General features: G+C 35.4%; 17 protein-coding genes and 1 long non-coding RNA gene across 24 annotated transcripts in view; 10 read left to right on the top strand and 8 right to left on the bottom strand.

Annotated features, from left to right (window-relative positions):
• LOC113753561 overlaps positions 1–3,893 on the top strand; it is a 4,159-nt gene extending 266 nt beyond the window's left edge. Inside the window, exons 1-6 of the mRNA XM_027297746.1 lie at positions 1–536; positions 1,110–1,321; positions 2,086–2,380; positions 2,467–2,552; positions 2,648–2,739; positions 2,982–3,893. The exon at positions 1–536 is cut by the window's left edge and continues 266 nt beyond it. Coding sequence (XP_027153547.1) covers positions 231–536; positions 1,110–1,321; positions 2,086–2,380; positions 2,467–2,552; positions 2,648–2,739; positions 2,982–3,214 — 1,224 coding nt within the window. The 5' untranslated portion in view covers positions 1–230 and the 3' untranslated portion in view covers positions 3,215–3,893. The remainder of the gene's footprint in view (positions 537–1,109; positions 1,322–2,085; positions 2,381–2,466; positions 2,553–2,647; positions 2,740–2,981) is intronic.
• A 25,876-nt stretch (positions 3,894–29,769) lies between these two features.
• LOC113754443 lies at positions 29,770–32,941 on the bottom strand. Its single transcript, XM_027298853.1, has 4 exons — positions 32,613–32,941; positions 31,427–31,503; positions 30,159–30,281; positions 29,770–30,054 (listed from the first exon to the last, which is right to left on the bottom strand). The coding sequence occupies exons 1-4, from the start codon at positions 32,851–32,853 to the stop codon at positions 29,989–29,991; spliced, it is 507 nt and encodes a 168-aa protein (XP_027154654.1). The 5' UTR covers positions 32,854–32,941; the 3' UTR covers positions 29,770–29,988.
• A 126-nt stretch (positions 32,942–33,067) lies between these two features.
• On the top strand, positions 33,068–43,156 carry LOC113753609 (pentatricopeptide repeat-containing protein At1g77360, mitochondrial). Of its 4 annotated transcripts, XM_027297804.1 has the most exons (9): positions 33,068–33,411; positions 34,584–34,690; positions 35,503–36,642; positions 36,746–36,829; positions 37,253–37,345; positions 38,531–38,751; positions 41,007–42,622; positions 42,872–42,925; positions 43,002–43,156. In XM_027297804.1, the coding sequence occupies exon 7, from the start codon at positions 41,049–41,051 to the stop codon at positions 42,486–42,488; it is 1,440 nt and encodes a 479-aa protein (XP_027153605.1). In that variant the 5' UTR covers positions 33,068–33,411; positions 34,584–34,690; positions 35,503–36,642; positions 36,746–36,829; positions 37,253–37,345; positions 38,531–38,751; positions 41,007–41,048; the 3' UTR covers positions 42,489–42,622; positions 42,872–42,925; positions 43,002–43,156. The 4 variants fall into 4 exon arrangements, with proteins under 4 accessions (XP_027153605.1, XP_027153607.1, XP_027153604.1 ...); XM_027297806.1 differs by lacking the exon at positions 37,253–37,345 and having other exon boundaries at positions 36,766–36,797; XM_027297803.1 differs by lacking the exon at positions 37,253–37,345 and having other exon boundaries at positions 36,746–36,797.
• Positions 43,157–46,737: 3,581 nt separating this feature from the next.
• Positions 46,738–49,879, top strand: LOC113753841. The gene is made up of 3 exons (XM_027298104.1): positions 46,738–47,159; positions 47,267–47,472; positions 49,373–49,879. Exons 1-3 carry the CDS (start codon positions 47,067–47,069, stop codon positions 49,659–49,661), a joined length of 588 nt encoding a protein of 195 aa, XP_027153905.1. The 5' UTR covers positions 46,738–47,066; the 3' UTR covers positions 49,662–49,879.
• Positions 49,880–50,926: 1,047 nt separating this feature from the next.
• On the bottom strand, positions 50,927–51,560 carry LOC113752920 (non-specific lipid-transfer protein 2-like). The gene has a single exon (XM_027296973.1). It carries the CDS (start codon positions 51,472–51,474, stop codon positions 51,202–51,204), a length of 273 nt encoding a protein of 90 aa, XP_027152774.1. The 5' UTR covers positions 51,475–51,560; the 3' UTR covers positions 50,927–51,201.
• Positions 51,561–56,884: 5,324 nt separating this feature from the next.
• Positions 56,885–58,795, top strand: LOC113752572 (reticulon-like protein B9). The gene is made up of 5 exons (XM_027296681.1): positions 56,885–56,984; positions 57,744–57,924; positions 58,046–58,175; positions 58,295–58,364; positions 58,479–58,795. The coding sequence occupies exons 1-5, from the start codon at positions 56,885–56,887 to the stop codon at positions 58,646–58,648; spliced, it is 651 nt and encodes a 216-aa protein (XP_027152482.1). The 3' UTR covers positions 58,649–58,795.
• A 2,563-nt stretch (positions 58,796–61,358) lies between these two features.
• Positions 61,359–62,450, top strand: LOC113754327. The gene is made up of 2 exons (XR_003465169.1): positions 61,359–61,949; positions 62,042–62,450. It is a non-coding gene; the product is annotated as an uncharacterized LOC113754327 (long non-coding RNA).
• On the bottom strand, positions 62,297–67,247 carry LOC113754326. Its single transcript, XM_027298708.1, has 11 exons — positions 66,971–67,247; positions 66,777–66,861; positions 66,236–66,305; positions 66,078–66,138; positions 65,945–65,998; positions 65,000–65,156; positions 64,675–64,765; positions 64,276–64,385; positions 63,594–63,700; positions 62,797–62,907; positions 62,297–62,705 (listed from the first exon to the last, which is right to left on the bottom strand). The coding sequence occupies exons 1-11, from the start codon at positions 67,157–67,159 to the stop codon at positions 62,589–62,591; spliced, it is 1,152 nt and encodes a 383-aa protein (XP_027154509.1). The 5' UTR covers positions 67,160–67,247; the 3' UTR covers positions 62,297–62,588.
• A 1,169-nt stretch (positions 67,248–68,416) lies between these two features.
• On the bottom strand, positions 68,417–70,819 carry LOC113752571. The gene is made up of 9 exons (XM_027296680.1): positions 70,676–70,819; positions 70,321–70,591; positions 70,146–70,230; positions 69,930–70,054; positions 69,759–69,837; positions 69,527–69,656; positions 69,367–69,425; positions 68,925–69,045; positions 68,417–68,788 (listed from the first exon to the last, which is right to left on the bottom strand). Exons 1-9 carry the CDS (start codon positions 70,817–70,819, stop codon positions 68,417–68,419), a joined length of 1,386 nt encoding a protein of 461 aa, XP_027152481.1.
• Positions 70,820–71,163: 344 nt separating this feature from the next.
• Positions 71,164–72,002, bottom strand: LOC113752570. The gene is made up of 2 exons (XM_027296679.1): positions 71,668–72,002; positions 71,164–71,593 (listed from the first exon to the last, which is right to left on the bottom strand). The coding sequence occupies exons 1-2, from the start codon at positions 72,000–72,002 to the stop codon at positions 71,164–71,166; spliced, it is 765 nt and encodes a 254-aa protein (XP_027152480.1).
• Positions 72,003–78,683: 6,681 nt separating this feature from the next.
• LOC113754132 (receptor protein kinase-like protein ZAR1) lies at positions 78,684–81,429 on the top strand. Of its 2 annotated transcripts, XM_027298482.1 has the most exons (3): positions 78,684–78,933; positions 79,074–80,462; positions 80,576–81,429. In XM_027298482.1, the coding sequence occupies exons 2-3, from the start codon at positions 79,085–79,087 to the stop codon at positions 81,244–81,246; spliced, it is 2,049 nt and encodes a 682-aa protein (XP_027154283.1). In that variant the 5' UTR covers positions 78,684–78,933; positions 79,074–79,084; the 3' UTR covers positions 81,247–81,429. The 2 variants fall into 2 exon arrangements, with proteins under 2 accessions (XP_027154283.1, XP_027154282.1); XM_027298481.1 differs by having other exon boundaries at positions 78,684–80,462.
• Positions 81,430–85,178: 3,749 nt separating this feature from the next.
• On the bottom strand, positions 85,179–86,577 carry LOC113751249 (auxin-responsive protein IAA32-like). The gene is made up of 4 exons (XM_027295186.1): positions 86,427–86,577; positions 85,767–86,003; positions 85,579–85,687; positions 85,179–85,406 (listed from the first exon to the last, which is right to left on the bottom strand). The coding sequence occupies exons 1-4, from the start codon at positions 86,575–86,577 to the stop codon at positions 85,316–85,318; spliced, it is 588 nt and encodes a 195-aa protein (XP_027150987.1). The 3' UTR covers positions 85,179–85,315.
• A 2,319-nt stretch (positions 86,578–88,896) lies between these two features.
• Positions 88,897–90,921, top strand: LOC113751095 (E3 ubiquitin-protein ligase MBR1-like). Its single transcript, XM_027294958.1, has 5 exons — positions 88,897–89,416; positions 89,511–89,663; positions 89,755–89,829; positions 89,933–90,088; positions 90,604–90,921. Exons 1-5 carry the CDS (start codon positions 88,946–88,948, stop codon positions 90,736–90,738), a joined length of 990 nt encoding a protein of 329 aa, XP_027150759.1. The 5' UTR covers positions 88,897–88,945; the 3' UTR covers positions 90,739–90,921.
• Positions 90,011–95,019, bottom strand: LOC113751094. 3 transcript variants are annotated; one of them, XR_003464766.1, is made up of 10 exons: positions 94,677–95,019; positions 94,475–94,552; positions 93,029–93,706; positions 92,792–92,894; positions 92,462–92,562; positions 92,197–92,371; positions 91,938–92,108; positions 91,758–91,858; positions 91,491–91,660; positions 90,011–90,066 (listed from the first exon to the last, which is right to left on the bottom strand). XR_003464766.1 is itself a non-coding variant. In XM_027294957.1 (9 exons), exons 1-9 carry the CDS (start codon positions 94,995–94,997, stop codon positions 91,607–91,609), a joined length of 1,782 nt encoding a protein of 593 aa, XP_027150758.1. In that variant the 5' UTR covers positions 94,998–95,019; the 3' UTR covers positions 91,067–91,606. The 3 variants fall into 3 exon arrangements, 1 of the variants encoding a protein (XP_027150758.1); XR_003464765.1 differs by lacking the exon at positions 90,011–90,066 and adding an exon at positions 91,067–91,379; XM_027294957.1 differs by lacking the exon at positions 90,011–90,066 and having other exon boundaries at positions 91,067–91,660.
• Positions 95,020–96,987: 1,968 nt separating this feature from the next.
• Positions 96,988–103,220, top strand: LOC113751077 (elongator complex protein 2). The gene is made up of 10 exons (XM_027294939.1): positions 96,988–97,259; positions 97,347–97,434; positions 97,610–97,695; positions 98,759–98,912; positions 99,324–99,484; positions 99,575–100,228; positions 100,706–101,027; positions 101,347–101,564; positions 102,368–102,545; positions 102,633–103,220. Exons 1-10 carry the CDS (start codon positions 97,107–97,109, stop codon positions 103,121–103,123), a joined length of 2,505 nt encoding a protein of 834 aa, XP_027150740.1. The 5' UTR covers positions 96,988–97,106; the 3' UTR covers positions 103,124–103,220.
• A 5,366-nt stretch (positions 103,221–108,586) lies between these two features.
• On the bottom strand, positions 108,587–111,396 carry LOC113754291. Its single transcript, XM_027298670.1, has 2 exons — positions 109,993–111,396; positions 108,587–109,766 (listed from the first exon to the last, which is right to left on the bottom strand). The coding sequence occupies exons 1-2, from the start codon at positions 111,363–111,365 to the stop codon at positions 108,917–108,919; spliced, it is 2,223 nt and encodes a 740-aa protein (XP_027154471.1). The 5' UTR covers positions 111,366–111,396; the 3' UTR covers positions 108,587–108,916.
• Positions 111,397–128,312: 16,916 nt separating this feature from the next.
• On the top strand, positions 128,313–133,065 carry LOC113754501 (lipid phosphate phosphatase 2-like). The gene is made up of 9 exons (XM_027298947.1): positions 128,313–128,610; positions 128,708–128,793; positions 129,812–130,036; positions 130,542–130,629; positions 130,805–130,914; positions 131,277–131,367; positions 131,467–131,655; positions 131,774–131,833; positions 132,511–133,065. Exons 2-9 carry the CDS (start codon positions 128,743–128,745, stop codon positions 132,708–132,710), a joined length of 1,014 nt encoding a protein of 337 aa, XP_027154748.1. The 5' UTR covers positions 128,313–128,610; positions 128,708–128,742; the 3' UTR covers positions 132,711–133,065.
• Positions 133,066–134,043: 978 nt separating this feature from the next.
• LOC113753432 (lipid phosphate phosphatase 2-like) overlaps positions 134,044–138,502 on the top strand; it is a 6,043-nt gene continuing 1,584 nt past the window's right edge. Inside the window, exons 1-7 of the mRNA XM_027297578.1 lie at positions 134,044–134,237; positions 135,245–135,466; positions 135,602–135,689; positions 135,798–135,907; positions 135,983–136,076; positions 137,464–137,652; positions 137,748–137,807. Of these exons, the coding sequence (XP_027153379.1) occupies positions 135,251–135,466; positions 135,602–135,689; positions 135,798–135,907; positions 135,983–136,076; positions 137,464–137,652; positions 137,748–137,807 (757 nt within the window). The 5' untranslated portion in view covers positions 134,044–134,237; positions 135,245–135,250. The remainder of the gene's footprint in view (positions 134,238–135,244; positions 135,467–135,601; positions 135,690–135,797; positions 135,908–135,982; positions 136,077–137,463; positions 137,653–137,747; positions 137,808–138,502) is intronic.

Raw genomic sequence — 138,502 nt, 5'->3', positions numbered from 1 at the left:
GTTTTATTCATTCGACCTCCAAAATCGTTCCTAAAGTTATCAATTTCTGGCCTTTCTTGGATTTATTTCCTTAAATTTGATATTTTGATAGATAAAGCCTGAAGTGTTATCATCTAGAGATAATCATAGTTTTTCCGAGGTAGATTAAGGTGTAAAGATACTGATAGGGTTTAAAGGAGGGGGTGAAGCGCGAAATTTTAGTTTTTTGTTAGGGTTTTGTATTGTAAAGGATGTTGGGGGCTGGATTGCAATTTAATAGGAGTAGACATGGAGAAGATCGGTTTTATAGTGCGGCGAGGGCTCACCGGAGTCGGAATCAGAGTCAGAATCAAGATAATTTGAGGAGAGCTCAGAGTGATGTTACGGTTAGCCATTCTCCACAGTTGCCGGAGGCTGAGAGTCCCGCCGGAGCTACCGGAGAGGAGAAATCAGTAGCCGCGGAGTTGTCCAAAAAGGTGGCATTGAGGCCTTCGTGTAATTTGGAACGGTTTTTGCTGTCCATCACTCCTTCTGTTGCCGCTCAGTATCTCTCTAAGGTTTTGCATCTTCATAATTCCAAGTTAATTTAAGGCTATTTGACTAACAGTCTATTTGGATTCTTGAGTGTCGTTTTAACTATTGTGTGCTATAATTTCTGATTGTTTTTTGGTTTTCCAGGAATGGTATTAGTTAAATCAATGAGTCGATGGTTTAGATGGGTTTATACTTTATTATATTTGATTTCTAATTGAATGGCTTTTAATTGGCCAAAATTAAGAACATATATGGTTTTGTGTTTGAAATAAAGATTTATGATTTCAAATTAGATGTTTGAGTTGAAATAGAAGTATACCAAAGTGCATTTATAAATACCTAATACTTTACCAGTCAAACCGAAAACTTGTAGCCATCATTTTTCATGGATAGTAAAATAAGCTTACATTTCCAATTACCTGTCAATTCTTCCAATTTTTTTAAAATATAATATAATATATTTTTTGCGTCATTATTGTTCAAATGGATTCTTATTTGATGTTTATGTGTATTGTTGAACTCTTGTATCTAGCCTGATTCTGGTCATGGTGTTCTACCTCGTTATGGGTTTTTAATTGGAGTTGTGGTAATTGCAGACGACAATGAGGGGATGGAGGACGTGTGACGTGGAGTTCCAGCCTTACTTTGTGCTTGGTGATTTATGGGACTCTTTCAGGGAATGGAGTGCATATGGTGCTGGAGTACCGTTGATATTAAATGACAGTGATGGTGTGGTGCAGTACTATGTTCCCTATCTATCTGGCATTCAATTATATGGCGACTCGTCTAGATCTTTGGCCAAATCAAGGTATTTAACCCAAAGACAAAAGATTGCTTTAGTTATGAGTAATTTCTGTTCATTCGACAGTTGTGATGTGGAAACTTTTTTCTGATTGATTTTGATTGTCGGTTCTAAGCCAGTCTTGGGATTGATAGAGAAACAAGCTGAAAAATGGTTTATGACGGAGTTATTGCATGATAATTCATTTCTACAGTGTGTCAAGGAGCTTTATTTTGGGGACTGGACGTATGTACATTAATATATTTTATCTGATAATTGAGCTTCAGCTTAACGCTTTTGTTTTGAGACAATGGCAGTCCATGTTGCTTTGTCTTGCTCTATGTATACCTGCAGGGCTGGCCTCTTGCATCTCAGATAAACCTCACTTCTCTCTCTTTTGTGCCTCAAGATATTGTTGACCTCTAGGATGTTAAGTGACATAATGCTTTTGATAGTATAACTATAGTTGCTATAAGAATGACTTTTAAATTTGGCACAAGTCTGGCTAGTTCAGATTTTTGAAGGTTAGACCTTCTCTTATGATCCATGGATTGGTTTCTTTTGATTTAATGCGGAGTACAATTACAAATTGTGTTATTTAGAATGTCATAGTTTACTAAGAAGTAAGCATATGCTCCTCTGCCCTTTTGAATTCACTACAAAATAAAACCAATATAATTGGGATATGATGATTATTGAAGGATTATCTTTCTGTATTCTTTTGACTCTGTGTCTTTTTCTTGCTAATGTAACAGTTTTTAATGCCCATCTGTTGTTTGCTTGTGCAATAGGCAACTTGGTGAAGACAGTGATGGTGACTATTTTAGGGATTCATGTAGTGATGGAAGTAGTGACTATGAACATGAGAGTGGTTGCATTAATTATTCAAAGCAGCAAAGGAACTACAGTGGCCAGGCAATCAATGGCCCTCCTAGAATTGATCAGTTGTCTTTGAGAGACAATCAACTGTCCTTTCAAGAAGGCTTTTCCAGTGATGAAAGTGAGTCTGGGAGTTCTCAAGGATCCTTGTTGTTTGAGTATTTTGAGCGTGACCAGCCGTATGGTCGGGAGCCTTTAGCAGACAAGGTCTGTCTTCTCCTTCCCTAAAAAAGTGGCTTATTTGATGGTATATTGGCTCCTCTTATTTGGGTCCATGTTTTATGATGATGTAGATATCACAGCTTGCTCTTCGCTTCCCTGAATTGAAGACGTTAAGAAGCTGTGATCTACTCTCTTCTAGTTGGATTTCTGTGGCCTGGTATGGTTGTGGTAGTTTTGTGTTCTGTTCTTGGCACATCAACTTGTGGAGTGATGCATGAAGTTCTGACTTGTAAAGTTTGCATACTGTTTTAGGTATCCAATATACAGGATACCCATGGGGCCAACTCTTCGAGATTTGGATGCTTGCTTTCTGACATTCCATTCTCTTCATACATCTATGACAGGTAGCTGAACTTTTATAGTTTTGCTTTGTTATCTGTACATGTGAAAATTTGAAACTTAAATTTTGACTAGTTGTGCTTGAATATTAGTATACAATCCATGGGATGGACCATAGAATATTGTACGTGTTTTAAGTGACACTATTTTTGGACTATAGTCAACCAAGAAGCTAAACTGTCTCTGATTTTTGTTGTGTTGTTTTTTTTAGTTTATGACCTTTAGATCTCCTGTGGACTCCCTGCAGGGTTTCAAAGTGTGCCTGCTCCAACCCTTGCGTATCCTGGCGAAATGGACGGCGTTCCCAAGATTTCGTTGCCTGTTTTTGGTCTTGCTCACTACAAGTTTAAAGCATCATTATGGATCCGCAATGGGGGATCTGAACGCCAATTGTTGAACAACCTCCTACAGGATGCCGAAAATTGGGTGTCAATGCGTCAAGTCAATCATCCTGATTTCCTTTTCTTCCACCGGAGGTGAAATCAAGAGATTGCTACCCTTTGGTTTTAAATTTTACATTCCAAAGGGGAAAATGGAATTCAGCTTCGGCTTATTTTTAGGCCAATTATGAATTTCTTGGAATAAAGTTACAAGGTTTTCTCCAGCTTCTTACTGTAGTATTTACAAGTATTAAAAAGGAGAAAAAGACGAGAAAAAGGAGGAAAAAAAGGGAAAAACAGAGAGAAGAATATGAAATTTAGAGTAGATGAAATAGAATTAAAAAAAAAGAAAAAGAAAAAGAAAAGGATAGATCAAGAACACTACATAATGGTTGGTTGAGATGTAGAATAAAACTGAGACATTAAAGTAAGTGGGAGGAGGCGATGAAAAGAAGTTAGCAAAGTTGTAGTCAGGAAGAGAGCTGAAGTGGGACTGCAAGCTGGCTGGCCTGGTCAGATGCATGAGCAAATTTTGTCGTCCCTTTTGGTTTTCATCTTAAGGGTTTTGAAAGTGCAGACTCCTCCATTCTCCTGGGTAGATGATATATGATGTTAACGCTTTTTATCCTTTCAGGGGATTTTGATAGTTAAGTGTAATGATCTTATAGTTTAGCTACCCCATCCTGTGTACATGAATATCTTGCTTCACTGTACTGTTTAAGTAGTAGATTAATGAATTTATGTTTAGATATCCCGTTATTTAGTCTTTTTTAGATTTACACATGGTTTGGAAATTTGGTTTTGCATTTACCATATTACTGGCTGTTTGTTGCTTGATAAATATGAAGCCTAAACTGTCACTTACTTTTGCTCTTATTGGAGATGTGATCTGGCTGAATGCCATACTTTTAGATGTTCAACTCTTGCTTGTTGATTGACGGTTGCTTTGGCTGCGATAAAAACCACTTGGTGTCCCAATCCCCTCGGATGTATTGGAGGGACGTTCTGTGTATGTCTACCTGTTTTATATGGTAGTCGTCCTTAAAAGTGCAGTTGAAGTCTTGATAATTTGTTGAAGAAGAGTTTTAGTTGTATAAGGGCGATATAATTTTATTAACATCAATGCCTGGCAATGGCTGCTAGATGAAAGAGTCATTTACTAATTGAGGAACCTGGCGGAAAAAATTGTGCAAGAAGAGCTCGTCTGGCAGGAATATCGTTAACTCTGGGCAAATGTCAGAGGGCGTAGCGTGATACATTTGAGGTCTACATTGTGGGGGGTGTTTCGTTGGCGCTTCCTCGCATCCTTTCTTATGTTTTTATCAGATTTTTCTGATAGCTGACATGCTTAAGATTAGCTTGTGACTTAAAAATAATGGTTCTGCTGTTGAAGCTGAAGTGCAAATGCGTTCTATTCAATGGCCGTGTCCGCCACTTGATAGAAGACGGAGCTATTGTTTTGGTTTTGTGTTCTTTGGCCCGAGGAGCTGGCTGTTTAGCGATGCAGCTCCCAATTAAGACTCAAAGAGTGAATCATACTTGGAAGGTTGCTTGACCGTAGGTGCTGAAATAATCATTTGGTTAGGCATGGGTTTGGAAGCTAAAACTTTTGGACTTCCAAGAGTTCACATAAATGAATTTTCACCTGGCCTCCCTTAAGATTGTGTAAAATTACACCTGATCTTCCTTCTGTAGCTAGAATTGTGATGCAAGTACTTACGTTCACATGGAGGAAATTACTCATATTACCCTAAGGTATTTGGCTGAATAGAAAACTCAATATCTCAGCACGATTCGAAAAAATTAGAGCACAATTAAGTATTAATAACTGATTAACGGAAAATAACTGTTGCGAAAATTTCCTGTAATGATGAACAGTTACTTGTAATTATGACATTAAGGCCAATTGATATATCAAATAGGCATTTATTTTGTGATCGATAAAACTTGATTAGATGATTAGAAACAGTCTGTGACACAATGTGAGAAAGAATGACCTTGGTAAAGAAAAACGAAAAGGCCAAAGAAGGTTGTTCATTGAGGAAATTTTCTTAAAAGCTCTTAAATCTGTATATTCTGTAAAGTAATAAATTCATGGGAAGTAAAGGAGAAAAAAAGGCATTATGGTAAAGTCGTAAATCATTTAAGGTCATTATGTACATTAACATTAATTTTAACTGTTCATTAGTTGAGTATGAAGAACTTAAATTGAATTAAACTTTTATATTCGTGTTGGTATTTTTACGCACTAATGTAGAGAATTATGACATGAATTGTTGTAGCTTTTCATTACGGTGACGTATTATATGTCGAATATATAGTGATTATGGTTTCCCATACAAATTTGATGATTATTTGGAAGGATAATACCAAAAGGTTTATAAATTTACAGTTACTTCAGAAAAGACCATTTGGGATGAATATTATATATATATATATATATATTATTGGTGGAGAAACCGCTCATATTCCTCTGGGAGCTTCATCAAGAAACAGATATCATCAAACATTAGCATTGTTCGTCTTTAATCATTTGTAAGACAACAAATCACGATGCATGTCTGTTTTACATCACCAAAATGACTTCATTGAGAATTATGGCGTTGCACACTGTTTTAAAAGTACCCTTTTGTTTGGATTGTAATTTTTAATTAAAATTTTTTTACGTATTTTGTAAACATATTCTCAATTATTTTTTATCTCATGTATATCAAATCATTACACAGCAATTTAAACAGGTTCTAAGTTTTTGAAATTTAATCTCAACATATATAACCATTTTTATTGGTAAGCAAAACTGTCATTTTTTTATAAAGGTAAATTTACATTCTGTTTTTCATATTTTAAGCAAGCACTTAAGTAACAAATTGCTCATCGCTAGAGTAGCCGAATAAGCCTTGGCTAATATTATGAATACCAGTAGATTTGTCCTATTTGGTTGATTACTCAAAACCCTCTCAACCAAATTCTTACCCCCTTAGTTGAGCCCTTTTTATTAGAGTATGCTAATTTTACGTTTCTTTTTATTCTACAAACCCTAATTTTAAGCTAGTTAATAAAAATTCATGCCAAACTAAAAATCCCTAACTTTCCAGGAGTAAGGTTAGCAAGACGAGTCACGAGGCAGATGAAAGTTGGCTTCATTTCCCACTTCTAAACCTTTTGCGGTTTCACAACAATGTGAATTTAGTATGTACCGAAAGGCAAAAGAACAACAACTAAAAATGTCTATCATCCCCAGTGCTGTAGTAGTTCAGAAGGAGGTGCAGAAGAATTTGTAGTTAAAATTCAGGATAATTTCAAAAACCTCCCTTGAGGTTTTTAATAATTTCACCTAATTCCCTTAAAATTTTAAAAATTACACATACCTCCCTTTAGGGTATCATTTTAGGAACAAAAAATATTTACGGATAAACTTAGTCTTTAAGAGGCTTACATTTCAAACTACAACAAAATCTATAGTATCCAAGAAAATAGTTTTTAGTTGATTTAATTTAAATAATATGTAGGTTGCTGTTTAATATATGTTCCTTCATATTTTATATGTTGAACGAGAGGATTTGCACAGAGCTAGGTATATAGAGCAAGAATTGTGTGTTTGAATAAGTACGAGATTATAAACTTTTTTAGTGGTCAAAATTTTGAATGAGTAACCCAAAATGCTCTCATGAAATTGTCAAGTTCATTTTACTTTCCCATAAAATTTTAAAATTTTTTTGGAACATATAGAATATCATAAACCCACTTTCAATCTTTATCTCTATTATTCTAAACCATCCACATTCCAACATCTTAAATTAGTATCACTATTTCCATTATCATCATCACCATCAGTTCCTAAATTCTAAAACCTCAACCTAGCAAAAAGAAAAAAAATTGGCACTATTAAATTCAAAAAAAATTTCACCAACTGCATTAATATAACACCCTATCCCTCAAATGTTAGAGTAACAACACTAACTCCATCTTTCTTAAACTTTCAACATGCATCTTCTTTTATTCAATTTTAGATCCTTCGAGTAAAACTAAAATTAATTTGTAATATGTTTAAAATTATGTTTATGACATAATTGGTTGTTCTATGAGTAAACCTTGTTTTTGTTTCCATTTCACGTCTAATTGTGTGAATGAATTCATATGCACAAGATCAGAAGCAAATTATTTAATTTCATGAAAAATATTGATATGCTAAGATTATTATGATCATTTTAGAAGATTAAGGGAGGTAAGTGTAATATTAAAAACTTTAAGGGTACTAGATGAGCCCTTTTTTAACAACACAAATACAAAATTGCTATTTAGAATCCCTTTCACAAATACAAAATTGTTAGTTTAGCGTATTTGAGCCCTTTATTTTACTATAATTTTTTTTTTTTTTGTAAATAGGAGGTTCAATCCTTACCACCCATCCAATCCTCCCTCTAGTTAAGCCTTTTGCATTAGAGTCTGACAATTTTATGTATCTTTTTATTCTCCAAACCCTAATTTTAAACTAGTTAAAAGAAATTCATGCCAAACTAAAAATCCCTAACTTACCAGAAGTAATGTAAGCAAGATGAGGTAGAATGAACGTTGGCTTTATTCCCCAATTCTGAATCTTCTTGGATTTTAGAACAATGCAAACTTCAGCATGTGCCAAAAGACAAACAACAACAAATGAAAATGTCCATTGTCACCAGGGTAGTGGCAGTGGTTCGGAAAAAGGTGCAAAAGAATAATCTGTAGCAGCGTGAGTAATAAGGAGCAGGTAAAAGCTATTTTCATCCGCCATTTCCCCCACTTTAGCTTCGTTGGTTCCACAACAAGATGACTTGGCGCATGTACCCAAGGGAGAACCACAAGAAAATAAAACACACCATCCCCACGGTGGCAACGGTTCGGAGGAGGAAGCTGAAGGGGGATTTTTTGTAAAAATGACAAATGTCTTCTTAGGGGATGGGGTTTGATAGGCTGACCTTTGGCCCCCGGAGACACAGCACGAGAGGTGAACGATGATGGCGGCGGGAGATAGAAATCGGGAGTGTATACACTATTGTGGTTAGACATATCACATATATGCAAAATTTAGATTTCAAATTCAAATTTAGATTATGTGTCATGCATTTAATAATGATAAGAGTGTATACACTATCAGTGTATAAAAGATTAATCCAAAACTTTTACATAGAAAGCCATATTAAATAAAGTTTACTGAGAAAAGTGTGTTATACTAAAGAAAATATGTAAAAGCATACAACTAATTAAGGCCTAATTCACAGCATTTATCCTCCACCCTGATCAATAATTTGAATAGAAAGTGATGTTTGTATAGTTTGTCGTTTAATTGTACACTTCAACTATAACTACCATGGGCATTAAATATATTTCTCTCCATAGCATTATTTAGATTTCTATTTTTTACCCTTGATTAGTATATGCATTCTCAAAAACTAAAAGATGCTTTTCAAATTGTGTCATGTCTAATTATAAAGGAAGAAATTAGATACCATGATGCATTCTTTTCTTACACATCACATCCAACTTACAAAACGAAGTTAATTTGGCTCATCTCACTCATATCTTCATATATTCATCATCAAAATTATGTAATCTCGTTGTGAACAATCACAAATTTATTCATTATCAAAGATGTAATTGCTATTACTGTCTTTGTTTCATGTTTTTGTTTTCTATAATTTATACTTTAATTTTAAAGCCATTAAACATTTTTTTGTGGTAAATTTTCACCCTAATCTAGGATGCTCGTCTGAGTTTTACATGAGTGCTGCAATTGTTTCATAAAAGTTATCTTTGTTATATTATCAAGATTTATGTATGCTTTTTTATGTTGGTAGATTTTGGTTTGTTGAATACATTAGATTTGCCCTTAGTTTTATTTATTCTCCTCTGATGGGAAAGTTTTATTAACAATTTTTAACAAACAATAAATCCTGAAGTCTTTTAGCTAATGAACAAACAGTTATAAATTAAAAAACAAAAGAAAAATCTTGAAATGACAAAACACTTAAAAGTGGTTTTTGTTATTGATATACATGTCATGATGTCAAGAGTAGCTTAACATAAATAAGTTTTCATTCAACATACCTGTTGATGGGCCTAAAAAAAATAAATCTTGAAATTTTACGAATTTTTAGAGACTATTCTCTAAATTAGCTTATCATCTCATATATACCTATCTTGGAATATTTATCGTAAAGAAACATCTCATATATATATAAGGCCTGTATAAGGTAGGAATGATCATATTAAGACCAGAAATTGTCAAAATAACCAAAAAGGAAAAAAGGATGCATGAAACGCACATGTATATGCTCCTTAGTCAGTCTGCTTATTGCAAACACAGGAGATGTTAATCAGATATTATTGAGGAGACAATGTACTTTCTATGTCAAGAGATGTAACAGAACTTTCACTTTCTTAAAGTGGTTGTCATATGGGAATAGACTACTATCATCTAGATGAATTTTAGGTCAATAACTTTCATTGGTCAAGGGAGAAACAAATAGATTTCTTACAGAGGAATCGAAGTAATTAATCTTTGGCTGTCTGCTTTAGGATTTAAACCTAGTTGTGATAATACAATTGCTTTCTCGACTCTTTCAAACTCTGCAAAAAAATTGGCACCATACAAAAGTTAAACTTTTAGAGCTTGCACTTTGACAATATTACCTCAACCTTAGACTTTGGCTCTATAATGAAAGGATATGCATGATTAAGTTCCCATTGTATTCTAAATCAGAAAAAAGATTGAGAAACAGCAACCCAAAAATTGTTAGAGATAAAACATCACTAAACATGCTCTTATTTAAGGCTGAAAATCAAGTATTACATTGGGGTCATAAGGTATAGCTAAAAAAGTTTTTGAATCTATCATTGAAACGATAGCCATCCCATTAAGAGACATCTTAACACCACTAGTTTCAACATATAATATGGTCAAGTATCCCTACAAATTCAATTGCACATAACTAAACCTATAAGTACCTTACTAAAATTATTCGAAATATTTACGTAATTAACATTGAGGAACAACCAAATCCTTTCGCCAGCGGCTGCCCTTCCAGTTCAAAATTTTAACAATTCCTGTGACAAGGAAACAATTGCAACCTCCAACTATGAGACAGCAGCAACCTTAACAATACCATAAGACCAATGTTTATGATTTGATTTATGTTCCATGCTTCCTTCTCTATCTCCTCGTCGTCATCATCATCGTCATCAAACTCTAAAATTTTAGAGTAAGTCAAATGCACAATTATTGCCGAACTCCAAAAACTTAGGATCAAAATTTCCATTATGAACAAAATTGCATAAGTGAAGATATAATCACTAAATATATGCACATATGAGTTATTTATAAATTGCGGGTCTAAGTGCATTTATAAGAGACAAAAAAGGATGAGAGAAATACTGGTTTGTCTTTTTTCTTTGGCATAACCTCTGCGAGTCTCTTGGAGGAAATTTAGAGTGGAAAACCAAGGATTGACGGAAGAAGGTGAAGCATAACCTCTGTGAGTCTCTTGGAGGAAATTTAGAGTGAAAGTGAAGCCAAGCAGCTGAGATAGATGAGGAGTTAATAACTATAGTAATTGGTGATAGGATAACTTAAAAGGAGGAATTGGTGATAAGATAGGACTTTTCCTTTGGAATAACCGTATACTGCGGAATTGGTGATATGATAGGACTTTAGGTGAAGGGAAAATAGGTGACAGGTATATTAGGAATCACAAAAAAGGGAAGAAACACGATTATATTATATAGTAATAGATTTTGATGCATGAATGCATTATCAAATTTTGTATTATTAAAAATGAAGGTATAAAACGATATAAGGTATGAATATAGAATGAAAGTGTCTAAAATAATGTTTCAAATTTAAATATTGGGCAGATATTCAAGTAATATAAAAAAGTTTGTCCTTTACTTCTATATAAAGTTGCTTTTGGTTTATATTTTTGGTTAATAACTTGTAAAACTTGGCCAAATAATTGTATTTTATCAAAAAACAAATGTTTATTCTTGAATGACTTTTTTGGAGATGTACTTGCGTGTATTCATCATCTCTGTACTCAAGCAAAAATATTCACAATGTTCCACCAATCTAGTTATATTAGTAGCTCATTCCAACTAAGCTACTATTTTGCCACGTTCCTAATTAATCATCGTAACTCCATCTAAAAACGTCCATAACTCTATCTAAAAAAACACATTTAATTCTTGTCAGTTTTGTCCTCATCTCTCTCATGTTTACAATCTAGTTCTTTACTAAAATAAAATCGCTAGTACTTCTTGTTAGTCTTGTCATCATTTGTATCAGCATCTACTCGTCATCTCCATCACTCCAAAACCAGCTCTGAAAATGACTGCGAATGGTATGACAAGAGCTGCTGGTACCTCATATGCCACCCTGGTAAGCCTTCCTTCAAGGGGATGCCCAAACCAAATCCTAAACAATAAGAATGCACCCACATAAAGAAACGAGAATCCTTAATACCCTAAAATTTGTAGGGTGCTCAATAAAATATTGGATGGCCGAAACAATCAAAGCCACCCAATAAAAACAAGCCTCTACACCAGGATAGTCCCTCCACAGCATGAGACACTGTTAAAAGTTCAAGATAAAAATAAATTCAAAATTCAAAATACAAATTAAATACAAGTCGTTAGAGATGCAACTCATGAATTAGTATACAAGTCATTACAAATGCAACTCATGAAGCAAGACATCTTAAAAATCACAAAAATCTAATATGGTGCAAAAAAAAATTCTAATATGGTGCAAGAAAAGGTGATCAAAGAAGAAGACATTGAATCTCACTTTTACTCGAACACTTTGCTCACTTAAAAGTTGCTAAGAGCACATGAATTAGAAGTTAATATACACAAGAATTCGATAATCAGAGAGACAATCTTGACAAGCATATTAACTACAAGATGCTAGCATACTAACTAATGGCGGTAATTTGGAGGACCTTTTATTTACTATAACTATCATAAACCCTCTATCACAAGCCCAACTTTCTTGACCAACAATTAGATGAAACCGTAAACTTTTGAAAAATATAAAAGCGAATATCATTAAGGCAATATTGAAAAAATGTTGGATCATCATAACCAAAATTCCGTTAGTGATGCTTTCTTTCAAAAGTCTTGCTATCATATTGAAAAGGATACCTCAACTAGCAATTGAAAACAAAAAAAAATGAAAACAGGAATAAAAGATTACATTCAACCAAAACAAAGGTCGTGAAATTAATTACTTTGGTTCTTATATCCAATTTGATAAGCATGTAAAAGTTACCCGATTTTGGTTTTTTTGAAGAGAACAAACAATCATTGGTTTTCAGTGATCCAATTATGAGAAAGAAGGGAACAAGTGCAACTGAACAGGTCATAGAACTCAATCACATAGAAGACTAGGCAGACCAAAACAAGAAATCAAAGACATGCTAAATTTTTACCTTGAACGAAAGAAACAGTGGGATAATTTGAGTAAGAGGAAACAACTTTGAGGGGATAGGTGGATCATTGTTGGATTCATGAATGATATTGTAACCAACGAGGAGAAGTAATAGACTAGAAAGTAGTTTCAAGGAATTTAAAGAGTTTATTAACAAGAACGACTTGATTGATTTAGGATATGAGGATGTCCCTTGGACTTGGTGTGGTAATACTGAGAGTGGAGTAGTTAAAGAAAAGGTTAATGAAACTTTGCCTCCCTGAAAGTGGGGGTAATGGCACTTTGCCCCCTTCAATCAAAAGAATAGACACTTTACCCAACTGATAGGTAGTCAAAGATGCTTTCCGTTGATCCCATTAGATGAAATTTCGTAAAAAGACCGAGTCATCCTTAGAAATTACATATTCTAACAAAAATACCCTTTTGGAGCCAAAATAATGGGCAATATTCCTATTCTGACCTTGGTAGGAAGGAAAATTGGCATGTGAAATTCATATGGGACCTAAAAAAAAATAAGAAAAGAAATAGTTCAGAATTATGTAATCTTCTCTAAACCACACCAAATCTCCTCTCAAAAACCAAAATCAAATTCCAAATGCAATCCTGTCATTTTGTTGGTCAATCTAAAAAACATAAGCAATAGCAACGCAAGGTTTAGAAGAAAGAAGATTCTGTGGGTTTGGCTCCATCATTTGGGGTAAGATTAAGGTTTTATCAAAGTGGCTAATAATCAGTAAAATATCTAAAGGTGTACAAATAGGGTTTAGGATGCATGCATAAATCGTTCATTTGTCATGAAAAAGGACATGTTAGTATAAATATTATGCTTTGTAGTGTTCAAATATGTGTGAAAAGCTTTTTTTTTTGTTTGGTTGTATATAAAGATTTCGAAATACTAGGGAAAAGAAAAAGCAACTAGAAAGCTTACCCTTGTGAAATTTTTGATGTGGCTTGCAAGTTCGTTCCTTGAGTTCCATACATGTGGTCCGAGTAAGTTATCTGTTTACTTTGACAAAGTGGTCCCTTTCATGTTATTGACTTATTTAAAGTCCATTACTTTTGTACTTGACTGATTTTTTTTTTGTTAATACTCATAATGACTACCAGTGACTACATAGGGGGTCTGTTGATTGTATTAACGAAGTTGATGCAGACTATACATTAATGTCAGAAATTAGGGATGTTCTGAAAAGCTTTAAGCTTCCTATTAACGTGCAGCTATATTATAAACTCCCAAATGACACACTTAGGCTCATTGATAGTGATGACATAATGCTTGAAATGTTTGGTATGTATAGGGATTAGTCTCGAATTGTTATATTTGTTGGCGATATAGCCATGTCTCCTTTTAATCCTGGTATGTGGCTAGATGCTAATGATGAACCTGATGGCAGTGATTGTGGTAATGTTGAAGTACATAATATTGAAATTTCAAATCCAGAAATTGATAACCTTCAAAATGATGATGTTGATGATGGCCATTTTAGTAGTGACTCTGATAGCACATATATTGTTGTGAGTGAAAAATCTACTGATTATGGCTCTGACCTCGAGTATTTCTTAGATGGTGATACTTTTAGTGATGGATGTGGAAATGCATGTAAGGAGAAATATTATGTTAATTTTTCTACTATTAATTTAGGAGAGTATGCTGCATATGTTGAGTTGATTAGTGATGAGTATACGAGTTGTATGGCTGCTACAAAAGAAAAAAAAAAGTTTTAGAAGATGAGTATATTGGTGATAATAAAGTTTTAGAAGCTCCGACAAATTCTTCTAATAAGGAAGAAGAAATTTAGTTTCCTAAATTTAATGAAATGAAAGAAATGAAAAATCCTGACATTTTTGTTGAATGTATGTTTCCCTCAGTTGCTGTCTATAGAAAAGCTACAAGGATGTACTCTATCTTGAAAGGATTTGAGCTTAACTTTACAAGAAATGATCCTGATAGAGTTACAGCTATATGTGCTAGAGAGTGTAGACGGAAAATATATGCTAGCTACTTCAGAGGCGAAAAATATTTTCAGATAAAGTTTATTAAGGGTACTCCACACACGTGCCCATTGTCATATAAAAACAAAGCCGCTAATGCTAGATGGCTGTCCGAAATTTTTGTTAATGAAATTGCTAATGATTCTAATTGAAAAATTGAGTTATTTAAGAAAACAATTAAGAGGAAGTTTGGGGTCTATATGTCCACTACATAAGCTCGTTGAGATAAGAAAAAGGCACTTGAAAAATTCAGGGAGAATACAAAGATCAATATTTGAGAATTAGAGACTATTGTGCCACTATCTTGCATACAAATTCTGGATCTGTTGCATTTGTTAGCGCTGAGAGATTGGTCTTGAGAAGAAATCCTATAATTAAGAGGATGTTCGTGATGTATAGTGCTCAAAGATATGGGTTTATTGAGGGATACAGACCTGTAATTGGCCTTGATGTATGTCACTTAAAGGAAAAATTTGGGGGCCACTTGATGTATGCTAGTGGGAGGGATGACAATAATCAGATATATCTACTACCTATTCCATGCATGGAATCTGAATGCAAAGATTGTTGGTCGTGGTTCTTAGACATTCTTGTATGCCATATTGGGACTCCAGCAGAGAACAGTTGGATATTTATTTTAGACAAGCAGAAGATATAACATCAAACTAATTATGTTATCTAAAAAAATTAACATAGTATGTTATATCCATTTATTTTGTGCTTTTGTCAAGGGACTTGTTGAAACTTTTGAAACCATGTTCCTAGGTGTTGAACATAGATTTTGTGTGCGACACCTATATACAAATTTCAAATTAAGATTCAACGACAAAGCACTTAGGGATGTGTTATGTAGTACAACAAGAGCATACTTAACTTATGAATGGAAGAGTAAAATGAGACAGTTACAATTGATGAATAATGAAGCACGTTAGTGGCTAAGTGCAAATCCTGCTGAGTTGTGGGCAAGATCATTATTCAGTCCTAGGTCCAAGTGTGATCTTCTTAGTAACAATATCAATGAGTGCTTAAATCAGTACATATCAAGTGCAAGAGAAGAGCCCATCCTAACCATGTTCGAGAATATTAGAAGATTGGTGATGTTCAAATTCCAAGAAAAAAGAGAATGGATAGCAAAGGTTAAGGGCAACATATGCCCAAGGATACATGATAAAATAGAGGTCATAAAGTCCAAAATAGTTGACTTTGAAGCACATCCAGTTGATGAAGAAATATGGGAAATTACTCTTTTCAATAGCAAGTGGATTGTAAATCTTAATTATCAAACATACATGTATGCATGTGCAAGGAGTGGGACTTAATAAGTATACCATGTGTTCATGCATGCACTGCATTGGTTTCTGGAGGCAAAGAAGCAGCTGACTATGTGCACCCATATTATAGTATATATAATTACAAAAAAACATATAGTTATGTGATTATGCCAGTTCCAAATTAGAAGGATTGGGTGGACTCATAATCTGATCCAACAAGGCCCCCACAACTAAGAAGAAGATCAGGAAGACCTAAGAAGGTAAGAAGGAGATGATCAGATAAAGAGGGGAGTATTAATGCTACAAGATTGACAAGAACTATTGCAGATGAATGAAGTGGCACCACTATTGCACGGGTAAAAAGAAAAGGGACTATGCACCATTGTAGTAATTGTGGAAAAGCAGGACACACCATAAAGACATGCCCATATCCAAAAAGATCTAATGGACGACAAACATTTGAGAGTAAATCACAATTAAGTTTCAATACTCTTTACATTTGAGATTGTGCAATATTATTACTATCATTAATTTGAATTTTTCCTATTATAAGGTGATAGGGAAGTCGAGTCATTAATTAATAGTTGTGCAAGCTCTGCAACTTTAAACCAAAATAGTTCAACTACTGTAGCACAGTCGAGAGGGCAACGAAGAGGTACAAGCATAAGGGGTAATAGAGGTGGAGGTAGAACTATAAGGAGTTCTAGTAGGGTTAGAAGAGGTAGGAATGCAGGGAAAAATTCAACAACTTATTCTGAAGTTGGAAGAGTTAGGGGCATAAGTAGTATTAGAACAATAATTCCAAAGGAAATTATAGGAAGATGTAGACAATCTGATGCTTATGAAAGAGATAAACAATCAGCCCATGATAGAGAAAGTAGGGGTGGCATGGGAGCAACAGTGAATTATGGGCCATTAAGTGGAATTGAAAACTGGAACGGTATAGGTCTATCAACAGGAAAATCCTTTATACCTATTGATCAGGTATTTAATCTCCATAATTCACTTTAATTTTGTAGTTGTATTATGATCTTTTAGAGTTTACTTAGCAAATTTGCATTTTCAGATTATGGAAGCAGTATATATAAGTCGACCACATATTCAACCTACTTATCATGTAAGTGTAACAATTTTTCTATTTTAGTTTTGTTTTTCCTACAAAATTAATTAACTTCAGATTATCTTTGTGATTGGTAGTGGACCACTGACTCTTAAAGTAGAAGTGTTGTGTGTGAAAATAATGGTGCATCTACCACCACTTGTCTCGATATATAGGTTTTTTATATTTTTATTTCTGTAGCAATGATAGATTTTATTTGTTTTGTTCAACAACATGTTCATACCCTAACACTTTCATGATTATTTCTATCATATAGACACAAAAGACAAGGTTTGGTCCAATAATATTCTCTTCTCAATCTTCTGCTACTGGCTTTCATGTGCATCAAACAAAGGGAATCTATCAGTTGGAGATGCTAACTTTTTTCAGTTGAAGAATAACAAACCATTTTGTGAATCTCAATGGTGATACACAAATTACTGGCGAAACAATTTTTGCTTTATGTTTGGTAGACTCGATTAGTAGTATAGTAATGGTATTTTTGTGATTTAGACTTGACAAACTTTTATGTGGGGATTTAATGTCATGCTTTGATATTTTTTGTTGGTTGGCAAGGCCTATAATATTTTTAGCATAACTCTGCCAAGGAAGAGGTGATAATACTTTGTCAGAATCGATTGCTTTCTTTTGGGAAGAACTTTTTGGTTTAATAGAATGTCACCGCAACTATTCTGCTTCTTTCATTTACTTGTGAAAAGTTCATGATAAATAGTGTTAATCCTTGCTGAAGAATGTCTCTATTCCTTAATAAACAGTGTCGCCCAGATTTGTAGAACTTTTGTAGTACCAAGTTTTATTAATACATTATTGTTTTTAACAAAAAAATGCACAATCTGTAAACATACAATAATTTGAAATAACAACACAAATACGCATCGATGTAAATAGCATGACTATGGTTGGGGAATTGTCTGCTTTCAACAAGATGTAAATCCACTAGCTCCTTCCATAAGAAAGTGCCATATTGAATTGTGGAAACAATGGAGTTAAGAATTGCCATAGTAAACTGTTGTCAAAACTGAAATCTTGGTGTACTTTTTGCTTTCTAGATGCTATAAACCATAGCTACCAGAACCATTCTCTTAAACTGTTGATAACTAGGGTTCAAAACTTAAGGAAATGCAACATAAAGGTCAGAGGTTCAAAACTTTCTCTAGTTTTGTCATGGCATTAGAATTTACTGTCATATTCGACACACAAAAGAGTAAATGGAAATGCAAGGTAGCTCTTTTATTATGGAATGGATCATTGGAATTTCAGGAACAAGATAAGCCCTCAGATATAGATATGGACCTAATGAGTGATAATGTATATAAGAAGCCCAGTATTTTGGTTTATGGCTAAAACTCTAGATGGATAGTGATACGTAAAGCAAATAAACCATACACTTTTACTCCATTCAGTCAGAGGCCCATAGATTTTTCCCCCCAAAAAGAAGAACCTAGGCCTTACATGTTATCAAAGGAAAAGAAGAATGGAGATGGCTTGAGTGTCAACTAGAAATGTTATAGTCATCAGACTCATGTTCTTGGATCTTGAAAACATTTATAATTGTTATTAGCTTATATTTTATCAGCAAGTTTAGGGTAATGCAATCCAAAAATCCAAAGGCCAAAATTCTCACCATTACTACCTTCTTTGTTTTGCTCAATATCTATATTTTCTAGTGCCACCAAATCTTATAAGAAAAATCACTTACAATCAACTATTTGTAAGCCAAATTAACTTATGTCCAATATTTATACGCATCAGATACAAAAACAACAATAACCAAACATGAGGTAGTTGTAATAGCATGACTATACTTCCTTTGAATTAGATACCAAACTAAAAATCAAGTTACAGAAACAACAACAAGGAGTAGGAGGATTTTCTACAAAAATGACAAATGTTTTCTTGGGAGATGGGGTTTGATTGACCAACCTTTGGCCCCCCCGGAGACATAGCACGAGAGGAGGCGGACAATGATGGTCGCTGGAGATAGGAATGGAGAGGTTGGAAGAATACAACGGTTAAAGGCGGGTGCAGAGAAAGGCCGGTGATGGGACGAGTGAATTAGTCAAAACCATCATGAAAACTCAAAAATGGAGGGACAGATAAAAAGAATTGTGTATATAAAATTAGGATTAAACCCTAATTGTGATGTTTTGATTTTTATGTTTTCCTTTTTCTTTTTTATTTTCCCTTTATTTATATTTATTTATTTATTTTAGTAACGTGACTGTGTTATTGTTATGGTTATTTGTGCACTAGCTGACTAGTAAAAAGATGCGATGATCACTAAATCCTCCAAAAATCTTTTATATCGGCCAAAAGAAATTTTACAAACTAGTGTCATGCTCAATCTCGAACTCATTGTTGCTACTAAGATCGCGACACGTGTCAAGAGAAGAAAGAGAAAAATGTAACTAAAATCGAAGATTTAATTGGAGTAGGCCGTGATGTGGACCCTCCTTATCCAATATACATGAGGTTTGAATTGCTATAAGCGCAGGTGAAATTGAATGCAAGTATGCCATCAAAAAGATGGCAAACGTGAGAAACGTTGCAGTATTGTTCAGGGTAATGAGGAACTGTGACATGGACAACGTCATTTTCCTACGGATGTATTTTGCACTTCGTATGGGCAGTCAAAGATTCATCGAGGAGTTCGACCAACTCTTTAGAACAATCGAGGGCCTAAAGGAGACCATGATGAAGTCCAAAGAGGATGCGAAGGATCCCAGTTCGGTGGGAAAAAATTGAGACTGGTGCTAACACGTGGAATGTGCATTCGATGGAAGAAGTGGATCCTACATGTATAACATACGATAGGACCGTAGTATACGGTGTAGATGTAAAATATTTGTACGTAAATAGGGATTCAATGCAACAATATCACGTGTACCCAATGCGCACTGTTGGAATAAAAAACTCAATTTATTTCATCCTGAAATATAATGTGCACAAATTTGAAATCCGCATGCTTACAATTAATCCAGGCATGTGACAATGAATTATATGCTAATTCAAGATTCATAGTGGACGGTCAAACTCTTCTTACTTGCTTTATGCTGATTTGTAGGCTTTTCTGTACCCTTCTTCCTCTGTTCCTTTGGCCTATCAGGTTATTTTTTCACCAATGGTGAGTTCAAATACTGTATTTTGCTATCCAACCAGAACTGCTTCGAAGGAATATGACCAATTGTGAAGTTGTAGGCCCTTAAATATGCTTTTCTATGGTAACAAGTATCAACAAATTGCTCAAATTCTAACTTTCTGCTTTGAATGCAAGCAACGGCATGCACGCATGGAATCCCACTAAGTTGAAAATGACCACAGGTACATGTCTTTATATCCAAATTGACAACATTAGTCTTTCAATGGCCATCAACTTCCAAATTCTCATTTCCTCCATAAATCGCGACATAGTTTCTTGCTTTTATCTTCAGTTACTCTAATTTCTCGTGAATGTTTGGACATAAAGTGCTACTATATTTCAGTATACCTTCTCGTTTGGTTACCAACTTTTGCATTAATTTCCTCCGAATCAACTCCAACATTGTTATTATTGGCTCGCCTCTAACCTTTAGAATGTAATTATTTCATGACTCACTCATGTTGTTAACGCACGTATCACTCCTTCAAGCAGTACTAAAGTGGGTTCTGAACCAAAACTTTGGAGGCAACCGTTTGAACCATCTCGCAACTGTTAGCTTGTCACCTTCCTTTGGATCAACCCTTTCAAGATTTGCTAGGCCAACTTCATACTTCGGCATGTTTGCTGTTGTAGTACCTTTTCATAACATGTCTCTAAGGTCTTGATTCTTGAATCTTTGTTTGAAGTTTTTGAACATGTGTTTCAGGTAGAATCTGTGCTCTGATTTAAGGAACAACTCCTCAATTGCATGGACAAAACCTTTTTGCCTACCCAAAATGAAAGTGTAAGCCACTCCTTTATTTTCTCTTCCAAATTGGGTGATTAATTTCCTCAAACATTAGTTCCATCTGTCATAGTTCTCTAGCTCAACAACAGCAAAGAAAATAGGAAACATGTTTTCATTAATATCCCTATCCAGAACTGTAAGCAGCTGATCTCCAAAAGAATTCTTTAGGAAACAACCACTTAGTCATAAGATAGGTCTGCAGCCTTCTAAGAAACCATTCTTCAAAGCACATAATCCATAATATATCATTTGAAATGTAACTCTTTCCTTAACACTTCGCCTATGAATCTGCACTAAAATATGAGTATCAAGATTGGACTTTTTTATAATGGATGCATAATACCAAAACCTATGGTATTGATCCATGTCATTTTTTCTAAGTGCCTCTAATGCTTTTTGCTTCTGGCAGCTTTCTTCCCACTAATATCTAACATAAACAATTCTTATTTCATTCACTATGCCAAAAATACTACAACTATGATCACTCCCCCACCTTAGCCTGAAATTTTTTACTTAGATATGTTGAAGTGACATGTCTATTATTGTAATCCCTATCACAATAGTGCTCTCCCTTAAGACTTTTGATCATAAAAGTTTTTATTCTCTTGATGCTGCTTGCATGAATTCTCCAATTGCATCTCTTTATATATTTAGCTGTGATTTGAGAGCCTTCATTTCTAATGTATTTGTGCTCATATCCCTTCCCAATTTTTCACTCCACTAAAGCCTTCTTAAATTTAGAAAAGCTAGTAAATTTTTGTCCAACCTTTAGTTCAAAGTACTCTTTTCTAAACTCTTATTTTGCATTGAAGTAACTATAGGTAGGGATGCTTTCATCATCAAATCCTATCCCTTTGTTAAACAGGTTTTCATCATTAACTACTGGCTCACTCTAGTCCTCTTCCTGCTCATTGACATAGTAACTATCATCCATACCTAGGGTTGGTTGACTCCTCTTTTTATGGTTCTAGTTCTTTGCTTGTTTCTCAATTTTGATTGCTGATGTTGTTGTTGATGCTTTGAATCAGCTTGTTTTCTAGATTGGGCCTGCTGATTTTCTTTTGTTGATCTATACCAGCTTGTTTTTTAGTTTTGGCTTGCATATTTTTTTGTTGCTACTCTAAACCAACTCCAATAGAATTTACAGATCCTAGATTTATAGATGTCTATATTAATTATTGACCATTTAAACTTGCAAATATGTCATTATCCTCAGACCCTTCTATTCATTCTCTTAGTCAGTCAGGAAAATCTTAATAGTCTGGTATGACATCATCTTTTTCTCCACCTTCATCAGCTATTTTTTCTCCCTTCAAATTAATTATTTCTTCTGTTGGATCTATCCTAAATGTTGTTTCTTTTGCTGAATTTCTTTCGGGAGACTGCTAGACCTCTATAGTTGTATCAACTTTCTCCTTCTTTTTAAATAATTGTCTGACTGACTTCTTTGCAATAAATTTTACTCTGACACTCAACTTTTTTATCATTTGTTGTCTTCTTCCTCTTGGACTTATTAGCTGACTCATTTATTTTTTCTCTATGTGGTCCCATAAAAATTGAATCTGACTCCATTTGTGATGACCTTTCATCACAGATACCCTTTTCTCTATAGTTAATGTGTGAAAAATCATTATTATCCTTATTCCTAATAACTGTAGGGTCAATGTTATCACTGTCTTTCTTTGATGTCGATGAACCAATTTCAACATACCAATTGTCATAATATGGAAGTGCAAGTAAACCATCACCAGCCATTCTCTTGTACAGTAATTTTTCATTCGGAGACACAATTTCAGTAGGTTCAGGCCTTTTCTCAGCATATATGTGTATTTCTGAAAACCCTCTTAATATGTTATCAATAACTCGATGTTGGTATCATCCTTAATACTAACAACACTAATATCAAGGTCATGAAAGGGGATATAGTACCAGAAATTTATATTGCTTGCCCTGCACTCAATTGTATTATGCATCTTTTAAAACTCAAATGGAGATAATTCATCAGGGTCCCATCCACAAAATACCCTCACATGTTCGCCAGTGTATCTAATTCTTGATTTTCATTTGAAATGTCCACCATAATGCATGTGTATATTTATGGTCTTAAACAGATTATCTCCCATTCTTATACACCTAAACCAAAGTAATAGAGATAAATTTACTAATTTCATTTTCAGATGTATCGAGAAGGACAAGCAATATTTCATACATTTTCAGTTTCAAAAAGCATAGTCAACATTAACACACTTATCTAGAAGGCTATAAACATAATCAATACTAATATGGATTACAATAGTCTCTATTACTCCAAAAAGACCCATTTTTTCTACTTTTTGCATACTTAGCAATTTTTTATAAATTTTTTTGATAAAAATTGTTGACAATATTCTAACTAAGGATGCGCTTAATAAAATTGAAATCTAAAAGTTGAAGTTTGAAATCTGAAATTTGAAATTTGAATCCATTAAATTGTTGAATTGTTAAGTATTAAATCTAATACATTTGAGTGTATATTACATCAGTGATAAGTGAATAGTTTATCACTTAATTTTGAGAACAAGTTTTGCCTAGAAAATAAAGTGTCCCTTAATTAATTCAGATGTTCAATTTTTTATTATCAAACGCTTTAAATATATTGAGATCTGAATCCATTATTTTTAAGTGGTGAATTAGATTATCAAACAGGGTCTAAGTCAAAACTGCCATTTTTTTTTACCAAGTTTCAAAATATCCCTAGCAATATACTACAAAAACGCCTGCCATCGAACCAATCAACACAAGTAAATTTAGGGTTCAAATATGAGATTACCTCGTTAATTGCTATGCTTAATGCTTCGTAACCCTTGATCGATCTGCACAGAAATGCCTTCTTCATCTGCGAGCTACACATAAAAATCCTATATTTATCGGTGCCGTGAAAAATGATAGCGATTGTGGTGGGTCTTGGCTATTGGTTTAGGGTTTCATCCACTTTCTCTCTCTACACCTGAAGTACCGCTTAAGATCTGCTAATTGCATCTGTGCCTTTTGAGATATTATAAATGAGGGTATTTTTGATATTTTATATTGTTATCGACTTTTCAACCAGATAGCAGGTAAAATTCAAAGAAATCCAAAGCACAGGAGGGGTTAAGTAGGTGTTTTTAAATAATGAGGGGGTTTCGTGTCCATTTCTCTAATTACAGGGGGGTTTACTGTATTTTACCCTAAGTTTTAAGCAACCACTAAAGCGTACTTTTATTGTCATATGTCAGGTGTGCCCTCTCACCTTGGCATTACCATCATATTGCTTCTATTGTAACACAAAGGGCATAAAGGTCAAGTGGTTTTAAATAAGAAGTCCGCTGTACCTGTTGAATGAAAGAGTTGCCTGCCTGATTTTCTTATTCCTCGCTGCGCTTTTCTCCTCTTCATCATACTACTGACTATTCCATCCTATGCTTTGTGGTTTACTTGCATGCTTTCCATTTTGCCTCTTCTTTCCCGTTTCATTATTTTCGTTTCTTTCATCCTGACTCAAGACAATTTCTATTCTCTTAGTTTCCTATTTTTTGCCTCTTCATACATTCATTTAACTTTTATGCCTTCTGGATTTGTCATTTTATCTGTGTAATTTAGGCTGTTGTACGTTGCCTTCGTAGTTCTTTGTTGCATTGTATCATTGCAGGTCTCTTCATTATTTTCTTCTACCCTTTTGTCCCCAGCACCATACTACCCAAAGCCCTGCCTCCGCAATCGACAGTCGACAATCAACAATCGGCATCTACTTCACGCATTTTTTTTGGATTTACTTTAAAGGTTTTACGGGTCTATTTGGTTTTGAAATCTGTTTTGGATATCTACAAGGGTTGTTTTCTTTTTCCCCTTTGTTTCATCTATTCTACATCTGCAAAATTGATGATTATTCGTGATTATTTTTGTGGAAAGTGATTCTAATTTCCGTTTCATGGCATTTCTTTATAAACTCATGCTTCTGTAGCACTTCTTGTTTCTGGTGCTTGATTTTGTTTCTACAGGATATTGGACCTTGCAAATAGTTTTTTCGAAGGTATTTCTTTTGCATTACTAAACGTTTTTACCTTTTTCTTCTTCGGTTAAAATTAGGAGTCAGATGTTCATTGTATTTATCTTATGTCGGTAATTTATTTTGTTTTGAAATTTTGAAACTTTTTTTAAATTTTTAGTCTCTGAGATTCCAATTTTGGCTGCCTTGTTCTATTTTCTCTATTAGTTAACATTAATGCTTTGATATGCTGTCCATTTTTTTTTGATAATATCAGTGCTTTGAAATCATTTTGGTTTTTCTAAATATTTCTTGCTAGATATTTATTTTTTTATTTTTAATTTCTCCTAGACTTTCTGGGCTCTCATTTATTTGTTATACACACAAACAATACATATATAAGTATTCATGAATTCTGTATCCTTTCATGGAGTGGTTTGATTTTGCTTATTGCTTGTAATTTTATATTACGAAAATAAAAGATAAAAAGTTTTTTTGTTTATTAAAATTTTATAACAATTTCTTCTATATAAAAAGTGATTTTTCAAAATTGCACACAAATTTAGCGTACCCTTATCACTAGTAGTATTAAATGGTATTAGCACTAATGTATACATGATTGAACTCGAATGCTCATATTGATTAGACTATATAGTAACACAGTAAAAAATAATTTTTTTTAATTGGATCAAATACCAAAATATAACTCTTCATTGTCTATTTTAAAAGTAGGATAACAAACATTCTTCAAATAAAAAGTATTGCATGTATTTTCATGGATAAAATATAATACAAGGTGACATGCTTGAATTTACTAATGAAAGAATAGTTTTCTTTCAAGTAACATAAGAGACATATTACGGTTATCACTTCTGACTAGGGCTGTAAACGAGTCGAGCCGAGTCGAATCGAATTTTGGTTTAATCGAACCGAGTCTTGACTTAGTTTTATTGAACTCGAATTCGAGCTCGAACTCGACGAACTGACAATTTAAAACTCGAGTTCGAGCTCGAAAAAATAAAAAATAATTATTTTATTTTTTTAAAAATAAATAAAATAATATTTTTTTGTTAATAAATAATAAAATATTAAGGATATATATATAATTTTACTATTAAAATAAAATATATATATATATTCGAGCTCGCGAGCTAACGAGCTTAATATTTTGAGTGCGAGTTCGAGCTCGAGTTGGACTCAAGCCAGCTCGAGTTCGACTCACGACTCGGATCGTTTGCAGTCCTACTCCTGACCTTGAACTTTTCTTAGGCAGAAAGAGATAAAAATTTCTGATCAAGTGACAAAACCATCTCCATTTTACTAGAAAATGACATCACAAGAATAGTAAAACTAAATAATCGTTAATCAACTAATATGGGAAAAATAAAAATAAAAGTTCTAATTTAAATCGATACATAACATAGGTCCAAAATTTTGAAAAAAAATGCAGTTTCTGTCCATAATACTCAGCATGTATGCTAAACTAATCATTAATGCTTTGACCAAAATAAATTTGCCTACATATTGCCAACTAATATAATCACAACTAACTTTCACCCATAACTACCCACAAACATTTTATAAACTACCAAATTCATTGGAAAAAAACTTTTAAAATATCAAAGTTCATTTTTTTTGGTTTATTAAAATTTTGCCAATTTCTCTATATAAAAAATAAAATTTCCAAATTGCACACAAATTCAGTGTGCTCTTTATCACTAGTAGTACTAGTGGTCTTCATACTAATGTGTACATGCTTAAACTCAAAACACTTATATTGATTAGACTATATAATGACACAATTAAAAATAGTTTTTAATATGGGCAAATACAAAGATATAACTCCTCATTGTCTTTTCTGAGCCACTCCTTAATCACCTCTTTCTCTTGTGGCTAAATAATCCTCCCAGCAATATTCACTTCAATTTATTGGATACATTTTGCAGCCAACCCCTCCAGCCTTGAGTTTCTTAATTCTTAGTCCGGTGGGGAGGCCGTCTTCTTCGAAGATGATGATGGTGGAAGTTTCTCCCTACACAACCTTACCTCTCCATTCATAACCCTTTTGTCATGTGATACATGTCTCTTTTTTGTTTTTGAAGGACGTGATATATGTCTTCAGATACCTCTTTATTGAGTTACTTGTAAATTTAATCTTTCTTCAATTTAATTTTTGCCAATTTATGATTTCTTTGTGCTTACTTTTGCCGACCACTTCAACCTTGTCAGCAGCTATAATGGTGTACGAATTAAACGGAAAATGTGTTGAATACTTAAGTCAAATGTATCAGTCTAATAAGTAATACTACCGTGGTAGAAAGCACCATACCATATCGAAAACGCTTTGTTTATTTTGAACATTTAACACCTTAATTTTTGAATTTTGAACACGTACACTTTAGACTTTCAAATTTGTCCAATTTGAATTTAATCATTCATACTTTACAATCTAAGTATTCGAGTATTACATGTAAATCTGTCATATTGCACTCCACCAAAATAATAATAATAATAATTATAATCTATCAAATTGCGCTAGAAAAGGGTGATTTTACCAGTTGCACCCAACTCTTCGTTATTGTAGACTTTGCTTAGGCCATGCGTGTCCCACGCTATTCGATGACTTCTTCTTTGGGCCGAGTGACTTGCGAAAGCAAGGTGGGCTGGGCTGGGCTAGGGTTGTTCGGCAGGGTCCCCTTGGCGTGTCCTCAGTCTTTGGACTTCTGGAGGGGAAAAGTTTATAAAAGGTGTGGAACGATGAAACAGAAAGTCGCTAGACCCGATTCAGTGCTTCTCTCTTAGGGTTTTTTCCCTTCCCGTCCTCCCCTCTTGGCTCTTGCGGCTGCTAGTTTCTTCAGGCTAACTTTCTCTTCTAGTGAGGGGAAAAAAAAAGAAGGAAGAAAAAGGAGCGGCTCATTAAACTTGGTGTAAATTCGTTATTTTTTAGCCTTTTTTTTACCTGAACTTATGGTACAGAGGGTGATATTGGAGCTCAGTAACAAACGGGTAAGGTGGAAACGGAGCTAGATCTGCAGGAAATTGTGGGCATCGCCTGGCTTGGAAAGGAACCTTTTTATCTTTCTTTGTTTATATCTTTTGCTTTTGCGTTGGTTTTTTATGGTTTTTTTTTTTTTAAATTTTCGATCTTAAATTTTTTAATCTTGAAGATTGGATGGAGAGAATCCTTACCGAGGCCAGGCATGCCCATGGTTTCATGTGGTTCCTCCATTTCTTTTCCTTGTCCTTGACTGGATCTGACCTGTTCAGCTGAGGTCAGGGACTTTCTCTCTTTTTTTTTTGTTCTCCATTTGTTCTATTTTTGAGCTAAGGGTTTCAGAGGCTTTGGACTAAGATCCTTTCCAATTCCGGGCATGCCAATAATATCATGTTGGTCCCTCCCTTTCCTTTTCCTTGCCTAGCTATGGTTCTTTGTTCGTTGACTATCTTGCATGGGGAGGTAAATGTTTCAGGCCTGTATCTTATTACAAATTTCCATGCAATGGTGTCGAAAATTTTCCAAATCCAGCTCTTTCTAGCTCGAGCATTTGTATTATGATGAAGTTCCTAGTTTGTACTATTTCTATGAAATGCTGTTCTAACTTGTCAATTTGTTGTCGAGAGTTTGCAAGTCAAAATCATTTGACAGGGCCCTGGCGTTCACCGGTTACAACTCGACAAGGATCAGAGATATGGCATAAGGTGCTTTACCTTGGAGCGACTTGATTATGTCTTCCAGATTTAGGCCATTGAGATGCTATAGGATCAGTAGATTTGTTTGCCAGATTAATAATCAATTTTAGCGTTGCTGGTGTAATAATTTTGCGGTAAAGAAAATTGAAAAATGTTAATTGTGTTGTCTTTTTCACTGGCTTAATATATACGAGCGTGGAAAGCTATATATCGAACTTGGAGTTCCCCAGCTGAGGTTCCTACATTTTCTTGCTGTGATTTTGACTCATTTTTCATGTACTTAAACCTGATAATCATCACAATTTTGGATGCGTAATTTGATGGTTGCACTCTCAATGCGACATGAGGCAACTATGCTGATTACCTCAGCCAGCATTTTGTTGTAAAAAGGGGCTTGAATTGCCTATTGCCTCCTAAGAGATGCTTGCTTTGCATAAGAAGTCTCCAATTTCTACATTTCACCGTAATGACCACTGCATATAACAGTGATAAACCATCCTTCAATAGTTTCTGCTTTCTTTTTTGACATGTACGAAAACAAATGTCCCAGTCTCGACTTCATAGTGCCATCAACCATGACCAGTAAGTACGAGTCAAACAAGGTGATTTCACTGTTGTAAGCAGCATTAACCTAATTAATTACAGCTGAAAAACTGTTCGTTGAGATGAAGATTTACCTTCTTCCCAGCAGAAGACGCAGCAAAAAGAAATAAATAAAAGCATGCCGGACCTCAAAATACATTAATATTAGAAGGTCAGAAATTCTTAATCAAGAGATGAAAATCAAAGTGCAGAGACCACAATGTAAGATCACTGCACAGAGCCTCTTATGTGCAACAACCGACTCAAGAAATGACACCACTAAATAGAAAGTGATGCACAACCTACTTTTCATGTAATGGGTACGAGTACATATGCCCTCTCAAATGTGTGGATATGTTTCCCTTTCCACCACCGCCTCAACTTGGTAAATGAATTTTTTTGATGCCCTGTCATATCGTGCGAGGTGGTACACAAATTAATCACAAGATCTCTTGAAAATGGTTGATATGGAAGATCTTTGCTCGGATTAAAGTTACCACGAACCGTAATCTAAAGTTTGCCCATGGACCACAATTTAAAGCAAACTTTGTTTGTAGGAAGCGAAAAGCATCTTCCTATCAAATATCATGCAAAATGATAGATATGCGTTCAAAACTCCACTGTCCTGCATAACATCCGTCACTGAAGAAAGTTGGTATGGATAATAGATGAAGAAGTAGATGATGAATCTAGTATTCAGTACCACAAAGGGCAACATCTTGAAAGACCTAATCGACTAGGGATAAAGAAGAGCTGTCACTCTGATACGTCTTTTTCCGGATAAACGACAAAGACGAAACTGGTTGGTAAGCTTCCCCTCTTCTTTTTCCTTACCCTTTCTTATTCTTCAGGTGCTTAACATAAGCACAATTGACCAATACATAGGTCACAATTCCCTGCAAGCCAAAAAAGACCAGACAAAATCACTGTTAAAAAAGGTTAATCATTATTAAATATGAAAGCCTGCTAATCACAATAATTAAAATAAAAATATACATACCGCCATTGTTGGAATATAGTGGAGTATATAAGTAAGCTTCACTATTCCTACAGTGACAAATGGAAGGGGCAGCCCCATTTGCAAATAGAACCAAACTGCTAAAAGTATGAAACAAGTCGTAACCTGAAATCCAAAGAGATGATATAAGTGATATACAAAGGTCCAAGCCCAACATGTCTTACCCATAACCCTACCTTCCATAATGAAGACCAAATATACAATCCGATTCCCAAAAGGCCTTAGGAATCTAAGGTCATAGTAGGTAGGTGTACGCAAGCTAGGGAGGGCAGAGAGGGCAGGAGCCCCCCAAAACTTTTTAAAAGCCAGTTTTAAGTATATCTATTTATAATAACTTAACAAAATTTCACTCATTTTGTCCCTATAGATAGATGTTAGTATCAATTAATTAACCACTACCTTTAACACTCGTCTTTATAACTTTACTAAAGTTATACCAACCTCTTGCTCTATTGACTAAGGTATTACATCAGTAACAAGACAAACTACCATTGTTTTAGAGAGCTTTGTTTCTATGACCTCCAAAATCCATTACTCCGAGGCATGTCTTATTATTATTTTTTTAGAGATTTTTTTATTATGTTTTCAATCTTTAGGTATTAATGACTTAAACAATTATTTCTATAAATTTTTAACAAAATTTCACTAATCTTGTCCCTCTAAATGTGATTTATCAATTGATTAATCATCTTCTTTGACATTCCTCTTTAAATCGTTCCTAAGGCATACCAGCCTCTTGCCCTACTAAGGTAAATACATCAATAAAAGAAAAAATCAAATAGTCATTGTATAAACACAATCTGAAATATTATTGTACCGGACTTTTGTTTCTATGATCTCCCAAATCCTTTACTCCGAGGCAAGTTTTACTATTATTTTTTAGAAATATTTTATTATATTTTCAATCTTCAAGTATTAATTTCTTAAACAACTATTCCTTTTTTGTAAGAATTTTTTTCTTATTCTAATTCATTATTTTTCTTACCATCTAAATTTGAAGGGATTTATATTTGTGAACTTTTACTATATTTTCTTATTTCAACACCGAATCAAACTTTTTTTTTACTCGAATTCTAAAATAATTTTTGCAAAAAAGCAAAATTGCTTGTAATTTTTTACAACTTTGTCTCATGTTATTAAAGCATTAGAATGCTAGTTAGAGTACTTTAATTTTGACAGCATAGAAAATAAATTACATAACCATAAAAAGGCCATAAAAATACAAATGAGAATAAAGGCAAGATACTTACCATGTGTGTTACAAAATCCTCCAATTTTGGCAATACAAATTCGTAAATCTTAGTTGTCCGATCCAGCTCGGTTTCACCTTCAAAAGGGTGACATGTACATAAACCGTATTTAAAAAAAAATATGATTGTTATTATTAATATCGATACTATATACTATTTACCAGTCTACATCTCCAGAAGGGTTCCAATCATAATATGACATGCGTCATTTTTTTAAAGGATTTTGAATTATTTTATTCTTTAATTAATTCAATTAATGTTATCTATCGGTTATTAGTTTGTTTGGTTCAAATGTTTATCCCTATATTCCAGGGAGAAAAATATTTTGTTAAGCTAACTTATCAATTTAATGAAAAAAAAACTTATCAATAAATTTTCCTAGATAAAAATGTTTTTATCCTCAGGTGCAAATGACAAATGGCATATGTTGTCATTTGAAAAATGTTTTTCTATATAAGATATTCTAAATTTAAACAAATAACATAATAAACTTGTAAACATCAATGCATAGTCTTATAAATGTAAACGTGATAAATTTTTTTTCCTCAACCCTTTTATATAAATAAGGAGTTGTACTAATTATCTTATTATAAAGTGATTAAACAAGGACATCATGCTTTTAAATTATACAAAAACAATCAGTTTCACTATTGCAAATATATTTTGTATATCTTATTTTTTCATGAAAATTAATTTCTTTTCAAAGTGATTGCTTCCAATTCTACAAAAATAACATTAATATTTACATATCTATATCTACACTATATACTATTCACCTATTCAAAGCTTATAGAAGCTTTCCTTGCTAGTTTTATAGAGTTCACAATTATTTTTAATTTCTTCTAAAATTTAGTCCATACCATGTAATTTATCTTTTCAAATCACGAAGAATTCTACAAAATCCACTATAGTTTCTATTGTCTACCACATTCATTACCACTTTAAAATTTAAAAAACAAATAAAACGCTATCAAATTCTTTTTCTACATATTACCACACTACAAAGAGTTGTACAAAATACAAAAATTAAATTGCAAATTGCTAAATACTTTATTCCAAAATTATTATTATTTTTTTGTTTTGCTCAAAAAATTTTGAATTATTTTAACTATTTGTAATTCCCTAGCACAGGATATAATGCTAGTTATTATGTTGAAGCAGTTTACACCAGCAAATTTAGACGTACCAGACGGTGAGGAGTTCCCTGAGTCACAAGGTGGACAAGAGCTTCCTGAATTGGGGATAGTTAGAGCACTACGACCACGAATGACATACAGAGAACGGCGGGAGGTGGATTTAATCCAAGTACGAGGCATCGGCAGGGTGGTGGATTTAATCCAAGTACGGTAATTGGATGCCTTCCTCCTCAAAGCAAGAGGAGGAGGAGATGGAGCAACAGGAAGATATTGAAGCTGCAGACCCTGCATGGGGAGGGTTGAACCACTCGAACGGAAGAAGTGACAGACGGATGGGATTAGACGCAATGGCTTCTGCGTGAAGGACTGTTGAGAAATATATAGACCCTAGAGCATGGTGTCGCAGATTTTCAACACATACAGAATAAGAGCCGAAGAGCTCTTTAACTCTGAAGTACTTTTTGGTTTTCGTCGGCCCTCGTGAGTTGCTCGTGATTTTTAAAGGCCATCAGATTTAAGGAGTTGGACACGTGTTTCTTTCTTTCTTCTCCCCACTCTCCATTTCTTCCTCCTTTTTCCTTTGTTTCCTTTCAACTCTAAACCGCAGCCGCAGCTAGGCAGAATTCCAACAAAAAATTCTCTCATATCCCTCCACGCCGCAACTCCAGCCCACTTATACCCTCTCCTCTAAAAAGAAGTTGTCAATCCCCTCTTCTCTCCTTCTCCGATCAACTGCAAAGCTAAAGTTTCCTTGATTCTCGCTTAAATTTTAGAAATTTTTTGGGCAATTCTTCTCCATTTCCCACAAAAAGAAAAACATGATTTCAAACAGATATCCATGGCCATGATGTAAGCATTTCCATCTCTCTTTCTCTTTTCCCTCTCATTATTATCATTAATGGCTCATTCCTGCTCTGAAGTATCTATGTTTTATTTGCTTAGATTAATGCGTTTAATCGCTATTGGTGCCCTAATTTGAAACTACTCTTGGGTTAGACATAAATCTGGGAATTTGTAAGATACTTAAATATGTTTCGTTGCTTAAGTTGCAACTGAAGTGGAGTAAGTGTTAAATATCTTAGATTTCACGGGGAGCATCTGGATTTTGCTCTTGCGTTGGGAAATTACTAGCTGGGATACTGATGTGAGGAATCTGTTTCTGCATGAATTGTTATGTCAGAGTGAGTTATATGGTCTACATAGTTTTCAGCTTATGGTTTTAGTTGCTTATTTCTTGTTGCATGCGAATGTTTTGCTCTGGTATTTTATGTGTTTGTTGGGGTTTGTGTAAGTTTGATTCATTGAGTTACTTGGAGGTTGTGGAATGTCTTGGTGCAAGTGTGACAGCGCAGCTTAGTTTTACTCCTAATTCTTTTAAGTTCCTTTTGAGGTGTAAATAATTAAGTTTTGTGACTAGACACAGGCTGACTTAAAGGTTGCAGATTTTCATGGTTTAGGTAACAATCAGTTTATGCCTTTTGGTGGAAAGCAAAAGCTTCGTCATTTTTATTTCTATAAGAGATGAATGATGCCAGGATTGTGAAATTTGTTGATATCGTCTTTCGGTTCTCCATGAAGTTTATTAGTCTCCCCATGATGGACTACGAAATGACTAAAATGCTGAATTATAGAATGAAAACCGGAAGTGATGAATATCTTGGTAAAGGTAGCTAGAAATTCAGACTCGGTATCAGTGTCCCTAGCATCCCCAGCATCTACATTGATATCTTGATTAAGGATACTAAGTGATTTTAGGATGATTCTCATACTCCTTGCAATGTTGTTAAAGGATGTAGCTTTGCTAATAACTGATAACGTATCTCAGGTTTTGCAGTAATTAACATTTGCCAGAGAGTGCTGTTGTTTAAATTTGCAAATTTGATCAGTCAAGATAGTATTGTTGTGTGATAGAGTCTCAATTTTGTTTTGAGTTTTATTTAGGTTATTGTTTATAGTGTGTGTTCTTTATTGTAACCTAACCCTGCTGGCATACCTATCCCTGCATTTGCCAATTTACCTAGGTTTGGCATCATGGGCTTGGTGACAAACTATTTGGGGATGGGACCTAAGGCAAGCACAAAACGATGAAGTCAGCTGTTGCAGTTTCAACAAACAATTCCTGGAAGTGGTAAAGATATCACTCACTCTTTTGTTTTGTGGGTTAAAAGCTCTACACTCTATTGCTTTCTTTTGTAGTGTAGGGGTGCATCAACGCTTGTATGTTTTAGTTGCTATTTTCCTTGGGGGAACTTGGAGATTTCTTTAATGTCTTGAGAAAATGGAGGTTTACTGCTGATGTTTGATTAGACAAGGAATAGGGAGGTGAAATTTTAACTTACCTTGATACTGGTTTTAGGTCTTACTATGTTACAGTCTGTGGTTCTTATTTTTGTTTTTTTGTTTTTATGTGAGGTTACTCATGGTCTCTACATTACAAAACGGTGTGATATTTCAAATCAAATAAGCTGGTGCTATGTTGTGTGAATTGTTTATGAATGTGAACAATTGATGATTATATGTGGAAATGAGGAACTTTCTGCAGTGGAATTTGGTGGGACATTTGCATGATCTGGGTAGGCAACGGATTGAGGAGTATCCATATCAGCTTTTTACATTTTATCTTGTTGCAGAATACTTAATGATGAGATTCTTCTGATTATTATCACTCCAATTGAGTTAGGCGGTAGTACAAGCATGGTTGTATTATCAGGTTTCTTTGTGAATGGTTAGTCAATGGTGCCAATATGAGATGTCGTTAGAGAAGAAGAAGCAAGATGTTAGTTACCTTTCAATTTTATTCATCTCTTCAAATCAACTAAAGTTGAATTAACGTGGACTTTGTGAGTAGTATTATGAATCACATCAATTGATATCTCACAGGCTAACAAATAGTTGCTACTTTCTTTGTATGACTGACCCACTCGCTGTCTCTCTCATTAGGTGTTAGATCCTGTGGATAAATTCTCAGAGAATGAAGCATCTGGTGTAAACGGAGTTTGAATGTCGATGCTTAGAAATTCTCTGTTATAATCCTCTTGCTTGTTTTTAAGGTGACCTGTACTGATTCATGAGATCAATTGCATGTTGTGTCATGCACCATACTTAAATATGCTTCTGTCAATACTCTCAGCGCTCAGCAGTGGCAATTGATAATTGATGTAGTTGGTGTGTATAGAACAGAATAGGTTACTTAAAAAAATCTATTAGATTTACAATTTATAGCACTGTATGGCTTTGTACAAACACATGCATGTGGTTTCAGCTGCTAGAGTTGATTGTTCTGAGGGCATCCCTATATTGTACAATATTTTTGATCAAGATCTTTTTCACACGTTTTCTTTCCATTAGGTGGTAAATTACTAGCCCTGATGTTAGGTGAAGGTGATTTTCCTTTTTCCTCCCTTAAGGACACAGCATGCTCCAAGTCTTATAGGTTATTAGTATTTTTTGTTATCCTAGATGAATGAAATGTAAGGATAGTATTCTATAAGCAAGGCAGGCTAAAACTTGCTTACTATAATGGCAAATGTAAGTGTACAGCAATCATTTTTGACAACTGCACCTCTTGCATTCTTTTGTTCGTTTATTTTTTTTTCTATAAATGAAATGGAATCTAATCATGGGATGTTTGAGAAATCAATGAAATCATCTTAATGTTAACAAGCAGCAACATATTTTCCATTTTATCCTTGGAAGTTGACTTTAAAAGTAACAAATAGCATTTGTACCTGGAACATTTCGTTTTTTGTTGTTAGTTCACATGTCAATTTACAGAGACCTGTATCAGTTTAGCAAATATCCAAAGCATCATTGTGTTCCTAATGGATATAATCAAATGTACTCATTGCAATACATTAGACTAAAGTTTTACAAATTTGGCAAATGACGGGGAAAGAAAGAGGGGTAGCTGCCATTATTTAACTACTTTTCTAGATGTACAGATATGTGTTTCATACTGCTTTGTTTTTCTTTTTTCTTTTTGTTAGGTGTACATTGGATAGATTGAAGATTACATCTGCAAGTTGGCAAAGAGAGGAACAACAACATCTCAGAATGGTGTACTATTTTGTGTGACTTGAGGTATGGCATAGTGTAAAATTGTCACTTGTTGGAAAAACAAAACCAACATCATCTTCATTGTTGCATTTCTATTCTTATTGTTAAAACTTTTATAATAACATAGGGATTTTTTTGAGCCGGCAGAACTTGCACATGAGATTCTTCTGCACCATCAAGTAAGCAAGAAGCTCTCTCCCAATTGGAAATAGTATGCCTTCTCATCCCCTCTCCCCTCCCCCCTCCGGGTCCTCCGTCTTTTTTTTTGGCAAGCTGTTTCAAGATCAAATTAGGCTTGTTTTAGTTGAGTAGTTTGTTTGATGATTGTACATTCTTTTGAGTTGTGTCTTTGTTTTGTGCTGAGGTGCCAGTTTACGGTCTAGGACTTACTTCTAATTGTCTCAAGTGTTGAAAATTTTTCATGATTCTCTAAATATCTTTCTGTTATTTGGTGGAGAAAATGTGACATAGGTTGTCAGTTTTTAAGTAGGTTTTTTTTACAACCTTAGCACATTATGAGGCCATAGTGTTCCCTGTCACTGTTTGGTAGGCTATATTTATATATTTGTCAAAAAAAGATAATTTAATCTGTTTAAATTCCCTCATTAGCCTTTTTGATGTACATTTTATGGAGGTTTTCTCATTTTCTGTTCTGGACTCATGAAGATTGGCCACCATAGGCAATCATTTGGAAATACTTGATGATGATCTCTTGCTCTCGTGTCAAGTAAAGATTTTTGGATATTTTATACTTCTACTCATTCTGGACATATAAACATTGAGATCTCAAGACAACACTTAATTAGACTAATAAGTTGCAGTGATTCAATTGTTTTTCTAATGTCCTGATTTTTGGTTTGTCTGGTGATTCTTCTCCTGAATCTTCTTATGTCATTTCTGTTATTTGTTTAGCTGCAGGATGCTCCTTTGAGTAAAGACTCGTGTGACGAGTTTCATGTTGATGCCTGTGGTGCTCAGTTACAATTCTTGATAAATTGTTATTTTTCCTTTTCTTTGTTTTTATCTATTTCACTGATTAATTTGTGATTGACAAGCTAGCCTTGCTTTGCAGTTTCTGCTGAATTATACAACTGCCCCTAAAATTCTTCTTTTTTACTCAGTAAAAAGTTCTTGTCTTTTTTCCTTCTTTTATGATTTGTTTTTCTTCTTGCCAAGGATTCCTTTTTTTTTTTTTGCCTTTTACAAATGGTTTTTCTCTCGTCTCGTGTGGTGGTTCTTTTGGGGTGTTTTCCTGCCTGCATTGGTTAAGTTGTTTTCCAGTTTTGAATTTCTTTTGGCTTTTCTCTTGTGCCTCAAGTGGTTGAGTTGTTTTTCCAGTTTTGAAGTTCTTATCTTGTGCTTTGGGCTATTTGATGGGATTTTCTAATATCAGCACCATAGCTCTTCAGGAGCAATCTTAATCTGTTTCCATCATGAGTAATAATTTTTCCTGTCTCAGTATACAATTGATGAAGCCTCGTTGAATGAGGCTTCCTATCCTTCAAGGGACTCATGAGCAGCATATTTGTTTCATCTCTCATTAGAAGTGTATTTTTAGGAGTTGAATGCCCTATACTTGATCTCCTCCTCTTTCCACCATTGTCAAGCTTGAGATAAACACCGTTATCATGAATCCCATGGCTAAAATTTTTTAACTACCTGAACACCCCGAATCACCCTTAACTCACCTAATGAACTCCTTTTTCATACACCTTCAGTCTACTGTCTTCCATGGCCCTTAATCCATGCGTATTTTTAAACATGCAGTCCTGAAACTTAGTGGCAAAAGCTTTATTTCTTAGTGACATAGGTCATGTTTTCTTTTTTTCTTATAGGACATTTCAGCTACTGTTTTTGATTCAATTGAATCCCAGGATGACATGACAATTAAATTATATCATGGCATTTGCAGTTGGGAAATAAACATCAAGGATAAATGTTTTCAAGAAGGGTGACGTTCATATTTGTATTAACAATCTGATTCATGAGAATTAGATGCTTGTCTTGCGAAACAAATGGAAATTTGAGCTATGCCTCTATGCCTTTCTACGCTTCACAGTCAAATATTTTGATGACATGGACGCTCTCTTTGACTATGCTACCAAGCACTAAACTGGTTGCTTATGCCTCAAGGTAATAGCTTTGACTTGGAATGTGCATTCCTTGGTTGCTATACTGATAATCACTCATGTTTATGCCTTTTTTTAATATTTGTAGACTGCATTCACGAGCAGGCCAGCTTGTCTAGACTTGATGAGAAGACACTATACTAACAAACTAGCCTAACAAATAGTCTAATTCCAAATTCTAAACCCAAGCAATTCCATCATCATAGTCATAAATTTGCTTCCCAAAACATGCATTCAATTCTAAAGATTTGTTCCATCCTTTAGAAATATTCTTACCATATGGTTTTATGGAATGGTCAAACTCACAATCAGCTGTTCCTATGTTTGCATAATCTTCAACATAGAATGCCATGGTTTGATTTCATATAAGTGGCTCAACTCCTGCTACATGAGTTTTAGGCATGGATGGGTTTAATCAAGTTTAAGAAGCGGAAGGCATCATTATGACTATAGACATCTTCAAGAAATTCATTTTGCCAAAAATCAAAATTCTATTACAATTAATCACACCCTAATTTCAAACCCAATACTCACACCTTCTCAAAACAAAATAATCTAGCCTACCATCAAATCTCCGAACATATTAATATTTTAAATACAAAGAAGAAACTCTATTTCCATAACGAAACCATAACCAACAATTGTCAAGTATAAAAAGAAATATAAATGTACTTATTAACATCTTAAAAAGTTTTTTGAATGGATGATAGACAAATAAATAAATTTACCAATTTCAATCCCTCTTCCTCTTCTGGCCAATGATTGTATTATTTATTTTATTATTATTTTGTGCCTCGTCATCTCCTTTTAATTTGACCATGAAATCGGATTTTATTTCAACGATCAAATCTAGTCCCTCAATTAAACTTGTAATTTGGCAATTCCAAAGAGAAGAAAGGAGAAATAAGAATATATAGTCGAGTTTGAGGGATTACTTGTGGTGTGATTGGCTTAGTTATAGGCAATGGTTGGTGGTAATTTGAGAGCGAGTTATAGGAGAAAAAGGTTGATGGATGAGAATGGAGTGACAGTAAATAAAAGAGAATCGTCATTAGCTGCAACTTGTAAACAGGATAGGCCAAAAAGTCATGTTTCTTTTTCTTTTTTTAATCTCATTTCATTATACTGTGAATTATTTATTAAGTAAAGGTCATTATAGCCATTTTATTGTGACGAGGAAGGTCAATGTAATTTATAAAACTTGAAGGGAGCCGAGATGTTTGTGAAATTATCCTTTACAAAAATGACAAAAATAGAATTTGAATAAAGGTTTACAATATGTATTAATGTCTGATGATCAATTATTAACACACTTAAAACACACCTAACTTAATACACAATCAAAATTAATGTAACCCTGCATTGGTATCTGTTGGCCAAACCCAAAAAGTTTATATTGTTGGGAAGATTAGTCCAAAACAAAGGCGAGTAAAAAAGAAAAATGAAAGAAAGAAAAGTGCAAAAGGCTGATAACGCCATCCGGTATTAGGCCTTGTTTGTTACAGACTTGAATCTTTGCTGAGAGTATCATTTCTTCCACAAAATTGACTCGAAAAAAGGAGTGCAATTCGCACAAAAAAAAAAGAGCGTAATTCTTGTTACGCAAACGTTGTACTTTCGAGTTTGTTACTTAACTAAGGCTCTCCTAGGTTGGTGACCCCGGCACCTTGCAAGAAAAGGTTATGTCAATATGAATTGTTTTATGCTTAAGAATTGCTTTCATTTTAAAAACGGTATTCAATGTTTTGTTTTCAATTGATTGAAGCACAATATCAAATTACAGGAATATGATATCCAGTTCTGTGTTTATGTGAGTTGCGATACCTGTATCTTTGTAAACAGGTAGAAGCCTAGTGAAAAAGAACTGCCCAAAGTCAGTTATGCACCACTCATTCGATGAAATGCTTAACTCATACTGGGTATTCGTTGTTGTTCAAAGTTTCCATTTTGATTATTTTGTCCAGCAAACTAGCTGTTCTTGGGATGTACCAGTCGTTAACCATTTCTCAAAGCTTTTTCTTTTGTTTTTTATCAAAATTTTTCAATTTTTTTGTGTCCTTAAGACTCAACTTGATTGGAATGAGGACACCTTCCGCTGGGTCAAGCATAGAATGTTTAATGGCCTGAAATTGCACAGACCCACTTAAGTAGACAGAAAAAGGATTGTAAATGTTAATAAAGAAAAAGAAAATAAAGCAATGGCTGCATATGAGCATAAGCTGTGTGACTAACTGATGTTTTTGTTTTTTTATCTTTCAGTCAGATAGGCGTTTTGGAACCCTTAAGTTGCTCTGGTGGAATATGAGGCTAAGGCAATTTCTTGGTAAATTATGTCTCCGAAGAGTGATTTTGTGTAGAATGTACAGTTCAAGAGAATCCTTGCAGGATAGTTCAGATATGGTAAAAAGGGTATGTAAGATTATGATGTCTTGCCCGAAACTTGGGCTTGATACTGAGCTTGACCAGAATGGGATAAGGGTTTCCCCTGAAATTGCTGAGGAAGTACTCAAGAGATTTGAAAATGCTGGAGTGCTGGCTTACCGTTTCTTTGACTGGGCAGGCAAGCAGCGTAATTATGAGCATAGTGTTAAAGCATACCACACCATGATTGAGGCTTTAGCTAAGATAAGGCAGTATCAGTTGATGTGGGATCTTGTGAATGCAATGAGAAGTAAGAAAATGCTTAATATTGAGACATTTTGTATCATTATGAGGAAGTATGCTAGGGCAAAGAAGGTGGAGGAGGCGGTGTACACCTTTAATATGATGAAAAAATATGATGTGCCTCCAAATCTAGCAGCATTCAATGGCTTATTGAGCGCTTTATGCAAATCAAAAAATGTGAGAAAGGCTCAGGAAATTTTTGATAACATGAAAGGTCAATTTGTTCCTGACTCAAAGACTTATAGCATATTGCTTGAGGGATGGGGAAGAGCTCCCAATCTGCCCAAGGCAAGGGAAATTTACAGAGAAATGGTGGAGGCAGGCTGTGATCCTGACATTGTGACTTATGGGATTATGGTTGATATCCTGTGCAAAGCAGGTAGGGTTGATGAAGCGGTTGAAATAGTTAAGGAGATGGAATTCAGTGGTTGTAGGCCAACATCATTTATATACAGTGTTTTGGTTCATACATATGGTATAGACAATCGGATTGAAGATGCTGTAGATACCTTCCTTGAAATGGAAAGTAGTGGAGTGGAGGCTGATGTAGCTGTCTATAACGCCTTAATTAGTGCTTTCTGCAAAGTTGACAAGTTTCAGAATGCTTACAGGGTTTTGGATGAGATGGAGGGCAAAAAGGTGACTCCCAATTCAAGAACTTGCAACATCATCTTAAACAGTTTGATTGGCTGTGGGGAGACTGATGAAACTCTTAAAGTTTTTCGTCGGATGATTAAAATTTGTGAGCCAGATGCAGACACTTATACAGTGATGATAAAGATGTTCTGCGATAGGGATGAGCTTGAGAGGGCTTTCAAGGTATGGAAGTACATGAAAAAGAAAAGGTTCGTTCCTAGCCTGCATACCATATCAGCCCTTATCAATGGATTATGTGACAAGGCGGATGCCTCTAGGGCTTGTGTCTTAATGGAAGAGATGATAGAGAATGGAATTCGTCCAGGAAGAGTGACTTTTGGCAAGTTAAGAAATCTGCTTCTGAAGGAAGGGAGAGAAGATGTACTTGAATTTCTTCAGGAAAAAATGAACCTTTTGGTTAAGGAGCCTTTATGTGATTGAGAATCAGGAGTTCTGTGGGACAGTTAATTAAGATGAAGAATCAAGAACCCAGATTCATGCAGTTTGAAAATTTACAATGCCGAGCGTTGGAAAAGACACCTGTTACCTGTTTAAGCAAGTGCTGCATTTAACCGGTAATCTATTATTTTCCAGGATTCTTATAATTTGAATCTCTCACTGATCATTGAACTGTCTTGTTTCATTGTCGTGACCCTCTTTCAACCTCACCTGTCTAAATCCAACAAATGATTTTTTTTTTTTGCCTTAAAGCAAGTATTTTGAGCATTTGTTAATGTGATTGCAACACATGATCTGCCATCCATTCTCCTTTTGTTGAGTATTATATCTAACAAACTTTTCTTGCCATTTCATCTTATCTGTAGCTATGGCTATGAGACTAGTTAAGAGTTGGTCTGGCAGGTTTCTGGTAGGAAAAGGTATCTTTTTTATGCTGTACTTATTATATTGCGGATTCAGGAATATTTAGGTATTCTGAAGTTTACATTTTTCCAGGTTCTTGCCTTCCAAATGTTCCAGAAGTTGCAATTTAGGCATTTGCCGGAAACTGTAGTTCGCACCACGGTTTGGACCGAAATTTGAGTTCCATGAAGCAAATACTGTAAGATACTTGTATAAAAACAGTTTTGAGAGCCGCTTTTAGCACTGCATATGGAATGCATTGGTTGGCAAAAAAATGAATACGTAGACAACCATGCAGACTTTAAACTACAAAATAGGGATTAAAACTTCTTGATTTAGATATCATTTTGGAAAATGAAATACCTAGTGGTATTTTCTGATTCCTATTAATAAATGAAAATTTTATAATTTAGGTAACTTAAATTATATTTTGGGAAAACAAGGAAGAAAAGTTTGAAAATTGAGTCAAGTACTCGAACTAGGTCATTGTTTTGTCGAATTTTGATGATTTTGATTGATTTTTTACCAAATTAATTTTGTACTATTAACCAACTCGAAAAGAAAGTCGTTTTACATTCGATTAGGAGGGTCTCATCCAAGTTTAACAACACTGATGCAATCACCAAACAGCTAAGTACGGCCCAAGGTTTTACAAATGGACCGAACTGATTCACAAATGCAATTCACAAACAAACTAAAGCAATCATTGAACAACTAAATGGGGCGAAAGATTTCCGAACAACTAACAGTTAAGGGCAAAAACAGAAATCAACACATTACCAAAGCATCAAAAGGTGTGCAAAGTGCTTAGAACATACACCTTAATGATCTCCAAATCACAGAAATAGCCGAATAGGTAGACGAATGATGGGCCTTGGTGTTGAAGCCACAACGACTCTTATAGTAGTATATGTAGGAAATGAAACAATTTACAACATTGATTTTAAAAACAATAACATTTTTTAAAAATAGTTAAAAATAACATTTTTGGTGTTTTAAAGATAAGGCTAATATTTGAAATGTTGCTGTTTGTTGAAATATGCAAACAATAAACACACATGTGGATTATTCTTTCCGACATTAACAGTGTATACACTGTCAGCGTTGGATGAATGATAATTATGTAAATTTTAAATTTTAAATTCAATTTTTGTACATGTGTCATGGATCTAACGGTGATAGTATATAAGATTTATTCATACATATATATATATATATATATTATTTTTGCGTAATTCTTCAAACAAAATAAGAGACACACAAAACCTAGACGTTGCTAAACGGCCCTTTAGAAATTGATTTTTTTTTATATCTATGTACAAGGGTTTGTTTGTGATTTTTGTACCAATTTTATTGAAAAACTAAAGAAGTAGATTTTCCAACTTCTGATTAATTTTATTTTGAAAAAGAAAAGCATGTTAATAATGTTTTTTTTGTTATGTATAACAATTATACATAGATGTAGTTACAAACCTATTAACACTTTGCATCATTTTTGTGCTCATTCTAAGATAAGAGTAAATTCCTTTTTGAAAAAAAAAACTCAAGAATATAAGTATGTTCCATTCGTGGGAACCAGGAAGCTTCTTGACGTCTATTCATTTCATGAAGACACAAAGAAAAAAGAAAGGAAAGCAAGAAGCATATAAAACTTAAACTAGATTTACCTTTTTTATTTCCTTTACCCCTTTTTGGTATTAAACCAACTCCTTTGTCTCTTTCATAATATTTTTAATTACTTCTGTTAACTCCTTTTTTATTATACTTATATTATTGTAAATCATAATAATAATTTCCTTTTGTTGGTTGGAAAACCATTTCAATATGTAATCGACTTTTCTATTAGATAAAGGGAGAATTGAACGTCTAGAGGGACCAACAAGTCCCTCCCTATTATAGTAGTGGTAGAATAAAAAGTGGACTAAGATCAAAGTCCAATGTATTTCAAGTTTCCTTGACTTTGCTATCTTTAGGCATGAGCAAGTCAAGGAGAATCCAAGCACAAAATAATTTGTGCCACACAAAGCAAATCAAACTACAATCTATTCGCCACTAATTACATTCCCATCTGCCTTCCTGGGCACCATCTCCCTCCCATTGGCTTTTCAATGGCGAATAATTCAGCATTTGCCATTGTTGCCATCATCCTCCTCCTCTCCTTCAATGCCAATGCCTCAGACGATCAAGAACCCGATGAAGGAGGGCGCAGAAAGACCATATTTGAATCAATCCGTGATTTCTTTTTCCCAACAATAGAGATTACAATAGCCAATGATGGTGACAAGACGGTGTATTACATGTGCAAGTTGTCAAAAAACGATACGGGTTTGCATGAACTGAGGAAAGGAGAAAGATTCATATACAATTTCACACAAATCGCTTTCCCAATGAGATGGTGTTATTTGTACATCAATGACAGAGTGAATGGATTCTTTTGGTCGTATAACGTTAGATTGAGATGTACCAAATGTTTTTGGAGCATCACAGATTATCCCAACTTGTACAGAAGCGATCGGACCAGATGGGAGCGTCAGAGTTTGTTTATGCCGGCCGACTTCAACATCTCTAACTATCATATAAATCACACTTGAGGCATCCAAAGGCTTTGGCATGGGAGGAGTACTTCGGAGAGAAGAAGGGCATGATGCATTAGAAAACTTGATCAATCATCAAGGATCTGATCTATTAGTGCTTAGATGGTGAAATGTGCTTTCATCAAATTTCAGTTTTCAAATATGATTTGGTATGTGAAAATAACATGTATGAACTTCTTGTTAATTGACTCTGTGAAGGTAGAAATACATCTACAGGCTATGGCTAGTTAAATACTTAGCATGATCCCTTTGCATTTCATGGTTCATTTGCATGATTAGTTCTAATTTGCCATGCATATTGTTTTACCTTTTATTTCTCGTCCTTACTTTTCAATTTTTTTTTTGTACTTTGAGCTAGGGATGATGCTTTTGAGTTCCTTTCCTTCAAAAGCAGCCAATGATGTTTATTTACACGGGGTGAATCCCCGGATAAAAAAGCATTACAGATTGAAAAGTCCGTTTACATAAAATAAGAGTGTGGTGCTGTTGCAGGAATGCAGAAGATTAGGAAATTAGTGGCTTAGCCAACAATGATATGAAAAACAATAGGAAAACAAACAAATTGTGTGTTGTCATCTTAATTAATATGTTCTCCAAGAAGAAGTTCATTACGAGAGAGCAAAGATACCCATATCCCTGAGATTTACAATAGTATTGAAAGATATCCTCCACGAACAGATCAAGGCTTCAAGGTTAAACTGGCTCCCTTCAATCGTCTAAACTAAGTAGCTATTTAGCAAATTTTTCTTTCTAATTTTAAATCGAACCTCGAATACATCTTTTACTGTACATAATTGTGTGCATCAATAGCAACATCGAAAATACTTGGACTAAACAAGGGAAGAAAACAAGGGAACAACTGGGCAGTCGCATGCTAGCACGGGTACCGCGGTAGCCAAACTAAACACAATAAATGTTAATGCCATAGGTGGCTCTCAGAAACTAAATTCAATCAAAGTCATTAAACTCAAAGAATCAGTACTGCTGCAGCTGTCGTCGTCTTCGAGTACAGATCAACCATGTCATGTTCCAATCATGCATTGCCAAAACATTTCCATATACATTCACCTTCCACTTAAACAAAGTACACTTTACTCAATACTGCCAGAAACCAGCAAAACCTCACCCAAAAAAAAAAAAAAAGAAAAACAACTGGACCCCATGAGTTCCCCTCACCGACACCTTTCCTCTCTCCTAAATTCCTGATAAATTATCGTCATCAAGCCTTATTATTTCAGTTTCCTCAAGCCAGCAGGCTGCACTGGTTATTTTTTCCACGAATCCATCCAAAAAGCAAACCATATACTATAACGCCCACCCACCGAGCCGAAACAAGGGAAAAAAAAGGCATCCCACCTAAAAAGAAAAGTTTCCGTATTCCAAAACGCAAAACCTGTAGCCCCACAAACAATTCCCTTCACCCCAAAAAAAAAAAGAAGTTTGTGCAATTATACATACATTACACTTCTAAAGAAAGCAAAAAAAGAAAAGAAGTTCCAGTTATTGAGGACTGTGCGTTGCTTCTTGTTCGTGAGAAATTAGTAGGAGATAACAGCTGAAAAAAATGGGAGTTTCCATCCCCATTTTGGTAATTATAACATCTCTTCACCTCATAGCCTTCGTTCTCGCTATCGGAGCTGAACGGCGTCGAAGCACGGTAACCCCTTTACCCCATTTCCAAAAATAGCATCTGGGTTCTCTTTGTTTTATGGAAACTCAGTTAAAGTTCTAATTTTTTTTTCCTGGCTTTTAATGGTCGATAAGGCTAATGTTATGCCGGATAAGTACGATGAAACGACCTACTGCGTGTACGGTACGGATGCTTCGACCGTCTACGGGTTATCGGCGTTTGGGTTGCTGTTAATTAGTCAAACGGTGCTTAACGGCGTTACTAAGTGCTTGTGTTTTGGGAAAGGGATGATGGGTGGACGGTCTACTACTTGTGCTGTTTTCTTCTTCATCTTTTCTTGGTAATGATCCCTGGTTTATTTTTTTTTCCAATTTACTATCATGTCCTTGTCTTCTGCTTTGGATTTACTACGTTTGCCACTGGGAGAGTGGAGCATTGTTGATTCCAGCGAGTCTATGAGTTGGAGTTGGGCCCCACCTCCCTGTTGGCTGGTGATAGTTGGTTGGTAGAATAATTCTCAACACTAACTATTCCAGTAATGATCTGCACAGCTGCATGTGAAATATTTTTACTTGCAATAATTGGAGTTTGGCTGTTGGTTTTTTAAATTCTTAATCAGGCAGGATGGGCTAGGAGATAATTTGTCATTGTGGTGGGGTCAAATTCTCTGTTGGGATAAACTTGTGACATCATTTAGCATTTAGGTTCTGTTTCTAGCGGATAATTGTATGCAGTTTTGCTTAGAGCATTTTGTATGTGATGTTTTGAATATGTGTACAATACCTATATGGTAGAATTCATGCATCAACTGGCATAGAAATTGCAAATCTTCTGGTAGGGTATGTATTGTTTTCTCATTCCACAATCGGCCATAAGATTATTTTGAGCAAAGGTTTCATCAAATCAACATGCCCTTACTTGGAACTGAAGAAGTTTGGGAACTGTCCTGTTATGCGTTCCATGTCATGACATGTTTTTCATTGCTACAGAAAATTAATGGTTCCATCTATTCAAATTTTGCACATGTCACGTATGGTTTGAAATGCATGTGGAATTTCAGCCGTTCCTTGTGATGGTTTGGTTTGATAATCAGGCTTTGTATGACATGCATTCCCGTAGGTGGTTGTAATTTTGCCCATCTGCTCCTTTCTTCTGTCAATGAGGGTGGTAGTTCGAGAACAGGGTTTCATCCATTCTTATACTTTCTAGTAGATAAATTTTGTGAATTTGGATGAAGCTGGATGTCTTTCAACGAAATTTGATCAGCATTGTTTGCTTCCTGATTCTTGCTCCCGTTGAAATCCCAACGTGTGTACCTTTCTTGGTTTAGTTTGAGATAAGATATCTGTAATAGGTAACCAAGTAATGTGGATAAAATTACGGGGCAAAAATAGTTAATGCATATTCAGAAGTTAGATCAGAGTGAGAAGATAAAATTCTAGAGATTCTTGTTGAGCTATTTCACTTTTTCCTGGTTTCTATGCATGTCCAAAAGTTTAAAGGTGGAATCTGAACCCTGTTTTCACATTTTGTGAAGATATTTTTTGGCGTTTCTTATCTGTCACCTATTTCCTAGAAATAAAAATTCTTATGACATTTATGATCTCAATTCTCTTGAAGTATACTTTGGATGGTTCCGCTGAACTTGTATAAACTAATTCCCTAAGGTTGCTTCATAATTTGACTGGTCAGATCCAGAAATTTCATGCTTTGATTAAGCATGATATATTGCTTCCTTTGTTATGCCATTCCCCTAGTTGTCTCTTGTTCTTTGGTTCTTCTTTTCCTTTGTTCTGGAGGGTAGAGATTCTTGTTTCTCCCCTTCTTCGTCATGTTTTTTGTGTTTTTGGATTCAATAAAGTTTCATTCAGTCAATAATTTCTGCAGGCCCGGCTAAGCCTTTTTTTTTTTTTTGGCACACCTGCAAAACAGAATTTGATCTTTGAAGCTCTTAATTTTGTTCAAAATGGAGCTGGCGAGAGCAGTTGCTGTTCTTTTCCATTGCCTTAGTGTTCTTTCTTTGCAGCTGCTTGGTTATCGTGTGATATTGCTGATTGAAATAACATGATTTTTCAAACTCTTGTTTCATTCAGTTCTTTCTTTCTTTCTCCTTATTATTTCATGAGGGCACCTCATAGTGACTACTACATTCTTCACTCCATAAATTCTTTGGATTAGCTAAGCGTGTCAACGTGTTTTATTGTTTTTCTTGCCCGTTAATAACTGAAAGAAATGGGCAGGGTAAGCTTTTTGGGAGCCGAAGCATGCTTACTGGCTGGCTCAGCTAGGAATGCTTACCATACTAAATACCGAGGCATATTTGGTGGTAATGACTTGTCCTGTGCTACCCTTCGCAAAGGTGTTTTTGCTGCTGGGGCTGCATTGACCTTGCTATCCATGATAGGCTCCATTTTCTACTACTGGTCTCACGCCAAGGCAGATACAGGTGGATGGGAAAAGCAAAACAGTGAAGGACTTGGAATGACAACATCCCATTATATGGAGAATCAACAGGAATTGAAGGTCTAATCATGGCTTGGTTGTAGTGCTTATGTATCAATAGTTTCTGGGGTATGTTTTTGATGAAAATTAGAAGGTCTGGAAAGGCCCTAAATGAGCTATGTATCTATAGTAAGTATCTATCTATAGGAAAAGGTTTGCACTTCAGAGGTTTTTCCTTTGTTTGATGTTAGTAGATAAAATGACTTCTTGTCAGCTGAACCTTACTCTGACATTGTCCTTAGAAATCAATTGCAGAATCATTTAAGAAAGCTCCGAGCAAAACACTAAAAATGGTTTTCTATTTTGAGCAAGAAAGAACACACCTACAACAATCCCAAAAATTAAATGACCATTTTGAGCAAGAAAGAAAGACACACCTACAAACCATCTCGAAAATTAGATGGCTCTTTATTGAAAATGATAATTGGTGTGGAGTGGCTTAGACCCGATCCATTTAACCTACGTAAACAAGAATGAGCTTTATTTAATTCGATGATGAAATTAAACTTTGTAAAATTTTTAGTCTTAATAAGGTTGACTTGGTATAATATTATGGAGCTCTGTATTAAAAATGATAATTGGTGTGGAGTGGTTTAGACTCGATCCACTTGACCTACGTAAACAAGAATGAGCTTTATTTAATTCGATGATGAAATTAAACTTTGTAAAATTTTTAGTCTTAATAAGGTTGACTTGGTATAATATTATGGAGAGATGTTAATTGCATTCTCTTATTTGTCAACGGCACTTCTCTTGACCTTTTTGACCATGTGAGTTAGTCAAATTCCCATTTTGCGTTGAATTTACAACTACCCCTTTTCAATGAAATTGTAACCCAAATGAAGAGTAAGAGCATTTTTTATCATTTTGCACGAGTAAAAAAAAGTTATAAGAAGTGATGTTAACAAATAATTAAGGGATCATTATTAAAATTTTCCTTATATTATGAATGTAATTTGATTTGTTATTGTTACTTAAAGCATTTTATATGCAGACTATTACGTACCAAATGGTATAACATGATTTTAAACTAGAAATTTGGGCGACTTTATATTTTTTTGTGAGTCGAGATGACAGTACAAGTTTATAATGCTCACTCAAATTTACATCGCATGCAACTTTTGTTGCAAAATTTTTAATCTGTCAATTATGGTTGACCATGTACCATCATGAAATCAGTATGTTTATATATGTTGATCATGTATCTCAATGTAATCTATAGACGCCTCTATCCTTCAATTACCACTTCACTAATAAAAAAAAAAAGAGCGTAAACAAAATAGTAGATAGAGTTAGCGTTAATTATTCAATCTTCATTACAATAAGCAAAGTAAAACATAGTCCAATGCAAGCACAACATGGTTGTACTGCGACAGCGCCCATTCCCATAATAACTATGACACCAAAGACTGATCACTCGCCACACAAGTTCCACAGTGATACAGAGATGATAGAACATAGGCTAGGTGGAATAGATAATGCAAAACATGACCATAATAGACTCAATATATATATATATATATATAACTAAGACCAGATGCTAAAAACAGAAATAATCAATGGACTCTTAGCATTGAGGAAATGGAGTGCCACAAGTGTTGGCCACCTTCCTGGCATTAGGAGAGCTGATGAACTTCTTGAGATTAGGGTTCCTCATGTAGCTGCATAAGCATGGCCTCTGTTCTTTTATCTTGGAACAGCAGATTGCAGTAGGTGAAGATGAAGATGTTATAGCGTTTGCACATGGGCTCAGCTGCAAAGGGTTGCAAGTCACTGCTTTTGCTTTCTCAATCCCTCCAAGAACCAAGAGAAGAACTGCAACGAATGCTAGGTACTTCATGATGTTTTTGATGATGAAGAATTGCTGGTTTGGGAGAGGGATTGGGAGATGGAGAGAGATGGATGAAGTGGGATTTGGCTGTTGCCTCAATTTATAGAGGAAGGAGATGGCTGAAAAGAGGTGGTGATATTGATAAAGTTTTCACCCCATACCTATGCTAAAACTTTAGGCTTAAACATTTCATGCTTTTAAAAAAGTTCATCACTGATTCACCATGCAACAATCATTAGTCATCCTTAAAATGAGAAAATTCTAATAGCAAGTAAGCACTTATTCTTTGATTCGTTTACGAGTTTTTTTTTTTTTAAGCGTTCATCATGTTATGTGTTTTCATAGATATCAATTTTTTTAAAAAAAAAAGGACATAAAATTATCTGTTTCTCAATTAATTATTCAGAATATGTCCAAGACTACTTTTTTTTATTATTAATTTATTTATTTTTGGGTTTGGACTTTTGAGGGGAAGGGGTTTCGGGCTGCAGTATGAAGATTATTATACCTAGCACTGCAAACAAATCGAGCAGATCGCGTAAAATTACAAATATATCCTTAATTTTAATTATTTATTAAGAAAAATATATTATTTTATTTATTTTTTTAAAAATAAAATAATTATTTTTTATTTTTTCGAGCTCGAAGTCAACTCGAATTTGAGTCGAACACGAGCTCGAGCTTTAGATTGACAGCTCGTCGAGTTCTAACTCGAGTTCGAGTTTGATAAAACTAATTCAAGACTCGATTCGATTAGATCAATATTCGACTCGATTTAGCTCGTTTGTAGCCCTAGTTATACCTCATAACTCATTTCTACTGATAAAATAAAAAAGCTAAAGCATTAACAGAGGAATTTGAATTTTAATTCCTTGACCCGCAAAAGAAATATAGAAGGAGCTCCTAGTTTTTTGTTTTTCGTTATTTTAAATACCAAAAAGTGACCCTAGTTAAATGTTACTTTTTGACTTGTCCTTGGGCTTTCTTGCTTGAAAATGGATACAAAATATGTTTTCTTGTCTCATGAGCAGTCAATTTTCCCTTTTGCACGCTCATTTTAGAATTAGGGGTGGGCGCGGGTCAGGTACCCGCCCCATTCACCATTTGGCTGACTCGACCCGCACCTTGCGGGTTAGCCATTTTCTGACCCTTACTCGCCCCGCATCTCAGCGGGTACCCGCTGAGATAGGGTCGGGTCAGCGGGTACCCGTTCCGTCCAATTTATCATTTAATTTTTTTAAAAAAAATGATTTATACCAATTTAATTTTATATTTTACACATTCATCTAAGATTTAATAACCTTTTTTTCTAAAAAAAGGTTTTCCACCAAGAAACAAGCATGTAAAGAGAATATAAGATAAAGGAAAAAAATTAAAAGAATTCAAAATCAATAAAAGTTTGAAATAAGTAGCACAATTTTTAATATATATGTTCCGCATTAATTAAACTTTTTTCTATAAAGATCATGACCTCTACAAATGAATCTTGTAAATAAACTATAGTATCTCATATTTGTAATGCAATTTGTTCAATAAAATTACTTATTTAGTTCTAATTTATTATTTTATAGTATGTGTATAAAAATAAAAATAAAAATAAAAAATATATATGTGGGGTGGATCGGGTACCCGCAGGTTTTTAATTATGTGATCCTAATCCACTCCGCATCTTAGCGGGTACCCGACTCTCTTTTGATCCGATCAAATAATAAAAATCGGATATCCTAATTTTCGGATCGGATCGGATCGGATCGGATATGACGGGTTTTCGGGTTAGTGGATAATTTTGCCCACCCCTATTTAGAATCTAGTTAACTTTGAGAGGGGAAAATAAGGAAAAAAAAAAGTAATACTAGATTGCACAATAAACATCTAATTTGGCAAACATGAAATTTGATTTTACCACAATGTTTCCCGGTAGATTATTTTGATTGGCTTCATAATGTCGTTTTACTTTTGTTTCCGACTACTTTATCATGTTTGATAAATTAATGTAGAAACTGACTTTCTAAAGTATTACGATTAACTTGAAACACAAATCATGTTGTACCAAAAAAGAAACCCTCATGCTATGAATAAATGAGAAAAGGATAGAGATATTCTTACTTGTTTCAACGTAATTAGACATTCACAGAGTATGATTAATTTGAAGAAAACTAGCCCTTTCTAAAGAAAAGAAAAAAAAAGAATATATATATAGCATTGAGAATTACATCCATTGATCCAAGCAAAAAAAAAAAAAAATCTATTACTTGTTCAAGCCAAAGTTTAAATCCAGTCCAGTTATAGGTAAATCAATTGCAACTTTTTTAAGTGCTGTCAATGATTGCTTCTTATTGGTAATCTTTCTAAGCATGCAGGCTAGCATATTTTCTCCACATTATTCTCTTCCAGGTACTCAGCCTCAACTCAACAGGTAATCATATTCTCAACCATTATTATTTTCCCCCACTACAGCTATACCCACAAGATGGAAATTAGTTTACCAACATATTTTCACAACTTTGTATTTTATTCAGAAACGAAAAGCTTTATAAACAAAAAGAAAGGGTCGATGTGAAATCGGTATAGGAAAAGTAAAAGTCTAATGCACTTAATTTGTCCTTTTAACTATTTGGCTCCCTCTTTTTTCCCCATCCTCCTCATTTATCTTTCTTTGTACAGCAAAATAAAGTGGTACTTAAAAGACAGTAAAATCATCGAAAATCAAAAGATTATCTGCTTTTCTCTTTAAGGCTTTAGGATAAAGAATTCACAAAGTCAAAAAGGGTGACTCTTTAAAGTGTCCTGCATTTTCACATTGTCCTTCATGAGATCATGATATTACCCCTCTATTATCCTGCATGATGGAGCTACATGACTAGTTCTTTGTCCAAGACTCCAAGCTCCAAATGGGGTCTCCCGACTTCAACTATACTGTCAAATTTGACACTGTAAACAATTGGAAATGCGATGCACTTTTAATTAGGCAAACCCTGTTCGTGAACAGAAATCATCATTAGAGATTGTACTACCACGAACAGGAATTAGCAGAAAAAAGACAGAATATAGGCAAAAGAAAAAAAAATGCAGTAGCATTCTATGTCCATAATAGTATTTATTTTGACCACAGGGCCCAAAATTATGGCCTGCAAATGAATGAAATGATGGCCTTCCAACCCTGAACTGAAGTTGTTTTGCCCTTTTCGGTGATGTGATGCAAGGGAGGCATGCTCGCTCCGCCATTTCAGATCACATGTGTAGTCTTTGCCTTGTCCAGTTGCCCTTTAAACTCCTGGTTCATGAAAAATTTATTACAATTATAATAGGACCTTCAATTTCTTGAACGTGAAGTCTTGAACATGATTGAAGTATTGCAAATGATGGGCTACAAAAACCACTTCTGTTACAGGAGTAGTTCCTTTAGCAGTACTTTAAGGTTGTGATAAATGGGATCTAGAGGAGTTGAACAAAGAACTGAAGCTTAGTGCAAAATTTACTTGCAACATCAGTCAATCCTGTGATGTTTTCGTCTTCTATCCCTAATGCAAGGTTCGAAACATTAGCATTATTTGTAATTCAACCAGTAGGAGGCAGGCACAATCAATGTATACGTTCATATTAGTGGATGGTGCAGTAGTGAATTTTCTGTGTAAATTTATCAAATCCTATTCATGAAAAAAAAAATTTTGAGTTTGCAATTATAATATACATATTAACCTTTCAAATCTTGGAGAAGTTAACCTCTCAATCTCTCAGTTTCCTGCAATGCCTGTGGCACTTTTTCTTCTTCATTTCTTATTAATTTTCTTTTTTGATCTACCGACACAGCTTAGGTCAAGGTACTTGCATGCCCACTTCTATTGCTTGAGCTCTTTCAGCGTATACATTTGTGCAATACAGGAGTTGTCAGAAGATTGGAGCATAAATATGAAAAGGTACCTCGGATATGAGGCTCTTTTGCTGTGGAATTCTCCTGCCAACATTGATAGATTCGCCTTGGCAAATGATGAAGAGGGCTGTTTTGTTCTAATCCCTGTGGTCCTTGCTCAAGTCCTTTTCTAAATCAGTTCTATCATGTCATTAAGATCATGATGCATGCTTTTATTGGTTTTGGCAATGATAAGGCTAGGGAGGAGGCTGTTTATAGGCTATAATGATTTCCAGCATCTATCAACAATGCAAAAGTGATGTATCAATGATTGTTTAGTAATATAATCACAATGAAATGGATTTTGTGATTAATTAGTATGCTAATCGCAAGCAATATAACTCTAATTGCTCCTATTCTGGTCAAAGATTTCCTCCTTGTGAAAAAGCCACCCCAAATCCCACTCCGGCTCTGCTGTGCCTAAAGGTGCACAAGCTCAATCTGCGATTATTTGAACGGAAGAATTTGCGTGCCCTTAAAATCATGAGTGCTACAATGGTGATGGTGTGAGTCATGACTAGCGCAATCATGATAGCTGCTCATGCCTATCGCTCTCTCTGCAAAATGGTCAAAATTTTCTTTATTTTTGATGCATCATCCCATTTGCCTTTTCATTTTCTTTAACCCTTTTTTTTGGTGACTAAAAATTTGTAAAATGATACATATCAGAAAAAAAAAGGAAAAACCAAAAAGGGACTAATTCCTCAAAATATTGCCAAAAAAATTTGAAAAAAATCCGACAAATGTGACTCTAACAAAGTTAACGTCCACAGCACGGCAGGCAGCCCGGTTCAATGATACTTCAATTGGTCTAGTTGAAATCCGGTGGAAGGGTGTCCGCAGTTTAGGTTAAGCTCAGAAGGATATTTTATGTTTAGATCTCAATCTTTACTTTTAATCATTGGATCAGACAATGCTGAAATGAGTTACTTAGTCATTAATTTGTTGTTCCCATAACTCTGGATTTTTTGTTTGTGTACCGTGGTCACTTGTTAGTATGGATCCGGTACTCAATTATGGTGACAAAATAAGATTAATTTCTGCTAGGTATGAAATAGTCAAGAAGTTCCCTAAGTGCATAGAGCTTAACAAATATCTTAAGTATCAAATTTGCAGTGTACAAGAGATTTTAACTCCCGCATATTTCCTTTGAGAATCCATAATATTTTCTGTTCATGTGATCATTGCCAACTACCAAATGAAACACAGAGAATCCATGACCGGTTTCTTTACTTGGATGTTTAAATGAGTCAAGAAAGTTCTCAGCTATTAAAAGAAGACTAAAAATGGATTGAAGATGAGCTATCAATTTAATAAGTTCTGAGCCCCTGCAGTGGAGGCTATCTTCTCAGGCATGCCAAAGCCATACCTTTCTTACTTGCCAAATGTGTCTTGGTGGCTAAGATTAGAATCATACTGCAGCATATATATGACAATGCTGTATAAGGTCTAAAGTATATGAATAGCTAGCACTGTTCTTGACATACTTTGTTTGAAGATCGATTAGCCATGTCGAGCTCATCCTCAGATTCAGATGAACAGCCGCTATCTCCAATAAGATTGTTTGGTCGTCAAAGATCCTTGCATCAGATCCTTGGAGGGGGAAAAGGTGATTCTCAACTTTTTATCTTGTTCTTCTTTACCATTTTAACTTTTGATGCCATGTATTCTTTTATTTCGAAACCGAACGAATTTTTGTATTGCTTTTCCAAAATAGTTTTCTTTCTCTATAAGATTATTTCTCAAATGTCAGACAACCTAACCTAAGAGTGTTTTTTTTTTCATATAATATCCTGCGTATAATTCCCATGGATATTATGGTAATCTTGTCTGGTTTGCTTCATAAGTTTTAATATCTCCTCCATCTTGCCTTATTACAAAGAAATTCAAGAATTCTGTATTGTCATTGTAAGCTAAAGCGCATTAATAATGTGATGTATGTGAAATAAAGAAATGATTTCAAATTGTTTTAAAAATAACAAAGTATTTCCCAATAATTACATATGTGAACATGCCTGTAATTCAAAATCCGTTCGTTACACCTGTTCTCCAGAAATATAAGGAACTGAATTAAATTATCTCATCTGGAGCTCAAAATTGAAAAGGGCAATTAGCATAATCATGTTTCTCCAGAAGTGAAAAATTGCTTTCACCGACGAGTGTTGTTTACATTGAATAACAGTCACACTTGAACATGCTACCATTTTTTTTTTTTTTTTGAATGATTAGTGTCCTTTGTGTGAGGCTTAAAATTAAACCTCTTCTTGATTGCCAGATTGGAATACGCTGTAAGAACGAAGTGAGTCAAAAGTACATGTTTTGGCACATGAAAGATGTGTTTATGTGACATTTGCATTTTCAATTGCAGTTGCAGACATACTACTGTGGGAAAACAAGAAGTTATCTGCTACAATCCTAATAGGCGTCACAATTATATGGCTCCTTTTTGAAGTGGTGGAATACAATTTCATCACTCTTCTATGTCACATCTCTATCATTATGATGTTAATTATGTTTATTTGGTCCACTGGGGCAGGATTAGTTGATTGGTACTGTTTTCTTTCCTAATACCGCTACTGCGTTACCAATTCATATTGCAAGTTAGTTTCGCCATCTTTAAGTTTTAACTGAGCTGTATTGCCAAACTTTCTGTCTCCAAATGCTCTACAGGAATCCCCCAGATTTGCATGCTATAACAGTGCCTGAAGCTGCATTCAGATGGCTGTTTGCCAAAATCAACTGGATATTGTTAAATTTGTATGACATTTCATCTGGAAAAGATATAAAAACATTTTTTCTGGTATACATCTTCGCTCAATTGTCATTTGGATCCTGCTTGGCTTCATTTTGTCTTTCCACCAATTGATTGTGTTATCATTGTCTTCTGACCTTCCTTTTCTTTTGTATACTTCCAATCAGGCAATCACTTTCCTCTGGATGTTGTCAATTATCGGAAGCTCTTTCAGCTCTTTGAACTTCTTATACATTGGTAAGGTTGATGAAAATCTGTTGATGTTGTTGGAATAGTGTTGTATTAGTGTCATCATATGTAAGTTACTAATCATGCATGGCATCTTTTGTTATTTTTTTCTGGGATTTGAAGGCTTTCTCAGCTTGGCAACTTTACCAGCTTTATATGAGCGTCATCAAAATGAAGTGGATCATCTCGCAAGCCAAGGGAAGAGGGAAATGAAGAAATTGTACAAGAAATTTGATTCAAAAATCCTTAGCAAGATTCCAAGAGGGCCAGTGAAACAGAAGAAGGGATACTAAAGTTGGAGAAAATCAGGAAACTAACTTGTGAAGAAATTGCCTGTCCCTATTTCTTAACCACTTTGATATGTTGCCTAGACAGCAAGACATATTTGAAGTAAAAAAAGAAAAATTACTTCTTCAAAAGAAGATGGATAATGATTAACTTTTTACAGCTGTAAAGTATCCATTCTTAATTTTCTTTGATCTGTCAGTAGTATGAGTTTATCTGTTTAGCACTTTAGCTTCAAGGTCAATTTCATGGTAATGATGGGAAGAAAACAAAATGGACGGTTGATTCAAATGATAAAAACGGATTACTTTTTTTATAAAATGTTGTGTGTTTGAATAACTTCTATGAGTGAAATACAGTACTTGGGACATGCTTTGATCCGTAGCGTTGAGTGAAGCCAAATTCACCAAATTTTCTTTTACAAAAAAAAAAAAAGAAAAAGACCGAATATGTTTACTAAATACAACGAACATGATTTTCCAAACTGAAATGAAATTGCACATGCTGTTCCCACACAACCATTAAGGCATGAGACATCCATCTGATGCTTGATAGTTGATTCCCAACTTGCCCATAACACCACCACCAATCGCATTCCATCACCAGTGTTTCTTGCAATTTGCAAGGTCTTAACCTCGAGTATTAACAAAACAGAATAGTTGTTGGCCAATATACTTCCTTTGGGCTTGTAGATCCCATTGTTGCTTTCACAATCTCTTCAGAAACCTCTCAACTATGTCCATTATAAGTCTGGGTTACAGATGTAGGCTAAAGCTAATTATTAGCCCAAAGCCAACTCCGCAGGTTCCATATGCAGGCCCAAAGCTAATTACTTCTTCCTTCCCAAATTATTTGTCGCATTTCGAGATTTTAACTTATTAAGAATAATAGTTTGATGGCAATGTTAATAGATTTGTTTTTAAAGTTACTTTCAAGAATTTAAAATTCAAATTTGAATTTAGTATGAAATATATATAAAGATGGGGACAATATTGAAAAAAGAGATCAAAAATAACTTTGACTTTGGTAAAATAACAAACCATAGTTACAAAATTCGGCTAGACCTGACGGTTCAACCGTTCAAACTGGTGAATCGGCCACCTAATTGGATTGGTTTTCAAGTTAGACCGGATAAGTAATAAATCCATTGACCAGTGAACAACCCAGTGGTTAATCGGGCACCTAATTGGATTGGTTTTCAAGTTAGACCGGATAAGTAATAAATCCATTGACCAGTCAACAACCCAACGGTTCAACCGTTCAAATCAGAAAAAAAAAATTGTTGATTGAACCTTCAAATTAAAAATTATAATATTTTTATAATTCAAAATGTATTATTATACTATGTAATGCACTTAGTAGTTGAATTGGCCAACCCACGATTGGACACCCACGATTGGACTAGTAACCTGTTGAATCGGTCACCTCTTTGGACTGAGGTCCTAGTTGAGTTTTCTAATGATGTGGCAAACATTTTGGGACATTCCACGATGAAAAACATGACATTCCCAATGAAATTGTGGGAGTATTTTATTTATATATTTATTCATTTTTTGGAAGAGGGCTTTAAAATTACACGGTAGCACTTTTTGTAATATGATACATATAAGATAAAAAGATAATTGAAAATTATGTTTATGATACAAGTCGAATAATATTTGAATTCTTTTGTTTCAAATAATACTAACCAAACGGATCCAAAAAGCTCTAGATGTTCCTTAAAATTCTTGCTCCCGTCGAACCCTTTCTATCTATAAACGCATCAGGGGAGAAAATATAGCAAGCAAGTAGACAGGACCTGCTAATTTTCCAACGACAGTCCTCAACACGTCCCTGTTTCTTTTGGCCTACGCATGAAAAAAATATCTAGCATTTCAAGTTATATTAACCTCCAATATGGTTTTCACAATTTTTTTAAAGATTAAGATAAGAGATAAATTTCAAGTTAAAATTTTCAGTAATAGGTACGATTAACTTTTTTAACTTTATGCCTTGTTTAGAAAGGGATTTTTTACAAAAAAAAAAAAAAAAAATCTCTACGTTTTTTATGAACACATTTTTCAATCATTTTCTTATCTTATATATATCAAATCGCTACAGTATATGTTCTACAAAAACTTCAGAAAATTGCAATCTAAACACAACCTTGCTGTTTTTTCATGGTACTAAATATATAGTACTTTCCTTTTGTGGGCAAAATAGAAAACATAAATGGTCTCAGATACACCAGAGTCATAACTTTAATCCAAATTCAAACATAGATTATTGTTTTTCCCAGAATCCAAATTTTATCATGAATTCTCATCTGGCTATTTATATGGCTTTTTATCGGTCTATAATTAACACAAAGACGTTTGGACAAACAAGATTTGAAGTAAAATAATTTAATTTACAAATTTCAATCACTTTTTTATCTCACATACATCATATCGTAAAAAATGCTACAGTAATTATCTCAAATAAATCATCTAAATAAACTCTTATCCAAACAAACTTGAAGGTGACTCGGAATGCACTGACAAACTCAAATTCCAAATGCGGTCCACTGATTCCGAAGTTTCGACTTTGAAGTCAGATATTATTATAAATATATTTTGTTCAAGAGAAATTATTATGAAGAATCGCAGTCAGTAGACTGGGAAAGTCGTCTTGTGCTTATGAATGCTTTAGAAAAGCAAGAAGGTCAAACTCTGACCAATTTCATTCGGATTATCTAGTTCTGTGATAGGGATTCACATTTTCGTAAGCATTGTCAAAAAATGCGTGTGAAAACTTTAGATTCTGCTGAGGTTTTGTCCTTTTTCTGTCCCTATCCTCGTTTTTCCAGTTTCTATGTATGGCGTGATAAGGAGCCTGTGTCTATAAAAGTCAAATTTTGCAGTAGATAAGATGAGTAGTCTGAAAGACTTGTGGAAGTGCTGATTCCAACGAAGACAGAGCTTAAGTGTGTACCAAGAGATGGTCAGAGGACTCAAGGCAGGAGGAGGAGGAGGAGGAGGAGGAGGAATCTGGGATGGACAAAACTTTGGGGGCTTAGGAAGTGTAGTTTGGGTTTTGTGGGTGGCGTTCCTCAGTTCGTCTTTCATCTTAGCCGTTATCCTCTCCTGTGGAGGTGGTGCAACCAGAGACAAGGCTTCTTCTGCTACCCAAACTGATGCCCGCGGGGCTGCATGTGGTGCAGGTTGCAGCGCTGCATGTGGTGGTTGATCACCGTGCTGCTCTCTGACTTCTTATCACCTACCTGATCTGCTGATTCTTTTCAGTTGTGAATCGGAGAAAAACCAAACTAGAGATGACAAAAAACAAAGGGTAGGAAACTAAACTAAAGTAGTAATCGATTCCTCCTTTTTTTTTTTTTCTCTTTTTTGTTTGTTAGGGGTACAAATTGTTCGGTTTTGCAGTTCAGGAGTTGTAATAACAGCCTACTATCAATAGATGTCAAAAGATAGACAACAATTCACCCGGAGGTGCAGCCACAGTTAAGTGGCAAGTTTGGTAGGAGGCAAGGATTTTTCAACAGCCTCTTGGCTGTTGGCCTCTATTTTAGTATTTGAAAGCTCTATTTTAATGGCGTTCTGATTGTACATCAGCGAATTGGGTCCTACTAAACAGGCATAAGGCATATCATAGGCAGTTCCCATGTTTGAACTTTGACCTGGAATAAGAACTCAACAGGCCAAGAGACATTTCCCAAACACCACCATGGATCTTGCATACAAGTACAGAACGTAAGACTTGAGTTTACAAGGATTCTTCTCAGCTGTAAATTTCTTTAGGTGTTAATTCTATTACTTTCCTACTCTTTCTTCACACACTATCCAGCTTATTTGAACAATTTGGGGTACAATGAGACTGTGTAGTCCTTCATCATTTCTAGATACAATAAATATTTTAAACAGGCACAAGCCAAGATATAGCTCTGGGTAAAAATTTACGCGACAAGAATTCTCACATTCCTCGACTTCTCCTAATTTCAGTTGATGAAATGTCCATGCGGAATGTATCTGCTGGTATGGAAATGAACAGGCCTTTCAGCTCCTCTGGTACGTCAAAATCCTCGAGTACCTAAGAGAGACCGCGAAAGGGTACAAGTTTGTAAGACGAGTCATCACAATAACTCGAGGGTATGGAAAAGTTTTTTGAAATGTAATCAAACCTTGAAAACACCATCTACGTTTCGGCCAGCAACAAGGAAAACACATCCAGTGTTTTTGCACCCGATGAGTATCTCCAACATCTTTGCATAATCGTTCCCATAGTATTTCGGCTGAAAATCAGCAACTTCCAAACATTAAGGCAAAAGAAAATGCAAACTTTCACAGAAAAACATTACTGCATGCAAAATTAAAATCCAGACACCAGAATTTATTAGCATAACAAGATCACCATTCTTTTTTGTGTGCGCGCGTGTGAGAGAGAGAGAGAGAGAGAGCTACTCCAGAAAGTTTGCCACTTATTAAAACATATTCCGCACCACAAGATAAGAAAAAATATATCTATCCTATTACCAAGAAGAGAGAGAGAGAGAGAGAGAGCTTATGATTGTAACCAGAAAAATGATAAACATAAGTAGAAAACCAAATTGAGGATAACAACTAGATATACTGGTAAGCACAAGAATCAGGTACACACTTGGAACCAACATAAAAACTAAATTGAGGAAGGTAAATCAAAAGATAAAAGTAGAAAACCAAATTGAGGAAGTTAAATCAACCGGTAGATAAAAACTAGATATACTGGTAAGGATAAGACTCAGATACACAATTGGAACCAAAATAACAACTAAAGCTGCAATGATGACATACAACCTAAATAGTTGCTTGAAAAAAAAAAAAAGGTATTGAACTACATAAACTATTGAACACCCAAAATACAGTAAAGAAGCCAGTAACGGAAAGGACAAGGCTACATAGTAAATTTCACAGACTCCTGCTATATATTAAAGGTCCTTACATCGATTAATCTCACTGCTGTATCTGCACCAATGACAAAAGCACTGCCAGGAAAGAGCTCTGCTTTCTTGTAAAAATATGGCTGATTAGATACTATGACTGTTTTTCCTGAATGCACATATGAAAGCAATTAGCATCCATTTAATAAGTAATGTAAAAATATGGCAACGGTGTAGCCCAGTGATCCCTACAAAGAAAGTATTCTGACAAATTCCAAAACACTTGGAAAAGAAAATTTCCTTTTTGCACCCCCCCAACCTGGGTGGGGATTTCAGAAGCATTCAAATGACAAATCTACAAATACTAACAGAACAACTTTGGATCCATGTAACGGGAGAACCAAATTCAGCAAATCTATATAAGATACTTTCAACCCTAACCAATTCCATGACAAAGCTAATGTTCCTTGTGCCTAAGCCTGGTGTAATCAAGCTATTATCCACTGCCATATTCCTGCATGCACATGCACACAGGCTTCAAATTTAGTCATAATGAAACCACTATTCCAAGGTTCAATTATAGGGAGACACAAAAGGCTTTGACATCAACTACCAATTTCCATAATAAAAGTTTAACCTTCAGAAGGTGATTCATTTTAGAAGGAAAATTTGTCAGATGGTTTCAAATGCACACACAGCATTGATTCTGAACTTAAGTATAGAAACTAAACGATCCAGACTTACCAACTCTTTCAAACTGTTTGACACGTTCTTTGATTTGAGATACTGTCAAAGGAGGTTTATCAGCATTTATGGCGGACAATTCAAAGCACGGGTATCCATCCCCACATATGCTGCATATATAAAATAAACTACGTAAACATCAGAAACAATAGGACATAAACCTAATAGTGATACGGTAGCGCACGGAACTATCCTAAGACAATATCATCTCATTTATGTCTAAATGAACTGACAAAAACTGGAAGCACTTCATGCTGTTTCACGTGACATTGAACCTCCATCTAATGCTGTTCGTTTTATGACTGGACTTGCCTTCTGAAAAAGATCTTCTATCATGTAATCATATTACCATGAGTCACAATATTGGAACTGGAAAGTTGCAAGAATAGACATATTTACCTAATAGCAACATCCAAGAGCTTTAGGTGACCTTCATGTAAAGGATTAAAGGAACCAGATAGAATAATCTTCCGTTTCGTATTAGCAATATCTGCAAAATGTTTTACTTCACAACAGGGGTCTAGAAAGTAGATCACATAGTGGAAATTATACAATTTTAAGATACAATGTAGATTCTCCACCCAATTTCACCAGCCACCAAAATGCAACTTCAACTGTTAGTAAATGTTTCAAATAGATGAGGCTTTTATAACCCAAGTGCAATGGGGAAATTGTGGTGGACAATCCACATTGCTAAGACTATTTCTAACAGTTCAAATCATACCACTTGAAAAGGGATAGACCTTAAAGCAAATCTGTCCATTTATAACTTGCTCTAATTCTTGATCTTCATCAAATTTGCTTTCATATTCATCAGGAACTTCAGATTCATTTAGCTCAGAAACATAGGTTGCCTCAACCTTGCAAGCCTTGGCAATTCCCTATAAGTACATCATAAAATTTTTCAATTACATAAAGAGACAGAGACTCAATTTTGACCAAATGAGAATTAATGAACCAATCAGTCAGGATAATTATGGAGTGTAAAGTTCTTGGAAAAACTGGACCAAAAATTTTAACAAAGTGTGGATATGAAAATTCCATTTCTAGGCAATTCTACTGAATGTACGCCAGCAGCACCTGAGGCCATGCCATGGATAAAACTGCTTTTAGGTCATAATATATATATCTATCAAGCACATCCACTGAGACTTGTGCAGAAGAAAATTTTGATTTGTATCAAAGTTCTCTTAACATGACTTTTTACACTCACTTCTTTGAAGCAATAAGATGAAATCACTAAGCACCTATAGGTAAACGGTGAAATGTAATCCTAGGCTATGTTTGGTTGTCCAACAGAATAAAAAACTGTCTCTATAGAAGTTTACTTTGCATATGATGCAATTCCAATTCTAATAAAGAACCAAAAGCAGCTTTAGAAAATACTTTCACACCCACAGTCAAGTCGTCCCATCAGATATGGCCCGTACTAGTAAATGGCATCTGATAAGACATTATTATACCAAATTTTCTGTAGTCAAGCATCTTCAACTTTTTAAAAAGCAGCACTTTTATTGGTGCTAACAACTTAGATACTACTCAAATCACATTTCTAAAATATCAGACGATCAGCACCAACACCTCTTTCAGACCTTACTCAGCACATTACTCCTGAAAAATCACGAAAGAATTAAATGTGCAACTTTCAACTTAAAAAACTTTCACTCACCTTGAGTAAGAACTGGCTTGAGACTGTTTCTTCTTGCTCACGAGTGCGCAAACCCTAAATTATTCATTAGCCCAGTTGAATGTTTTGAGGAAGTTACCTCCCAGAAGGAAAAGTAAAGTTAATCTTGCAGTACCTTTGACAGAGTAACCGTTGATACCCAAAGCTGGTCAGATGTTCTAGTTGACAAGTGAAACCTACAAATGAGGCAAGGCCGGAGTTCAGGTTTCTAACCTATGCAAGACAAAAAAGTTCATTCTTCTAACAAAAAAGAAACTGCATCCTGTAAGATACCTATGATCTCCTAGTTTGGGGCGTGTGCTAGCTAGAGAACCAGTAAAACCGACTCCCAGAACAGGAGAACCTATTTAATCATTGAAACCAAGATGCATCACCAATATAACAAATGATTGATAATTCAAGAACAACGCTACGAATCAAGAAAAAGAAAAAAAAAATAGCCCCAGGTAGACCTGCAGACGCATCCAGGAAAGTCATCTAACTACTAAAGCCTTTAAGTCCAACAAGGAAAAAACTGCCTGCATCATTAACATAAATTGGCAAGAATGACAACAACAGAATATATTACTAGAACTCCGTACGTAAAATTTGAGGGTAAGACTGTTCAAAAGTGAAGTTAGTTGGTCCATTATGACCAATGGAGCTTGAGCAATTGAGCTCGATTGACAGATACAACCTCCTATGTTCCTGGACTTTCCAGACCACCAGTGTCAGCATCTTGTCGCTTATTATATTATACAGAAACTCTAGAAATTTGAATATACCGAACGTAGAAAAAAAGGAAAAAAATACAAATTCATTTCGGAAATAGAACCTGGTTTAGAAAGCTTTAAAGCTCTATTATAAGCCAAGAGTGCCATTTCCTCCGCCGTCTCGGCACTAGCGAATTGAGCTGGAACCTGTCCATTCACAACAAGTAATCAAATACTACCAAATACTTATAGAACTAAACTCTGAGAAATGGAGATGATAAAAGTAGATATTAAGTGGGATCATTATGAAATTGACCTTGCCGAGCAATTGAATCATGGACATTCCAGAATACGGAACTACGGCTTCCAGTACCGTATTTGATGCTCCGGGGACCGACAACAACAACCCTAACGCCTGCGAGGCGCCGCCGGCGATGTAGAGAACGGCCTGAGTAGGACAAGAGTGTATGGATCCTACGAGAGCTCGCATGGAGCCGTCCGTCATACTCGTCCAGACGATGTCGTTTTAGTATCGGAAGCCCAGATATGACGGGGAAGTTTGTTGACTGCTTGACCTCACTCACTAATTTCACAATCTTCACTCCGCGCGTGGGGAATTTGGGATGCCATTTTTACTTTATTTTATTTTTTGTACGTGGGGATGCCCATTTCTCACGCTACCCCTCGCCGTTTCTGTGTTGATTTGTTCAATGCGACGTCGTTGCCGGTGGTGTTTCTTGGGATTGGGCTTCTGAACCAGATGTTGGGTAATTGCTATTGGGCCTAGTATTTCAGGTTCGGATGCTCTCTCTCTCTCTCTCTCAACAAAAAAAATTTCTGATATTAAAATAAAGTAGGAATAGATGTAAGATAAAATTTATCGTATAAAAAAAAAAATAATAAAATCCTTAAAAAAAAAAGTCTTATTTTGAAAAGTGAAATTTTGGGTTTGATAATCAATAATTCTAATGATTGAAACATTTCTTGCCAACTCAACCTTTTTTTTTACTCAATATCATCTTTTTTTAGATGGATGGAGTCAAACTCTAGCTTGACTAAAATATGGTCAGTTTTCTAGAATGAAAATATGTTTTTTTAAAGAAAATAAAAATATGGTTTGATTCTTCTTTATTTCGATAGCGCACACAATGAATTTTGCCCCCTTGTGAATGTACCAGAACCACATACATTTCTTGGGTTCTACTCCCTTATGTGCCACGAAGATATATATATATATATATATGTATGTTATATGTGTGATGTTGTCGTCGTCGTGGTCATCGTCAGTACATTTCTGTTTACGTAGAGTAGATTTGCTAGCAAATGGAGTCATAGTTGGGGGGGTTTCCGCGCGATGCGCGGACGATGGTGCCTGTGTATATATGTAAAGGTTGATTTTGTTAAGAAATTGAGGTGGAAAGTTTTGGATTACATTTAATAAGAATCAGGAAACATTTAATAAGAATGAGGAAATTCATGTTGTTAGAAGAGGTGTAGCTGAGATGAGTGAATTTGGGAAGGTAACAACATTTGACATTGTTATTGGTTAATAGGATGACAATTGTTATGATAGCAAAAGTATTTTATATCTATTGTTGGCGGATGTCAAAAGTTGGCAGTTAAGAACTTCAGTGGACATCAGTGAATCTGCAAAACATACATTGCAAAAACTATGGCTTAAGAGCCGGAGTTTAGATCCATTGAATCTGCAAAAGTGTGCTGGCTGGAAAAATGGTGAAGGAATTAGTGGCTATTAATTCTGTTAGGCCATGGCGTCTTTTTCCTTCACTTTTTCAGCAGTGGTCTTTTGTTTCTTGGTAGGGCTTTCTGTTATTTTCAGTGTAGCGAGGCGTTCTGCCTCAAGTTTGTTGTCATGATCTCCAGATGAATTTGTAGTGTTTTCAGTTGGTGCTGTTGTCGATTTAGCATGCATTGCTGCTGTTGAACTCTCTGCATCAGTATATATTGGTGGCAGTCCTCTGGCTTCAATTTCTCCCAAGTTCAGTTTGTGCGCTATAATGGCTGTATACTTTTCAGTGGAGGATGATGCAAATGATTTTTCGGTCTTTTTGACGAAGCATACAATCATGGAGCTGTTAATGCTTTCCTCTATTGCTTTATAGTCAAGGGAACCCTGAAATAATGAAGTAGATTAATATGTTTTTTATAGAAACATGTATTTGAAACTGAGAAGCTATTAGTTGGTTGGTTTTGTATGTTATGAGAGTAATATATATTTCAACGTATTAATTAGTGGATGTGTTGCTTACTTGTTCCTCTTGGTCTTGAATTTCTGCTATAGTGAATGGCAGTAGTTGCTCGGCATCTTGTCCATATAGATCCAATGTCATTGAGCCAGAGCAGTTAGCAAAGTTAACAGTTAATCTACACCTGTTTCATAAGAGAAGCAAATTATTAATAAGCAGATGTATGTGAACAGCAGTATAAATCGATACAAACTGACTATAAAGAGCATGCAACTCTAATGCTATAGCCACAACAGAGCATGTATAGAGGGTAATAACACAAGGCAAAGGGACTGTGGTGGTCCCTGTTCTACTGAGATTCAAGTTTCAAAGTTGAATAAAATTGTTGATGTAATGAACTGATTACCTTGGCTCGACTCTAATCTGTCTCTGGCATGAAGTGCAAATAATTAAGTGCTGTGGAGACATCCGAAGAGATTTATGGCATCCAGGACATGCATTATACCAGAGCTTTTGACTTTTATCTAGCAGAGTTGGTGTGCCTTGTAACCAACAGGATTTTTGCTGCAATTTTGATATATATGTTTTTAGACTTCTAATTAGAGCAGTAAGATAAAGATTTGAGTACTGTGATGAAGATTAGATAGGTAATGTGATTGTGGTACCAGGGGCAAGTTCAAGAAGTCTCTTATTGATGTGAGCTCTTCAATAGGTGGCATTGGCAAGAGGACGGCACGATTCTCATAAGCTTTTTCAAGCAACATCTGTTCAATTTTTGCACGGTTGTCTTGAATCCTGGAATTAAAACTGGAGTAGTAAGTATAACAAATATGATGACTATTAATGGGTGCATAATAATAGCAGAATTTAAAATGGAGTAGTAATTATAACAAGTACCATGACTTTATTGTTGCTGCTTGTTCAATTGGAGGATTAATGAGAATCGCACTTCCTGGCTTTGTGCTGAGGTTCACAGCTGCAAATGAAAGACAGTAATTAAAGGGTACATATTATTGTGTAAATTTTGAATTCCAAGTAAGTGAGGTGATCGATAGTGTCGATTCTTACTATGATAAGAGGAAACCTTAACTTTCAATGCTGCAATAATTGGCTGTGAATCAATGATATCTGCAATAGCCTGTCCTTCATTTAGCTCGTAAGCTCCCCATAAAGTTAGGATCGTTGGTATGCAGCTATATAGAGGTTATGGTTATTACATGCATTCATACTTATGATTAGTTCTGCAATAATGATGCGATTTTGCATGCATTTTGAAAGTATTACCCTTGATCGATCACAATTATGTTTCTCAGAGGGGTGGTTCCTCTGTTATTTCTTGGTTGCACTTGAATAGCAGCTGCCAGGACATCTATTTTTTTTTTAAAGAAAGGAAATTCTGCGTGTCAGTCTCTGTGAACAGTAAAATGTTTCACTATTGTAGAAATGCAGTACGATTTACCTATTTCAGATTGGATATCTATGTACTGACGAAACTTTTTGAAATCAGTGAAGTTAAGCACTGGAGTAATCATTGGTGAATCGGTATCGCTCACAAGATGAACAACTGTTGAATTGTCGATGATCCAGTTGCATTCCTTTTCAGTTGAACGGTAGTCTGCTGAGGCAAACTTGACTTTTGCATTTGAGACGAGGTATTTGTTATATAACTGCAATAAAGCTCTAAAGAACTCAATGTCTGAGTTATAGATAAGAGCTTCAAGCTTTGTTCCCTGTCGTTGAGAGTTGAATGAGGTGAATTAAAGATGTATTAGTACTGAAGTTTTCACGTTGTAAGTATTCGAATATGGTATTACCTGATCATCCATGAGGAGCAGCTTTTGATATCTGTTGCCAGCTTTCGACACCTGAATCCTTTGCTTCTGAATGACTTGAACTTTACAGGTCCAGTCTTTCATGCCAGGAAGTATTTTATTAATTGCAGTGAAGTTTGTTCCCATCTGTGAAAGTGATATGAATATATATTGCACAGTGTAAGAAATAACTGAAAGACTTGCATGCATCATGAATACTATATTTTCTGCATTGATGATCAGACTGTATGGAAAAGCAGCTACTCATATAAGATATCATGCTAATGCTAATTCTAGGATTTCTGTATAAACAACATTTTCTGTCAAATCATCTGTATTTGTATCAAAAACTGATGGTCTTATGAGTATTTTCACAGCTTTATTGTTTTTAGCTCTTGAGATTGCTACATATATCTGTCCATGTGAGAACACAGGCTCACGTAAATAAATACCAACAAAATCTAATGTTTGACCTTGAGATTTATTTATAGTCATTGCAAAGCATAATCTAACAGGGAACTGATGACGCTCAAAAGAAATAGGGCAATCAGGGTCATTCTCAACTCGAAAAGAGAGATTCTATGCAGAAAGACTTCTTTGCCTATATGTTCGCCTGTGCTAATGATGGCATGTATAATATTAGGCTTTAAAGATTTACATATAAGTCTTGTGCCATTGCAAAGACCTCCTGGAGGATCTATATTTCTAAGCAGAATGATTGGTGAGTTTGGTTTCAAAGTTAATTTATAAGGCGGGAATCCAGTAGGAGTCAAGCTGTTAAAGAAATCTTCGAACATTGTTTGTTCACTAATTTCAAGTGCTTTGTCTCTGCTGATATATTGATATGCATTTCCTGGAAACCTCTCTGTTAGTATTTCATTCAGCTCGTCGATGAAGTCATTTCTTGTTGTTAGTATAGCCCTGTTCACTAGAGAAAAGTTATGATCAGTGAAGGCATTTAGGTCAGGAAACACATATTTAATTAAAGCACTAACAGATTCTTCTTCAGTCGTGTATGGTAGAAGTAAAGGTCGTGGAATTCTGATGTTCTTCTTATCAATGTAAGGTTCAGCTCCATTACCAATGCGTAGCAGATAACTGTAAAGTCAGGATCTGATATCGCCCTCATGTTTTGTGTGAACTGTGGCCGAATGTAGGAATTTACAATGCTTGCCTGAATAAAGTCTGCTTTTGATCCTTTTGTTACCACTGGAAGTACTTGTCTGAAGTCACCTCCTAATACTATAACCTTTGATCCAAAGAGCTCTGTTGAACTCATAATATCCTTTAACATCTTGTCTACTCCTTCAATAGCAGTTTTGTGTGTCATTGGTGCTTCATCCTAGATGATTAACTTTGCCTGTCGCAGGAGGTCAGCAAGTGCACTTTGTTTGCTGATTTTGCACATATTTTCAGCACTTAAATCGATAGGTATTTTGAATCTTGAATGTGCTGTCCTTCCTCCAGGTAAAATCGAGGCAGCCACTCCACAAGAAGCTGTAGCAAGCACCATAAAGCCTTTTGATCTTACATCAGCGAGTAAAGCTTTATATGAAAATGTTTTTTCAGTGCCACCAGGTCCATCTAGGAAAAAGCAGCCTCGTTTATTGACATAGGCAGCTTCAAGTTTGGTATTGAATGCAGCTCTTTGGTCAGTATTAAGTTGAGAAACTGAAGCTAAATCAATTTCTGAGACTCTAATGTTCAATTCACTAAGAGTATCTCTGGTATCTTTTGTCAGGCCATCAAACTCGAGTATTCTGGGCACTAATGCATGGGAGTTGATGTTCTTACCCATTGATTCAAGGAAATTGTTGATTTGTTGTAACACTTTTGCTTCAGTTCCTTGTCCGTTAAGTTCCCTGCTCTCTGATAATCTTCTGACATATATTGTTGAAATTTTAGCCATAAATGCCTTGCATTTTCTGGAGGCGAGAAAACTAAAAGAGTGGCAAAGAGACGTCTTAAAGTATATGGCATGTGGTATACTGCAGCCTCTTGTAAGCATTGTTCCTGACTGTTGTCTGACTGAAAATAGCCTCGAAGAACTTCAGCTTCTTTGAAAGTATCAACTAAGACGCCATTAACAGTTTTCAAGTCGTTAAAAGAAGTCGGCCCTCAGACATTCAGCAGCAATAAACGGAGACAGTAACATTCACCTTCAATTGGATTAACTGAGACTAATCTTCCAATTGCGTCTTTCTGTTTTCGAGGTGACCATGCTTTTGATCCAGGATACCAAAAAAAATGTTCAGGGAATTCTTTATAAGTGCACTTCAGGCTCTTGGCTAAATCATGAGTTGAATTCGTGCGAAAAAATTCAGTAAGCATGGTTCTCTTCGCAAAAGGATTACTTAAAAGCTCATGTAAATCTTGATCTTCTGTGAAGCTCATCGATTGGAAGTTCTCTAAGTGAACTTATAAATGAATGACTGATGGATGCATTTCACTTAGAGGAAGAAGATAGATACGCCACATTGCTTCAACAGCACAAACCCATCTGCCTGTCTGGTAATCTTTGATTTCATCCACCGGATCAGACACTGAAGGAGTGGCTGATGTAGTTGAGCTAGCAGATACTGATGGAGCAGAAGAGGCAGCAGCACGATCAGCATTGATGCAAAAGTGAATTCTGTCATGACCTTTATGTATGTATTTATAAATGTATTTGACAGCTTTAACACTAGAACAAAGTTCAACGTTAATGCGACAATCAAATTTGGCCAATAGGTATGGGTTGTAAGGTACAACACATCTATTGTCTAGCTGGTGATCTCGAACGATAACTTTTCGACCATTCTTCCTTCTCTTGTATGTAGGTTACGAACTATCTCCATGCGATGTTTTTTCAGCCCACCGTTTAGGATAATTATTTTTGCACTTTCTGACTGGTGAACCATCCCTGCAGACATTATTGGGATTTTTATGGCCACAAGGTCCGTGCATCATGTGCTTTCTCACCATATTGAATGGTGGTCTGTTTTGATTTTCGTCAGGAATCTCAGCAGAAAAAATCTTGTCATGTGCCTCAGTGGTGTACAACTTTGAGATCTGGTCTGTTATGAGCTTCATCAGTGGATAACATATGTTAGTTTTATCTCTAGCCATGAAGGATTGCAGGTCATGGTAATGAATATATCAGGCCGGCCAAATTTCTGAACAAGAACCATAGAATCAGCATATCTTCTGAACAAGAACCAAGAAACATATTCATTTGAGCAGTCAAATGGTCTGGAAGCTGGCCATTAAAAATAAAAAGTGAACTGATATACGAGTAGCAGTAAGGGTAAAGCATTTCAATCTATAAAGTAAAGATACTACTTCATGTAGTTCATAATGCAAATATGTAGTTTTGCTAACCTTGTTCTTCCATATTAATCATTTCATCAGCAGATTTGCATTCTTTCTTTCTTTTCTTCTGCATTTTTTGGGATTTTGTCTTTCAGATCTTTTAATGCCTGGATGCCATCCTGTTTCTCCAAATGCAAACAGCAATGGGTACTGCAATGCGTCATAACATCCGTAGTAATATTGCACTCGTCGCGGCTGTCCATCTTTAGTGTAAACTTGAATGTGTCTAGCATATCCACTATTTGATTCGTCTCCCTAATCCCACAAAGCAGCAACTTGAGATACAGTAGGCTTATTGAGGCCTCTTATAATAAAGTGTGATTTACTATACAATGGAAAATAATACCAAGAAAAATGCAATCATTGGATACCTGTGTGAAAAGTAGAGAATTCTGAGATATATATTTTCAATTTCTCATGACTTTGAGAACTGTCTGGTTGTCCAATGGGCAATGGCCGTAGCACGCAAGAGCTGACCACCTTATTTAGTTGATCAGGAGCACCGACAGAAACCAAGTTCGTCTGTTTTCTTCTAAGATAAGCCTCTCTTTTGTTTTGCACGTCGAATTTTTTTTTCTTCAGCAGAGAGAGAGCATAGCATACCTATTTCTTGCTTGTTCATTCTGCCTAAGTTTCCTAGCCTTTCTATTTTCAACATCTTCTTCACTTATGCTTAGTCTAGATAGGCTCATAGGTAAGTTTGATGCATAAAATGACAATAAGCCAACCAAAAAGCAGAAAACAAAATGAAAGACGAGCATTAACTTGGAGTCTGCACCTACTGATGAACATGAAAAATAACCATGCAAACGCAATATGCAACAATAAAAGTGAAAAAGGACTGAAATACTTACTGAGGTAACCAAAAACAGCAGGTAAGCAAACGTTCCGCTGCTATGAAAGAAACACAAAAAAGAAATAAGAGCATATTCCAACTGGTATATGCTAAGCAGGCCTCCAAAAGTAAAACATACTCCTTCGATCAAACAAATAGCATTTTTGGTTTGCAACTAACTATTAATATGGGCAAAAAACCTGTTAACTTCATTCATACGAAGATTTCATAAGAAATGCAAGCAAATGCTATAGCTCATAAGCACAAAAGTGCGAACAGAAACTAATGCAATATGAATGACAAAGCAAGAAAGACTTGAGAGATGCATGAAAGCAAACGATCCAAGGGGAAATGAACATTTGAAATAAAGTGCAAATTGAATGATACCAGCAATGGAAGCACTGAGAAACCAGAGGAGCAAAACACAGGCTGAAGCTGAAAGCTAAAAGCAGTGCATAACAGCATACAAAATAGAGCGGTGCATGTTGAAGATGAAAGTTGTAGTACACGGCCTTCCAATAATTAATTCTGCTTAATTTAGTGTGGAATTACTATAATGCACATTGTTATCATAACATTATCCATATAACAACCAAGATGCTTGTCCACGTGAGTAATTTCACAACCCGCTAAAGTTGTAAGTGCTGAACCTTGGTCAAATCCATACAAAATGGCTATAAAGAGCATGCAATTCTAAGGCTGCAGCCACAACAAAGCATCTACAAAAGGTAATAACGTAAATAAACAAATGCACTAACAATTCCAAATGGATAGTGGGATCAAACAGTACTATATATGTATAGTACAAGAGTAAGGAGAAAGCAACATACAAGAGCTTGAAGTACAAAGAGTGAAATGAGAACAAGGCTTCTTATATATGGATATAATATATATATATCTATACACACACACACACATAGAAGTGCAAGTGCTTCTTATATATAGTTAGGATTAGGATGTAAAGCTTCATCTTTTGTAAACTTAGTTAAGAAAGAGTAAAAAGGTTTAAAAAAAGGGGGGAAATTCCCTCTTGTTCTTAGGTCATAAATCTTTTTGTGAGTCATAATCCACAAGCAAATGGAGTCAAAACCATAGGAGTAATATGTAAAGCTTAATCTTTTGAAAACTTTAGTTAAGAAAGAGTAAAAAGGTTAAAAAAAAAAAAGGAGGGGGGAAATTCCCTCTTGTTCTTAGGTCATAAATCTTTTTGCTTCGGAGAAACTCAAACTAAAAACAGTACGTTCAGGTTTCCAAAGTCCAAGTCCAGATTCGTTATTTACGGGAGTTTTGTCTGGTCCAAATGTCTGTGTCGATATACTTTGATAGTTGGACATTTTTTGCTTTTGCCTGGTGATTTATTCGGCGGAGTTGAGCAATCTTCAACATTTTTTTTAAAAGAGTGTAGACCGCCTCCAATCACGCTTGTCTGAAAAGGATTAATTCAAGTCGTCTTCTGGGCTCTGTTAGTTGTTTGGTTTACCTTTCCAGATTCCACCATATTTATCTGCTGATGTGTTGATTATTTCACAGCCAAAAAAAAATAATAATAATAGTTGGTACTCTTCAGTGTAAGAATTGTAGCACTTTAGTAAATTAATTTAGTTACCATATTGTAAAGGAAATTAATTTGGTGATGTTGATCAAGTGGCTTGAATCTTTCTGACAAACGAAAAGAAAATTATCAGTTTCAAAAAAAAAATAATGAATTAATTTTTGTTTTATATACTGACAATGTATACACGATCAATACTTAGATGAATAACAACTATACAAATTTTGAATTTAAAATTCAACATATGCACGTATATCATAGATACAAATGTCAGTATAAAATTTATTCGTATGGATTACTACATTATAAATTCAGCATTAAGTGTACATTCCCTAAAAGATATAATAGTTTTATTTTGACCCAAAAAAAGAAAAAAAAAAAAGAAACCCTTTATGGACGCATTCTTTGCATGATAATGGATGATTTCTTTCGTCATTGGAGCTACAAGATAGAATATCCTTATTCAAAAGCTCATTCTTGAGTCCTTGGCATCATCATCCCATTCCTGCAACGGCTTTGAATTGGTCCTCTGGTAGCTTTCAATGGTACAGCGTAATAATCACGAATTGATAATTATAGATTGAGTTATGAGGGGAAAAAGAAACACAATTTTATTTTTCTTAACAGCCAAGAATAACTTTTATTTACTCTCTGGGCCACGAAGAATAATTAAATGATCTTTAAATGGTGTGATTTCTTTAATTATTTTATATTCTACTTCCCTATCTAAAAATTCTCAGCTACTCATCATGACAAACGGCTACTTTCATTCTTAGCCCACATGTCAGTCAATGCATCCCCACTTTCTTGTTTTAGCCCTGTAGAAATAAATACTAGCCAAACAAATATAGGCACTAAAGTATTAAATGTATGCTAATACAATTTTTTACAATTTTTTTTATTTAGAATATACCTCGACTCGAGCCACTTAAGATCTGAGCCGATACATCAAATTAGGAGATACGCCGCGACCTCCCACGATGCACCCAAGTTAGACAAGAGAGATTCAAGTTTAGGAAAAAATTCGAACCTCGAACTTTATTCAGTCCAAAAGCCTGTTTTACCACTAGATTATCTCTGGAGCCGTATGCTAGTACAATTGCATACAAAAACACAAAAAAAAATTTCATATTTGTTGAAATTTGTGTTCAAAAATTATAATTCATGTCTACACTTATTATTTTCATACCTACATTTATTGCTTTAATATCTAAACTATATAGGTGTAATTTTCACTGATAATTGTAGTGGCTCTCATTGCACCCCAGCTACTGTACTACAGATAGAGGGACAAGGATGTCACAGGCATAGCAGGAAAAGTCACTATTGGTTCTCACCTGCGGTGGGCACTGCTGTACAATTTTGGGACAGCTTTAGGACTAGGAATACTAATACTCTATTATGTGGTAATCTAAGCGCAGCTGGCTTAGATTAGCATGTTTTGATATTGAATTCGTTGGACCATTTGCAGTCAAAAAGGTTGGTTGATTATAGGAACCAAAGCAACTACTGGGAAGGAGTTCCCTGGTGAATTTAATATTAACTGTACTCATTGCACAATGTCCTCCCTCAACGGTCCTAGGGGACTGGGACTTTTTTGTTTTAACACAAATCCAGACTGTCAAATGTTTCTTTTACTCCATGCTAACGTTGTTTATTTCTGGGCTAAACCTGATTGAAATTTGCCTTCTTTTTAAAGACATTTCATCTAATGTAAGAAAAAAAAACACACACACACACACAAATGTCAGTTTGATTACATACACAAATTCACAAAATGATGTTCAGAGTAAAAATACAGAAAGATACAACTACATGCATGTGTACTAGTAATAGACTATATATAATTCATTTATCCATAGAGATGTATCGTTTCCGTTTGATAATGAAATGGAGTTTAATTGGTAATGTATTTCACTTGTAATTGATATGTTCTAAGTTGAAGTCATAAAAAAAAAAAAGTTAAGTGAAATCTCACTATTGATCTTTAAAAGAAAAGAATCATCCCCGAAAGCATTTGTATGTAAACTATTGATTATTGGATTGTGTGCATGGAAAAACATTAAATGCTTTATACATGTAGAGTATTGATTATTGAATATGCGATGAGCTCGTGCAAAGAACTTTTGGGAGCGGCCTAATGCTAAACTATAACCATTCCCAAAAAAAAAAAGGAAAATGTCACTCTCCAAATATAGCCATACATTATTGACTTGCAATAATATACATCCTCAATAGTTATACAAAACTTTACTCCGTTTTCATTTTTGTTTGCTTAGATTCTCTCACCAACCTTCTCTTTCGTTTGTTTCCCATTTTTCATTTTCCCCCTAAAGAATCAATAATATGCCTGTTCTTTTCTTCTGCTAGCTGAAACCAACTTTACCTTTCTCCATCACTCTTTTTTCTGCTCTCAATGGTAGTACTTCCTGTCAGACCTTTCTTTCTCTCCTTCACGTTCTCTCAAGTCCCAGTTCTTCTCTAAGCTTTCTCTGCAACAGCTCGATTTCCTGGTGTACAAAGGTAAGCCCTTTAAAACACATCCTTTTTTACACATTTCCAACGGTCACTTTTCTTGGAAATGTTAGATAATAGTACTGTAATTTTGTTCATTTTAAGTCTATTTAGTTTTCATGGTTTTGTGGGGTGTTTGAACAATGAAGGATTTGCGCTTATGTCATTCAAGAATGCTATTCAGCAAGACCCTGAAGGGTCCATGAACAGTTGGAACCATTCTGATGAAACCCCCTGTTCTTGGAATGGTATAACATGCAAAGACCAGAAAGTTGTTTCTGTTAGCATTCCTAAGAAGAAACTCACTGGGTTTCTTTCTTCTTCTCTTGGATCTTTACCTGAGCTTAGACACGTAAATTTAAGGAATAACAAGTTATTTGGCAGCTTACCTGGTGAGCTCTTTGCAGCTCAGGGGCTGAAAGGTTTGGTTCTTTTTGGGAATTTCTTTTCTGGGCCGATACCGTCTGAAATAGGGAAGCTTAGTTACCTTCAAGCTCTAGATTTGTCTGAGAATTTCTTTAATGGGTCACTGCCTGATTCTTTTGTTCAATGTAAAAGATTGAGGGTCCTTGACCTTAGTCACAATAATCTTACTGGTCCTTTGCCTCATGGATTTGGGACTAATTTGGTGTTGTTGGAAAAACTTGATCTTGCATATAACAACTTTAGCGGTTCAATTCCTAGTGATCTTGGAAATTTAACTAATTTACAAGGAACTGTTGATTTGTCTCATAATATGTTTGATGGCTCAATCCCTCCTAGCTTAGGTAATCTTCCTGAGAAGGTTTATATTGATCTCACCTATAATAAATTAAGTGGTCCTATTCCACAAAATGGTGCTCTAATTAACAGAGGGCCAACTGCTTTTATTGGAAACCCTGGCCTTTGTGGCCCTCCATTGAAAGATCCTTGTTCAGACAGTGGACCAAGTTCGCCATCTTCATATCCTTCCTTGCCTAATAACTACCCTCCACAAAGGACGGATGAGAATGGTAGCAGAGGAAGAGGGCTCAGTAAAAGTGCTGTAATTGCAATTGTTGTGTGTGATGTGATTGGAATTTGCATGGTTGGCTTGCTGTTTTCGTATTGTTATTCAAAGATGTGTCCTTGTGGCAAAAGGAGGGTTGATGGCTATGGTTTTGAGAAGGGAGGCAAGAGAGGGAAGGAGTGTTTATGCTTTAGGAAGGATGAATCAGAAACTTTATCAGAAAATGTGGAGCAGTATGATCTAGTTCCACTTGACACTCAGGTGGCATTTGATCTAGACGAGCTTCTAAAGGCATCTGCATTTGTGCTAGGCAAGAGTGGTATTGGCATTGTATATAAGGTCGTGCTTGAAGATGGGCATGTTTTAGCAGTGAGAAGACTTGGTGAAGGTGGTTCACAAAGATTTAAAGAATTTCAGACTGAAGTTGAAGCAATTGGAAAGCTAAAGCATCCTAATATAGTAACCCTCCGAGCCTATTATTGGTCTGTGGATGAGAAGCTACTGATATATGATTACATTCCAAATGGAAACCTTACTGCTGCAATTCATGGTAAGTTTAACACTTCACAACTCGGAGCGAATTATTCTTATTTTTCAATATTTCTTCTTAACAATGTTGCTCATCTTGTCTTCAAATTCTTCGTATGTGAACTTTGTTCCCAGGAAAGCCTGGAATGGTATCCTTTACTCCTCTGTCGTGGTCTATGCGCTTGAAGATAATGAAAGGAATTGCAAAAGGCTTGGTTTATCTGCATGAGTATAGTCCCAAGAAGTATGTCCATGGAGATCTCAAACCATCTAATATCTTGCTTGGTCAAAATATGGAACCTAAAATTTCTGATTTTGGACTTGGACGTCTTGCTAACATTGCCGGAGGATCCCCAACCCTGCAGTCAAGTCGAATGATCTCAGAGAAGCCACAACAAAGGCAACAAGGGAGTGCACCTTCGGAAGTTGGCACAGTTGCTTCCGCTGCAAGTATTGGGTCCTTTTACCAAGCCCCGGAGTCACTGAAAGTGGTCAAGCCATCACAGAAGTGGGATGTCTACTCATATGGCGTGATACTGCTGGAAATGATTACTGGAAAATCACCTCTAGTGCAGGTAGGCACCTCTGAAATAGACATTGTTCACTGGATGCAGCTATGCATTGAAGAGAAAAAACCTCTATCCGATGTTTTAGATCCCTTTTTAGCTGACGATGCTGACAAAGAAGAGGAGATGATCGCGGTTCTGAAGATTGCAATGGCATGCATACAAACTAGTCCTGATAGAAGACCATCAATGAGGCATGTCTTGGACACTTTGGAAAGATTACCTGTGTCTTCTGAATGAGAATAATGTAAAATTTTGTGAATGTAATTTGTTCCGAGTGATATTCTTTTTTTTCCTTACCTCAAACTTGCAAAAGTTAGGCTCCATTTGTTGACATTATGGGAGAAATTGTCAAACCACAATCTAGAGGAATTGGAATGTCCTGTACTATTGCCTCATATCCTACTGTAGGTTCTCGTGTAATATGCAAAAAGCAAGCTTCACATTCTTTCAGTTGAAAGGGACGAAATGTGGGTGGATCTGGCATAGACTGAAAGATTTTAGTAGTTGTATCTTTCACGTGTGCATTTGCCCAAAGAATGTTGTCTCATGCTCTTATTGCAGACCTTTTGTCTTTTCGTAGTCCCTCTCCTGCATTAAAGTTCTTTCTCTTCCATGTTAACAAGTTCAATAGGGTTCAAAAAATGGCACTTAACATGCACAAATCATACAAAATTACTCAGTGCACTATTGGCCGCTAATGTACAGCTGGAAAATGTGGCCGTCTACATGCTTTTGCATTTTTTTGGGTATGAAAGGGTGGCCCTATGTTGGTGTATCTGAATTGTTCAACATGCCTCGTGAGTGGATTAATATGATAGTCTGATCAATGGATGTTTCCTTTAAGCAGATGGGGGCCTGCCAATTACTTTGTTTTTTTGGAGACACTTTCTTATTTTAAAAGGAATTAATTGTATATATGCTAATTTGGGTTCGCGTTATACTTCTATTTGAGACTTGGCGAATTGGAAAAGTGTTAGCCGAATTTTTTTTTTTTTTGGGTACATAAATCGTATAATTCCAAGTTAATCAACTTTCTTTTGGTGACATATTGGAAACTCCAAAAATAATCTTTAAATCTAAGTGAGCTTAATCTGTATTAGGGGTGTGGGCGAGCAACTTGGTCAAATACTCGGCATGAACTCGGTCAAACAAAGTTCGAGTTTGTGCTTGAGTTCGATCTGCTCGATTTATATAGCGAGTCTGAGTCCGAACATAAGAATTTAGTACTTGAGTGCTCAATGAGTTTAATTGAGTAGTTGTATTATTTATAAAATATATATAATTTTTAATTATGAAATTATTATTATGGGTTCATGTCTTAGCAAAAAATCAAACTTGAACTCGAATAGCTCGAGCTCAAAAACACTCGCAATATTCTCAAGTTCAATCAAGTCGAGTTCGAACTTAATTACAACTCTCGAGTTTGCCTCAAGTTTAATGTTACGTACTCGTTCGAGTTCAACCTCGAATAGCACTAGTATTAATCGAGTTTGAACTCGAGTATAATGATACTTGAGCTCGAATCGACTCAATAGCACCCCTAATCCGCATTTCATGTTCACTTTTTTTTTAAAAAAAAAAAAAAATCTCGACTTGTATTTTTTTTTATCAACTTTTCAATCAATCGAAAGTAAGCCTCCCAAAAGAGGTCCGTTGTCCTCATACTTGAGTTATGTAGGGTTACAATTAATTAAACATGGTTGTAACTACACTTTTGGGACACAGAAGTTGGTTTCAGGAATTTCAGCAATACTTAAATCATAGTTTCTAAGATTGGAACTTATTCTTCAATCTACCAACTTCACCTTGACACAGAAAGTTGGTTTCATGAATTTCAGCTATACTTAAATCATAGTTACCAAGATTGGAACCTATTCTTCAATCTACCAACTTCACCTTTCCAGATATTGAACCATCATGAATCATTGTTGTATCTGTTTTATTGGATTATAACTATGCAATGGATGCAATTGGCCTAAGAGTGAAGTCGGTGCAAGGGGACAAGACACTTGGATGTCCCTTTACAAATGAGCATGAGCATGTTAAGGCATGAGTAGGCTCTATGGTTTGGGGACACCATCATGATCTGCAGCTAAAGTCGAGCATCTACACTTGTAAGATTCAATCCATACTTCAAAAGGGTATAAATACTTACACTGTCGTACATAAATTCACGGAATAAATTGGATATTATGTATTCAACTCTTTGCAATCCTTTTCTCCTAGTCCAATTCAGAATGTAGGCTTTAGAGATCATCAATGGAAGAATATACAGTTGGTAAGTGCCTTTATGGATGGAGGACGGAAATTTGCAAGTCATCCGCATGGAAGAAGTGGGACAATATAGGCAGTGGTCCGAGTTGGATGAATAAAGAAATGGGTCCTGCGAGTATTCAGGATTTTAAGGAGTCCAGCCTGTTATTTCCGTTGATTGGATTATTTTGACTTTAAAGGAGATGAGGTTGTCGTTTTGGGATTTTTCTGGTCAATTCCATGCAGTCAGCATCACGAGCTGAGAATTGTTTTTCAACAATTTGAGGTGATGATGGGCCGTCATTCATGCTCAATGAATAGACTGGAAAGTTGGGCACTACTGGAGATTGAAATTTGGAAAAGGGATAATTTCAGAAACCTCCCTTGAGGTTTCTAATAATTTCATTTAGTACCCCTAAAGTTTTAAAAATTACACATATCTCCCTTGAATTTACCATTTATGGTCAAAATTTTGAATGAATAACCCAAATTGCCCTCATGAAATTGTGAAGTTCCTTTTACCTTCTTATAAAATTCTATAAAAAAAAGTATGAAATATGCACAAAATCTCAAACCCACTTTCCGCTTTCATCTCTATTATTTTAAACTTTCATATTCGTACATTTTCAAATTAGCGCCATTATCATCATGACCACCGCTTCCATTAGTGCTTAAATTCTAAAATCTCAATCTAAGTCACAAAAGAAAAAAAAATCAGTACTGTTAAACTTAAAAAATTTCACTAACTGTATTAATATAACATCTCATCCCTCAAATATCGGAGTACCAATTCATGCCTGTTATATTTAAATCTTCAACTTATATCTTTTTCTATTCATCTTTAGATCTTTCAAGCCAAGCTAAAATTAATTTGTAATATGTTAGAATTATGTTTAGGACATAATTAGTTATTCTATAAGTGATCTTGTTTTTGTTTCCATTGAATATTTAATTGTGTGGTGCATTTCTATGCACAAGATTAGGAACGTATTATTTAATTGCATGAAAAATATTAATATATTAAGTTTATTATAGTCATTTTATAGGATCAAGGGAGGTAAGTGTAATATTGAAAATCTCAAAAGTACTAGATGAAATTGTTAGAAACCTCAAGGGAGGTTTCTGAAATTACCCCTTTGGAAAATGCATGTATGGGAATATACAAGAGTACATATATATATAGGACCCAGTAAGCCAGCTAAGAGTTGAAAGTTGTAATTTTAGAACGCATAATTTTTTATTTTTTTTTCGTAATCTTCCAACTAGACCACTATTATGGATAGACTTGGCATAAAAAGAAATTTAAGCAAAAAACTAAAAAAAAAAAAAAAAAAAAAAAAAGAAGCTAGGATCAGGGGTTGTAGTGTTCTTTCTTTTTGGGGGGCATATCGTGGCTTATTGGGTTGATACAGTTGTCCTTTAGCACTTGTAGCTTTTAGAACAAATATTCGCCCTATAATAGTACTAACACATAGGTATAAAATCTACACAATCTCCAATAGATCCGGCATTCACTAGTCAAAGGTTGCAGTTTTCTAAACTACTTGATGAAAACAGAGAAAGTATTTTGCAATTGTCTTCTCTGCCTTAGAATATATGCTGGTAATTGTTAACAGGATCCTCAATTCAAGACATGTGAAGGGTTCGGAAATCACTCTTCAGAATGATATCTGTAGTTTTGACTTTGAAAATGAACAATGAATTACTGCTGTTTCTGTGGGTAAATGATTCTGCAACAGCATTTGGGATAAAACTGTCACTCCACTGTATTGGTGAGACAGTAGTATCTTATAGCCAACCAAATCTAAATGGTGATAAACGAGAATTATAGAGTTCTCAGCCAAACAAAGGTTTCCAATCCATCAGCTTGTCACTGAGTAATCCATTTTGGTGAAGAATAAATCATACAAAGAAATACAATGCAAGCAACAACTCAGAAGATCAAGCTTGCTAAGTTGATAATCATTGAGGGAGAACCAGAATAGTTTAGCTGAGGTTGTAGCAGGTGGATCCTAAACTTGTCTTAGTCCACACTATTTGTTAAGACTCAGTGTTAGAGAGAATTAAGCAATGCTGATGAAGAGGGACTAAATGCTTCATCCTTCCGCACAATTCTCAGCCTCTTGACACTTTCTACAAAATTACTGTTGAGAATCATCAGAATGAGCGTCAGGGATCATATGATTGCTATGCTTAATCATACATTAGTTTGATCTGATCGAACTATAAAAATGATGGGAATTGAGATAAATTAGTACTGACAGAAAAGGGGAAGTTCATGGCTTAATGGCCATGTTCATTGACAACAGAACTTACTTCCAAGGAACATCGTCAACAGTCCTCCAATGCTCATCTCTGTCCCTATATAGCAGGGAATATTCCGAGTTGGATTGGAACAGTCGCAGACCATACACAGACTGTTTCCCTGGAAAATAAGAAAACTTTCGCTGAATCTTAAAAATAATAATAATAATAATAAACAGTTGAAGATTGTTAGACTATACCGAACATTTCTTCTAGTTGAAGTGCAAGATCAGAGTAGCCCATATGGTCAAGGATGCAGATTTTCCTGCCAACTATTACTCCATCCATGTTAACTTTCACATATGACCAACGCTCCTTGCTTTGAACTCCCTCAGTTTCATCATCATGATTTCCCACCATATTTTGTGGATAATCAGTCTTTGAATTTTTCATCCGGGGATGCAGCTGGTGCCAGTCTATCAGGACATCAAAGTCATCTGCTGTTTACGGCAATAGCAAACATAATACTGTTCAGTAATATTGTGTTGCTGTAGTTGGTAATTGCCTAGTTTCATGTATATTGTAACATTACCAGCAAAACAATCAAAAGTTGCATGCTGAAAATATACATTACTGAGATGCTGTGGTGGTTTTGGATTGGAAATTTTGCATCAGAGGGTACCAAACTACATCAGTCCACACCAAAACTCCTAGGGGTATGAAAATAGTGATGAACTAAACCTTGTATTAACAATTCGTTCCAGACTCAGTCATCACTGACGCTTTACTTCTTTGAAATGACAACTTTCATATGCTTTCTACTGCAGACATGTCAATTGCTTCATCATAACATGACTCTTTTGACTAGTTTGTAGAGTATAGTGATAGCAATAAACCTACTTCTATGAAAGGTTATATACTATTACCATGAGGAGATGGATGATAAGACTCTGGCTGCAAAACTCTTAGGCTAAGGCCCAAGTCAATGATATTGTCAGCCTCCTTCCCCTGGTAATAAACTTGGGGGAGAGTTGCATGATTTAGATGGTAATTTGATGCATTTGAATCCATTGATTCAGCAGAAATGACTATCTCAGAATAAGTGATAAAGTGGGTTTGCTACAGCATTATACTATGACTTTCCATTTTATAAGTGTATGTGACATAAACACCTGGTGACAAAGCAATAAACCAGGCATCAGAAATGCAAGCTCAAGTGGGGACATGGAAGACAAGAAAGCCTTTATCCCATCACTAATCATTTAGTGGTAGTTATGTAGTTATGTATTCTGCCATTCATAACATGGAAGAATTCAAGAAGTTAGGAAAAGAACAGAAGAACAAGGGATGGGATAGGATGGGCCAGAAGATCCCATCAAGGGCAAGTTTGGATTTTGCATCTCTACAGTACGCCTGAGATCTTTGCTGGCAATCGAGCATGATTCTGTGTCAGTATTCGGGTAGCTCAGAATGGTATCTGCATGTCATGATACGTACTACTTGCACAAGAAGATTAATCAATCCCACAAAATGGTGCAAACATTACGTTACGATTATGTTTTACTTTTTCCAGAATTCCAGTAGCCTCAACTAGTATCATGTTAATTTCATTACTATATATTCTGCAGCAGCAATTTAGGATCCAGAATGTTTTTTCTGGGAAAATTTATCTAGCAGTCAAAACATGTATCACTAATATTCTGCAGCAGCAATTTAGATCCGCAACTTCTTTCGTATGAGAATTGATCAAGCAGTCAAAACATACGTGATGCAGCAGCCTACAGAGTGAGGTTTTATTTTTCACGAAAATGTTTTCAGACTAATAGCTGGCCACACCAAAGATTTTTGGGCTGCGGCAATACTATTGCTAACTGCATGATAAAAGGAACCGACTTTGCTCCAACTAAGATTGACAATGGATTGATTCCGAAATTTAATTTCATGACTAGGGATTGAAATCAAAACTTGATTTCTAAAGAATCAAACAAGTGAAAAGAACAAGAATTGCTCATAAAAAACGCAAAAGAGACTGCTGGTATTCTTCCGCTTGAGTCATTTTAGGCCAAAATAACTTTTCTCGAACAAGAGCTTGAGTTCTATCCCTCCCAAAGTGTCCAGCACGATGCACTTGTTATTTCAATTGCAGCTTTTCACTTACATTGAACTATCTTAAACACGAATATTCAACTCCAATGGCCAAAAATTCGGGTTCTTCTAGAGATTATCTTACAGTAGAATAATGATCTCTGCAAGGAATTCAACTCCTATCTGAAGGAACTTCGATGCTGACAGCTAGGAGATTGTTAAAGTGCTATACGTCAAGGAAAACATATGGTTTTTTGTCCTAACCCGATCACAATCTATTCATGCCATACTCTTAAGGGAGTGTTGAAAATGAAGATGCATCTGTGCTCCCACATTTGACCTGACATTTGTGTCTCCAAACACTGATCAAAAGCATCTGCATTGTCTTAGGGACTACTTGTAGCAGAGCAACATGATAGGCAACATGTTTTACAAGCACGTAATTTTTGCAAGGCAAGAAGAAATGCACTTTGGCTTCTCTCGTTTTAAGCTCTTTTGGTCCTTACCGACCATTTATCTTCTTATGTTTCCTCGAGAAGTTGCAAACAAATGGCTTGATCCATCAATGTCCCCATTGAAAACAGCCAAAATTAGTTCAAATGGGACTAGATGCCCCACAGTCCACACCGCCAGCCACCCAAAACCACAAAAATAAAAAATGGAAATGTGACTATGAAAGATCTCTCTTGAAGAAAACGGACAATAATACTTTACATCTTATAGAAGTTTTTACTTGCTTAAACTCCCAAATAAGATGAGGGAGAAATTACCAAATTTTTCTTTCCCCGGTTTTTTTTCCCAATTCGTTCAGTTAAATTTTCTCTTTTTGCCTTTCTTCCCTAGACAAGTACACTGGGCTTGAGTGATATTCCTAAACAGAAGCTGAGTTAGTAGACAAATGAAATTTAACAATTAAGAGATACAAAAGAAGAGAAAATGAGATGAGTGACCAAGGCCAGCTTGATTTTAGAAAAGCCAAGGGAGAAGTAATTTTTTTCAAAAGAATGTTATGCCTCACATTTGGTGTCGCTTCAATATATTCCAGTGTTAGGTGTACGAGTTCAAACAATTATTGACAGCACAATTAGCAGGCAAATAGTACGAAAGAATATACAGGAGAAGTACTAAAAAAACAGCAAAAATTTTGTTTGTAACAAACAAAACAAAAACAAGATGATGGATACTTCAGAACGTTGCATATTATTGACAACCGTGTTGTGACTTGTGAGAATATTTTCGTTCAACCCCCTTCAGCTACTGATATTGCAATAAACTTGCAGGGCTGTAATAGATGATCTACTTTGATCTTATTTTTCTGTGAAAATTTGCACTTTAGCCTCTTGTATGCCCAAGCATGACCCCTTCAATAGTTGAAGAGCCTAAGGCCAGGAAGCCAACGAGAAAGAAACCAAATGCAGCCTCAGATTTTAACCATTCTCAATTTCATTGTTCCATTCAGAGCCCCAACTTTCCTGATCTGCAGCGTTCTAAATCACCTAGCAGAAATGGTACGACTGAATCTAGAGAACCTTTGATCAGCCAAAAGCCCAAGAAAATGTTTTTGTTGGCAAGGCTTGGAGGACTGGGTTGTAAAGGGACTTCAACTCGGGTATCAGAATCGACAATCATCCGGTCTGCAGCTGATTGGGAGACTGAGAAAAGGAGGAGGAAGAACCTGGGGAATAGACCGCCTAGTAAAGCCAGGATTCCTGATAATGTTGCTGTTGATGTTCCTGATATATGCTGTACTCCTCCAGGGATCAGTTTTGCTTCTGATGTTGTTCCTAGACCAAGCATGACCACTCAGAGGACAACGCATGTACAGGTTTAGCATTTACTGAAAATTCATCATTATTGGCAGCCAAGAAAAGTTTGGTGCTTGTTTTATGATACATCTTGAATTGCTGTGTCTTTTTTAGCATTCCCGTGTAGCTAGGAGAACTAGAAACATCCAGCATTTCTCTGCTTCATCTTCACAAGGACCCTCAAATTCTATATTCTCCAGAGACCATTCATTCAATGCTAGACAATATCATCAATTGGGTCAATATTCTCATAGAGGATTCATAGAGGTATAACAGACAGATGTTTCAAGTTCCTTCTGATAATTGCTTCACATTTTCAGCTCAAAGCTCTGATCCGTATTCTAATCATGTCTTCTAGGTATTTGCACTCTTTGAAAGAAGTTTAGATCAATACATGGACTGGAGACTCAATCTTGATAGGATGTCATATGAGGTATTTAGTTTCTGGTCTGGGATTGTGTCTGAAACGCTTTTCCAGTTCACATTGCATTATTGAACACAGGCATCTTAAACTACTTTCTTGATTGCTACTGCAGGAACTGCTTGAATTGAGCGATGAAATTGGATATGTAGGCAGAGGTTTGAGTGAAGAAGACATATTCAGCTGCTTAACTATACTTGAGCCATCTGATTTCGAGTCTGCACCATTGCTGATGTCGTTGGACGAAGGCTGGAGGTGTACCATTTGTCAAGTTAGTCATCAATCTCACCCTCTCACAAACATTTTATGGCTCCAAGCCAACAAAGCAATTAGAATGCCTTGCGAATTGAAATCTTATGCCATAATGCTTAAAAACACAAAAAAAAAAAAAAAGAGTATTAAACAGGAACTTTTGCAGAGCTAAGCTACCTTGGCGACATCAATGGTCTCCAATCAGTAGATCTTCTTCCAGTAAGAATCTTATGCATTCTAAGGCTTTAAACAGAGTCTGGATGACTTCTTGAATACCCAAAATTTATGTAAACCCAAGGGAATGCGGTGACTTTGGCTCAAATCACATGGAAGAGTTGGGTCGCTTTTTCTATAAGCACGTCATAACTCAAGTAATTAAGATTGCTAAACTCAAGATAACCAAAAAAAAACAAGCAAAATTAGTTGAGAAATTATGGGGCTTTTGTATTGATCACATTACACTAGCTCTTTCAGACTACAGTTTACCAGATTATTTTGGAGATGCTTATGAATGAAACAATTCTCCAATTGCAGGAGGAATGCAAGGCTAAGGATGATGTTGGGCGACTTGGCTGTGGACACTGCCACCACATTGATTGCATAAAGCAGTGGCTTAAGCAGAAGAACCAATGCCCTGTGTGCAAAATCGCACCCATTGCTGACAAATGAAGCGATCAGTATTGTTTTCCAGCCTCACTTATCAAACTTCGGTTCTCATATACACTGAAATCAATTTCTCCAATTTTAGGCAGAAATGTATCCGACATGCCATGTCAAATATGCATAGGCAAGCACAAGTCCTTTTAATGTCCGTGCTTGGAATTTTATTTTCCCAAGTATTTCCTACTTACGTTTTAAAGCACAAGTACTTGATTTCGTGATTTCCCTTGTGAAAGTTCAAGACGGGCAGAGAGATAGCTTTACTCCAAACCAGTTGATCAATTGAAACTCCAAATTTATGAGAGCCGTATACATATCTTTAAGAAGGCGCTGCGAATTGTGTACAAATCAAATCACATCCAGCAACACAACTCTCCCCAATACATGACGAGCAGGTAATTTACAAAAGACAGATCATGTTAACTTGTTTCAGCAATAAATTAAATCAACCTGCAATTTTTTTTTATTGCCAGGTAAAGTTTTTACTCATCATGACCCATTATCCCCACAAAAAAGAAGGGATGAAGGCAAAAAAATACAGAATAACTACAGAATAAATGAAACAACAGATTGCCACTCGAAGCCAGGACTTCTGCTCAGGCTTCCAAGAGTGGTTGAGCATAAGCTAAATACCTACAACAATGGATTTCCTATATAATAAAAGAACCACTAATAAGATTCTTGACAATGGAATGGTATCAGAAACATGTATAACTCAATACCGTTGCAGATAAACTTGTACGGCTTCTTAATAGACTTACCAGCAATTTTAATCTTTCATCATCACCAAAGCACACTACAGCCGACACAGGAGTACAAGAGGTTCATTATACCCATGAAGTAAGACAATTGCAGCCCGGCAAAAGAATTTTGGGGTTTAGTCATGATGGCTTAAAAATTCGATTATACACGGATAGACTTCTTCCGCGGCCTGGACATAATAGCAAAAACATGAGCCATTATGAAATGCAAATAAATTCTTTTTGATAACCAAGAAGGTGGAACAAGGAAAGCTTATAACTAGTTACCGTTCTTCCTCCTACTAAGTCATAATGAGCATAATGCTGGCCATCCTGCTCCCCAAATACTTTGTAGCTTACCAAGTTCTCAGGAAGCAGTTTCACGGTCACTGATCAAGTCGATTGTAAGAAAAGTTTCATATCATAGGAAAAGAGTATATCCATACGTCAAGACCTAGAAATACATACCATAAACAGCTTCAGGCGGGCAAATCAGGTCACGATCTCCTGCAATAGCTAAGACAGGGACATCGCACTTATGAAGATGTTCCTTGTAAAAAAAATTACCGCTTCTATCACGTAGTCCTCCCTCCCGAAAAGCAGTCGTCAGTTGCAGCAGAAGTTTAGCAGGTATTGTGCCTGGCAATATTATGACATGACAGTGTCACGTATAAATGAAGAAGTGATAACCAACCACTGTAGCAGTAGGATAGACATCTATACTCACAGAAGTTGTTCAACACTAACTTCTTTAACAACTCTGGATGCATCATGTCTGGGGCTGATATCAGATCCACAAGCCAAGACAAGACATAAGGAGGACTAGATGAGAGAGGATAAGCAGCAGAAAGTAATGCTCCTAATGGAACGACAGGCACATTTAGAATCTGAGCGGGATCAGCCTGCACCAAATTCATTTCTTTTAGTTGCATTTCACAGTGGAATGCAGTAACATAAATGAAGGAATAGGCCAAGAATCATGTTCAACTTACAAGGGGTAGTAGTAGTTTGAGCGATGACTTAGAAGTTGTGTAATCAAGTGAAGAGGCCAACGTAACAGTAGCAGCCAATCCAGACTCCCTTCCCTCGAAGGCTTAAAAATTTAACCATATGACTTAGACAGGAAAACTCAAGCATCTATACTTCGACTCCAATTTTCTATTGAGCAGACATAAGTATGTGAATTTAAAACAATATATAAAATTAAAACAAATAATTAATAACAAAATGAGAGGATGCTAGGAGCTGTCCAACTTACAGCATAGAACAACTTTTATACCTTAAGACATCAATTTAACATGAAAACAACATTTGAGTCTTACCACATCTTGATAGCATGGCATACAACAAGATGCCCCCCATCGAATGTCCAATTGCAAGCAATTTTCCATCCCGAGATCCACTTTGGGCCCTTATATATTCCATCTACATGTATCAACAAAGATGACAGTAAATTGCCACAAAGAAGATTCACCATAATTTGCCCACTTAATCTGAAGAGAAAACTTATAAGTTGTTAATATCTCATACATTATGATAAAGGGCAAATGTCACCTCACCACCACAGGGACATCCTCTTCCAGGTAATGATCAAAGTCCCAATCGTACTTGACAATCAAGTCTAGTTGTTTCTGGAAATCTTCTATAGTTGTTGCAAGACGCTCTTGTAGATCATATAACTGAGGCGAAACAGAACGCTGTCCCTCTTCTACAATATTCACTAGCTTCTGACTTAAATCTCTTATTTGGCCAGCAACTGCAGAACTCTTTCTGGTTTCTAGTAAATTCAACAGTTTCCCCCTTACCTCATTATAGCGTTCAAATAGAAAAGAATCTTCTAATAATTTAGATATCTGATCAAATAATTTAGCAGACATAATTCTTGACTGACTTTCATTGAGAAAGCCAGAGAATCTTTCTGACAAACTGATAAAAGTCTCTGTTAGTTTTGCCACCAATTTTGATTCATCCCATGCTGTAGGAATCCCCAAAACATCTTCATTAACTGCAGAAACCTTAGATTCTGCTGACTTATTTTGGTTAACAGTTGACTTCTGCACTGCAGAGGGTGCACCATTAGTTGCACCCTCAGCAGCTGCTTCCATTTCTTCAGATATAGCATAAGCCGACTTCTCAATGTCTTTGGCATCTGACTCCTGCATGCTCAAACCCGCACCACGAACTTCAAGGATCCATGTGTCAAATCCTTGCCCACACATGTAACGGGCAAATGAAGACTGCAAAATCAGTAGGAAGATCAAGATTGATAATCTTTTTCAATCTCAGAAGCCAAATTGAGAGTATTAAACACCCTCACGCCCAAGACACAGTATACGAAGTTATCTTTAAAATCAATAACTTTTTTTTTTAGTGCATAGAATAAAATAATTTTGAAAAACTGATTTCCTGAGATAGCACCTTTATACAAGTAAATACTCTCAATAAAAAGACATTTATATTGATTATATTTGGCATCTCAGCTCTTTATACTGAATAGATCCAAGACTTCTCTTGTATATATTTTTTCGTCAAGCTAATCCAACTTACAGTCAACTTCAGCTCCTCCCATTTCAAGTCACCAGGTGTACCGTAGATGAAGTCCAACCACAATGAAGTACTGAAATTGGCATGTATTTTAAGCTCTAACTCACAAATTCATTTCTCCATCTTCAGTTTCTCCCATTCCAAGTTAGCAGGTGTCAAAAGTGCCGGGGTTAAACTCTCAGAACCCTTTATATAGCATGTTGAGGAAACGAAAAGAAGTCTCGGGTCTTAAAAAGGCATTGATGATAACAAAATCCAACCACTATAAATTCAACCCAACTTGGCATGTTTCTTAAGCTCTCAACTCATGAATTTATGTTTAGAAAGCATCAAATTCATTTAGAAAGAGTATCTGAAAGGAAAGAATGACATGATGTTTAATGCTTAATAACAAGATGGATTAAATTGGTAATGTAGATGATAAAAGGAGCAAAACTGACTGACTAAATTAACTAACTAACCCCGGGGGAGAGATCATATCCAATTGCATTAGTCCCCACACCTGACAACAGTAGCAACGGATGATTCCTCCTTGGCGCCTGTCATTTTTCAAATTCAGCTAATCAATGACATTTCCAATCACAATTTCTCAATAGAGTAATCTTTTCAAAAATGGAGGTAATAAATTTTTTTCTTCTAACAAGATAAAGAATTTTTGTGGACCTGAGGGGGAGGAGAGTAGCGCCAGAGAGCAAGTCTCCATTGAGAATTCTTAACGGTTACATAGTGAAGCTCATCGGCGGTGCAAATCGGCGGCTTTTCAGGAAGCTTTCCGACGCCGGTGGTCGAAGCACCGGTGGAGCTGCTGCTCTTGTCGGTGTCGGTTGAGAAGGCTTTGACTCTGATGGCCAACCTCCGCAACGGCAGCGGAGGAGACTGACGGAAAATGATAGCACGAGAAAGGTTGAAACCGGTGGAAGGGTGGCGGAAAGCGGTGGCGAAATGCATGGCTGAACGGATATCTGATTGAGCTAAAATCGTCATGGTATATTTTTTTTCCTTGTCCCAAAGAATAAAAAAAGGAAAGAGAATAGAAGTGCTTGTATGAATGTAATGATGATTGAATGCCGGATTTTGCGGAAGGAATAAAAAAAAAAAGGAAAGTTCAAAGAAGAAAAAGAAAAAGAAGAAGAGCACGGGTCGGGTCAAATGGATGCAAAACAAAAGCCAAGGTTGCTTTGGAATACACGTGTCATGAGGGATTTGCATTACTAAAGATTCGATATAAATCCTTCATTTGAGAATCATCTATTTTAAGATTTCGTTTGGTCCCATTCATTCGAGCTGTTGATTGCGCTTTACCATTCCCACAAGTTATTTAGGCTCTAGGAATTCCAATTGTTACCAAAAAAAAAAAAAACAGAGAGAAAATAAAAAAGATTGTGTTTGGATTGCATTTTTCGTGATTTTTCATGAAAAAATTACTGTAGCGATTTGATATATGTGAGGGAAAAAGGTAATAGGGAAATGTGATCACGAAAAACGACGTAATTTTTCGACGAAAACCGGCAATCCAAACAAGGCTCTGGGGGTGACTTATTGTATTCACTATTCAAGTTTAATTTGTCCTTACAATATGAGCCAATTGATTTGTTTTAGTAAGAAGCAGGGGCATTTTAAGACTTCATTCTGTGATATACTTCTCAACCAATATAGTACTAGTGATAAACTAAATTTGACAAGTTAAAGAAAATAAATTTCAAATTTTAATGAATTGAGGAATATAAAAAAACCATCAAACCAGTTCGCCATATGAATGCAGCTTTTAGCTATTTGGCTTGAGCAGAATGTTTACCTCTTTCAATGAACATGAGTTGAAGTTATTTTTGAGATTAATGGGATTAGAACCTAGTACAAAAGCTCCAAAACGATGGTATATACTTTTAAGCTTCAACTTTCTTTCTTTTTCCTTTTTTTTTTTTTGGAGGGAAACTTTTTATTGAAGTCCTCAAGTTTGTAAGTTTGTGGTAGCGTTACACCATTTAGTATTTTTGGTGTTGTCGACCAATTAATCACAAACAATAAAGTAGTAAGTAAAAATCATCTCTTGAAAACCACGGAGCACTCAATAACCACCAAAAAGATTAAGTTTCTCTTTAGACTGTTGTTCGGGAGTCCTCTTTGGATTGTAAGTAGGGAATTCGAATCTCTACAATGAAAAAAATTCAAATAAAGTATTAGAGTACTCCTTTGTCTAATCTATATCTCTTATAGAATATATCTATTATGTCGTAGAAATATCATCGTAACTGAATAAAAAAAAAAAATAAAACCGCCCCTTGAGCGTGGGCTTGTAATCCAACCAATTCAATACCACAACCCAAACCATAAAATGGACATAGCAAAAGAAGAAAGATAGGACTAGGGATGTAAGCGAGTCGAGTCCATAATCGAGTAACTCGCGAGTAGCTCGGTCAACGGCTTGGCTTGAACTCGGGTTGACCGAGTTCGAGCCGAGTTTCGAGCTACTTGATTGTCATTCAAGTCGAGTTTCGAGCCAATATTTTGAGGTTTGAGGCTTGTCGAGCTACTCGTCGAGTCGGAGGTATTTAAATAATATATTTATAATTTAAAAAATATATATGTATTATAATTATAAAATGACCATTATGGGTATAAATTTTATGAAATTTACAATAAACTCTTTTTTATATGCCTCATTTTTTGGTCGAGTCGAGTCAAAAAACTTGATTAGACTCGACTTGATAAGGCTTGACTAAAGGTCGAGCCTTATCGAGTCGAGTCTCGAGTTTAAAACGAGTTTCTCGAGTCAAGTTTCGAGTATCGATTTTTTGTATTCGATCGAGCTCGAGCCTAGGTATATATGAGTCGAGTCGAGTTCGAGTATAACTTAACTTGGCTCGATTACATCCCTAGACAGGACAATGATTTGAGTTTTATGGGCTCTTAAGTAGAGACAGGACAGCCCATCCACAACTAACCTTCCTTTCTCCCTTTCCAGGTTCCCCTGCAAGCGCCTGAAACTCACTTCTTCCAGTTGTTAAACCCTCCAAAACCCCCGCAACATTCTATTCACTTCTTCCCTCAGTGCTTTGAATGTTTTTGAAGTAAATAAAGAATTAAAAGAAAAACATGGGATCAAAGAGTGATAGGATGCAGCAAGTAAAAGTGGAGAGAGTATTCATTGGAGCAGGTTGTAACAGAATAGTTAACAACGTTTCATGGGGTGCCTGTGATTTAGTTGCTTTCGGTTCTCAAAACGCTGTTGCCATCTTATGCCCCAAGGTTCTTCCTTTTTTCTCTTTCAAGAAATTTCATGAATATTTTTATATGGAATTGGGGATTCAAGTATTCTTTTTTTTTTTGGGCCAGATTGCCCAGATTTTAACTACACTTCCTGGTCACAAGGCATCAGTCAACTGCACTTACTGGCTTCCCAATGCAAAGTTTGCTTATAAAGGTACAATCTTTTTACCATGTGGCGCAAGTCAGCATTGCCTGGCTTGAGTTTTCCAGTTTTAATTCAATGGCCCTGAAAAGTAATAGCTCTGAAGCTGCATTTGTTGTAAGATGTTTGGTTATTTTAGATGTTATTTGAGTTTACTGGGTAATTAATAAGAGTTTTGTGTTTACAGCTGTTGAGATGGAAAGACACTATCTGCTATCTGGAGATGCTGATGGTGTCATTATTTTGTGGGAATATACTATTTTGGATAAGAAGGTAATTTTCAACTATCGGTTGAATCTGCTATTTGGTGAAGCCTATCTATAAGCATTTGTGTAAAGTAGGACATCTTGACATTTAATTCTTCTTAAAACATAAGATGCAGTGGTAATTAAGTGTACCACCAGCTATGACTAGATGTTTACGACATTCTGTTTGGTCTTTCTTCTACAATGATGAATGTTGATCATGTTGCTTCAACTGGAGTTATAAGTGAGTAGGGAAGGAAACAGTTATTGGAATGGTGTCATCTCAATGCTTGTAAAATATTGAATCCTGCAAACTTTTTCTATTTCAATTTTTCATTAAATGATCTTTCCTTTAGGGGCCAGGCCGGGTAATGAAAATAATTATGGTGATTTTGATGTGCATACTTATACATGGCAGTGAAGAGCAAAATGGAAAGAAAAAAGAAAACCTGAAGCAAGCATTTGTCTAAGCTTGATACCTGAAACTTAATATGCCTAACCTGTTTTGAATCATGAAAAAAGATAAAGAGGGTAGAAATTTAGTGGAAGGAGAAAGGATAAGTCTTAGAACATGTAAAAGGTTTCCCTACTACCTATTGCTGCTTGACATGAATACACTCCCTTCCAGTTCACCTAAGATGTAAGTAAAATGAGTAAAACAGTATATTCGCCTGAAGTAAACAAGTGAATACAATTCGCCGGAAAAGGTTGAAGAAGTGCAACAAGAAAATTCTTTTTTTTTTCTTCTTTCTTTTTCCCCTAAAGTTTTCTTCTTTGCCCCTCCTGCTATTTTAGTAGTGGGAATTGATTGGAGAATCTATCTCAAAATGGGAAAAATTGTTGAGATTTTTAGGTATTATGATCATCAGCCACCAATTCATGCTATTCTAGTGTATGTGTGAGGCTAGTTTAGTTCCACTTCATTGCACCGTCAGTGTCCAGCTATAAGAGTTATACTTCCCTTCATTTTCTTAATATTGAAATATTTCTTAGTTGGATCATTTAGACTGGCTCTTCTGCTGATGATTTTATTGGAAGCTCACACTCCCGAGTTATTACCCTGTTATCTTAGCTGGTAATCTTGTTGACAGTGGAGGCATGTGTTACAAGTACCACAACCACATATAAAAGGTGTTACATGTATCTGTGGGATCATGATGTCACAGAAAGATGCAGTATTTGCATCAACCTCCTCAGATGGCACTGTGAATGTCTGGGAGTTGGTGTTTCCATTCACTAGTGAAGGTGAGCAATAGCTATCTGAACTGTTTCATGTCCATGCTTTGAATTTTTGGATCGATTATTATTCTAGTCATGTGGAGATAACTTCTCTTAATGTTTCAGCTGTCTTCATTCACTTTCCTGCATTCTTTTAATTAGTCAATTTCTTTATATTGATTTTCTATGTGTTTCCACTCTTTGGTGTGAAGAGGATAAGAAATTTACCTTGTACTAGTAATCTCAAACAGAATTTGATGTCACATTTTTGTCATATGTGAGAATATGTTACCTATACTTTTAGTTTTTCAGATAGAGCAAGGGAACGATCTTTATATAGTTCATTCTATGTCAATGCATCACCAGCATAGTGTTATGTTGTGACTTATTAATCTGTAGTTAATTCACATTTGGTAGTTATTCAATTTCTCTGTGCAGGTGACTGTAAATTATCATGTGTGGAAACCCTTTCTATTGGTTCAAAGTCTATGGTCGCTCTTTCACTAGCAGAGTTGCCTGGAAATTCTGGACATCTAGCTTTGGCTATGGGGGGATTGGATAACAAGATTCATCTGTATTGTGGTCAGAGGACTGGAAAAGTATGTAGTGCTTGACATACCTATGCTTTTAAACTTTTCAATTTGTGTTATCAGTTAGGTTCTTTGTTTCTTATTTGTTATTTGTGCCAGTTTGTTCCTGCCTGCCAGTTGAAAGGACATACTGACTGGATACGGAGTTTGGATTTCTCCTTACCTATACTTGGAATTGGTGAAACGTTTATTTTACTTGTAACTGCGTCTCAAGACAAAGGTATTCGCATATGGAAGATAGCTTTCCGTGATTCTTTGGATACTAAGAAAGAAGAAATCAGCTTGGCTTCCTACATCAAAGGTCCAGTGTTTGTGGCTGGCTCAAACTCGTATCAGGTTTCTATGGAATCTCTGCTCATTGGCCATGACGATTGGGTGTACTCCGTGGAATGGCAGCCTCCATCCATCATCAATGGCAATGAATGTTATCAACCTCAAAGCTTACTATCGGCATCCATGGATAAGACAATGATGATCTGGAAACCTGAAAAGACTACTGGTATCTGGATCAATGTGGTAACTGTTGGGGAACTAAGTCATTGTGCTTTAGGATTTTATGGAGGGCATTGGAGCCCAAAAGCAGATTCAATTTTGGCTCATGGATATGGTGGATCTTTCCATCTGTGGAAAGATGTTGGTGTTGCTTCTGATGATTGGAAGCCTCAGAAAGTTCCCTCTGGACATTTTGCTGCAGTGTCCGACATTGCATGGGCTAGACAGGGGGAGTACATATTGTCTGGAAGTCATGATCAGGTAATCAGTTTCCCAATTTGGTGTCTCACAAATCTCTCTCTCTCTCTCTCTCTGTCTCTCTCTCTCTCTCTTCTCTTTCCATGTCTGAGCATGCATGCATGTGTTTTCCTGAGATATCCACATAATTTGGTGATTAAGTTGACCTCTTGTTTCACAGAGAAGAAAGTTCTGTGCAAGCTTATTTTTCCGTGTGCTATAGTAGTATTATATGCTAACACTTGCAGATCAATAACAGTGCAGTAATGTAATTGGAAAATGACTTGGTTTGTTTATGTTAGCTTGTAAAAACGCATGCTGCTAGAAGTTGCACATCCCTGGGTAAATGAACCAACAAATGATTATACAGTAAATGCACTTCAGAATCTTCGAGTCAGATTAAACAAAACCTTGCACACATAACTTTCCATTCTTTATTTTCCCTGCTTTCTGCTGCATATTCAGGTTAGAAATTTCTCTTACAAGCTTTTAATTTCACAGACGAGTAGAATATACGCACCTTGGCCTAAAAACTCTTGTTTAGAAAATGAAGACAATTGGCATGAAATTGCGCGGCCTCAAGTTCATGGCCATGATATAAACTGTGTTACCATTATCCAAGGAAAAGGGAACCATCGGTTTGTAAGTGGGGCTGAGGAGAAAGTTGCTAGAGTTTTTGAAGCACCACTGTCCTTTTTAAGAACTTTAAGTCATGCAACCTCAGGAGACTCCAGTTTGCTTGATGATCTTCAAGCTGAAGTGCAGATTTTGGGTGCAAATATGTCTGCTTTGGGTCTGTCACAGAAACCCATTTACAGTCAAGGTGAGCTTGATCTCATTTCTTTTGTTTATCTTTTTGTCCTGACAAAGATTGATAAAAGATACTTGTTATGCTGCATCTTTTGAGCATTTGGTCCATCCTTCTTTCTCACTGAACCTGCATTTTCAGTTTATTTTTCTTAATGGATGGTCCAGTGGACTCCTTTCATATTCTTTTTTTTTTTGGGTTCTGGGCCCATTGTTTTCTTGTGTCTTTACTTTGTTTGGGAAGGTTGGCATTTGACAGCGCAATTTTTTCTTGTAAGATCTAAAACAATTTCTATAATAGAATTCGGAATAATGTGAGAGCTGCTTCCTTTCAGTTTCACCCGAGACAACCAACAGAAGTAATACTGATGGTCTAGACACACTAGAAACTGTCCCAGAAGCTGTTCCAGTTGAATTTACAGAACCACCTATTGAAGAACAGCTAGCGTGGAACACACTATGGCCAGAGTCCCACAAGCTATATGGTCATGGGAATGAATTATACTCTTTGTGTTGTGATCACAGTGGAAAACTTGTTGCTTCATCTTGCAAGGTTTGTAAAATATTTTTTACTTGCAATTACAAATGATAGCTTCATGTATATACATACACGTATATATATGCATCCTTTTTATAAATACACGTATATATATACACGTATACATACATATGTGCGTGCGTGTGTATTTTAAATGAACCCAGTCTCAGGTTACACAAGCGCTTTGTTTCTCACTCCATTTGTCAACCAAGAGAAAATCTTCCACGTCATGTGGCTTGAATAGAGAAATCACCTAGGATACACATTCCTGTGCTTATCCCATGTGTAGTAGCAAGTGAAGATTTCTGAACCCATTTGAATCTCTATTGGGACCATTCTATCCATTTTAACCAGTTTCTTTTCCATTTTAAAGTTTTTAAATTTAAAGTGACACTGCCATTCTGCACAAAAATTGACTCTGGTATTCTCTGTATTCTATGCAGTAAAAGTGCCGCAACTATCTTGATTTATTGGAAATATACTTCTAATTGGGATGCCATTTTCCTGAAAAATAATGTGTAGATGACTAGTGGATGTACCACAAGGCTTTGAGATTTGAGAGCAGTGGTTTTTTAAGCTGGTGCAGCATACATGGAGCACACCATGTCTTGTTTGCATGATTGTATGAACAGTAATGCCATAACCACGGCATAAACCATGAGGAGTAATTTTGTGTATCTTCATTCGGATATTATGTGTTTGATAATTGTGGTTGCCAATTATTTTGTTGATCACTTCTGTCTTCCATTTTCTTTGGGTGGGGATTGCATGGTGGACTTATCTGCACTTGTACATGGCTTTACACTCGTCTGTTGTAGGCTCAATCAGCATCAGTGGCAGAAGTGTGGCTTTGGCAAGTTGGTTCTTGGAAGTCCGTTGGCCGGTTGCATTCTCACAGTTTAACAGTGACACAAATGGAGTTCTCTCATGATGACAAATATCTTTTGGTAGTCTCTAGGGATCGCCACTTCTCTGTTTTCTCAATCAAAGATGCTGGTATACTTTCTTAGCTTATGTTATCATATCTGTTAGCTGTTTTGTTGTTCCCCATAGACATCTTTTGACATGTCTTGGATTTTCCAGGAGCAGATGAAATTAATCATGAGCTGATGGTGAGGCAGGAGGCGCACAAAAGAATAATATGGGCATGTTCATGGAACCCGTTTGGTCATGAATTTGCCACAGGTTCTAGGGATAAGACCGTCAAGATCTGGGCAGTGGAGAATGCATCTACCATTAAGCAGCTTATGACGCTGCCATCTTTCAAGAGCAGTGTCACTGCACTATCCTGGGTAGGCCTTGGTCGCCAGAGCAATCATGGATTTCTTGCTGTAGGAATGGAAAGCGGGTTGATCGAATTGTGGAGTCTTTCTTGTGAAAGGTCTGACAATGGGAATTTAATGGTGCCAAATGCAACTTGTGTTGTTCAGTTTGATCCTTTCTTGTGCCATGCTTCCCCGGTTAACCGGTTAACATGGAGACCTTCTGAAAAAATTCCAGATTCTGAGGTCGTTCAGCTTGCATCTTGTGGAGCTGACCATTGTGTAAGAGTGTTCAATATAGATTTTCTTTAGGAATATGACAAGACATCCAACTGTATATCTGTTGTCTGTTTGCAAATTATATTTGAGTGTATATATATATATTTTTTAAGATTTTGGTAATTTTTCATGCCAACCTTGTCTTCTAAACGGTAGAGTAGAATCACTTATAAACATAGGATCATGAAAATTTGTTTGCTTGTCGATGTTCATTTCAAATATCTGAGCTTACAGCTGGTCCTTTGCAAATGCTGCTCAAAGATCTTTGGTGCTATATTTAACAGATCTTCACCCGTCCATTTGTGTTTTTTCTTTCTTGTAAATCCTAAAATCTTTGTCGGCAGCATAGCACAAGGATTCTTGACAAGTACAGATACAAGTGGATGAAGATCCTTCATGAGAGTCACACTTTTTCATGAGCTTATTGATGATGATGATGATTGCTTTATCATTTGCCCTTGTAGGGTGGTCACAAACTTGCATTCGGTTTATTGAGTAGAAAGCAAGATTTGCTTAGTCAAGAAAGGGCGATGGAGACTACGGTACTATGCACTTTAAACAGCAGCCAATGTTCCGTGAAGTCAGTTTCCATTGATGTTAGGTGTCAAAAACAGTGCATATTTTGACCAGCAGCAATGTAGGAGAATGACTGAATTGTTTGTCAATTGTTGGAAGTGGTCCTGAGGCCCTGATTTGCTTTGGTAGTGGGAATCACGTCTCTGCTACTTGGGTTTCTTGCTCTACTGGAGCCATGCTATTTTCTTGAGCTGCTCCAATCAAAGCGATTTTGAGCCTTGCTCTCTAGAAGAAGTCATTTTTTCCACTAAAAAGAAAATTGGAAGTTAGAAAGCGATATCTGAACTTTAAAATATCAGCAATTTGAAATGTTCTTACCCAAAAAATAATTTTTTTTTTTTTTTGAATGCAGGGACCAAATTTAGGTGGGAAAAATGCACAAAGTGCCACCATGTCCCCATGCCATATAAACCATCAAATAAGAAAAAAGAAAATGGCCCAGTGCAGACTTTATTATCTATTAATTTCAAAAGTAAACAAAAGAACTCCATATATTTTTCCAATTCAGTCTCTCATGTGAAGTGATGATCTTGTCATGCTACTAGGATATATTTCAGCATCAACTCAAAAGTAAAAGCTCCAAACGCTGAGTATTTTAACTCTAGTTGGAAGCCTGCGTTGACAAAGGAAACAAAGGGACGAAAAATTCAGGCCCTACAGGCCAAAAAATCAGACAATAATGCCTATTACCAACCAGTTTAATCAGACCTGAATAGTTTTAACCTCCCCACTTCATACGTTCGCCTCAGCCCATTTGAAAATTAAAAAACATTCCTGAGTTGATTAATCTTTTTGATTGCCTCGTTGATCGAGATTGATTGAACCCACCTAGGTTTTGATCCCATATTCCTATACCCTTCAATATGTAGCCCCACAACCCATACAGGCACTGATCCCACATACTAAATAGAAAAGTGTGTCGTCCTTTGTTTTCTTGTATTCTTGGTTGGCAGTATTTTACACATGAGATGTGTCTGCATGTTGCAGATATAATAACACCCAAGCGTGGATGCATCAAGATTGTTAAGTACGAGGCACTCGCTATCCTTTGTTACCATCTTGCCTCCACCCTAGGTAATGGATTACGTTTTTTCCTAGTTGGAAAAGTGACCATTGCCTGTGACCAGTCTCAGTTAGATTGAAGTTGTTGTTGCCTTGTTTGGATTGTTGTTTTTTGCTTGGTCAAGATTTTGCGTGTATTATAGAACAAAATTTTCAATCACTTTTTTATTTTATTTTATATATATCAAATCATTATAATATATATATATTTTTTTAAAAAAATTCTAAAAATGACAATCCGAACAAAAATGGACGTGGTACAACTAAAGATTGTGGAGGAGAGATGGAAAATTTGGAATGGTTTAAGTAAATATAATGTTAAAACCAAAAGGAAATTTTTATTTCATGGCTTTTGCTAGGAAATGAACGGAACCAATCAAATAAATGAAAGGAAATTTAGATGGACTACTCCTTATGTAAGCAAGATAGTACATGTTTTACTAAGTTCTACTGGAAAATAAAAGAAATCTGTCAAAAGGTTTCAGTTCAAAACAGACTCTCTTATCAATCACAATCGAAAGTAGATAATACAGTCAGTACTAAAAAAACACATGATACAACCGAAATACTATTTGAAAAAGTTTAGCTATGCACACACTTCCTACAATTCTTCTCTTTTTTCCTTTTCTAATATTATTGACAGATTATGATATTGAAGATTACTAAAAGTAAGTTGCTTTGTTTCCTTTCCCTTGAGTTGTTCTAAGCAAGAATAGCTAGGTCAGGTGCAGATTGAGCTATCATGGCCTTATTAGTTCTTTTATCGTGTTACTCATTGATCACACTAAAATTTGTGCAGAAACGAGTACTCCAAAATCCAGCCCTAGCCTTGATTCAGCGATGCTTCCAAAAGGAAATAATACAAACAAAGGCAGCAACAAGATTTGAATATTCGCAATTACAAGGCATCCATCCTACTTCAGCCTATTGTCAGTAATAGAGAACTTGGGACAAGTAAATGGCGTCAAAACAAGGACAAAATAAATAGCGTTGGCTGTGACTAGATGAGGATTCACCAGGCATCAAGAATTTTCTCAGGTTTGGCATGCATGATGCGTAATGCATGGCAGCCATAGATTTTCAGGATGATTTATAATATCATTTCCATCAGAGTTAGCCACCTAATCTTCATTAAATTTACCTAAACCTCGTACAGTCTAATCATATTTTAATCTGTTCTGAACACGTAATTACAACAACAGTAATACAAAGCGTTAAACACAGATTGAAAAGCACTTTGTTTCTGTAAAGTCACATGAGAATCAGTGATGGGAAATCGTTGTAGTATAATGAATAGCCCCTTGATGGTCTTCAAGAAAGGCATGGATTCTGGTGGACATGTGAATTGGGATTGAGGATCATGATATAGCGGCCAAGAATTAACAGGAAATGGCATCGACTTGCTCTATTGGCACCAGAGCGTGAAAGAGGTAGGAAACAAGAAGAGTGGAAAGCCGTGGGCGTATTAGTAGTAGTACAATTTTTTGTAATCAGGGAAGGATGACATGTTCCGCTAATGACGGCAAAGTTCATGCGAGCCATACGATGGATTGTCAAGGCCTCATTTCGTTTGAGATTACATCACAGTACTGACATATAAAAAATTACTTCGGACACAAGTATTTATCAAATATTTTATAAGTACTTTTAGCGCTTAAAAATGCTTTTTTTTTTTTTTATAAATGCACCGTAACCTCATACGGGTCCTAAAAACATTATGAAATAAAACTGTGTTATACACTAAAATTTTTCTTTATTTAGTTTTGTTAAATAAAAGCATTTCATTAAATATAATCTGAAAATGATTATATATTGTGGAAGGGACATAGAACTTTACCTTTTAAAATTTGAGAAAGTTCCAACGATACTTAAAGTAATGAAAATTGTAAATTGGCTTTTTATTTAGTTTCAAATTACCAAGATCTCCTTTTTTTTTGTCCATCATTATTTATATTTTACACCATAATGGTCTTTTTAAAGTACTACCAAAGAACATCAATATTTTCGCAATAAAGACATGTGGTGTGCCAAGACATATATCAAATCGCTGCCTTTTTTGAAGTCTGAAACATTTCAAAGACATTAATATATAATTTGACAGACGACTAGCCGTCAGAAAATTGACAATCCTAAATAGGCAAACCAAATTTCTTAAAAAATCAGAAACGTTACAAAACATTAGTCGTTAAATAGCAGCCTGACTATCCCAACTTTTTCCAAACAAAATTCTTTAAAGGATGATTTATAAAACGATGATCACATGTCACATTTTTATGCAACAATATTTATTGTTAATACAAAATTTAAAAACCTTTACTAATTACTAGGATTGAAAAAAAAAAAAAAAAAAGGACACATACGTTAAGTGTATCCCTATCTTCTGGCTTTTTACTTCTCGTTGTCGGAAAGGTACCCCTTTAAGAATAAAAATGAAGGATTAGTGTACATTTGAAGTTTAGAGTAGAGGAAGAATTGCAATTTTAGTGTCCAATGTTGCCAAATTGGTTCTCAATGTTTCGGTCAATATAAATCTAGTTCGCAATAATACATGTTTCTTGTCACGAGTCTTGTTTGAAAAGCCATTTTTTTTCAACAAATTTCTACGATTTGCGTGAATATATTTGTTAATTATCTTTTTATTTTACATATATCAAACCATTCCAATACATTTTTATATTAAAAAAAAACTTCAAAAAATAACAAACCAAACTGGAAGTTAAATTTGTTTTGATTAAAATATTAGGGATCAATTTGACACACAGGCCAAACATTAGTGATCAGAATTGCAATTCTCCCTAGAATCAAAGAATTCTTCTAAGATTAAAACAAGTCAAAAAGAAAGCCAAGGAAAGTTGGGAAATGAGGCAAGAGTAAAGCATGCCATCACTTTTGTTGCAAGTGTAATATAAAGGCTGATGCATTGATGCAAAGACACCAACTCAAGAACAAACCTGTAATTTATTATTAATTTAAAAAAAAACCAGTGATTTGTTAAGAGGGAAAAAAACGACAATAAACTAACTTGTTGACCCGCCTACTGACTAATATGGAATATTAAATGCAGAAAAACTTGTTTTGAGTTGATTATGACTAATGGGTTTATCTCTCACAAAATTCCACAAGATAAGACAGAAATCTACCGAGTTAATAAATTTGAAATTAAATATTTCATTAAAAAAATAAAAAAGAAAAAAGAGCTCATAGATTGAGATGAGAATAAGCTGCTTTGGAGCTTCAAGCAAAACTCCACGCATCCGGAGGGGGTTTCACATTTTCATCCTGAAAAGGGTTTTTCTTCTTTCCCTCTCTCTCCATTTTTTTTTTTTTTTGGGTGTAAGAAGTTCCGAACTCCCTCCCCTTAGGCCCTTACCACCCAATTCATCATGAGAAAGTGAGCTTTTACCTCTCAATCAAACTTCAAAACACACAGAAATTAACCAAAGAAAGGATGCATATTGATCCAAAACTCGCAAGCTAAACCACAATAAGCATGATCTGGCAAATTTACCATATCAAGAAAGCCAGAACCAGGTAAATTAGAAACACAGCAGACAGAAGTGTCTTGGAATCTCATGACCTGGGAAGCTGCCCTGCTTGTGTTTCATTTCGTTTGAGGAAAGATTTCAGTATCTTAAGCACTGGAGATAAAGCCTAATTTTTCTATTTCGCACAATTTGTGGTCTTACAAACTGTCATAATGGATTTAACCAGCTAATAGTTGAGTCCTGGACTTCCACTCTGTTGCGTCATACCAATAGAAAGTTTTTGCCATACAAAGTATATTTCAAAAGCCAAGAGCAAGATGGCACACTCGCGGTGTCCATTTCATGTGCATAAGTAGGAAAAGAGCAAGGAACCAGTATCTATAATCATCAATATTTACAACAAACATCTCAAAAAAATCTGCCAATCCATATCTTACAATTTATTCTTTAATTATATATAGACTGAACAGCAATGTAGGAGTTTGAGCTTTTACAGTATAAATTTCTGATCACTTCCATCTTTATCGACAAGAACAAACAGCATCCAAGAAAATTAAGAAAAAAATAAATCAGGAGTTTCATATCAACTATCACAAATACAAACCACAACCAATAAATTGACAAGCAAACTATAATTGAAAAAGATGTCCTGATAAACCAATCCCGTCACTGCAAAATTGTTCCTCCACGCCCAACTCACCTATCACGGCTGAGTTGTTCTAACTTGTTGTTTGATGCTCTCTGTGGGTAGCTGCGCAGAAGCTTCAGAAAACTTCACTTGAGCGGCTGATGTCATCGTTTGATACTGGGCAGAAGCCAGCTGGGGAGCCAGAGGCTGAGTATAATATATTTGTGCATGCGTAGGATCAGCAAATTCATAAGAATAATTGCCAGTGGCAGCTGAAGAAGGTGCAATTGATTGTGAAGGATGATGAATCTGAGAATAGCCAGCATATTGTGGAGTTTGGCTGGAAGGGACCTGTACCATATGTGGTGCAGCAGGAGCAGGTGTTCTGTACACACCTGCAGTCATTTCAGGTTTAGAAGCAGTAGTAGCATTTGAAGCAGGGTTGAAAGCAGTTGGAGGCACCATAGCAGCAGGAGGTGTTTGGGGTCGGCTAGAAGGGGCGCTAGGTGTAGGCTCACTATAGCTTGGTTGCTGCAGAGGCAAATTATAAGCTTGGGGTTGTCTAGAAGGCATGAAATGTAATGGGTACTGATGCTCCAATCCAGGAGTATGACCTAACTGCTGAGGAGGGTAAATGGAGTAATAATACATTGGCACTGCCCCAGGATGATGGTGCATGTATTGATTACTGGTAGGAACAAATTGCTGCTGTTGATGCAATTGTTGATATTGATCAAATTGACTTTGCAATACATAACCAGAGTCCTGTAAATGCTGTGGCATCGGAACTCTGCCATTGAAATCACCAGCTTTAAGATCAATCTGATTACATGGATTTCTACCATTTCCAGGTTGAATTTGTACCATCGGTTCATGATGCATCATTGGCTTCTGCCGAGACAATGGATTTGTAACGCTACCATCACTGCACAAATCAAATCACCAACATCCCCATTCAGATAATTGTCACTGCAAAAATAATCATCATAACAATACCAAGAGCACAAATTTCCTTAACAGCTCACATATAAACTAATTCCACCACATAATAACAGAAGTAACTTTGCACAAAATCTGCAGGATACATATAACAGCATACTTAGACGCAAAAGATTACTACTTTTGTGGAATTTAGTAGAAAATTGGGGTACCTTGAGACTGAATCCGGTGAAGGCAAATCAACAACACCAATTGCTTTACTCTGTTGAAACTGGGTAGTCTGCGGCTGCGGCTGTAACTGAGGTACTTGCTGCTGGTATTGTTGTACCTGAGGTGCCTTTCTGAACCCAACAGGCACGCCCTGCTCCGATCTCTCATCGTCCGAAATAACCCTGTTGGGATACTCTCCACCAACCATTACCGGCAATCCGGAAAGCACCGTTCCCGGCGCAGCCACCGCCGGAGGCACAGTCGCCACCCCCGCCACAAAACCCCCTTCCTCCTGCTTCTGGACATTATTCAACCCAACCCCAACATTCAATTGAGAAAACTGCTCCTCAATTCCCAACCCCACCACCCCTTTTTGATTAATCCCCTCCTCCGAGTGAACCTTTATCGGCGGCAAATTCGCCATCGACGGCGACGACGACGTCGACCCAAAAGACGACGACGTTTCCAGCATCGGAGAATCCGGCACCGAGTGCACATCTTGCCCAACATTACTATTATTAGTAACATTACTGGTTAAATTATTGTTATTATTATTATTAATTCCTTTTCCACTTCTCCCACCTTCACTTTTGCCACTCAACGATGCATCCAGCTGGGCGTCACCTACATCTTTGACAGCTGAATGATTTTCCACGCTTGCAGCGGCATCATCCAAACCCAGCAAACAATTAACCGACGAGGTTTCGGAGAATCCGCGTACTTTACACGATGCGGTGGTATTCCAATTTAGAGCATTGAAAAACCACTCGTTCGATTTCGAACTATTTTCCAGTAGGGATTCAATGGAGGACGACGTTTCTGAGTCTAAATTGCACGGAAATATGAACAGACGAAGACGGGAGGTTTTGGAAGCCGGATTGGCGGAAGAATTGAGGCGGTCGTATTCATCCACCATGTTCTCGAGGTCTTCATCGGTTGTGACGGAGATGAGGGAGTCGAGGTCTTCATTTGGGAGTTGGTACTTGAGCGAAAATGATTTCCCGGAGAGGAGGGTTTTAGATAGGCGGAGGCAGAGGTCGGAGAGGGTGGTTTGCCTGTCGACGAGGATGATTCGGGTATCGCCGCCGACATAGCAGAGTGACTTGTCGTGTGGGCGGGGAACTATGTGTCCGCCGTAGCTACACATGAACCGGAGCTTTGCGGCGGCGGTTGCGGTGGATGTGGGATGAGCGGCAGTGGTGTTGGTGTTCGTAGTGGCTGTGGGGCCATATGGGGGTTCATCCCAGGAGTCTGTGTTTCGGGAGCGAGGAGAGGACTCAACTGAATCGGCATAGCTAGTGACGGTGGTAGTTTGTGGAGGAGCTGTTGGTGCTCCGGTGGCGATGGGTGGAGCAGAAAGTGGTGGGGGCTCCATTTGGAGGGGAAAAGAGGGTTGGAGAGAGAGAGAGAGAGAGAGTGAAAATGGGAGAGAGAAGGGGGCGTGCAATTGAAGAGTAGGATGTTCTTTATAAGTTATTCTCTATATTTCCACGGTATACAATTCCAGCTGTTCATTTCCAAATAGTTGTATTGGGATTCTTAAAAAATTAACCTTTATTCTTACCCTTTTCACTATTTTAAGATTATTTTAGTAACTGTACACTCCAGTGAAAAAAGACAATTGGTTTGGATTACTAATAAATGTTTTCTGTTTTTGGTTTGGATTTTTATGCAGTGATTTTTCTCCTCGATTTGCATGGGTGAAAAGAAGGTCAAGAGGGAGGGGGTAAAATGAGGAGAGCATCTTCTTAAACAGTTTTTTATTTTTAATGATTGAGATTTTGACATTTTTCTGATATGCACAGATTAAGGTCATAGATGATCATCATTTCTATTTATTACTGAGATTCCATAAATTCATTTCCATTTTGCCTTATTAGATAAGTTTCTACGTGGATATATATTAAACTCCTAAAAAAGAATTGGTGAGAATTATCCTCTTCTTTTTATTTTTTTTTTTTTAAAAGATCCAATGTATCTCACCTCATTATGAACGGTCGCAATTTGAAAGTGGGTTTTTCTTTATTGGAGGGAGTGTTTGGAGTTTTTTGCCCTTTTTTTTTTTTGCTAAATTTTAAATTGCTCTCCTCATTATTATTATTATTATTTGAATTTGATGAGGATGGTATTGGCAAGGATTTGAAAGCTGTAACTGTGGGAGGCATGTGGGTTGACAGCTAGATGGGCGATTGGGTGCCTGAGGTATCAAAGCGTGCGCGTCTGTGTAAATTGTGGTCACTTTGGGTCACTGCCAAGTCATGAGCTCTGGTCATCATCTACATTATTGTCTTTTTTTTTTTTACGACAACGCGACATTTCTATAATCTAAGGGTGTGTTTGAATTGTAATTTTTTTATTATGTATATATTTTTTAATTATTTTTTTATCTTACATATATCTAATCGTTATAATAATTTTTTATAAAAAATTCAGAAAAATACAATTCAAACAAAGCCTAATTTATCCTAATTTAGAGGAAGGGAAGTTTAAAGAGAATGTATATAAGGAATTAGTAGATAAAATATTCTGACTAGATTAAAGGGATATTCTAGCACCTCTTTTAAATTTTTTTCATTACAGATGAAGTTCGAATCCGCAAACCATAATTCAAAGAGGGATTTAGTTGTTTTTTGGTGGCTAGTGTATCATTGATAGGCTAGTCTATCTTTAATTCAAAGAGGGATTTAGTTGTTTTTTGGTGGCTAGTGCCGGGCCGGTTCTTCAATTGGATCGTTTCTGCATATGAATCGTTGACTTTTCAACGGACCGACGATTCAACCGGATTAAACCGGAAACCCGGCCGGTTTTGTGGGCAGACCGAGTTTGAGGGAAAAATGTTTGTCCAAGCCTTTGCTTGGATTCGGACTTCAGACCTTCAGTATTGTTTGTGCGTAACTCACCACCAGGCCACTTTGCCACTTCTTCATTAAAGGCGATTCTTATGCTATATGAATGTTTTGTTAATTTCATCTTTATTTTTTTAAACTCTCCAAAACAAATGTATTTGGAATCTTTTAATAAAACTTATGACCCTTATATTCTATAAATTATAAAATAGATTTCAAAAATAACATATTACATAATTTATTTTAAAGACAAATATTGTTTTTTAAATATTTTTTTGCATTTAAAATTTGTAAATAACCTAGATAATTACAATAAACATCTACACTTGAAGTTTGGTGGATTATTAATTATTTATGTTTTGCTGATTCTTATATGAATTAAATATTCTATAGCAAATTAAATTAAATGAATATTTGTTATGACATTATTTATTACAATTTATCTCATATATCTTATATCAAAATTTATAAAATATAATATTTAAATATATGTAGTGACCCACTGGTTCAACCACTCACCCACCGGTTGAACCAGTGACCCGTTGACCCACCTCCTTCGCCGGTCTCCTCTCCGGGCCGAGTTTAATAACTATGATTGATAGGCTAGTCTATCTTTCAAAGAGGGCAGTAGTAGCTGTAGTGTATCATCGTCCAAAAGTTGAAAATGCAGTAAAGCTACAATTCAATGGAGTTTTGGCTTTGTCAGTTTGGTATGGTTGGTTGGTTACACTTGTTGGTGTATATTTCCTTTTATTTCTTTCTTATTTTTAAAGAGATCTGTCAAGCAAAGTTCCATTTGATTCAACTTTCCATTTGGTGTCCTTTTGTAGCAGTTCAAATTTTCTTTTTTATTGTCACTCCAGCAAAAACTAGTTTTCAGTATTCCTATTCCTCAGTCGGGTGAATGTTAATCGATTCATATTCTTGGACAAGAATGAATGAAATTAATGCAACATGATTGAATTGATGTAATTTTCCTAGTAGATACTTATTAAGAAGAGAGATTTTTGTTTTTCCCAGTCTGAAATATTTCAGCCGAGACTTATTTCTATCCACTAAATGAGGGAAGGAAAGATTTTTCTAAATCTTTTCAATTGAGTTCCAACTAGAAGAAAGATGGAGTATGATTCGTACATGGGTTTTTCTAAGGAATACTAATAAGACATTTTAAAAAACCAACACTTAAATTCCCTTTTATCCAATGTCCAATATCATTCTCATACATATAAATGAATAAGGTGATAGACTAGACAAAAGAATTCAGATAAAGTAACCCAAAACTTTTAATTTTTATTTCTTTTGTATAAGATTAAATTGTTTGTTCTCATAATTAAAAATATTTATGCGACAAGGATTTGCTAACAGGTACATTAAATATTCGCATTTTTATTTATTGTCCTTTTTTTTGTCTATTCAATGTATTTCTTTAATTTTTCTTTTACACTTAACTAGATAAGGAGGTTTTGGACTTCGCTTTTATCCTCTAACAATCCCCTCCCCATGGATCATAAAACATAGAAGAGGATGAAATGGAATATAAATAAGGTTTCATTGGAAAATCATTTCTGCTTTGCTAATGCTTAATTAGAGTTTATTTTAACATAAAATTTATGTAAAACGTGTTTGAAAAACTTCAAAGTCTTCGACTTATTTAACGTTTTTATTTTAGGGCTTTCACTTTTTCAATGAAGAGGCCAATAAGATTTACTAAGCATGCGTGAATTTAGTAACAAATTTAAATTTGCTTTTTGTGAAATAATTATGACAAAAAGAATTGTCATACGTTTCCTGTCTCGTTTAAATAATGTGGTTCAAATTGTTAAATACTTTCTTAGTAAGAAATCTGTATTTGGATAGCAAATTATTTACACAAATTTATGTGTTCGCATCATAAATACATTTTTCAATCACTTTTTTATCTCATATATATCACATCTTATCCAAACACACTATCGAGAAGAACGCTGCACGATGATCATACAATGCTCATATCTACATAAATTAAATGTAATGGCCTATGAAATATGTGTGAGTTTGCATAAAAGAAATTATTTGGTTCAGTGCTCAATTATGAAAGAACTAAAAATAAAAATTTCATCCCTAGTTTATAGACTAAGAATGTACCTTGATGTGTACGTTATACTAAGAAGGCTTCTTAAAAACTAACATGATTTTTAACTTTGCTATGGAGATCTTCTCCAAATACATAAGGGCCCATTTGGATTGCATCTCAGATATGTAGAGACATTCATAAACAAGAAACCATACGAGATTTGTTTCAAACATGTTTAAAAAAAAAAAAAAATCAGTTTTGGCTTGGAATTTTAACACTTTAAGATATTAAGAAATAACAGAAATCTTTAGAACTCCACGATAGTATTTTCAGGAATTGTGGAAGTCATCTTAGGCGTATAATTTAATGCCAGTGCTGAAGAAAATTCTGTCCAACATAAAAGAACTTAGGAGTTAGGACTTATTATTGTTTTTATTTTCAACAAGAAGGAATCCTTAAGACATCAGGCGTTCCTAATACTTGTTCACATTAGATTCCGTTCGTTAGCATAACTTGAAGAACCTTTGAAAGTCAATTCTTCTTCTTCTTCTTCTTCTTTTTTCATTTAAGGGTTTTGTTCAAAGAGTCTAACAAGGCTAAAAACTCAAGGATTCTTTCAAAAATTTCTAAAATGTTGATTTCAAGACTTTCAAGCAGGCCATAGCTGAACTGAAGAAAAACCCTCTGAGTCCTGCATATCTTCGTTTTATTTATTTATTTTGGACAAACTGATTCCATTTTCTAGTGGGATAATTTATTTGCATCCAGCAGATGATCAAAAGTTGTTGTCCTGTAGTTTTTACCGAGTACAGCAACTCTCGAGCCTCAGCTATTTTTCCACGGATAATGGTCCCAGTACCTCGTTAGACAACTCATTTCATCATGCAACAAGATGACATTCCTGTAAATTACAGTCACCGTTAATTACAAAGTATTTGATTGTGACGGAAATGGACAGAGTTTACCTAGACGAAAGCCCCTTTAACAACTAATAATTTACCCAAGATGAAATGACACCTTCCCAGATAATGGTGGTGTTAACAGGCTGGTAGCTAATATGCTTTTGGTAAAAAGGCAAATTATCTTGAAAAAGTAGAGTTTCAAGTTAAAGCGGTTAGCGATTCTTGAATTCATGGAACACAATTAATAAACTTGCTTTCCTAGAGCTGTCATAGGACGCCATAGAATGGTTAACCAAGGTGTGTTGTAAGTTTTGACGATGAAGTGCTATCTAGTCGGTAAAATGCTTAAACTTTACGATTAATTGAGAGGTTATGAGTTTGAATCATCAAAAAAATGAGTTGGAATCACGATTGATCTTTTGTTTTTAAGATTTTTTTGTATGTCTTGATCAAAAAAGACAGTATCCATTGCTTTAATTTCTATTGGACTTCAAAATTTTTATAATTTAATGGATTAATCGTTATTGTCCACATTATCGCTGTTGATGCATGACAATTCATTTGAATTCAAATTTTATTTATATGTTGTCCATTCAATCGTAATAGTATACGCACTATCAGTGTATATAAATTTTATTCTAATTTAATTAGAACAACTATCATGCAGTAGTAGTAGTGTGTACATTCATTGCATTTGCACCTACATCTTAGCCAATTATGGTTGACTTTCATCACAGGGGCCATTATACATTATAGTAATTGGAAGAGTATAAAAGAAAAAAAAATACTATACTAATATTGAACATTTATTCATCTTCATCCTCAAATACTTTGATCTATTGTTTTCAACAGGCTGGCATGGAGACCAACGTTAGCGGCCGCGGCGTCCCATATTCTTGAAAATAAGTACCACGATCAATAACTCTAGCCTTCATGTTTATGGCCCCAGAAAGTCAGATTTTTTGAGTACATGTTCATTATTTCTTTATTGCAGTTTTGAACTAGTACAAGTATTTCTATGAAAACTGGGCCATTGGCTCGGTGGCCACCACATAGTTGATGAGGACTAAAAATGCCAAATATAAGTGGCTTGTTTCCAAAAAAATACAGGTGGATGTGCTGTGCACCCGTCTGATCCGGTAGTGATAATGGTTCAGTCCCCTTCGGATTATTCTTGGACCTCCTTAAATCCACTTCTTTCCCCTTAGTGTAGGATAGATTAGATTTATCGTTTTCGAAAAAAAAGTATTTCTATGAAAAGTAATATTTCTTAGGCCCACCACCCTCTTGCATAAATATCCGTCTTCTGGTTCCTCATTCTTGTCTGTATTCCTCTTTTTTTTTTTTTTTTGAAGAATTAAGGATAGATTACAAATTCTTTTGCTTGCTCCAAATTACATAAGAAAAGATCACAAATCAAACGTCCTATATTTTTTTTCCCCTTTTTTTGGAGTACCTTGTTTCAAAATTCTCGCTGAAATAGCAGAGTGCTAACCAGCCAGGCAGCTAGCAAAATATTTACTATATTAGGACTGTTGGTCCAATTCATTTTTCCATTTTTTGATAAAGTGTTGTCCAATTGTTGTCCTTCTTCCATTTCCAAACGTGTGCATTCAAATCTCAAAAAGAGTAAATAACAAACCCAGGAAACAAACATTGGTGGGCCTTGAATTTTATGTCTTATCAATTTTGTTTTTTGGGCAAATTCTTTCTCATCCTAGGATAAGATAGGCCACTAATTTTGCATTTGACTCGAGGATGAGACGATAGAGAACTGTGCTGGTGCTGACGAAAAAGTAGTTTGTCCAAATTCGCTTAGTCCATCCACTTAAACAAAGTAATCAAGCTAATAAGCTACTTGCTTATTATCATCGTAGAGCTATAAATCTGAACTTATTTCACATAATTGTTTAGGTCCCTTTTGGTTAATTACAGCTGATTACACATAATGGATCATGGGATGAGAGGAAGAGCGTGTGAGGTCATGCAAAAAACTGTGGTAATGGAGATTAAGACGAACATGTTTTAATACTTATGGAGGAGGGATTTGTAAAATTGGCAAGGAGCAGTCGTGTCAAATTATTAGGTGTTTTATATTCAAGCATGGGGGAAACAAAAAGAATTAGAATATAGCCAGAAAAGGACATATATTTTGGAAATTGCTAGTCAAATTCTATGTGCGAAGGTGAAATCATCCATCTAGCTAACTTAAAATCAATAACGTAATGTCATGTTTATTTAAGTAATCTTGGGAGTTTTGAGTGAATGTGACCCTTATATAATTTGAGGCCTCATTTGGATTGAAAGAAAGGAAGGGAGAGGAAAGGAAAGAATACCAGTGTAAAAGACATGAAAGGAAAATAGAGAAAATTAGTTTTTATCAATCTTATTTGGATTAAATATGAAAGGAAAAGAAACCATAACTCAATAAAACAATTATATCATTTTCCTCCCCATCCTTTTCTTACCCTTCTCAAAACTCAATCCAAATAATAAAAATTAAATCTCTCAAATTCCTCTCCTTTCCTTTCCATCTCATTCCCTCAATCCAAATGGTACCTGAATAAAAAGTTTAGAAAATTGTAAGTTTGAAAACAAATTCCATTATTTAATCCGGTTCTTCATTAAGAAACAATTTAATCGATCAAGTTTTTCAGATTTTTTTGATAGAAAAGATCATTTCATTCAAACAAATCTGCATTAATTGTAGAAAATACATCAAATAAATATGACACAAATACGTATAAATCTGAAATCAATAAATATAACAAATCTAAAAAAATAATACAAATCCGATATATTTTTCATCCGAATGTATCACTATAGTCCAATATATAGGTGCATGTCTGCTGACAATCAGATCTATTTAAAACTAATTCAAGTTCAAAGAGAAATTTAAATATGACAATAATAGAGAAATTGCAGATCTAAGAAACTAGATTTTAGATTTACAAAATCTCAAATTTACAAAGATAGAAACCTAAACGATTCTCACAAGAAAAAACCCATAAGAGAATAAAACTCTTACTAGAACAATCTAAGAGAGAAGAAACTCTCATTAGGTGATCTTAGGAGAGAAGAATCTCTCATTAGGAAACCCTATGAGATAATTTATTTGAATAAAAGAAACTAAAAACTATAAAAAGTACTTTCTTCCACGGGGAAAGACCAGATTTGGTCTCTCTCCAATGAGAGAGATGAAAAAGATCTTGATGGAAGAGTTATAGAGAGAAGGGAAAGAAAATAGTTTTTTTACAAATGAATCTTCTATAGATATAAAAATGAACCCTGATCAAGTTTTTTAGACTTAGATAATGAAAATTTGAACTCCATGTTTAAGGGGCGTAGTTAAATTGGCTAAATTAGAAGTAAAACAAACTTAATAGATGACATGCTGATTTGTCAATTTGCTGACTGCTTTAATACATGATGGAAGACGAGTAACTTTTTTTTTTCATATATCGAAATTGATAAAATACACACAACATTCATAAATCATCCTTAAGGAAAAAAAATTGAAAATTTATGCTATTTGTTCACGAATGTGGAAACCTTGCCTCATATCGCATCTGCAAAGCTCTAGTTTCTTGTAGGTGGCCTACATTGATTACGTGTTGGACAATATATTCAAGTTGATACGCTGATAAATCTACTCATTTTATTCAAGTTTATCTCTAATCGAACAATCAATAGAATCACAATCCTTTTTTGATTTGCATGGGAATGAACTACATTGGCTAAATTACCTTTTATCCCTTATAGTTTAGTACTTCACCATATAATTCCTTTATAATTTAGAAACTTATATATAACCCTCTTATGATTTTGGTAAAAGTGTCACCACTAATTAAAAGTTTTCAAGAAGCCCATTTTAGTCAAACAAATGACTCCATCTCTTTTTAAAAAAAAAAATAAATATAAGCTCATTCCAGAGCTTACTCTTGCATCACTAAAAACATAAATTAAATTTCCACCATGCTTCCTTATTTGTATCTCATTCCTTTAATTGATAAATCTCCTAGTCACCATATCTCAAACAAAAATCTGGCAATTTTCATTTATACTCTCTTCGTCTTATTTTGATAATATGATTTTTATTTTCACATAATTTAAGAAAAGTTGGTTAATTTACTATCTTTCTAAAATATCCTTACGTGAATGGAGTGTGACTAATTAGCTTACATTAATTGCAGCAATAATATTGATGGAAAGTTGCATCATTCAATAACAACCTTCATCAAATAAATTTGGTTATACTAAGTAACAACTTACATTAAATAAGGGCATTTCAAAGAAGGTAAAAGTTAACCATACTAGTATTTAATTGGAAAGTGAATTACAATTTGGGATGATGAAAGTATTGTTCCAAAAATATTTGTTATCTTACTAAAGTCAAAGTTGCTTTTGATCACTTTTTTTTTTACAACGTTATGCTCCTCTTTATATATATTTCATATTAAATTTAAATTTAAAATTTAAATTTTTGAAAGTAATATTAAAATAAATTCATCAATATCACCGTCAAACCAATATTTTTAAAATGTTGAATCTCGAAATGTGACAAACAATTTGTAGCGAAAGAGATATTATCCAGCAATAATAATCAATAAAATTGAACCTCAGAAGTCAGAAGATAATTGGCACACCAAAAAATGCAATGGAAATTGCGACTTGCGAGCGGCGAGCCGGCGGGAAAGATGGTGAAGGCCGTGCAACCGGTGGAACCCACTCAATTCCTCGTTTAGAAAAATGGAAACAGCTAATGGCCCTCCTCGGAGACACAAACCACTTTAGAAGCCAGAAAAGAAAAGAAACAGCTAATTGTCCTTCCTTCTTAGGAATTTGAGCATTCTGTTTTCAGGTTTCAACTTTGAAGAACCCCAACTGTCGTCAAAATTATGTCAAGTGAATCATTGCCTGCTGCACCATCTATCTCTATCTTGGGTTCTACTCCAATCTTCCATGTCACAGCTGCGGACACCCTTGCCAGCTTTTCTGTTTTTCTTCAGCTTTTCTTGCCAATTTGGCAAGTTCTTCACCTTAATCCGACATGTCACTCCTTTTTTTAAACTTGAGAAGGTACCGTAGAATTTTTTTTTTCATTGCACTGCTTCAAAGGTGTTCTTCTAATTCCCATGTAGTTAATTGCCTTTTTGATTTGCATGCCCACTAAATTTGAACAACAAAAGGAAGGCTTTTGAGAGTACAAAACCTTTTCTTGTCTGAATGACCCAGATTAATTAGCTATAAGGAACATTAGTTGATTAATCTTAAAATCCGTCTATTTTCCGAAGTTTTTGTAAAAAAAATAAAATAAAATTATACTGTTGCCATTTGATATATGTAAAATAAAGGAACGATTAAAAAATATGTTCACGAAAAGCGCAAAATTTTTCTTAAAAAAAAAAAAATTCATACATTAATGTTCTTAGTTCGATTATCTAATCCTCTTTTTTCTTCTCTCACATTCTAATGTTTAAAGGCTCAACGTCTAATGTTGCTCCGCAGTTTGTATTTGACTATTAACGCATTTTTTTTGGGCAAAGACTAAAGCAAGTTGACCAATCGACCTTTGTTGCAAGTCAGAATTTTGTTTTCAACTAGCTTTACGTGAAAACTGAATTCGGCATCTTTATTAAAACATTCTATTCGTTTCCAGATTTGAGGACCACCATAATCTTTAGACTAACTCTCATTTCATCTCGCTGTGGCAAATTAATGGATAGTCAATATTCAAGATATCTCTTTCTTTTTGGTGAGTTCTTGTTGAGTTATTATACGGAGAATCCAATGTCAATTGTCCAATAGAAGAGACTCTACCAAATCGACATAAATCCCTGACCACATGGCACATTGGCACTGAAGCAAATTATATATACATATCCTGAGAAAGATGATGGGCTGATATTGATAAGCTGCTACTATTTTGAGATGTTGAACCCAACAAGATTCTTTCTTTCCGACAGGAAGAGCTTTATGAATAGGTAGGCGCCAATGCAAAGTTGAGGGAAAAGTAATTTGGCTGACGAAATCAGATTCCTTCAAGTTGAAAAAGAATGCCAATTTTCTGTCAAGCCGTTTATCAGCACTAGCATCTTATATCGTTGTATCATACGTGCACTTGGTTGGATGTGAATGATGGAGCTCAGGATATTGCAGGGACCTTTCAGAGGTGGAAGATAACCAGATAAACCAAATATTCCCAGCATATGTTTCTGATTTTTTTGTTTTTTTTGGGGTTCAGTTTCTCGGCAATAGAACAGCATGTTCATCTACAAATTATGTGGCGGATATAAATAGGACTTCGGACTTAGAGAAAGAGGCCGAATATCTTTATAGATAAGTGTTGGGAATTATCTTTGACTCTAGAGAAGTGGCTGATGGACAACTTATAGTTTTCTTGTCAACTCTGTTAGAAAATTTTTTATTTTTCCCAGGTAAGCGTTTCTTGTTGGGCGCAGAAAGATGAGATGACTTTTTACTTTAACATTTAATTTAAGTGGTGTTTTAAAACATAAATATACTTCAAATGATCAATTTACCTTCTCGACTCGAAGTTTATTTCAAAGACACATGAAATGTTGACAATAAAACTGTATTCAGACATTTTATACTATATGCTTTTGGCTCGAGAGAATACTTCAACACTTGTAAAGAAGAAGGGAATAAAAAGAAAGATTGAAAGTCGAATTAGCGATTATGCGATCATCTAGTTAAATTAGGTAAGCTAGGTTTAGATGAACACGTCTTACACACATTTTCAATCATTACTAACAAAGACTCTTAAACGATCGCGACTATGATTATTAGAGACACGCTTATGCACTCATATAATTTCTGAGCTTCATTGTCTAGATATCTTCTTAATGGAGTGCAATTGGAAATCAATTTGCAAAGAGGAACTCAAAGATTCAAAAGAATGCCACAAATGGATTGCTGACTCTATTGCGGGCCTTTGTGGACCAATAAAAAGGTATCAAAGTGGGCCAAGTTTAAGTTTGAAGGCCTGTCCCCAGATGAGCCTGTTCTGCTTAAACTTAAAAAATACCTCATTTTAGAAATCGCTGACTAGTTGGAAAACAAATTGTTAGTCAGAAATATGAACAAAGAAGTCGAATTTCAGCTCAGCCCCAAAAAATTTTTCCCTTTTTTTTTTTTTGTAAATTTCAGCCCCAAAAATTTGATAACTTTCAATATCTAATACAATAAAAATTCTACCACCAATCTTGGCTGTTCTTTAACTTTTAGGGGGAAAGAGAGAAGAAAAGAAGAAGAAGTCAAACGAACTTGAACTCAGAAAATGTACTTTTGACCCAAAAAAAGCCCCATGAAATGAAAGATAATTTGTTCCCCATCATGAAGGGGTGGAAAAGTTCTTCTTTCTTGAAGGAAGGAACCAAAAAAAAAAAAAATCAGTCTTTTTTTTCCCTTTGATGGTTATATGTTTTTTCTTATTAGTTTAGATATTGGTATACACTTGAAAGACGGTAAAGTGTAAAGCACATGCCACTTAAGGCTCAAAAGCTTCAAAAACTATGACTCCACTTGGATTAGCTATTTTGGGATTATTTTTTGAAATATTTTACTATAGCAATGTAGGCGAAAAACTTTTACTGTATATGAGATATATATATATTTTTTTAGTGTTTTTGAGGTTATTTTTATTTGTGTATTACTGTAGTATTGCTGCATTGTATATGCCAAACTTGTTTTAAGCAAGGAAGAAGGCAGCAGTTCTTATCAAACCAACCAAATTTGCAGAGGAGAGTAAAACTCCAAATGAATCAAAAGGAATGAAGGGAGAAGTAGCGTTGGTGTGTCACAAAATTTATGATTGTGGTAAGTAGTCACCTGCAATAATTCATTAGGAAAAATGGTCGGTATGGCACTGCTCAACCAATTAAAATCATCGGCAACTGTAAACATGCCTCACATAGGTTCGTTCATCCCTTCTTAGTAAGATTAACATAAAACAGCTTTCAACACTCTTGATCATGAACTGATTGATACCTAACAGAAGATAATAAATTTTGCTTGTACAGATGAATGAATTATAGCAGTTTATTATTAAAGATTTCAACCCGTAATAGCATAGAATCTTATTTGAGGGGGGAAAAAAGAAGTAGAACGTTGAATTGCAGTAAATTAATTTGTCATCGCACACCTAATTCTTGGATTAATGGACCACGTGGAGATTGTTTTGATTTTGTGTTGCAGAACATGGTGGGCTGTGCCCTGTAAGTCCCATCAGAAATCTTTTCTTATGGATGCTGATAACTTCAAAGAATACGAGAGCCAGAACTTGTAAGTTGGTGGCATTTCAATCAGTAGCAGAGGCAGAAAAGAAATAATCGTTAGTGGGGGCAAAAATTAATACTTATCAAAATTTTTTCATTATCTTTACTTAAAGCAGTACGTAACAATAATATTGACATATCTATTTAGTGGGTTCCTTATATGTTCACGTGAAACTCTTTGATTGACGTTGGAGTAATTATTAGGCTTGTCAAATAATTGTTTCGTACCGAAATAAAAATCTTCATTTAATGAGTGGTATCACATGAAATCACGTAAGAACATAACATTTCTTGTTTTATTAAAAAAGTCACCTCCATTTTATTAGAAAAAAATTAGACTTACTTTATTTTAACTAAGCATCACAACCACTCTATATTTTTATTTTTGTTGAAAAAATTAACAAAATTCATTTTATTGATGTAGGAAGCCATTGTTTTGAATTGTGTAACATTTCATTTTCATTGAGTTATAAAAGTAATTTTATTTACATTCACTTCTAAACAACATTATAGCAGCATAATTGAAAATTTCTCATAATTGCATGGATCATAATAGGGGCACAACTAAAAAATTCTGAAAATTACTTGGATAATAGTAGGATTATTTGGGGGTAGCAGGGGCATGTGCCACCACTAACGATTATTTCTATTTGTACACCTTTGTAATAGTCATGTTATAACCAACTATACTGTTCACGTGGGGTTGTACATGTCAGTTAGATCAGAATTACGTGTCCATGACCATATATTTTCAAAATTTGTATTATTGGTTGAATCTGAACCGTAGATTTTTTGGGACAATTGCTAGGCCATCATCCAACTTTAAGATGCTTTGATTAAGTTTTGTGGTGTCTCTGGAGAAGTCAAACACCGTGGAACACTGTTAAAAAATCAACTAATAATATGATGGATATAAATGCTGCTGATAGAAATATATTAATTGCCTGCAATACAAATTAAGGTTGGCTCCACTTGTATCTCGAGTATTTGAGTCATCAATAGAATTCTCTCCGGGGAAGGAAGATAGAAGTTAACAGAACAAGTTTAGCCAGCACAAAATGTGCCGACAAGAATTTTTCTTCACTTGAAATCGTAAAACAATGATTGAATGGTTTCCAATGCATGAAGACAGATTCCTAACTTTGAAGTACTTATGGAGTGTATGCCATTTGGGCCATTTCGACCTAATTTTTCCAAGGTTTTGTTTATTTTGCTAACGCAAATGACCAAATAAAAGATGAAAATCCTATTGCATTGAGGTTTTTGTACATAAAGGTACATGTTACTTCTGCATAGCTTCGCTCCAGAAGTCGAAATAAGTTGACAAAGTAATCAGCTCAACCCAGCTGATGCTTTAACCGATGCAGTGATCGTTCTAATTGATTGATGGATTTTGACTAAATTTTAGGACTGCCAAATGTTAAAGTGTCGGCAGATCCTTCTTCATTGTTATTTACTTTTTCTTTTTTTGGGGTACAAGTGTCTTGCTAACTTGGCACCTGATGGTCACCATCTTTAGCACTCATCTTTTTTTTTTCTTTTTTTTTTTTGGGAAAACAAGAAATAATTATTATCAATGACTAGACTGAAAATCAGCCTGCCTGGGGTAACTTACAAAGTAAGGTGGATCATCCATCCAACTCCGTCTCACTTGTTAAAAACTAGGCTTTTTTACAAGATCGTGAGCAATTGTATTTACTCTTTTGGGAGAGAGAGTTGAGTTGAATGATAAAGTGAATGAATTATAAATAAAAAATTTTAAATTCAAAATCCCTCATTTATAAAAAAGAAAATTTATTTGCCCTTTTATCCACTCGTGCAATCGCGACTGAAGTAGAATACTTCATCATAGCTTTGATATCACTCGTAGAGTTCCCCAAAGTACTAATAAGGTTTAGTTTGGATTGTATTTTTTTGAACTTTTTATAGAAAAAATATTGTAGCAATTTAATATATGTGAGGTAAAAAAATGATTGAAAAATGTGTCCACAAAAAACGTAATAATTTTTCAAAATACAAACACACCCCAAATGAAAGCGTCACCCTCAAGTAAATCTTCTTCAGTAGCAAATGAAAGCGTCACCCTCAAGTACAATACTTTGCTTCTGAAGTCTTCTTGAGAGCAAATGCACCTTTTTGTTTTCATTCTAAAAATGAATTAATTCTAATAACGTGTCGGTAAACATTTTCTCAAAAAAAAAAAGAAAAAGAAAAAGTGTTTAGCAGTTTTGACATGCGAGCGGGAAGAGGAAAAAGAGAAATGAGAGAATCAACTTTTGTTTTGTGAAACCCAATGGTTCATCTTCCCAAGGTTAAGAAATGAAAATCACAAATTACCTCCACTCATATGATCATTCTTAGCGAGAAAAATATAATATGAAAATCTTCAGATGTTTTCTTTTTCTTTTCTCTTTTTTCCCCTTCTCTTTCTTTCACTAATTTTTAAAGCTTTTGTTCAGATGTTGTTCTTTTTTCCACTTAAGTTTCTGGGTTATTTGTAGGGTGTTCGTTGAAGCACTGCACGAATAGTTGGTTAGTTCAGATTTTGGTAAACGAAAGAGTTTAGGAAAAACTTGTTAAAGACAAAAACAGGCTCAAGTCTTGACCAACTACCAGCTAGCTTGGAAACGAAGTAATTCTTTAAAATACACCAAGAGCCACCCTTTTCAATGAAGGTAAATTTGATTCTCACCTGGAAGTTCAGACTGAAATTTGCATTGGTTTGTGACTTGATAATTCTGCGCCAAACACGGTGCAAGAAATTCTCAAACTAGCTAGTCATCCACGCGACATTTTTCTGTGTGGAAATAAGACCAGGTCTTGGACTCTTCAAGCCTTCATGCTCCATTTATGTCAAGAGTGACCATTTGAAGATGCCCAGTAAACTCGGTGTGCAGGTTTACCATACGGGTTGTTTAATCGAGAGTTATGACTAATCTTGTTGCTTATTCTAGTGCCTTGATTCCTATTTCCTTTTCTTTCTGCCTTTGTTTGCTAGCTAATCCATCATATCAACTTTCTTAATCATTACTTGTTATTAGTCAAATAAGTCGCTCGCAATGTATTAGTTGTCAAGAACAAATCTTTTTCGATAAAATACTCTCTCTGACTTTTTTGCCAAGCATTAAGATCTCAAGTTATTAGCCAAAAACGAAAAATAAAAGCAGCTTCACATAGAAATAAATTGTTCAGATTAGGGGATAGATGAATAGAATGATACGAAATGAGAGACTGTATATTAGAGGTTTCAGATTTAAAATCTTCCACTTACACTAAAGAAAAGTTATTTAAGATCAAACTTTTTATAGTATTTACTTTTACTCAAATATCTGACCAATATTTAAATTTGAAACATTATTTTAGATTCTTGCATTCTATATCCATACTTTATATAGCTTCACACCTTCATTATGGGTGATATAAACCTTTTTTTTAGTAATCCGGAACATATTTCAATCCAAACCCTTTGGACCCGAGTTAACACACCAAGTCGGAGGACAACGCTGCGGCCTCACGTAACATTTACCTGGATGAATCACAGAATGCTCCAGGAACAATTTCGATCCTAGAATTTTTGTATTCCAAGAGATCGCTGTTACTACTGTACCAACACCGTAGGCACGGGGATATAAAAGCTTAGCGAAAGCATTAATGCATCAATATATAAATTTGAAATAGAGTGGTGTGAACGTAGCTAGTTCATCCTACACGAAATGTCCATTAAATGCTTACTTTAGCCGCGCAAGTATCGATCCAATTGCTCATAAGACCAAAATAAATGATTTCGGATATCTGCCTTCCCCAGTTGAGCTTCAACACACACACATCAATCCTTCCAAGAAAAAGCCTGCATCGGTTTCTCAGCAGACGCCCTTTCCGCGAAAGCATTGCCCCAAATTCTCATACAAAGTCCAAGCTCTTTTATTCCCTTTTTTTCTTCCCAAAAAAAGTAGTAATTCTGAACTTTTTTCCTTTTCTAGTCAAAGATCCTCGTCATCTATATGTCTTAATATTTTTCAAATCATGCCACGACGTCGTCTTCTCAATAAAAGAAATTAAAAAAAAAGAAACAGTTTCTCCTCATTCGAAATCAAAAATCGAACCGTGTGCAAATTTTGAGTTCAGCTTCAACAGACGCAACGGCTGAGATCAGTTTGACATTATCAGATAATCAAAAAGCTCTCGCTTTTATAGTATCCTTCCCTCTTACCCCACTAGCCCGCTAAATTCATTTCCTTTAAATTCTCTTTCATTCTTATCTCAACTAAGATTGTTGTGTTCCAACTGTTTCAAGTTTTCAACATAATTATCAGTTGGAAACAGAAATTTTTGTTGGTTCGCTGTTTGGGTCCCACCAGAACAGTTTCTTGATCGCCCCACCAAAAAAATATCTGCCAAAAGGAAATAGAGCACTAACTATTTTGCTTATTGCCTTGTAATCGCTTTAGATCCTTGAAAGCTTTTTGCTCTCTTGTTTTTGATTCATTAACATTCAGGGATAGAATTTTGTCTCTTTCCTCATGTGAGTACTTGTTTTACAGTCTCTGTTACCTTAAAAGCAAAGTTGCTAGCAGATTTGCAATCTGACTCTACGTTTGTGTGTGTCTGAATTCTTGCAGAGATTCTTAGAATCTGTAGGCTTCTGGGGTTCGTCATGGCTTGGAGAAATGTGATATCCTTTGGTTCAATTGGGAGTTTGTTACAGGTTTGTTTGTCCTTCTCTTTTTCTTTTTCCAAAAATTTTTTGGGTTCTTTTTCTTAATGAGATCACAATTATGCCAACAAGGCATTTTCTTCTGGAGATTTGCTTATATATATGCAGATAAGGCGTTGACTATATTCATAGACCTGTCTTTCTTCTTGGAATACGTGGATATTCCAAAAGTTGTCCTTTTTCCCTGGCGGAAGACATTTAAATAATTACTTAATAAAAAGAATTAAGTGTAAGTTTTAATCCTATTTATGGATCATCTACTAGGACAGTGTGACTTGTACATACTCAGAATTAGAGTGCTACTTTTGGAATGTGTTCACAGAGAGAGAAGAGAACGGTATGTTATCAAATTTTGGAAAGCTGTTTCGGTTATACTTTACATTTGGTGAATATCTCCTAGTCAGTGGAGGAAGTTTAGTTAAACAGCAAATTTGGTCAGCAGAGAAGGATGAAAATTGTTTCTCGTTAGAAGAATACTTGGAAATGGTCGGGGTAATTTGAAGCTAGGCATGTTACCGCTTAGTAGGACAGTTTCAAATGAAGGCTAGTTTATTTTTTCACTGTCGAATGATTTATGCTTCCATGAATAACCTTGTCTTTGGAACACAACTCGAGCAACATTCTCTAATGTTGTCCTGGCACAGCCTTGAATCTCATGCATGTTTTAGGGATTTATGTGAATTTTATGTTGTAGTTCGATGCTGCTCAAAGCCGTGACTTAAGAATAAGAATGCGGGAGTGAAAGCTTTAATTCAACTGCCTAGACATCATCCTTGGAGTGATTATGATCTAATGCGGTGTTCATTAGCATTCTGATCTTTAACTGTATGAGCTGTATTGCAGCTTTAATAGTTTCTTTGAGGTTATCACTTGAAATATGATGAAAAAAAAGTTCTAAACTAAAAAGATATGTAGGCTCTATTTGCTAATTTTGCTTTCTGGCATCTTTATTTGTTAACTTGCTGTTCTTTATTAATGCACTTTTAATTGATCATACAATATCAAACAGGGCAGAGAAGGTGAGGCTCAGCTTGGATGCACACATACCATAAAGTCTCATGGAGCTACGGTTGCAAAGAGCCACAAGCATGATTGGCTTATATTGTTGCTGCTCATCATATTGGAGATTGTTCTAAATATCATACACCCGTTCTATCGCTTTGTCGGGCAGGATATGTTGACTGATCTTAAGTACCCCATGAAGGAAAACACAGTCCCTATATGGTCTGTTCCTGTGAGTATCTGATCAGCCTGCTTATTTAATTATGGGACGTGAATATGATAAGGAAATTATTCACCAAAATGTACCGATGTTTTAAGAAGTGTACTTTTTTCTGGTTCTGCAGAAGTCTTAGTAAAAATAAGTATTAAAATATCAGGAAAATTGTTCACCAAAATGTGCCGATCTTTTAAGAAGTGTATTTTTTTCTAGTTCTGCAGAAGTCTTAGTAAAAATGAGTATTAGCATATCAGGAGTTCTCGATGATGCTCTTAGTCTTGAAAATTCTGCTTTTTAAAAGATTCTTATGTCCTTAATCAGCTAGTACATTGCACTAAATTATCATTACTACGCTATATCTTATTTTAGAGATAGCCTATGTTGCTAATTCGTGCATTTAGATATGCCCTAGAACAAATTGTTTGGTTTTGATTGGTAGCAAGGCTTGTTTTATGTGACAAGTAGTTTCTCGTCTCTTTGCTAGTGGAACTAATGCAAATGTTTGTCTTTGTTAAATCAGTTGTATGCAGTGTTGCTGCCTATTGCCATTTTTCTTGTCATCTATCTTCGCAGGAGAGATGTTTATGATCTGCACCACAGTATCCTCGGTAATGACGTTTTCAAGTTTTCTTGTTTCTTTCACTTCCTAAAAAATTGATGGAACATTATTCACTTCTATGGTTCTACGCTCTCTTCCTTCCTGTGACTTTGTTAGTCTCCTTTGTTTTGCCAACTGTATCTATTTCTTCATCAAAGAAAAGCATTTTTATTGGCTAATTGCAGGGCTGTTATTTGCTGTTCTAATAACTGCTGTAATCACCGATGCAATAAAAGATGCAACAGGCCGACCTCGACCGGACTTCTTCTGGCGGTGTTTTCCAGACGGAGCAGAAGTAATCACATCTTTGTTTATGAGATTTACTCAAAAGGCTTCTTCAATAGATTACTTGTCATGATGATCTAACTTTTGCACGGGCAATGCACTGCTTGTTTCTGTTCTTATATTCCACCTCAAATATGTGTGTCTAGAATGGATAGTACATTGGAATGGCTAGTTTAAACTTTTTATCAATCTAAATTCTCAACTTCACTATTATGGTACCTTTTCTTTTCCAATATTCTTTAGTCTTGTTGAATATGTTTCTGTGCTATGATCAGAGTAAAAGATATTCCAAGAAGTTTAGTATTTTAATTTTGTAATTCAATATCCGATTTCAGTGGGATACTTGATTGATATTTCCACTTTTTCCCCCAGAAATATGATAAATGGGGCAACGTAATTTGCCATGGTGACGCAGGCGATATTAGGGAAGGACATAAGAGTTTCCCTAGTGGCCACACTTCATGTAAGGACTTGATTTACCTGATATAAATTTGGAAAAATCAGGAAGACTGACATTTGAAAATTCTTAGCAGTGCACCTTCTTAAGTAGAATGGTTTGCAGGGTCTTTTGCAGGTCTGGGCTTCCTGTCGTTGTACTTAGCAGGAAAAATTAAAGCATTTGATCGTAAAGGGCATGTTGCAAAACTGTGCATTGTCTTTCTTCCCCTTCTTGCTGCAGCTCTTGTTGCCGTTTCTCGTGTGGATGACTACTGGCACCATTGGCAAGATGTGTTTACTGGAGGTCTCATAGGTTTGTTCTCCAGTGCCTTGTGGTATTAAAAAGGCCAATAAGTTTCTGCTTCCCCCCCAAAAACAAAAGAAAAAAACTGGTGGGAATGACTCGGATTCTATGTGATTTACTTTTTCAGGCCTTGTAGTTGCATTCTTTTGCTATCTGCAGTTCTTTCCACCTCCATATCACCTACAAGGTAACGCGTTTGTTTGTGCTTTCAACTGCTTTTATGCATTAAATAGATTCTTTTACTTGCAATACACTGCTTCACATAAACACCAGGAATAACATAGTATCTTCCTATAACTCAGGGTGTTTCTGTTTGTTTGAGAAAATATGTGGACAATTATTCAACTGCAGACATTGTGTAAAATGGCTTTATAGCTACTTTAAGGTGATCAAGTCAACATTTTCTTGGCTACAGATGGTGAAATTCCACGAACACGAGTAGTTAGGAGAAAGAAAGAATTAACTTGCTCTAGTGTTGGCTACATTTGCAAGAGTTCACAATGGCCAAAGCTTTATGTAAACTAACATTTAAAGCAGCGGCTGACTTAAATATACGCTCTATTTCTAAAATTTTGCCGTACTAGGAAGTGCAAGCTGATTTTATATGGAACAGCTCTAGGATTTAGAAATTCTAAAGATTTTTGTTGACCTTTCTTGCACTAGGTGTTTATGCAGCTGCATCCTCCGCTAAGGAATGCACTATATTGTTTTGTTTATTTTGCAATCTAAAAGAGAAGCTTCTTGGATTGACATGTCTTTCTTTTAGGGAATTTCTGCTACAATGCTGCCAGATCATTTTCTCTATTTTCCTCGAATGTCACTTTGAGGTATCTAATTGTTTGCCCGGGTGTGTGCTGATTACAGGATGGGGAACTTATGCATATTTCCGAGCTGTGGATGAGTCGTCCCGTACAAATCCATCACACTTATCTCCTCCACCTCCTGTATTCAATACGCAAAGCATGGAGGTGCAAGTTGTGGATCGACAAAGCTTAAGTCAAAATCCATCTAAAGAACAAGATCCAAACTTACATACGATTGATCTGGAGCAGGGCAGAAATTAGACCTTCATATGCAATTCCCTTTCTCCAAGTTTTTGGGTTCTAGTTAGTTTGAATACAAGCAAGCTAGTTCACTTGCTACACTTTTACTCAAAAGTGCTGTCTTTGCAGCTCCATGTATGTTTCTGTAGCTTGAACTTCTTGTGAATGTTTAGGTTGTATATCTGCATGCACTTGTTGGAACTTGTTCATCCTGAATTCTTGACTGCTGTTGTAAAGCTAGAAATGCAGTATGGTTTTTAGCATTCTTGGCTAAATTATCTGTACACATGATCATATTCTTTGTTTGATTTGTGTTACCATCTCTGCACTGTAAGCAAAAACTCAATAATACTTGGTCTCAGGACAAACATTCATCGACTCCTGTTAGTTTTGTTGAACAATAATTTGTTCGAATTCTGGTTCCATGTGGGGACTGATGGGTATTACTTGTAATTAATGCTTAACTCCAAGTATCATGAAACCGTTCCTCTAGTTCCATGCCTTCCCACATGGCTAACAACTCACATATGCAAGAAAGGACATTCAAGTTATTATCTTATACTGCTATCAACTAATCCAAACAAAAAAGTAATTAAAAGATAGAGAATTTGGATTCATTAAATTAATTAATTGGGTAAAATACAGCTGTTGGGCTTGTCTGTCGCTTGGTACTTTCAGGTTCCAGCCGAAAGCTTGAAAGCATGGAAATTGTCTTCAAAGGTATAGTTCGTCAAGGTTTTGAAGGTGCGAAAATTTTTTAGTAGTCATAATCTATAACTATTTGCCTTTCCAAGGGAAATAAAAAGTTATCGATAATTGACAGTGCCCGATTAATTAATAAATACCAATTAAGTTTATAAGTCACGTGCGGTATAAACACGTTCTTTCATGAAAATAATTAACCATGTTAAAATTTGTTATCAAAACTTATCTAAAACAACAAACAAGAATTTTTGATAAAATTGAAGATCAACGTTAACACTTGTTGTGATTGAACATTGTGTTTTCACAAAAGTAATTAATTATGTTAAAAATTGTTATTAGGACTTATCTAAAACCATAAACGAGAATTTCACAAATATAAAAAGGCAAAGGGATGTTAGTGTAATGTCGAAAACGAACATGAGAAACAGATGTAATTATCCAAAAAGTAAGGGACATAGCAGCATAATAATTCATATGTTTTTTTGTTTTGCTTCCAGTATAAAACAATCAAAATTCCCTACGCTTTCTGTCACCATCAGCTGGGCATTCTTCTTTGCCTTTTGACTAGAGAAGAAGAATTGAAGAAGAAACCCCCTGCCCGCAGCAGTAGTAATAGATTATTTCTGTTTTTTTTTTTGGTTTTTAACTTTACTAAATTAATACTCTTTCCTTATCCAAGACAAACAAAAATCAGAAGAAAAAAAGAAGTTCAAAGCTCTCTCTCTCTCTCTCTCTCACGACTCAGTACTCAGTAGTGAAGCGTTTCAAAAATCACACACAGTCACGCACTGGCTTTCTGACTCGAGCACAAGCAAACGGTGACATTTTGTCGCATTTTTTGAGGTAACTTCGAGTTCTGATTATTTACTTACCTTCTTTTTTTTTTTTTGCGTTTTAATTAGTTTGAAATTATTATTAGAAATAGCATAAGGTTTGGCATTTTGCAGATATATACCGTGCAATGTATTTGGTAAAATTCATGCTTGTTACATTTCTCTTGAAATTCGGAATTAGGAAAATGCTGTTTATTTACTTTCTTTTTTCCTGTTAGTGATAAAAATCTATACAAATGTCGAAAGTAACTTGAAATTCTCACTTATTTATATCTATTTTTTTTTCTTATTTTTTGTGGTTTCATTGTGTAGAAACAGTTAGCAAATGATGAGAAACAATCGTGCATAAGTTGATTGAGCAAAATGTAATAATTTGTAGTAAGCAATGAAATATTTGTAGTTTTACTTTTGTTGAAATTTAAGTGGTAAAGAACTAGTATTTTTTTTTTTTTTTGGATTCGTATATTATATCTTCCAATTCTGTGACTTATGTTAGTGTTTGTAATATCATGCAATTTTACTAGCAGTGTCAAGGTTTGCTTGCAAAGGCGTGATTTTTTTAAGCATTATGTCTAACTACGAGGCTGTATTAAGGTTTAGAAGCTAGGAAGTAGCTTTTTCAGGTGAGATAGGGAATAGGCATCCTAGGATAGTATGTTGTTATCAAAACCCTTTTTCCATGTGTTTGTTGTCCGTTGTTTGCTTGATCAAAATGCACAAGTCCTTGAGATTCTTGGTTCTTGCTTAGGCAGAGACTGTTATCTTGATTTTGTGCGTAGAGTACTCTGACATGGGATGTATAGTCATTTGAAGCTCTTAATTAGATGATAATCTGCCATCTAGGTCTTAAATTCTAGCCAGTGGTGATTCTAACTCCTAGTGCATGTTGATTATTAAGGGTGTAGTAATTTGAAACTTATACATAATGTTTTACATTTTAGTTATCACTTGCAAACTTTTTGGAGAGTTACATTTTGTTCAATTGCAACTAATAAGTATTTTATATCTGTTCATTAGTGAAAGATGCCAGAAATTCAGTTGGGTGCTCAAACAATTCGAACCCATGGAGCTCAAGTAGCTAGGTTTCACATGCGTGATTGGCTTATTCTTTTGCTGCTGGTGGCAATAGAGATAGGGTTAAATGTGATAGAGCCATTCCACCGTTTTGTTGGTGCCGATATGATGACGGATCTCAAATACCCATTGAAAGATAATACTATCCCTCTCTGGGCTGTCCCGGTATGTTTCTTTGTTTAGAATATGATCCCTATAAAAGCTTATTTTATCCAGATAGATTTTATGGTTTTCATTCAACTTGACATTTATATGGTGCACTTCTAATACTCAATTATACCTTTTTCCCATGTTGAACAGATCATTGCAATCATAATGCCTCTTATTGTGATCATTGTATTTTATTTCATTAGAAAGAATGTCTATGATCTGCACCAAGGTGTTTTGGGTAATTTTCTTGTCCCTGGAGTATTCCCTTTCTGTTTCTCATTTGTAATTATTCCATCAACAGGTCTCTAACCAATTTAATGTTGATTAACTGTTTTTGCATATCCAGGTCTTTTGTTTTCTGTTCTGATCACAGCAGTTATAAGTGATGCCATAAAAGATGCTGTTGGGCGGCCTCGTCCTGATTTCTTTTGGCGATGTTTCCCTGATGGAAAAGGGGTAAGTGCTGATGAAATGTCTTTATTTACCTTGATGTCTTATTTTTTACAATTGGCTAAATATGCACATTTCCAGGTGTTTCATCCTATCACAGGCGATGTCCGATGCACTGGACTCAAGAGTGTCATTAAAGAAGGGCACAAAAGTTTCCCCAGTGGTCACACTTCTTGTACGTTCTGAAATTTCATGTAGTATGGATGTTTTCTTTATCATTAATTTCTGGTTTGCCATGTCCTTGGATTCTGATAATTTTAACATGTTGGTGTTTATGTATGCTTATGGTTTTTCCTCTTGTGGTGCTGTAATGATTTTAGAGTTCACTCTCTTTAACAATGTTTCATTGACTTAATTGTATCGAGTGACCTATGTTATCACATTGAATGTACAATTGGCTGTCCCCATGATTTACTTTTTCTTCGATTAACAAGTTCAAAACATAAAAACAAACTGCATTATCACATAATAATCATTGGCCCTTTGAGCAACCTTCAGATTGTAGATACTTCTTCATTTTGATCTATATTTTGTGGTTTGGCAACCTGTTGTATGTCATAATTCCGAAAAGTGCATGCTTGTTTTAGTAGCCTAAAGGTGATTTCTTGAAGCAATTTTTGGATGTTACTGCTGTTTTAAAAATAAAGTATAAGGCCTTTTTTGTGATTTTCATTTTTCAATTGTTTTGATTTTGTTAACTTCTAAAGGATTATTATGACTGCATTTAATGAGTCCTCAAGTCTTTACATTTTTTTTTTTTGCCTAAAAAAGTGTAAGAGGCATAATGCATAATTCTTCTTTACGTTCTTTATGGTGTAACATATCTGATGGTCATAATGAAGACTTTACTACCTGCACGAGTCACGTTATTTAACTGGGACAAATGCAATGCTCTCAAATAGTTATCGATCGTAAGATGAAAAATGATCGCTGATCATCAGTTTTCATGAAATGGCAAAGAAGTCCCTTAGACTTGCTTTTCATTGTTGATATTGGGAAAACCCAGCCAAATGATGTCTGATTTCTTTTCAGAAGATTTGATCCATAAATTAGCATGACAATGCTCATACAAAGACCAAGAATGTACTTTTTTTGATGTGCATTTCTTGTATTGGAAGATTTCAAAACTTTTAGAGCAGGGGACACTAATTATTTTTGCTCTTTGCTTACTGTCTTAATCTTCATTTACCGTCAGTGTTCTTTAGAGGTTCTATGTGTCTCTTAATATGACTCAATTGGATCTCTGAGGATGAGTTGGCTGGAATATGTTGTAGTTTCTGTATGTGCAATTCATGAAAGTCTATCTGGTGTTTTTGGTATATATACCTGTATAATGTCCCAGTAAGTAGTAAAGCAGTAAGTACCGGATTTCATTTATCTATATAATATGTAGTTCTGATGGACTAATTTTGTATTCCAGCTTAGAAAGCAGATACTTTAGGCACATAGATGTTGACACTTTTCTTTATTGAGGATGATTAGTGTGGAGGATGATTGGTGGCATGTGACGGATTGAAGTTTTTTAAATAACTACCTTTTGTGGTTTTGGTTTCACATTTTAGGGTCCTTTGCTGGTCTTGGTTTCCTGGCATTGTATTTGTCAGGGAAACTTAGAGCATTTGATCGACAGGGCCATATCGCGAAGCTCTGCATCGTTTTCCTGCCATTACTTCTTGCAGCATTAGTCGGAGTTTCTCGAGTTGATGATTATTGGCACCATTGGCAGGATGTATTTGCTGGAGGTCTTTTAGGTCAACATCAAAGCAATCTATATTCATGGTTCTTTACCGTGCTTTTCACTACTGTGTATGTTTATCTCTTTTTCTGTCTGTCATTTTCTGTGCAGGAATTACAGTTGCTTCGTTCTGTTACCTGCAATTTTTTCCACCACCATATGATATAGATGGTATCCTCTATGTTCCTTTCTTACTTTCATTAATAAAAAAGGGCACTTTGATATTTGTGCTTTCTCATGCTTTGTATGTGATGTGTTGTTATTGAAACATTTTCAATCTTATTGTAACTTACATGCATCTAAGAAAATAAAAGAAAATACTAGATTGAGAAGAACCTCTTCATCTTTTTGTCAGCCTATTTGTACTCAATCTATGCTATCACGAGATCATTTGTCTCTGATGCTAACAATTAGGGCTGCAAACGAGCCGAGCCGAGCCGAGTCGAGCTTTGGCCTTATCGAGTCGAGCCTTGGCCTTATCGAGTTGAGCCTTGACTTAATTTCATCGAACTCGAACTCGAGCTCGACGAGCTGGTAATTTTCGAGCTCGAGCTCGAAAAAAATAAAAAATAATTATTTTATTTTTTAAAAAATAAATAAAATAATATTTTTTCTTAATAAATAATAAAATATTAAGGATATTTATGTAATTTATACTAGAGCTCGCGTAAAAATAAAAAAAATAAATATATATATACTCGAGCTCGCGAGCTAACGAGCTTAACGTTTTGAGCTCGAGCTCGAGCTCGACCAGCTCGAGCTCGATATTGATCGAGCTCGAGTCGAGCTTGAATCGAGTCGCTCGCGAGCGGCTCGATTCGTTTGCACCCTTACTAACAATTATGTTGTATTCAGTTTGCGATTAT

Source organism: Coffea eugenioides, chromosome 11 (assembly GCF_003713205.1).
Source record: "Coffea eugenioides isolate CCC68of chromosome 11, Ceug_1.0, whole genome shotgun sequence".
In the NCBI taxonomy this organism is placed as follows: Eukaryota; Viridiplantae; Streptophyta; class Magnoliopsida; order Gentianales; family Rubiaceae; genus Coffea; species Coffea eugenioides.
Note: the sequence above shows the minus strand (reverse complement) of the source record. Positions and strands in the feature narration are given on the sequence as shown.

What these genes read in the sequence shown, in the direction of transcription:
- LOC113753841 (XM_027298104.1), top strand. Translation starts at nt 47,067, where the DNA reads ATGGGAGTTTCCATCCCCATTTTGGTAATTATAACATCTCTTCACCTC. An exon ending in CTGAACGGCGTCGAAGCACG is followed by an intron (nt 47,160 to 47,266) that starts GTAACCCCTTTA and finishes ATGGTCGATAAG; the next exon opens with GCTAATGTTATGCCGGATAA. An exon ending in TTCTTCTTCATCTTTTCTTG is followed by an intron (nt 47,473 to 49,372) that starts GTAATGATCCCT and finishes AGAAATGGGCAG; the next exon opens with GGTAAGCTTTTTGGGAGCCG.
- LOC113752570 (XM_027296679.1), bottom strand. Translation starts at nt 72,002, where the DNA reads ATGACACACAAAACTGCTATTGAAGGAGTAGACAAGATGTTAAAGGAT. An exon ending in ACACGACTGAAGAAGAATCT is followed by an intron (nt 71,594 to 71,667) that starts GTTAGTGCTTTA and finishes TCTAGTGAACAG; the next exon opens with GGCTATACTAACAACAAGAA.
- LOC113751094 (XM_027294957.1), bottom strand. Translation starts at nt 94,997, where the DNA reads ATGACGATTTTAGCTCAATCAGATATCCGTTCAGCCATGCATTTCGCC. An exon ending in GCTACTCTCCTCCCCCTCAG is followed by an intron (nt 94,553 to 94,676) that starts GTCCACAAAAAT and finishes GAAAAATGACAG; the next exon opens with GCGCCAAGGAGGAATCATCC. An exon ending in CCCGCCTGAAGCTGTTTATG is followed by an intron (nt 91,859 to 91,937) that starts GTATGTATTTCT and finishes CGACTTGATCAG; the next exon opens with TGACCGTGAAACTGCTTCCT.
- LOC113751249 (XM_027295186.1), bottom strand. Translation starts at nt 86,577, where the DNA reads ATGGATTCAAATGCATCAAATTACCATCTAAATCATGCAACTCTCCCC. An exon ending in TCAACTAGAAGAAATGTTCG is followed by an intron (nt 85,688 to 85,766) that starts GTATAGTCTAAC and finishes CTTATTTTCCAG; the next exon opens with GGAAACAGTCTGTGTATGGT. An exon ending in GTTGACGATGTTCCTTGGAA is followed by an intron (nt 85,407 to 85,578) that starts GTAAGTTCTGTT and finishes GATTCTCAACAG; the next exon opens with TAATTTTGTAGAAAGTGTCA.
- LOC113752571 (XM_027296680.1), bottom strand. Translation starts at nt 70,819, where the DNA reads ATGGGAACAAACTTCACTGCAATTAATAAAATACTTCCTGGCATGAAA. An exon ending in ATAATTGTGATCGATCAAGG is followed by an intron (nt 70,055 to 70,145) that starts GTAATACTTTCA and finishes ACCTCTATATAG; the next exon opens with CTGCATACCAACGATCCTAA. An exon ending in TTCAAGACCAAGAGGAACAA is followed by an intron (nt 68,789 to 68,924) that starts GTAAGCAACACA and finishes TCATTATTTCAG; the next exon opens with GGTTCCCTTGACTATAAAGC.
- LOC113751095 (XM_027294958.1), top strand. Translation starts at nt 88,946, where the DNA reads ATGACCCCTTCAATAGTTGAAGAGCCTAAGGCCAGGAAGCCAACGAGA. An exon ending in AGAGGACAACGCATGTACAG is followed by an intron (nt 89,417 to 89,510) that starts GTTTAGCATTTA and finishes TGTCTTTTTTAG; the next exon opens with CATTCCCGTGTAGCTAGGAG. An exon ending in TTGATAGGATGTCATATGAG is followed by an intron (nt 89,830 to 89,932) that starts GTATTTAGTTTC and finishes TTGCTACTGCAG; the next exon opens with GAACTGCTTGAATTGAGCGA.
- LOC113754501 (XM_027298947.1), top strand. Translation starts at nt 128,743, where the DNA reads ATGGCTTGGAGAAATGTGATATCCTTTGGTTCAATTGGGAGTTTGTTA. An exon ending in CAATTGGGAGTTTGTTACAG is followed by an intron (nt 128,794 to 129,811) that starts GTTTGTTTGTCC and finishes AATATCAAACAG; the next exon opens with GGCAGAGAAGGTGAGGCTCA. An exon ending in ACCTCCATATCACCTACAAG is followed by an intron (nt 131,834 to 132,510) that starts GTAACGCGTTTG and finishes TGCTGATTACAG; the next exon opens with GATGGGGAACTTATGCATAT.
- LOC113754291 (XM_027298670.1), bottom strand. Translation starts at nt 111,365, where the DNA reads ATGGAGCCCCCACCACTTTCTGCTCCACCCATCGCCACCGGAGCACCA. An exon ending in TCACCGGATTCAGTCTCAAG is followed by an intron (nt 109,767 to 109,992) that starts GTACCCCAATTT and finishes TGATTTGTGCAG; the next exon opens with TGATGGTAGCGTTACAAATC.
- LOC113753609 (XM_027297805.1), top strand. Translation starts at nt 41,049, where the DNA reads ATGAGGCTAAGGCAATTTCTTGGTAAATTATGTCTCCGAAGAGTGATT.
- LOC113752920 (XM_027296973.1), bottom strand. Translation starts at nt 51,474, where the DNA reads ATGAAGTACCTAGCATTCGTTGCAGTTCTTCTCTTGGTTCTTGGAGGG.
- LOC113752572 (XM_027296681.1), top strand. Translation starts at nt 56,885, where the DNA reads ATGTCGAGCTCATCCTCAGATTCAGATGAACAGCCGCTATCTCCAATA. An exon ending in ATATAAAAACATTTTTTCTG is followed by an intron (nt 58,176 to 58,294) that starts GTATACATCTTC and finishes ACTTCCAATCAG; the next exon opens with GCAATCACTTTCCTCTGGAT. An exon ending in TTTGAACTTCTTATACATTG is followed by an intron (nt 58,365 to 58,478) that starts GTAAGGTTGATG and finishes TGGGATTTGAAG; the next exon opens with GCTTTCTCAGCTTGGCAACT.
- LOC113751077 (XM_027294939.1), top strand. Translation starts at nt 97,107, where the DNA reads ATGGGATCAAAGAGTGATAGGATGCAGCAAGTAAAAGTGGAGAGAGTA. An exon ending in GTGGTCAGAGGACTGGAAAA is followed by an intron (nt 99,485 to 99,574) that starts GTATGTAGTGCT and finishes TATTTGTGCCAG; the next exon opens with TTTGTTCCTGCCTGCCAGTT. An exon ending in GAAACCCATTTACAGTCAAG is followed by an intron (nt 101,028 to 101,346) that starts GTGAGCTTGATC and finishes GCTTCCTTTCAG; the next exon opens with TTTCACCCGAGACAACCAAC.
- LOC113754132 (XM_027298481.1), top strand. Translation starts at nt 78,992, where the DNA reads ATGTTAGATAATAGTACTGTAATTTTGTTCATTTTAAGTCTATTTAGT. An exon ending in CCTTACTGCTGCAATTCATG is followed by an intron (nt 80,463 to 80,575) that starts GTAAGTTTAACA and finishes CTTTGTTCCCAG; the next exon opens with GAAAGCCTGGAATGGTATCC.
- LOC113754326 (XM_027298708.1), bottom strand. Translation starts at nt 67,159, where the DNA reads ATGACGGACGGCTCCATGCGAGCTCTCGTAGGATCCATACACTCTTGT. An exon ending in TTTAAAGCTTTCTAAACCAG is followed by an intron (nt 66,306 to 66,776) that starts GTTCTATTTCCG and finishes ATGATTAAATAG; the next exon opens with GTTCTCCTGTTCTGGGAGTC. An exon ending in ACGTAGATGGTGTTTTCAAG is followed by an intron (nt 62,706 to 62,796) that starts GTTTGATTACAT and finishes GGTCTCTCTTAG; the next exon opens with GTACTCGAGGATTTTGACGT.
- LOC113754443 (XM_027298853.1), bottom strand. Translation starts at nt 32,853, where the DNA reads ATGCAGGGTCTGCAGCTTCAATATCTTCCTGTTGCTCCATCTCCTCCT. An exon ending in AGGGAACTCCTCACCGTCTG is followed by an intron (nt 31,504 to 32,612) that starts GTACGTCTAAAT and finishes ACCCTTTTGAAG; the next exon opens with GTGAAACCGAGCTGGATCGG. An exon ending in AGGATTTTGTAACACACATG is followed by an intron (nt 30,282 to 31,426) that starts GTAAGTATCTTG and finishes TTTGGATTTCAG; the next exon opens with GTTACGACTTGTTTCATACT.